Source organism: Stigmatopora nigra, chromosome 14 (genome assembly GCF_051989575.1).
Source record: "Stigmatopora nigra isolate UIUO_SnigA chromosome 14, RoL_Snig_1.1, whole genome shotgun sequence".
NCBI classification, from domain to species: domain Eukaryota; kingdom Metazoa; phylum Chordata; class Actinopteri; order Syngnathiformes; family Syngnathidae; genus Stigmatopora; species Stigmatopora nigra.
Window position 1 is genome coordinate 306,064 of NC_135521.1, and position 121,896 is coordinate 427,959.

Here is a 121,896-nt window from a genome sequence, read left to right on the forward strand (position 1 = left end):
TGGCGCTGTGACAAAATACTCTGCTTGCACAATTGGCTCATTTGTTGACAATAGTATATTTATTTTCCCTTTTCCAACGAAGCACAAGCTAACCAGTGAGACCAACGTTAATACCACATTCAAAGTGAGAAAAACATGAGCGCTAAGACAGCGGCCCATTCTCATGGCGTCATTCTGGAAGGACAAAGATAATTGAGTCCATTTTGGGCCTGGCGCGCCGTGGACGATACAAATAGGATCTCTTTATTTTTGGAAATATTATCACTGGGATTGAGCTTGATGACTCTCCCTTTCTGGAGAAAGGAAGCCCCATGTTGCATGTTCAACGTTCAATTAGTTGTAAGTCTTTTTTTTGTCTTTTAAGGTGACGCCCCCAAAATGCGGCCTTTGGCTTAGCGCCAGAAGCAGTGGGAGACATTCTTGGAAGGATAGAAAGAGCGACACGTACACCCAAACACACTTCTTAGCTTGGGTGGCTAATCTTTTACACATTTTTTTTTGACAACATCACGCGCGTGTCTTGCTTTCTAGGTTAAGCTCCGTCTCACGCGGCGGCGTTGTTTGTTTACCGGCGATTGAGACGGCGGCGTCCCGATAACGCCACTCTAGGCGCCTCTTGACTCACTGGTACATAATCAGCATGAATCACCTCATTTCATTTCATTTCCAACCACCGTGTTTTTTTTCTTCCAAGTCGCACCCGACTGTGAGTCGCGCCAGACAAAAATACGCCATGAAGAGGGAAAAAAAACAAGCTAGAATTGGCATTTCTGGGAGCTGAAATTCAACAGAAAATGAGCAGAAATTGTCCCCAGCTGAAGCGGCAGTGACTTGAAAGTACCCTGAAAAAAAGGTTAAGGCTGCTTGTGGACGTCCTAGCCTCAGTGCCATTGACGGCCAGTCCAGTCCGAGCGGGTGACTGGCAACCTGTTGCTTCCAACGGTGATAACTTTTGAATGGCTTTTATATGGGGATGACTTTATTGACCTACGGTCACCACGTGAGACGGTGGCACAGTGGCCTCTGCGTCCGAGCCGACGGTTGTCCGTCGGGCTTTTGTCCACGTTCCGAGATCGCACTTTGATTAAAGTAAAGACAAAGGTTCCCTGTTTTTCCCACAGTGCCGCAGTGCATCGTGAAATTCCGAGCTGGTGACCCGGGCGCCCCGCCACAATAGGCCCTGTTCTTGAATAATTCTGCTCACTTTCTTTTCCCCACTCACTCTTTGTCTTTTTATGCTTTTATAATGATGATCTACGAGTGTTTTTAATCCAAATATTGACCACCATGATGACATTTGATGCTTGCAAATTGCACACAATAAATGGACGATCATTTTGTCACGCGGCAAGGACATGTCTTTTTCATACAAATATTGATGCCAGTCCCAACATTTTTGGAATTGGGAACGCACCTTGAGATCCGCATTATGTTTGAATTGGAATTTCATGCCCACTGCAGAACCGAAGGCGGTCTGGCGGATGAGCGCATGCAAGCCAAAATAAAAAAGTCAACCGACACACTATTTGGCTACGGCGTCATCTTACTTAAAGTAAGCATATTTGCATTTGAGCGAAAGGGACGCCACGTGCTTTGAATGTTTGCACACATAATAGCGTGCGTACGCGTGGACCGGACTTATCCGGCAGCGTCCGCGTCTCCATTCTGCGCCGCCGCCGCCGCCGCCTGACAATGAAATCTCGGAGAGCGGCAAATTCCGCTTCTCCGGTCGCACACTGGCAAATAAAAAAAAAAGAAGATGGAAGCCCGTGCCAGCCAGCGCTGGATTTGAAAATAAATAATCCTTCATTTTCTGGACCGCCTCTCCTCAAAATGGAGTTGGACGGCAGCCAATTACGGCTGGGCAGCCGGCGGGGGACGTTCCAAATTGCTTGCCAGTCAATCCAGGGGTTGCAATGAGCTTAAAGACAATTTAGAGCGCTACATTACCCCCTGCTATGCATGTTTTTGGGAGATGTGGGAGGAAAGCGGAGGGCCCGGAGAAAAGCCAAGGAGATGGTGCTAACTCCAGATGGGAAGGTCGGAGCCTCGCGGGGATTGAACCCGCCATCTGGGAAAGCAGTAAGCACCCTCCGCGGGGCCGCTTTCAAAACAAACGTGCCTTTTGGAAATTCCCAACTGGGCCGTCTGATAAAAAAAATCAAACATTTATTGTGAGTCAGAACAACGAGTTTACAAAGACCAGGATTCACACACAGGGTTGTTTTGTAACGTGTCAAAGTCAATACGTACACTCATGCCGAGAGAGGCGTGGATGACACACAAGACTCGGACCATGCACATTCCAGATGGCTATTTGCTGTATTTTTCTACTCGCTATGTTCAAAATGGGAGGCAAGTCCACGCTTTGTATAGACAACGTTCTATGTTGGCTTTTGAGTGAAATCACCCTCATCAGCTCCAAAAGTTCACTTCTGTTTATGTGGCCGAGCCCGACCTGACAGCACACTTACGAGCCCGACCTGACAGCACACTTACGACCCCAACCTGACCCTCACCCAGACACCGCATTTACGGGCGCTTGGCGGCGGGCCAAATGATCTTCTTGAAGGCTCTCCTGAAATCCCTGTTGAAAATGGTGTAAATGAGGGGGTTGACGGAGCTGTTGCAGTAGCCGATCCAAAAGAAAAGGTCGAAGAGGGTGCCGGGGATGACGCAGCTCTCCCGGCAGATGGCGTGCAGGCTGTATGTGAAGAAGAAGGGGAACCAGCACAGCACAAACACGCCCATGACCACGGCCAGGACGAAAGTGAAGCGCTTCTCCCGCATCTGGGCCACTTTGGTCTTGTTCAGGGCGGCCCGCCGGCCAACGCCGGGCTCCGAGTAGAGGGCCGAGGCGCGGGACGAGGCCCAAGAAATGGTGGGTTGGCTGGTTGGAGCCCGCTCCGGAGCCCGCTCCGGAGCACGCGCCTTGGCCTTCCCTCGACGGGCGTCGCGCCCGTCGACCCCGGGTGGAGCGCAGCTCTCCTCCAGGTCGATGTCGTCCAGCTCGCCCCGCCCGGGCGGGACGCCACCACCGCCCCCGCCTCCCCCGCCTCCACCGCCGCCCGAACTCTGGCTGCTGGGACTCTCCGTGTCAAAGCGGTCCTCGCGGACGAAGCAGGTCTCGGACTGCGAGGGCTGGCGTTCCAGGCCGTTCTTGGCCACAAAGACGGTGGACGAGCGCTGCTTGGCCACCTTGTAGATCTTGCAGTAGACCAGGATCATGACCAGGCCCGGCGCAAAGAAGGACGCCATGCACGAGGACAGGATGTACCAGGTCTCGTCGTTGATGAGGCACTCGCGCTCGTCGTGCTTGGTCATGAGCAGGGGCGGGAAGGAGACCAGCGCCGACACGGCCCACACCAGCGCGATGGTGGACTTGATGCGCTTGGGCGTCCTCTTCAGGTTGTAGCTCACCGCCTTGGTGACCGACCAGTAGCGGTCCAGCGAGATGGCGCACAGGTGCACGATGGACGAGGTGCAGAAGAGCACGTCCAGGGCCAGGTAGAAGGCGCACCACGTGCTGCCAAAGTACCAATAGCCCATCACCTCGTTGGCCAGCGAGAAGGGGATGACCAGCGTGGCCACCAGGATGTCGGCCGACGCCAGGGACACCAGGAACAGGTTCTGCGGGGCGCGCAGGGCCCGGCTGGTCAGCACGGCCACGATCACCAGCACGTTGCCCACGATGGTGACCGAGATGACGGCGGCCACCGCCGAGACGATCAGCGCCGCCGTCGGCAGGGCGTGGGGCCAAGCCGGCAGGAGGGGGGGCAGCGGAGGGGTGCTCTGCGAGGCTCCCTCCGTGACGTTCACGTCCTGGGAGGAGGTGTTCACCTGGCCCGGATGCATCGCGGCGGCTCCGATCCGGCCATCATGCTGAGACGCGCAGCCCGAGCGTGCGTAAAGCTGGCGAGCCGAACTCGAGCCCCGGCCGCAACCACAACCGCCACCGCAGTGGCAAGCGCAATCGCTCCCGCTCGCTGGCTGCTAAAGTCCCGGCTTCTTCCGGAGGCATCGTCCCCCCTCCACGGATTCCGTGCGTAATAGTGGCTCTTGCGCTCGGGTTCCGAGCGAGCGTCTCCGACTGAGACGCACGCCCGCTTGTGGTTGGACGCTCGTGCGTGAGGGAGAGAGGGAGAGAGGGAGAGAGGGAGAGAAGGAGAGAGTTTGGTGACATCACTCCGAGCACTCCCAGCCCGTTTTCCCCCTCACTTAAAAGGAGGAAAGGGGGAGAGTCAACTCGACACAGAGTTGGCGAGCGGTTGTTTTTAGGGGGCAGTGAGTTTGCTTCTGTACAGCAAGTATTTTCTTACTGGGTGCCCTTGGTCATTCCTTGATATCAACTCCCATCGGACAAACATACCCCCCCCCCCACACACACACACATGGTGGAATTGACACTTTTCTACCGCCAAACCAGGAGGAACTTTGGTAATAAAATCACCTCCAGCAAGATGCAGGAGAACTGCCCCTCAAGAACAGGGCCGGTTTTTGCCATAAGAAATCTGGGCGCTTGCTCAAGGGGCACGCGAGCATCGCCTGCCTTCATCCAAATCTGACCGGTTTTTTTTTTTTGTTTTGTTTTGAAACTAGTTGAAAAGCGAATGATTCTTTAATCAACAACAAGAGGCAGAATTCCACGACTTGGTTCAGACCAAGTAGGTTTTGTGGCCAGAACCCCGTGTGGTTATATAATATTCCAATAATAAATGGCCTTGGGTGCCTGCTGAAGACCTCTTCAGAGGCTGCTTTGTAGAGGTCATCCTTTCTTCTGGGATTCTCGCTTGCAAACATCTTTTGATACCTCCAATCTTGGAGAGCCGCCCTTGTTTACGTGCCAGTCTCCGAGTCTGTGATACATGTTTGTAGGAGACAGCGTGGGAGAAGGTTCAGAGGGCGACTGTGTCGGCTGGCCACTCATTCCACGGAGAAACAACAAATGGAATACCTACACACACACACAAAAATATATAAATATATATATATCTGTATGTGTATATATATATATTTTTCGCTCCAGACATGTTGCCACATCTTGTCAGCTTTTCATATTGGGGATAAATACATGACTGGTGACCTTTTGCGATCCAAACAAACAAGATTTCTCCCCTGCATTTTCCCACAGTTTAGGGCAAAAGCCCAGTGGAAATTCAGCAAATGAATAAAGACTTGAAGGTCACCCTTGTCAGCTGTTTAAAAAACTAGTTGCTTTCCTAGATTATAATTGCTTTGTATACATATGGCTCGTGCATTTCTCTATTGAATGTATTTATTGTTACATGTTATGGATTTTAGTTTCCCTCTTCTGTCATGAAAGACAACCAATGATTTAGCTATGTGCAAAGCTTGGGCGCATTGGGACACAAACATGCATTCCTTGCCACTCCAAAGTCATTTGGAAGGAAAATAAACAGGCTTTGGTGGAGAAATGTCGCAATGCAGACTTCATCAACTGAGCCTAAACGGACAATGTTCATTTTCACTTGAGCTTCAATGCATTCCTGCCTCTGTTGAGCAGGTGCACATTAGTATATTCCAATATTTGACTTATATACCATAAAAAATGGAGTGAGTTAAAAAGAAAAAAAGGGGCTAAAATGGCTAGCATCACCTGAGAGATGTGGAATTCCGTTTTTCCCCCTCTGAACACAGAAATGGGCACTTTAAGAGGAAAATAGTGTGCCTTCACAAAACAGCTGTTGACATTGAGAAATCATTTTGAAAGAGCTTCTGATAAAACATTCATGATAAGTATTTCGATGTAGATTTCACAGTTAACCCCAGTACACACATTTTTTTGTTTGTTTGTCTTGGCAGAGAAGCTGTAGGGAAAGGAAGTTTATTTTTAAGCTATCCATCTGTTTCCTGTTTATTGGAAACTTGTATGTATATATATATATATATATATATATATATATATATATATATATATATATATATATATATATATATATATATATATATATATATATATATATATATATATATATATATATATATATATATATATATATATATATATATATATATATATATATATATATATATATATATATATATATATATATATATATATATATATATATATATATATATATATATATATATATATATATATATATATATATGTTTATATATATTTATTTATTTATATGACTGGTAAGTTGATGTCTTGTGATCACTTTTTAAGGTTTATGGGATACTATTTGCTTATGCCACATCAGATATGTTTGCAAAGCATAAGCGCTCTCTGGTGGTGATGATGAAACTGACCATGAGCGAAATTTTGTATGGAATATTGAATGCAATATAGCAAGCTTTTAGTTAGTGGTATGAATAAAGTGAAAGTTTTTAGAATGAAACATGTATATCTGCGACTGCCACTTACGTCCAATCTACGTTGCTTGGGAGCTTTTGGCAGGGGAAAAACAAAACGGATTGGTAACCAAACAGTTCAACGCCTGACCTCAACGGGGTCAAGAGTGTTTACTTATCATTAACCAGACACTTTGGGATTCCAAGTCCGAACCTCTGACTGTCAAAATCCACGAGTTTGGTCATCTCGCGAGCGTGTGTGTGTCTTTGCCTGTCAGAAAGCGAACAGGCACCCGAAGAGGTAAGAGGGAAAGGTTTCGAGGTATTTTAATAAGTATAATTATTATGAGGATTTTTTTCTGAGTTCACCGGTTTTATTTTGATTCAACAGCTGTTCGAGCCCCGCTAGCCGCGGACCAATAGGAGCGCTCGCCGTTATCAGCCGAAAGGAAAAAATCCCCACGGTCGCCATAATACAGCAGCAGCGGAAACGGCTGAGAAGTGGCTAGAAAACAAAAGAGAGCACGCAGTCGTCCTCGCCATTTGGTATGCTCTTGCAGGTACAAACGCCACTCTTGACATCCATCCGACCCGCTTACACTTATTTTAAACCGAGTCGGACATCGAAAACACGTCGCACATTTTTTTCCGCTCTCCGATGCGAGACTTGGGAGAATAGCAAGTCGCTCAGCTCCGAATAATTGGATCTGTTAGCTCGTAGCTAGATAGCTAGCTTGCTTGCTTGCTCGCTCGTTCGCTCGCAGGCGCTAAAGCTAACATAGCTGGAAATGATTTGTACGTTCGGTAATGGTTGTCTCTTATAATCCGGTGGGTCGGAATCAAAGAGACGTGGTCGTGGTGGCTTCCGTGATATTTGCTAGTCGCTAATAGCTAGCTGCTGCGATGATTCTTGGCCTAGTGTTATTCACTAGGCAGTGCAAGGCTGTTATGTAAACAATTGTGCTGTATCTTTTCCGAAATTACACTGCGCGTGTTTGATGAAGCCAGCGGGGCCAGGCTTACATTATATGGGCCCATTTTTTTTATAACCCACTTAGTGACTCTATTTCTTAGTCGATCTGCGAGGAAATGTGTCCGTGTTAACGCTAGCAGTGTGGCGTGTGTGTTATGTATAGTTTGGTGGCCAACAAGCCTATTTAGGTTAAGCTTGGCTAATCAGCTATCGTCAATGAGGAAGAGGAAGAAAAAAAAAAGATCAACTCATCACTAGCCTGTTTCTGTCACTGTTGCCAATATTTACAACTTGTCGTTGGGACTTGCTGTCATCTTCCTTTATTGTAATATAGTTTGTCAGCTGACATGGGACATTTTCATTACTCTATTTAATAAAGGCACACATCGTCAAATACCTAAAAATGCAAAATCTTTCTGTGGGCTTTTAGGTTGTACTGCTTACCACTCACTCGGGTTTATGTATAATTATGTTGGAATTAGTATTTAGTATGATAAAGGAGCTATCTCTGCATGTCATTTTAGTATCGGTATCTTGAAGGCTGTACTTGTTGAGAGTACTGTATACAGTTTGATAAAAGCTAAACAATTCCCCAAATAAGTGACAAAACATGATTGCTTTGTCTCTGTTCAGTGAAAACAAAACCAACCATCTTTATGCACTCTTTTGTGTATTAAACAAGGATAGTTATCACAGCAGCTGCAACATTTTATTTTGTTAAATAGTTGAACTGCTTTGTCAATCTTTTTCCAAAGGCAACTTATAGGCCAGAAACCTAGATATTAATGAACCGTGATCCATTCTAATAACACTAGTAGGAACTCTGGTCAAAATAGAAAAAAAAAGTATTCTTCTCTTGAAAACTTGCAAAAACTACAGATACATGTCCCACCTTTCATCTTAAAAGAAAAGGTTTTGTGTCCGTTCTTTCTTCAGTTATGAGCCGTTGAACATCATAAACAACATTCTTGATACATAACACGAGTGTTCCAAGAAGAAAAAACAACATGGGGGGGGAATCATTAGTTTGGTGGTCAATGAGTTAAAATTCTTAGAGGCTCTTCCAATAAATAGACTGGAGGGCTTTACGAAATGGCAACAAAAGAACCTTTTTTTTTTAAGATTATCCTCATGAAAATCACTAAATTTTGTGTGAATAACTCGACACTATACCATAACATTTAGCATCTGTGGAAAACTGACGTATTGCATTTAGCATCTGATAATGATTAAACCCAGTGATTCAAAATTGGCAACATACAATTCTAGATCTTCTCTTTATGCTTACGATGGGTCAAAAGAACATTCAGAAAGTTTTAAGAAGCCAAACACCAAGGGAAAGTTTCCCAGGTGAGGGTTTATTCACAAATAAAAAAATCTTAAGAAGCCTGCTAGTATTGAAGAGGGATAGATAAATCATTCACAAGATTCAACTTTGCTAGTGCAATGAGTTCTTTCAAATTATTTATAAAAGTGTCAATAGACTAAACACAAGAACTAGCTTGGCTTATTTTGGATTGGAAAAAGTCTCTGGGTCAATGAGTTTCTCAATCACCAGGCGCGCGCACAGCTATTTCTTTTTTATGATGGAGTTTTCCGCTCAATGACAGAATTTGCCGACTCTTTCCAGCCGCCCCCAACACCATTGATCTGTCTCTAGTGTTACAGGAATGCCCAAGGAAAAATATGACCCGCCAGATCCCCGGCGGATGTACACAATAATGTCCAGCGAGGAGGCAGCCAATGGGAAGAAGTCGTACTGGGCTGAGCTGGAAATTAGTGGTACGTATAATTTCAGCTCTCTTGGATGCAATTTATATTTCTATATATATTTTCTTTTCTAACGTCAAGGCCCTCTTGATTTTCAGGTCGGGTACGGAGTCTGAGCACGGCCCTCTGGTCACTCACCCACCTCACTGCCCTGCACCTCAGCGACAATTCGTTGTCTCGCATCCCGCCGGACATTGCCAAACTTCATAATTTGGTCTACCTGGATCTCTCGTCCAACAAGATCAGGAGCCTGCCGGCAGAGCTCGGCAACATGGTGTCTCTCAGGTGGGCCGGCGCCGATCATTTGGGCTCTTCCACATTCACTGACTGTATTTTCAGGACTATAAGTCGCACCCCTTTTCAGAGTTTGGCTGGACCTGCAACTAATACTCGTGTAGCTCATGTTTCATTTTCTCTCAGAGCTTGTCATGTTGTTTCTTAGGCTGTATTTCTTCTGAAAAAGGGTAATGTGAACCGATGCCTATTGACCCCCCCTGTAGTCCATTTTACTATTGTTGGGTTTGTTTTCAAAAATGGCCCTCCCTGTAATGTCACATTCTACTTTCCGTTACGTATTTCTTTGGCCGGTGCGACTTGTAGTCCGAAAACCTTTTTTTGCAGGCCACCTAAATGTACTTGCAGTTAAGTAGCTTTTTATCTGAACAGTCTTTTTTTTTTTTTAATTCCCCCCATGTTGAATAATACATGCAATACTTGAAAGCGAATATTCCTCCATGTTGATGAAATCTCCCTTTTTTTCTTCACAGGGAACTGCTTTTAAATAACAACCAGTTGCGGGTTCTGCCCTTTGAATTGGGAAAACTGTTTCAGTTACAAACACTGGGGTTAAAAGGTGAGTCCTCACTCATAAATCATTCACTTTCATTTAAATTTCATTGTAGTACTTGTCAATCAAGGCACTCCATTGAATTGAATTGTTTAACCGTCTTCAGGAAACCCACTTGCACAAGAGATCATGAGCCTCTACCAGGAACCCGATGGTACACGAAGACTGCTCAACTACTTGTTAGACAATCTGGCGGGGGCCATCAAGCGCTGTGAGTGGCCTCGGCGCGTGCAAACTGCAATCGTGACAAAGGAATTGCACCCAAATCCCAAAGCTAATAGCATTTTGCTCTGCCCTCCGAGCAGTACCAGCAGAGCAGCCCCCAGCCCGCTCGTGGATCTCCCTCCAAGAACCGGACCGAGCCCGGCCATCAGGTATTTCCACTGTAGTCATACAGCATATACGGCCTGTCAATCTGCTCCCTCTTTATAGTTGATTGCAATTCCCCTTATGATGCCATAATAAACCTTACAGATGCATGTATTTACTCACACGGTCTTAAATGTCTAGGAAATTTCCCCATAAGGGGGGACGGGGTGCCCAATCAGTAAAAAAAAAAAAAAACGATTCTAAACCAGAAATAAATTCCCGTCCAAAAGTTGTACACAATTTGAAATCATCAAAAACGTATCAAATATGGGGAAAAGTTGACAGGTATGCAGTAGGTTAAGTCCCAATTGAGCATTGGTTTTAACCAAAGTAATCTGAGTGTAACTAAGCTGTTTTGTGTGTTTCCCCCTCACGCAGCACTCTTCTCTGTCATGTGCTACAACGTGTTGTGCGATAAGTACGCCACGAGGCAGCTCTATGGCTACTGCCCGTCTTGGGCGCTGAACTGGGAGTACAGGAAGAAGTCCATCATGCAAGAGATTATGGGTTGCAACGCCGACATCATCAGTTTGCAGGTGAGACTCGTTGCCGTCACCTTTTTGCCTTTTGTTGTTAAAAGCGTCTGGCAACGTACCCGCGCTCAACTTTGCTTCGCGGCAAAACAGGAAGTGGAGACGGAGCAGTACTACAATTTTTTCCTGCCCGAGCTGAAAGAGCAAGGCTACGACGGCTTCTTCAGTCCAAAGTCGCGAGCCAGGACCATGTCGGAGTCGGACCGTAAACACGTGGATGGATGTGCCATTTTCTACAAGACGGAAAAGTATGTTTTCGAAACGCCACCGTGATTGGAAGGAGGCCAGCTAGCCTAGTTAGCCTAGTTAGAAATGTCCAATATCAGTATGTCTGAATGGGTGGGTTTCTAAAAGTTTTCACCTTCATTGGTTGTTTACTACTTAACTTGTAACTCGAGGGACGAGCGTGGCGCACATTTTGATTTCTCCTGGCCCCTTTCCTCAGGTTCAGTGCTGTGCAGAAGCACACCGTGGAGTTCAACCAACTGGCAATGGCTAACTCGGAGGGTTCGGAGGCCATGTTGAATCGCGTCATGACCAAGGACAACATCGGCGTGGCCGTACTGCTGGAAGTCCGCAAAGAGATGATGGAGGTCTCCTGTGAGTCGTCTTGGCCTGGACCGTCTTCCTTTAGCCGCTCTGCCACCGTCTGACTTTGTGCTGGCTAACCTTTCAGCCGGGAAGTCGCTGCACGGCATGGAGAAGCAGCTGCTGCTGGTGGCCAACGCCCACATGCACTGGGACCCGGAGTATTCCGACGTGAAGCTGGTCCAGACCATGATGTTCCTGTCGGAAGTCAAGAGCATCGTGGACAAGGCCACGCGCAGCCTCAAGTTGTCCTCTGTCTCCGGTGAAACCAACGGCATTCCGCTGGTGCTCTGCGCTGACCTCAACTCCTTGCCCGATTCCGGTAGGTCAGGTGGACGGTGCTCACGTCCGCTCGCTACGTCAATTCAATCCGGAATCCCTACAAAAAAAAACTGTTTTTTAATTTTTTTTTTTAAAATTTTTTTTTATTGTCCTATTGTCAATTCAGGCGTGGTAGAGTACCTCAGTACAGGCGGCGTGGACTGCACCCACAAGGACTTCAAGGAGCTTCGCTACAGCGACAGCCTAACCAAATTCAACTGCAACGGCAAGAGCAGCACGTCCAACGGCAGGATCACCCACGGCTTCAAACTGAAGAGTGCTTACGAGAACGGCCTGATGCCTTACACCAACTACACGTTTGACTTCAAGGTAAGCGCATTGGCTGGATGGAGACTCGAGCGTTGATCGATTTCCCGTCAAAGTCGCACCGGGAACCAATTCAAATGACTCGCTCATTTTGGAGTGGCAAAATGGGTCCTGATTTCTGACGCTCTTTTGTTTTTTTTTCCCCCCAGGGAGTGATCGACTACATTTTCTACTCCAAGCCTCACCTGAACGTCCTGGGCATCCTGGGCCCCCTGGACTCTCATTGGCTGGTCGAGAACAATGTCAGCGGTTGCCCGCACCCTCACATCCCCTCTGACCACTTCAGTCTCTTCTCCCAGTTGGAGCTGCTCCTGCCCAATGCGCCCCCCCAGGTCAACGGTCTCCATCTGCCCGCACGCAGGTAGTGAGTCCTTGCCACTCCGCCGGGGGGGGAGGTTTGAGGTGGGGGCGGGGCCCGTGCTTTTCCTCCCTCTCGACCGAGCGTCGCCCCCCGGAGGAGGAAGGCAACAAAAAAAAAAAACCCGAAAAGGAGAAAAATAAGAAACACAACCTGTAAAATATTCGTACAGTGAGATCTGGCCAACAGGGATTTCGTATGATGTTATAGATATTCTATATATATTTTTTCCTTCCTTCTTTTCTCTTTAGTTTTTTTAACTGCTCAATTCAGTCCAATTTTCGTATCACCTTCTGTCTTTGGGTTCCTCTTTGATATATTCGCATCTGCCACACGGGGCACTAGTTGATCCCCGCGTTTTTCGACGCGGGGGGGGGGGGGGGGTGGGGTCGTTTGGCTCGCCGGCGGCTGGCGCGTGTCGCGGGCCTGCCCGTCTGTCCTGTATAAATCTGAAAAACCAGCAAAGACGACGGACACGTCACTCGAAACGCTGCCGCCACGGTGGGGTGGGGTGGGGTGGGGGTGGCTTGCGAGGCTCGCGAGGCTCGGGGTCGACAAGTAAGCGTTTTCCAGCGGTCACTTTTGGCCACCTCCTGTGGTGCTACGCCTATGACCAGGGGCCAAAATCCCGACTGTTTTGGGGGTTCAGTCGATGCCGTCTCTCTCTCGCTCGCGCCACATGCCGCTCTCACCCAGCATTGGGTTTTGGGGAAGGGACTCCATTAGCTTTTAGTGGTGGTGGCGATGGTGTTGCTAGCATTCCTCTCACTGTCCAACTCTACACACACAAACACACCCTTTGGATCCGTAGCACCGTCTCCATGGCCAGTAGTGATGTCCCCATGTCCGTCGGTCCGACACCCCCGTGCAAAAATGGTCTTTTCATATTTTCTTTCCTCTTTCCCCCCCTCCTCCGCCAGTGTTTGTACAGAATCCAAAAAAATGTAGTCATTCTTGACATGATTGTATATGAACCACAGAAGACTCTGGCATTTTTTTTGTACCGAGCGTAAATTCTGATCCCATTTGAGACGATTGTATGTCAACTTTAGGCAAAATTTTAATCCCGTCGGCGTCGCCAGGAAATTGACGAGCAGCTGGTACAAACGACGCGAGGAGAACAATCTTGTTTGCGGTGTTTTTGTCCCCACTCGTCCATCGGAAAGCCCCCCCGTCGTTTTTGTCATCCGCGCCGACTCCCCGTTTTGTCCGTCGACGGCACGTAGGGCGCAGGCGGTCAGAAACGACCATAGCCCCAAACCGGCGGCCCCCCCCCCCCCCCACGCACCGGAGCAAACATCGTGCCTCATCGTAGCAGTCGTTGTCTTTGCACTAAACATTTCGACCGACGCCTGAACAACCTTTTCTGCTTTTATTTTTAAGTACACCTTTTGTGAAGATTTTATGTCCTTTTTTGTTAACATTCTGGATCCCCAAACTTTTTTTTTATACAATCTGTGTCAATGATCTTGTGTATACTGGTTTTCTTTGAGCCCCTTTAGTAATCAGGTGTGTGTGATGCAGCCCTGCTCACTTGTCTTTTATGCAGTCATTCTTGTACATAAGCACAGTTCCGCTATTCTGCTTTCACAACCAGATCATCTCAGCGTTTTTAGTCCCAGCGCCCCATCCCACCCCAGCATGCTAGAACCCCCCCCCCCCCAGCTTTAACTTGATTTTGTCGAGCTGTGTCTTTTTAAACGCCCTTTTGAGCATCCACCACTTTGTATTATCATGGTTTGAGCGGCACGGCGGCAGCTAGCGTGCCATCCGTGGACCCCCAAATGGCCATTTGCCCCGGTATCCCCACCCACCCAGAAAGGTTCGATGAGCACTTAGCGCCCGCCCGACCGCCCGCCCACATGCGTCACAGCCGCCGTCGTTTTTAATCCGGGCAGGGGCGTAATGAAACGGGAAGGATCAACGCCCGGGTCGTCCCGGCCGGCCGGGCCTTTGTTTTTAACTTCAAAATGAACAGTGTCCACTCCCCCCCCCCGCCCCAATGGCATTAGTATTGCAGTAGATTCCAAGTCTAGCTTTTTTTGTAAAGTGTGAATAAAAGATGTATCTCATGGTTCCTTTCTAAAACGATGTTGAATAGTGTTGGTGTATAAAAAAAACAAACGACTTGTACGATGGTATCCTTTGCTACTTTTTCATACTTTGCCATCGACGCACGCGCTTTCCAAATGAAATCCTTGTGGGGGAGTCCAAGGTTGTTTGTTTGGATAGGTGGCGTCTGTTGCTGTTTAGAGGAAAATCTGCCCCGCACCCGCCGTCTTTTTTGGTTTTTGTTTAAATTTGTGCTTTTGTTACCTTTTTTGAGCTTTATTGAAGAACTATTTTGTTTTTGCCTGGCACTAGCTGGACAGTTCTAGTGCCTGAAGGGGAGGGAGGGAGGGATTGGAGGTAGGGCAGCAGAGTTGACCTCGTGGCTGCCAACGGTGGCCCGAGTGCTCCCGCCATCGTATTTGTTGCTTTTATTTTTGATATGCGACGCGCTCGCCCACCGAAGGTAGACCGTCACCTTGCGGGGCCAAACCGCTGCGATCATGTTGTGCTTTGTGCTTCTGTGTGTTGTGTGCTCCTTTTTTAGAAGTTGTCGGCTTTTTTTTTTCTTCCTCTTCTTTTGTTGTTACCGTGCACCAAAGCTGCTTGTAGTTGCCTATTAATAATGGACACCCCCCTCTCTCTCGGCACCCCCTTCCCAAAAGCTCGAAAGTCGGGTTGACATCATCAAACTTTGGCATTAGCGATTGCATCCCTTTTTGGCAAAAATGGCAATAATAATCTTAACGTTCACTGTTTTTTTTTTTTTTTTTTTTTAGGCATTTTACGTGTACACTAATGTAGCTTGTTTTGATTAACGGCGCACTGGCTACTTTTTTTTTGTTGAGTTTTTTTTAAAGCTTCCTTCCTTCCTTGCTATCACCTGTATATTTGCCCATTTTCTTGCCTCGCTGACCTCGTGCTAGTTGTTCAATGATCAGGATTGTCTATCTGTAGTCAGCCGAGTACATTTTATTGATCTGTCACTGTGTTTATGCACTGGACCAACTATTGTTTACCATTCATAAATACCAGCAACAAAAAAAAGAAGAAAGAATAAATTAATAACTGATGACAAAATACTTGCACAATGTTATAGAATGTTCATTAACCAAGACTAGAAATCAAGGCAGCTCTTTTCAAATCAACACTTATTGTTTGAAAACTGAACTGAATGGTAAACAATGTTTTCTGTTGTACACTTAGCCGTCCTCTCAATTCTCTTTGGACTAGTTTTGTACCTTTTTTGTTGTTGTTTTTGTTTGTTTGTTTTGTTTCATTGACTACAGGTTCTGCTTGTTTCCTTTTCACCTACCTATGTATTTTCCTACTTGTTCAGAATAAATTCTATATTATCTGTTTGAACACGCGTGTATGTTCCTTTTAATGAGGAGGCTGCCATTGGCACAAATTGGAAATGATTAGCAGAACATCAGGTAGATAGTCTCTGTCATTTTTGGTTATATTTTGGTGCCCAAAACTTACAAAAATACAAGTACAGCATAAAATATTGTTATATTATGATTGGAATTTTCCAGAACACTTTGCATGTGCATAAAACAACATTTAGCTTGAAGAATTTAACAAGAATCAAAATAATGAACCCTGTTGTGAGTAATTGAAGTTTACGTATCGGTCTGTCTGTCTCCCTGTCCCATTTGACATATGATCACGTCAAGTGGGATTCTTTTTAACCACTAGATAGCAGTATAGATTCGCATGTTTGTGTGAGAATAAACTGGAGTAAAACATCAGTGGTTGCAAAAGCAGTGAATTCAATTCCATTCCAAAGTACTCCATTAACTGCTTGACATCAGGAAAAAAAATGAACGGTCAATAATTTATCTTGCTATGAAATGGGTTTTTAACGAAAAGTGAATTAACACTGATACATCTTTCAGAGACAAAGAAGCAACCAATCCAAATGACTGGGATTAAAGGTTTGAGCTGCCCTGGTATTTGCCTGTTGAGTCCACCTGTCGTCCTGCTCCTCCTGTGTCGGCCAATCAAGTCACCCCACCTGTCCTCTTCCTCATTGCGTCGTGAGCAGACAAAGCCTCCATTTTTGTTTGGTTTCCTGTCCCATCGCCCATCATCTGGATGCGTCACCTTTCCCCACCTGAGTGAGTTTCTTTGGATTTTTCTAACTTTGTCGTTTTTGTGAGATGAATGCTTTGTGCCTTTTTTAAATGTTCAGCTGATTCTGCTTGGTCAAACTGGCTGGCTGAGCTGCTGTTTTTCATGTGTGATTTGTGTGATCATGTCCCCGTTTGCGAGTAAGTACGTAGTGAGTGACCCCGAGAGAGACCCACGCATTCTTGCCGAGACTATTCCTCAACGTGTCTGTTGTGTAGACGTGGCAGCATCTTTGGAAAAAGCCTGCCAAATCTTCTCTTCCAATTTTGCCTCTCTTGTTTTCACCCAAATTGAACTAAAATATGGACGTGTTGGTCGTTTGGAGGTAAGTAACGTGGGCTGCACTCTAATTCAAGTGGGGCGCATGCGGGGGGATCGTGTTGAAGGCGATGATCGATGGAGCCAGTCCAAAATAGAGATTGACTCTAGTGGGAGCTACGTTTCTCTCTGGTGGCCGGTAAAATACTCTCCAAATGTGACTTGCCCCCTATTTGGCCTTTGTATTCTTGTTCCTACTCTAGTATAAACTTTTCATTTCCTGCCGCCTTGTGGTCACTCCGCCACGGTCGCTTGTCATAGCTATATTTGGAGAGTCTTGCTGATGATGGTGGAGATAAAAGGCAGGGAGCAAAAACAAACGGCCCAAAATGACAGGTTGGTCAAAGCGGCAGGAACATTGCAGGTGCAAAATCTCTGGGTGGAGGCGTGGATGGCCACGGGGCGCCGTAGGGTCACCACATGTCACGCCGTAGGGTCACCACATGTCACGCCGTAGGGTCAGCAGATGTCACGGGCTACCGCGAGCGCCCGTCCCCGCCGGCTTCCTCGCTCTAATTGTTCTGGGAGCAGAAAAGCCTTTGGCCCTTTGTATCGGGCGTGTCTTCAAACGGCGCCACCTGCAGCCCAGCGCATTTTCCGCTCATCATTAGATTTGCTTTTTGTATTTCCAAAAATGGCCTGTAAATGGACCAAAGTAGACTATATTTGGTCAACGTCTCCCATGGGACCTTGCAGTTGTGTGTGTGTGTGTGTGTGTGTGTGTGTTTGCAAAGAGGAAAGTGAAATGATGACAAAAGAAGGGAAGAGCAGCATTTCTAGCAAGCCTTTTTACTGGACTGTAGTCCCTAGCAGCATTGCATTTATTTTCCATTCTTGCCCAAAAAAAGCCGCCACTTTTCTGATTTGACGGAGACGGTAAGCGCCGCCGCCAAAAGCCCTTGGGTGGGTGCTTTTGAGGACAAGGCGCGCCAGTCTGAGATGGACTTTCCCAAACTGGGGAAAGCTTCTGAAAGCTCCTTCCATGTCCACAATGAGGCTTTGGCTTGTTTGAAAAGGCTTTTGTGCTGGAGCCAATGCCAATACGCTACTGCTGATTGCCATCTTCATCACACCCCTGGAGGGAAATAGCATTTTTGCGAGCGTGCTTGTCAATAGTCACGCGTGGACACGTCTGCTTTTATGGCTTCGGCACGTCATTTCATAAATCCGTCTCGGCACGGGATAACATAGTTTAGCGTAGCAGTGAGCTGAGCTACCGTGACTTTGTTACCGACTGTGGGCTCAGTTCGCACCCATTTTTTTATTTTTAACCCGCTAGCAATATAGCAGCGTTGCGAGTATTAAGTGCAGTGAGCGATTGCAGTTAGCGGGCTGGCAAACCAATGAGTTTGACTTTGATTTATTGGAGTCATCCAAAGCGTGATGGCAGACTTGTCACACTTTTACTGGGTGTCTGTGGTCTGCTCTTGACCAGCCAATAGTTTCCGCTTGGCGACAGACAGCCAGCCGGCTGACTAAACGACTAACACGCCGGCCGACTGACTGCGGTTTGCTTCTTTTCAAGTCCCGTCTAGAGCGTGGTGTTCCGAGTGCCGCCCGGCCCAGTTGGGCGGCCACGACGGATGCAATCCGTGGTCGCTGTTCCAAACAACTTTGTTTTGTCTCCTCCCCCGGGCCGTCGCACTGACACGGGCGCTCCATGGCATCCCCAGCCATCCCATGGGCCGCATTTAAAAAAAAAAAAAAATCCTTTTCATTCCCCGGCGTCGGAGAGACCTGGGCCCAGGTCTCCTATTTAACATGCGGAGACGGAGCCCGGGAATGTTCTTTCATCAAACTTAATTATACGCACGTCGTTTCCCCGACTGGGCCCCTCGCAGGTCCTTGTTAATCCCGGCTTTCGGTTCAAAAGTTCACCGAGGTTTGTTGGGCCGGCGAGGAGGAGGAGGAAGAGGAGGCGTCTTTGTGTGTGTGTGTGTGTGTGTGTGTGTGTGTAAGGGCGGAGGTGGGGGGTTTGCTGGACGCTGCTCCCTTGACGTGGAGCTTCGCGTCAAAATAATGACACGAAAATAGCAACCCCACATTTGGCTACATTCTAAACCTTGCGTGGCGCGGCTAATGAGTGCTTAGTGCGGCGGCCCCATAGTTCCCGGGTCTTGGGTTCGATCCCAGGTTGATCCTTTTAGTCATTGGCTAGGGTGTCTCCTACCCGGTGGCCAAACTCGGGTAGGTAGGGCTCCAGTCACCCTTGTGAGGATAAGTGGTTCAGAAAATGAATGAATGTATCAAAGTTTCAGAGATGCTTGTATTGATTTTTTGGGTATCTTGAAACAAAGGTTTTCTCACGCTAGCGTTTTGTAAGTGGATTCTCTGGTAATTGGAGGTGGTGCCGTATCGGAAGTGCGAAAGTAGTAATGGTGTGGAAAAAATGAGGCCAATGAGTGTGCAAGACTGTCCCGCGCCGTTACGAGCGTCTATTTTGTTTGTTTGCATAGAGCGCCAGCTAATGAGGGCCCATCGGCGGTCGGAGGGCGCGCACGTCCCTTCATTCTCATTCCAGGTGCGGAGCCCCCGTCGCTCCGTCCGAATGCGTGCCCTCGGAACGCCCGGGAAGAATTTTAATCCGGGGTCCGAAAAGGCCCGCCGAGACGGAGGGATTCTTTCTGAATATGGATGGGCGTGGAGCGCGGCCGTCTCGGGGCGCGCTAATGATAGCCGCTGCTTCTGGCCGGCTTGCATTTCATTATGCGCTCTGCACTGGCGCTTTCTTTCCACCCCACATGGCCGACTCACCTTTGCGCCCTAGACTTTGCCATCGGGGAACAGCCCGATCCGGCAGATGGCGCTCTCGGGTGAATCTATGATCGTTTTTGGGGGGGGAGCGATAAATACGGCGTCAGTACGCTACATGGCCTCTCCTCCTTCGAATTTTCCAAGATGAGCCATTGAACTGAACTTGCCGTTGCAGAGCTTTAAAAAAGAATCTAAACGAAATGACATTATTTTTCAGTTTTGCTTCCCATTTGTAACATCTGCTCATCTTGCAACCATGACTCATTTCCTCCATCAGCCTCATTCTTAAAACAAGCTGAAAAGGAGGAATGTGATATGGTTGTGGTTGTTTGAAGTTAGCTTAGGCAATTTGCACCATTTTTACCACAAAAGGATGACGTGGCAAGCCAGCGCGCGTCCTGGACAATCAAACCAAATCAAGCCGAATTCAGGAAATCTGGAAGCGTCAGCTTGGACCATTAAAAAAAAAAGTCTTAAATGGATTCGGGCCACCGCTTGGAATTTTTCAACAGAGATTCCATGAAACATTGACAGTAAGCCCACTTCTGTCGCATGTAAATGCGTCATTAGGATGGCAGAAGCCAATGAAGGCTACTTATGCGTTGGATCTTTGACATTGCCCTTAAATACTTGCTAAAGTTCTCCTCCGAGAAGCTGACCACCGAGTACCGTTAACCATGTTTGCCTTTTTCTAAACCAGGGCAGGAAAAAAAAAAAGAAAAGTCTATTAGGGAGAAGCACCCTTTTTAAACGAATGTAACACATGGTGCAGGCAAACACTTGCTAAACCACCCTGGTTTCCATGGATACCGGCGCCGAAGTAACAGATCTCAAGGACAGGTATGTTTGCAAAAGGAAAATCTTTACCCAACGTTAGGATGAGTCGTGTCATCTGATTGGAAATATTTCAAGATGTCCCCCCCAAAAATACGCTGCAAGAATTGGAGTGCAATGGTCACAATGAGGCCAATCAGTGCTCGAATCAAGCGCATTTTGCAGCACTACAAGTCTTCCCTTCAGGGAAAAACTCCTGGAAATTCTAATCTCGCCTCAAGTGCTATTCTTGTGGCTGTCAAAGTGATGAGAAAAAAAAAGAAAAAAGAAAAACAAGTGGCAGACCAAGCCCACATATGAAAAAAAATGGTGATTCAAAAGGTGGAAACGTGATTGAATTGTGCTACTCAGACCAAATCTTTCTTTATGTTCCTGTTGTATTTGAGATGGCCCTTTCTTTGGTTATGTTCCTGTTGTATTTAAGATGGCCCTTTCTTTGGTTTGCAATGGTAAAGTTGAAAGTTGAAGGAACGTCCTGGAACAGACGCCACTTTGCTTGGCTTCCAAGAATTGACGCTGGAATATTTTCCACTTTCCTGGAAGACGCCGCTCTGGCTTGCACTGAAGGAAAGAATGCAAAACAAAAGAAAACCTTCGACTTGCTGCAACAATATTCGATCCGAGCAAATCTTTGCTAAATCTCCTCCGCGGAGCCTCCCCGACTGGACATTTGGCCCACGTTTCTGCTCGACGGTAATCCCTCGGTTATGGCGCTCCATCTGTTCCCGGACCCGGCGCGGTAGTTGTATGTCGGAACATTGTTTTGATGCTGTGTATATCCTATTTGGACCCTCTCTCTACCGTTATTGGACTCCCCAAGTTAGACACGCCCCTTAGTGGCCAGTGAAGTACTCCACTAGTACGTTCACGCTTGTATCATTGTTCCTACACTCTAAACGAGCGCGGGGGGAGACGGAGACACGCTTGAACTGTGTGTGCACGTCGTCACTTGGTCCTGACTTTCTTGCTTCTGTCCGCCCCATTCAACCGTCAGAAAGGAAAAACAAGTGCCGCTACGTCTTCTCTTTTCCAACGTAAATCACATGTTGTTTTTCTTCCGGCTCTTTTCGTCCTTTTACCGCGGTGGCCGCTCTGCGCCGCTCTGCGCCGCTCTGCGCCGAGACACGTGTCGGGTCTTGGCAGAGTGGCGCGCATCCATATGGAAGCGTTGGGGAGATGATATGGAACATATGTGACCCCAGCGCACGCGCTGTCATTAGTGGTGGCGGCGGCGATAGCGGCTCTAAGGAGAAAGAAGAAAAGGGATAGAATTATGCTGGCTTCCCTACGTAAGAGGCGGCGTGGACTAAAGATGGCGGCGGTGTGGAGATTGGGGGTGTCTTTTGTGGCCCGGAAACTCTCAATGACTGTGCAATTTGGATTGGAAGGAGGCCAATGAACGTCCTCTGTGTCAAAATGCAAGTCAAAAAAAGTCAAAGTGTCATGATATATGGCCATTTGGATTTATGCAATGTCAGGCAATCTGCCTTTGAATTGTTTGTGCGGAAACACGGACAACCGCCCCGCCCCTGGCCAAATGCTAGCGGGGAAGCCACTTGTCAAAAATGACTGGTTTGTGTGACCAAGCGTAGAGAGAGAGAGAGGGAGGGGGGGGGGGGAGGGAGGGGGGGGGGGGGGGAGAGAGAGAGGGAGGGAGACGCCCGTCCACAATGCCATCTGAGCCGCAGACACGGCTTGTTTTGTGGACCATCGATGGAGGGGCCCTCCCTGGAGGCCGTGGCTACCGTTGACCAATTTATGTCTTTCCCTCTCTCGTCCTCACCTCCGCCCATCTTCCACTTCCATCCTTCCGTCCGTCTCCGGCAGATCATTCGTCGGGAACAAATAGTGCCGCTCTGGAACATCGGACCTTGGGTTGCCCGGCAACCGCGCAGCCACTCCACATAGGCGAGGCAACTTCTCAGGCCCACCACATCCCACTTGTTATTCCACCAAAGTCCCCATAATGCCAATGGTTGGTGTTATTAGTATTTTTTCAGACTAAAATAAGGGGGGTGGGGGGGGGGGTCTGAAAAGAATTGCCATAAGGTTCGAATGGAGAGAAAAAACTAGCCAAAAGTCTGCTTCCAAATGATTGAATTGTTTGACAAAATGTAGCGGCTGACTTGCTATTATTGAATCTCCGTCCCTACGTCCCTACGTCCCTCCGTCCCTACGTCCCTCCGTCTGTCCATCTGTCTGTCCTGTATTTTTCTCAACCTTATTAAAGACGAGCAAGTGACGTGTTTTGAGCGCCCTCCGTTATTTTCTTTTATGAGGCGCTTAGTGTAGTATTTGCTCACTCCTCCCTCCTCAAGTGTGGCTTTGATAATAACAGAGACTATTAATTAAATGGGTGGTGCTGGGGGGGGGGGATGAGGGAGGGGATTCAACCCACCGTGGCACTCTTTAATTCAGCACTACACTCACTAGATGGACGGCAATTGATGTGTGTAGTATGCACTGATTTAAGCTTGACTTTACGTTCGATTCTGTTTAAAATAAGATTGAAAATACAGCGTGTAAAATCCAAATGATGACTTGTGTTTTTTACAACCCAAGCGCACCCCCACATTTTGCTCTCTATTTAGCATGGTCATCAAGTAACACTCTAAAAGCACCTTTTCTTCGAGCCCTCTTAATACCATCATTTTCTCTATCTACATCCAAAGGAAAAAAATCACGAAAAGGAATGATTAGCCAAAACAGAATAAAGTTGGAAAGCATGCAAGTTAAATAGAAAAGAACAAGACGACGCTTTGATTGTATTTTGTAGCAGAGGAGGGAGGCGCTCTTTCTTCATTGGCATCTTAATGAATTGCATTTTGATTGCCAGCCCAGCGGAATGTGTGGCGCCGCCTGTAAAAGCGATGACGCGTGAGCCCTACACCACCGTGCAAATGTTAAGCAACGGCCCCGGCACTCATTTGGCTGGCTAACGCCACGGATTTACGGTAACGAGTGCCGGGTTTAACGAGCCGACTCGCGCTGTTTTGGCCCCGGGGCTGGCGACAGAAAGACAATTAAAAGCACTTTCAAGCCGCCGCCACTGCCACCGCCGCCACTGCCACCGCCGCCACTGCCACCGCCGCCACCGCCAACTCCTTGCCAGGAGAGCGATGGGCGCCATTTGCCTCCACCGACAGCAACGGCCGTGGCTGACCCTCAAAGCAACGCTAACTAACTGACGAATAGTCGCTTGTAATGAAATGAGAAGAGAAAATGTTGAGGAAAAAAAACAAAGCGAGGGTTTTGTATATTCTACATACATATATAATATTTCCCAAGTGTTCCATTCAAAGACTTTCCCAGACAAGGCACTTTGCTATTTTCCCTGACTGATGACCTAAGTAGGAATCACGCTGACATATTTGTAACAAGACGTAAGAAGAATTTTTTTTTTCCCCTTGGACACGGTCAGCTTTTTCTGGTGGTCACTTTCCCTTTGGCCCCGCCTTCCTTTTCCGAGCCCGGCGGCCCATCAAGCGACGTTTGGCCCAAAATGACTTCCTGGGATGGAAGAATACTTGACTGACAGCTCAGTGTTTGGGAGTCCTGAAAATAAGCCAACGCTAATATTTCTTTTTCCACTCTCCCTCCGAATTTTCTCGCTTTTAACCATCAACTGTCTGCTTTGAACGGGGCCTATTAGCCCACTTTTACAAAGAGAAAAGGCGTCGGACGGGGGTCGATACGGCAACTCCCGTTTTTACTCCCATATTACGGGCGTATTTGTCGCTCCAAAACGTGATGACTGAATCCGTGGTCGTAAGGCTTAAATTGGACTTGACGTGACAAAGACGTACACAATACACAGTCCTATATTTCAAAATAGAGAAAAGATAAACAGATAAAAGGCTCACAGGCCAGAAAAGACGCTCTATCTACGATAGGGGGCGCGGCGTAAGCCCGAATGCGCTCGATTGGCCATCCGCCGTTTGCTCTCCGAATGGTGGAAGCCGCCTGGGGAAGAGGAAAAGGTTTCCCGTGCGGGGGCGGCAAAGCCACAGAAGGCAAACTTCAGGGGCAGGCCAAGTAAGTGGCTTCTGTTGTAGATTTGCAATCGATGGCGCTTGCATAACTCCAGGTCGGACACTTATCTAACCGTCTTTTCCTTTTTTTTCTGTTTTTTTTTTTTATACCCCTCTTTGGAGGTACTGACTGTTCTTTACTGGTTGATGTCCGCCAACCAATCAGACGGCAAGGCCGACTCCAAGCGCGCTCATTCACGCATGAGCTGTCTCCTGATTGGCAACCGGAACGACGGGCGCTTCACTCTGCCATCTAATTAACAGATGCAATTGAATAATTGAAAGGATACAGGACGAAGGGAGTGAGGGAGGGAGTGTTTCAGGGCCTGGCCGTTGCCGTGGGTTAGGATGATAAAAAGAAAAAACACAAAAATATTGACTTTTTTTTTTTTTTGCTTTTCGGGTGAAAAGGCAATTTTCTCTCGAATCCCAAGAGACAAAACGACCAGTCGCTCGTAGCCAAGGACCATTCCGAGTGCTTTATCAGCCTAGCTAACCACTTACACACCGTGCCGTTGTAGTTCATAGAGATTAAGATCATCATTTCAGAGATCCTTTACAAGACTCAAAGGCTTTTTTTTTTGTGATGAAAATGTGATTGAACTTTTCCCAGCACTATCTGTCTTTAATAACGGGCACATTTTGTTTGGAGATCCAGACACACATGTGATGATCAGCTCCAATCTTTATTGGCCGCTGGCCCCGAAACATTCCCCTCTTCTACAGAGTTGACATTTGCTATCCATGTGTTATGTTTCGGCCAGACAAATTCAGCAATAACTTGTTTACTTCTACATTCTTAACATATTTTCAAAAGGAAGAATTCTACTTTGGAGCCGACCCCTCCAGAAAAACGTTTGTTTTTCTTGAAATGTTTTCTTCCAAGTGTTGCCATCTTTTTTTTCTTTTCTTTTTGTATTTTCCAACTGACAATAGCATGTTATTATAGGAAGATGATGGGTGGGAATTGGGATGGAGTGGACTTTTTGTACAGCTGGATTCTGTTGCATCTTGGAATAAAAAACATCCCGGCCCTGCGATATAAATAGATGGCACGGGGCAGGGCAAGTTGTATTGGACGCTGGCTAGCACGCACTGTGTACAAAAAGGGACCATCACGGGCAACTAAAGCCTATCAAATGGACCTTAGATTGTCACAATGCACGGACGGGCCTACCTATTTCCTTTGGGTTCCACGGATACACTTGAATGTGCTATTCCGGATGATTTGTAAAGTGTGGCCTCCCTCCTCAGTTGTTGAAACAAAAACAAAAAGCTAAGGGCGTGGTACCATGCGTACGGGCCGGGAACCTTTTTTTTGAGCCATAAACTATTCATATTTTCAAAAGGAATTCCTGGAGAGCCATAACCAGAATTTAAAAAGTAAAAATACATGTGTGCATTTTTTTGGATTGTGAACCAATATACTGCGAAATAGTATAATGTTCAGACCCCAAATTTAAGACGACGGCCACTTTGTCAATGCAAAAAAAAAAAAAAAAAAAAAAAACCCACGGTCAATACGAAAGAAAAGCAAAGCAAAAGCAAACATTGCTTCCAAAGGTGTGCACATTCGGTGTGGAAAAACCCAGAAAGCCTAACAACGAGCCTCGTTTGGTGTAAACAATGATGAGGGAAGACAACGCGAATACAAGTACAGCAGAAAATCACCTGAGTTGGCGCCTTGGCAACTGTTTTCTTCTTTTTAATTAGAGCAAAAGATCACAGAAATACCAAGTGTCAATACCACAGAGGAAGACAATATGGCAACGGCGACCTTTGAGAGCTCCTTGATCTTTTAGAATGTCAGCCGTGCGCCATTGCCACGGTTGCCGTCGCGCTTTGCTTCCGCACGCGCCCTCGTATGGAAAAGGGGAGAATTGCAAAATCTCACCCATCAATACCTATCCATGTGAGCAGCACAATGGCTGCTGGATGGATGGATGGATGGATGGATGGATGGATGGTGAGCAGCACAATGGCTGCCGGATGGATGTTTAGCACCACTGCCTCTTGGTTTGGGTTGCCGTGCAAACCACTTATCCACCGCTATTTAAAAATAATCAAAAATTCCCCGCCCTACAAAATGTGCGATCTTCCCAATTTGGTCCCTGTGCTAAAAATCCCCAAAAGAGGAGTGGGGAAGAATATCGGAAGGCCATTTTCACCGGATTGGCATTTGTGGGACCTCCCTTCCGCCCGCTTGGAATCTTTCATCACAATTCAACCCTCACCTCTCTACGCCGTTGGCTGTCGTGTTACCCTTCGGGCCACGCCGAGGCTTTTTTTATGCGCCGGCCGTGCTAATCCGTCTTTATAAATGGTTGGCGTTTATGTTGTCGGCGGAGCGCAAAACAAAGGCCGGAGTCGGCCGCCGTAAAACGGCGCCCATGATGAATGTCCTCTCCGCCGTGGCCGACTCCGGCGGGGAAAGGGCTCCAAATGAAAGTGGCTCAACTCTGCCACCCTCATCAATTGTGCTCGTAGCGTGCTCGTAGCCCCCCCGGTGTAGCCCGGGGGCTTGTTCTGCCGCCGGGGAACTTTGGACCTCATTCGTACTCGCATCCAAGGCTTCTTTTATATATATTTTTTGACACAAAAGCTCCATTTTGTGAGCGCTAATTGCACCTATTGCACGACGGGTCATTTTGTGGCTCGTTGTCCTAACTCCTCAGACTTGCATCTCGACCAAGCGGCGCTTAACGCTCGCCGGCGTGGAACAAAACGGCGCGTCGGGTGGAATGGCTCCGCCGGCAATTTTCCGCCATCGCAGGTATTAGTGCGAGCTCATCAGTAACCCGCGCGCGGCAGAAAATCCAATGAAGGAAATCCACCCACTCCCGCGTAATAGAAAAGTCGTATTAACGTTAACGCGGTTATCGGCGGCGCCGCCGCCGCCACCGCCGTTGTTTCAATTATGCAATGGCGTGTTCTACGATTCATCCATATTTATTTTTAAGTGATGAATTTCAAATGGGGATTCTATTATGCCTCCACGCCAATTATTTGGCGTGCTCGGCTGTCGCGAGGCGGGCGTGTCAGACGCTCTCCTTCCACCGGCAGGAAGTTGCACAAAGTTTCATTATATGTGCCGTTTGGTGTGGGAGGGCTGAGATGAATCCAAATGAAATTGTGGCGCCGGCCGCATAGCAACAGGCGTACGCTGACGTGTGCGCCGCCAGGGCAGACCGGCCGGGTGAGCGCTTGGACGTTGTTGCGTGAGGCCAATGTGTTTGTTTTTGTTCAAAAAAAGGAAAAATGATGAGAAACGATGGGTGGTGCCGACTAGGATGACCTCACTGGCTCACTCAGGCGAAGGCCATATGCGGAAGTGATGGCCTTAGAAGGCCTCTTCCATTTTTGGTCACTTGCCTTCGTTGACATATTTTGTCCATTTGAGTCTTGGCTTTGATGTATTGTAAGCATCAAAGTGTGTTTGTGCGTGTGCGATTGATTGCTGCTATTTTGATGTGCCTACAAACCATGTGATGCTTTTAATTAGGATTACAAGTGATTATGTCTTAACATTAGAGCAGTGACGCGCTTTTACGTTTAGCCAAATTAATCCCGTTCTAAGTCATTGAGACAAATATAAAATATTGAATTGGCATCTTCATTTTGCTTTGTGTGTGTGCGTGTGTTTTTAATTTGTTGCAGTCTTTTTTTTTTTCTTCTCCCATTGAATTTTTCATCACGTGGTGTGGCCTCCATGCCTGGCCAAATATGTTTTCATTGTTTTTGCCACATTCTGCTCATAAGCCCGTTGCCATTTATTTCCAGCCGCTCATGGTGAATTTAATCAAACGGGTGACAAATGAAACCCGGAGAAGATGTTACCTTCAATCTGAGCACATTTTCAATGCGCTCTTATTGAGTTTTAGCGGCTTTCTGGCCAAGCCTGGCCCGCTCTTCAAAGAGAGGCCTCCATTTTGTTGGACTGTCCAAACATTTGAGCAAAATTGACGTGTCGTTTGCTTGTTAAATAGAAGCTGCCCCCGCTCGGGGCGACAACACCAGGTCATCTGAGTAAACATTTGGGTGGACAATTTTAAAAGCCACTGTCGTCATCCACTTGCTTGGAAAATAATGGGAAATATTGTAAAACGTCGCCGGTGGCGAGATGATGCCGCTTCATTGGTAGGAGAGCCAAGAAATGATCTTTGAAGAGCGATAGATTTGCAGTGGTTGTCTGGCCAGAGACATCTTGGCACACGCCTGCTCCACGCCGCTTTTTGTGGTGCCCGCTCTGACCCCAGAACAAGTCGATCTTTACTCTTCAATCTTCCCTTTTGCTTCCTTCCTTCCTTCCTTCCTTCCACTGGCCTCAAAACACATTCTCTACCGCAAGTAAAATGATAGATCTACAGAACGGCTCTATCTTCCCAGTTCAATTGGGCGGCCATCCCGCCCGTCCCCGAATGTCTCCTTCCCTGGTAAACGGCTGGAAATCCTCCTCTCGGTTGCCAGGTTAAAGATGGACATTGGAAAAAAAAAACGATGAACAGTGAGCATACCAATTTGAAATGATGAAAAAAAACAAGAACAGAAAAACGTAGAAGTTGCCAGGTATGAGTGAGACACACGGATGATGGGCAAGCTAGCATTTCATACAAAAAGCAATGTTGAGGTTGGGTTGGTGGAACAAAATACTAAGCAAGAGCCACTTTTTTTGCACCTCTAAAATGAGATGGCAGAAGTAGCTTCCACCGCCGCCACCTTACATGCTTGAAGAAGCCAGCCGTCAAGGGAAAATGGGCCACAGGCCCCCACGGAGCTCTTAGATAACCCACACACACACACACACACACACACACACACACACACACACGCACACACACACATGTGCATGAGCAGTCAATACGAGGGCGGACGGAGAGCGGCGGCGGCCGGCTTCCTCCACGGCTCAGTCAAAAGCCCAGGGTGGTCCCGTCCCGCCCGCCGCGCCTGGCGCCGTATATGGCCGCGGCCGGCTAAGAAGTAAAGGTACTATTGAAGCGCGGGTCAAACGCCACGGGATTTCATAGTTCCTCACTCGATAAAAAGTATCGAGCAAAGCGCGCGGCAAGTCTTACTGTGAAGCTACAATAGCGGCCAGAAAAATAATGACTTACTACCTGGAAATATTTGGGAGGGCCGTATCTTTGAAAAGGGCTAAATGCCAGCGTACATTTAACTTGGGACTTTTTATACCATCAAATAAATACCACCTTCACAATTTCTCCATCTGACTGTGGAAACTGCACAGGTCAATATTTGGCCAGGTTGAAGATCGGCCGTAGTTTTTTTATTTTTGCTCTTGTGTAATGTGATGACCCTTCTTTGAGGCGGGGTCTTTTTCAATAAGATTTATAAGCTGGTTCTGCTCTCTTTGGTCCATTAGAATTTTTCCCAAGCGACGGGCCGTGGATGAATTTTGACTGGTTGGCATCGACGGGTCGGCCCCCGGGTTCACGGGCTGTGCCGTCATCGGGTTTCGACGGCGGCTGGCGTCAGTCACCCCGGCAAGACGGCGCCAACACCTGTCCCGGCCCGCCTCGGGAATGCTAATGAGAACGCGAGGTGGCCCGCCGCCTAACCTTGCGGGGACGGCAGGAGTCGCCGGAGACGGGCCAGCGCCACTCGGCGGGACGCCACACGGGCATATGCTCGCCGGCTCACGGCTCCCACGGCCGGTGAAACCGAGAAAAGCGCAAAAAACAAATGCCACCCGATCCATTTCCATTGGTATGAAATCTTAATACAATAGACATTCCCTATATTAAGGCTTGTTTTTTTTCTAATGGAAATGCACCTCCCGAAGCCGCGGCCTATTCTGACCCAATGGCATTTAAACGTAGCGCATTTTCCGGACTATAAGTCACACTCTTTTTTAGCTGAAGTCTATATCGGCCATTGGTGGGCAGCGGGCCTAAATGGATTGCCAGCCAACTCTTGCTATGTTACATTATTTTTGTTGTTGTTGTTGTTCCCCGCCGTTCTTTTCCGCCCATCCAGCTCGTTTCCGTCACACTCTGTTTGCACACGCACTGAGGGTGGATGCGGGAACGGGCCCCTCCCAGAACAATACACAACTCCGCCCGCCGCCTCCGCCACCGCCACCGCCACACAGACATCCTCCTCGCCACACGCGGCTATAATAACCTCGGCAAATACACAAGCCATGTGTTTGTCTGGGGGAAAGGGGATATTATTGTCTCTCTCTCTCTCTCACTCTCTCTCTCTCTCTCTTGCTCTCTCTCGCTAGCTCTTTCAAAGTGCACTTTTCAAGGTGCGGGGCTTGGTATCGCCATGGCAACAGCTTAGCGACCAGGATCAGTAGGTGGGCGACGGGGAAAGAAGGATGGAGGGAAGGAGGGAGGCAGGGAAGGAGAGGAGAGGCGAGGCGAGGCGACGGGGCGGCTGTGGGTGGAGGAGGGCTACGAAGGCATGGCGGGCGGCTTCGCCCACTCGGAGAACATTGTGATATTTCTCGGAGTGTCCACGGCGGCCACAAAGCGGGCGGGCGGGCGGGCGGGCGGGTCATTGGTCCGAAGGTGTACGTTTGTATGGCGCTCTCTGCGGGGGCGTGTTCCCAAATAGCCGTGTGGTGACCTCCGCTGGGAGAGAGCCCAGGTGCCATCTCCTGGCTGGCTGAAATATGATCCGTCTATGAATAACGGCGTACACACGCTGTCGGCTTTTTTATAGCGAGCCGTCTCCCCTTCCAACAATGTTTACGTTTACGGCCCAGAGGCGGCGCATCCCTTTCACAACTCGTTCCGAGATTTTGTATTTCTTTTCATAGCCACGTTTCGATGGGAGCTGAAATGCGGCGATAATATAGCGTTAAGTATACGTAATGCGCCGTGTCAATTTTTGAATCAAGTACTTTTCAATCCGCCAAATAGCCGGCCGCCCCATCCCATCCCGTTGGTGTTTAGAAGAGCAAATATTTTGGCTGAACTGGAAATAGCGGCAGTGGGCAGCAGTTTTCCAAATTTCCCTGACCTCATGTTTGAACAAAAGGCAAATGGGCGAGAAACGTTTGGTAGGATTTTTCTTTGGTCTTTTCACTCTGTTTTATCCCATTGGCAACTACTATGGGCTGTGTGTGTCACCTGTTAGGATTTGGATTGGCCTGGAACTTGTAAAGCGCCTTGGGCCTTCTTTCCTGGAGGCAAAACTCTGTGAGACCTTCTGTAAGCCTCCCAGGTTTGGGCAGTGGTTTGATTCCCAACTGTCCACTTCTCTCCTCCACATTGACTTCAAGCTGGTGAATTTTTGTTTACCGTGCCGCTATCTCCGGTGGTCCAGAGCGCTCCGTGGAAACGTGAGGCGTGTCATTACATTCAATTAGCCACTTCCTCACTTCTGCTGGCCAGAAGTCAGACTGGTCTTCCGGGGAAAATAACTGTAAAACACCTTTGGAATAGGATGGGCAAATCTTCATATCAGGGGAGAAAAAAGAGGGATAAAATCCTAGAGCAGGCAGAGCAGGCAGAGCAGAGAGATGTATGCAGGAAGCAAAAATGACTTGACTGAAACCTTGGAGAGTCATCCAAACATCAGGGAAAATACACACATTGGAATAGAGTGAGGCTGACCTTCCGGATATCCCATAGCGCTCTTTCCGAGGTGTGTTTTGGTAGGATGAGAGCTCTCTCTTGCACTTCTTCAACCAATTGCTCAATTAGAAAAAACATTCAATGTGAGCCTTGAACATGTACTTGTAAACGGACAAACCCTCAGTGGTGTTTGGCTGCTAATTTACATTGTCATGTTTTTTCCTCTGAGTTCCTATTTTCAAATGTAATTCCTTGACAGACTCACAATTTGCAGGTGAAAATACATGAAAATGTCTGCAATTTCTGCTTTTAAAGTACAAAAAGACTGGGCTCGGTGACCAGCCGTTTCCAAATTTTCGTTCACGGGTTAGCGCGGAGCCGCGTGCGTGGTCAAAAGAGCCACACGTGGCTCCCGAGCCATAGCTTCCACACCCCTGCCATATATAGTACACAGATTTAGGCTGGACGGGCTGTCCGGTGGAAGAGTGGTTAAGGCGTCCGGCTCAGAGTTGTGAAAATCGAGCGTTCCATCCCTGGTGGCTTCCGACCTTCCTGTGTGGAGAGAGGAAGCAGTTGATCGTGTGAAAAGAGGAGGAGAGTTGTGGGAAAGAGAGAGAGAGAGAGAGAAAGAGAGAGAGAAAGAGGGAGGGAGGGAGGGAGGGAGAAAGGGAGGGAGGCACGGGATGAGAGAGAGTGAGAGAGAGACGGGAGGAGAGCTTCGTCTCTCCCGGTGCACTTGGCAGTCTTGTTGCGGGCTGCTGTTGCTGTCGTGGCGTGGCGTGCGTGGCGTGCGTGGCGTGCGTGGCGTGTGTGGCGTGCGTGGCTCGGTGGCGCCAGGCGGGGGGGAACTTCAAGCACACTGGAGCCCGGAGTGCCACTCTCGAACCTGCGCAGTTCGGAGCTGCCATGGCTCTCGCGCCTGGATTGACCGTCCTCACCATTCTTTCGGCCTTTCTGCTGCACACCAGCGGCCTTTACATCGCCAGTAGCGTCGGTACGTACTACCACGCGTCCACACCTCTTCTTTAAAAAAAAATAAAAATCCAGATTTATGCCAGGCCAGCGACAACTTGAGCTACTTTTGTGTGTGTGTGTGTGTGTGTGTCGAGCATCGGGACGCTGATTTTTTTTTTCTTTATTGCCGGGAGGAGGAAAGAAAAGACAAGTCTTCAAGCGGTGCGCATCTCATCTATCGATCTGTCACCGGACGCTCACCGTCGGGTGTCGGGTGTCGGCCGATCCGTCCCGGTTTTTGCACGTGTCTCCGAGGCGTCCCGGCAAACTTTTCCAGATGATTGACAGTTAAAGCAAAAGGGCACCTGCGGATCACTTCCGACGATGCCGCCAAATGCGTGCGCTTAGCGTGCGCTTAGCGTGCGGTGTGCGCGTTTGCCTCGTGTGTGTGTGTGTGCAAGGGAGTTGGTGTGTGCGGGGCGTCCCCCCAACTCGCGTGCTTCTACCGCGGTCACGTGGAGAACTAAAGTGTTGGTTTGTGGAAAAATATGTGCCTTATCGCCTTTGCTCCGCCATGCTTGACAGGCAGAAATGATAATATATCTAGTGTTTTTTTTTTTTTTGAGGGTGTACTTCACTCTTTTAAGGGAACTATTTTTGATATAGCTTCCCGGTCGCCAGTCTTGCAGCGCCATTGACGGACCCGGACGTCCAATCCGTTTTTGACCGGGAGGAGCATTTGATCAGTCAATGAACTTTTTGGGCCAAAAATAAGGGAGGCTGGAGGCTTAAGCAATACGCCTTGGATTTGACAGATGGATTTGGCTGCGTTTCAGTTGGCAGCCAGCGATTATTTTTAACAAAGATATTTTGCGCGCACTAAAGAGAGCGCGGCAATTAGCACCTTGATCTCTCACTGACATCCCTGTTCCTGCTGGAAGGGCGCAGAAGGTGTCGGGACGCTCTGCTGAGGCTGCCATTTGCAAACACGCCTCGCCTGGGTTGACGGAGGGAGGGGTGGGGGGGGGGCGTGGTGTGTCGACAGATGGAGCACCTTTTGTTTATGGCCGTCTCGGGCGGTGTCAGGCATTGGAGGCTTCTTCAATTATGCAAGCCTTTTGGACATTAAATGTTTCCCGCGCATGACCGTCTTTGCCTCTCGTCCTCTCCTCAGATTCCCTGCGGCACGTCCTGGGGGAGTATGGACTGGCGAGGCCGATAAGTGTGGACGCGGAGGGCCGGTTCCTGTCGCACGCCATCTCGGCAGGAGGCGCGGCAGACGGGCGGCCCCGTAGGCGCCAGAAGAGAGAAGTGGGCGGCGGCGGCGACGACCACGACAACGACGGCGGCAATGGCCACGGCCAACGGGAAGGAGACGAGGGACGGCGAGAAGACACGGCGGCCCGCCGGGAAAGACTCTATTACAACGTCACCGTCTTCGGCCGGGAGTTCCACCTCCGCCTGCGCCACAACGGCAGGCTGGTGGCCCCCGGAGCCAAGATGGAATGGCGCGACGACCACGACGCCACGCGCCACGTGGACACGCTGCAAGACGACTGCCTTTACGTCGGGGACGTGGCCGACGCGCCCGGAGCCACCGTGGCCATCAGCAACTGCGACGGCTTGGTGAGTGAATGAGTGAGTGAGTGAGTGAATGCGCCTTCTCTCAGAAAACCTTCTCTTCGTGCTCCATGAGGATCAGAATAACAGAATGGGACGGAATGGTCCAAGGTACGAATTTCCCCCCACTGTATGCATACATACGTATATACATTGGAGGGAATTTCATACATGGAGCATTGTGTCCCATTGTGTTCCTCTGATCCTTCTGAACACAAAACACTCCAAAGCAGCGGTAGACAATTAAGCTTCCTTCATAATATTTACAAGTCAGTCAAACAGGCGCGTTTTGTGACGGCCTCCTAGCAGGCTTCTGGAGCTTTGCCAGAGAGATTCAAGTTGGAGAAGGGAGGGCCAAACCTTTGCCTTTAGTCATTCCTTGCTAGACAACTACTGTATTTTATCGGCTGCACTTTTTGTCTCTTGTTTTGGCCCGAATCATACTCTAGTAGGGGGGGATGCCCAAACTTGATTTGCTCAAAGATCTACTTTTCAAATGATTGGCAAAATGTTGATGCTAATATCAGTTTTGGGCTTCACCAATGACTCGACACACTCTTTTCCAGTGAAAAATGTTGCTGGCAAATTGTTGCCCCCTATTTGGGAAACAAATATCGTCTCACCCCAAGTAGGGGCACTTGCTCCGAATATTATCAATGCCGAGCAATGTGTAAATAGGAGATGGCCGAGGAGAGGAGTTGCCCTCAGCGGGAGACGGCTCATTAGTCAGCCAGACTAGCCCACCACTAGAAGCCAGCAAAGGCAACTGGATCCGTTTAGGACTGAGGGCGCTTGGGGATGGAAGGTGGGAGGGGAAAGCGGGAGGGAGCCGGGGAGGGAGGGAGGGAGGGAGGGAGGCAAGGAGTTGATTTGGGAATTCAAGCGAAGGAGCATCTGAGGGAGCAGGCAGGGAGCCAGGCCAAGGTGCAGCCGACATGCCCATTCAGCAACACAGCAGCCGGCGGCAACCGGTTGCCGCCGCCGCCGCCGCTCGCTCCGGCCTGCCGCCCCGTCGGCTATTTGGACCCAACGCTACTGTCAAAGTGCCGCGGGATGAGGAGGAGCTCGTCAAAACGCTGACTTTAGTGGAAGTTGTTGTCCATTGTTCATCCAGCGATTGGCACGCATCTCCGTGGCTTTGAAAGCAACGGATTGGAAAAACACAAACATCGGCCAGTGGCGATACGTGCACATTTGTGAGTGAGTGTCGTGGCTAAAGTTGTTCCTTCCTGAGAAAGAATCAGCCAGTCCTCCCGACTAATGTTAGGTTAGCCAGGGAAGCGTGGGAAAGGGGCCGGCCGGGCCAGCAAATGAGGTAGCGCCGGGTGGGAAGATTCACTTCCCAGGTGGTGCGCACTGTTTGTGGTTTCCCAGCTCCGGACCCGACCGGCGAGGCCAAGCACACCTGCAAGACAAAGGCCTTTTTACGTCCATGGCCAAAAAGTTGACGTCCAATTCCCCCCCGTCAATGGCACTAGAAGATGAGCAGGAGTTTGTCTGGCTGGTTTGTTGGCCAGTAACTGCACTCTGCTAATGATGCTATAAAAAGAGAAAATGACAGTAGAGGGAAAAGAATGCAGCAGACAGATATTTTTTCTCTCCTTTTTTTTTTCGTGGACCTGCACCCACGGTTTCCGTTGAACAGACAGACACTGCAAGAGATACTGTTTTTTTTGTATTTTTTTTTGTTTTGATTTTTTTTGTTTTGATTTTTTTTTCTCGGAGCAGCGCTCGTCTGTTTTTAGCTACAACATTCCTACCAATGCAAATCAGATAAATGACAGAGGTTTGAAGTTAGCTCTTTCTCTAAGTGGATTGAACAGATAAGTGCTGCTAGACAAGCTCCTCTCTTATAAATACAGCATGATTGACATGTACCGTAGCCTGGAATATGCACACAATTGTATTTTCTGCCATTAGTGGTAGGCAAAAGGAAAGAATGAACGGCCGAAGCAGAGTTGCCAGCATTAGACGTCAATTGACAACTTCTAACCCGTAGCTGAGGCCACTGGAGCCGGGGTCACGTGATGAGCAGCTCCCAATTGTAATTGAAAGCACAACGTCAATTAGAGCGCGGCGACCCGAGACCTCCCGGTCGGCCACCCGCGCCGAGCCCGTCTCCGGTCCCGGGAGGATCCGTCGGAGCGACGGTCGGCTCTGTGGGGCCGGCCGGGAACGACGGCGAGAGAACCATTAGTGTTGTCGGGATTTGATTGCAGGTTCCACCCTGCGCTGCGGCTGCCTCAAACACGCAATTATTCAATCGAGAGCTATTATCAGATGGCCGGAAACACGGCAAGAGTAAGAGAGAGAGAGAGATGACAGAGAGAGAGTAAGAGAGAGAGAGAGAGAGAGAGAGAGAGAGAGAGCATTCCGGGGATCGCTGAATTGAGCCGACGAGTGCTTTTACCAGGGCTGTGATTACCGGCGCTCAGTCGGCGCACTTAACCAGCCCTCCTCGCCTCTCTTTCCTCTGCCGCTCTGTCATTGAAAGAGAGACGAGGGAAAAAAAAGAAAAAAAAAAAGAGAAAGAAACGCCTCAGATTGTTTGAGTGGCGAAAATAACAGGTTTCGCTTGAGCAAATCAAGCGGCGGAATCCCAATGATTACAGGGGAATTGCCGTCATTTTAGACTGATAGTAGCAGAATTGACCTCATTTTTGAAACAAGTGTAGAAAATGGCAATTGTCGCAGGAGTCACTCAGTCCATCGTGGCTGGCTATTGGCTGGCTAGAAAATGGCAATTGTCGCAGGAGTCACTCAGTCCATCGTGGCTGGCTATTGGCTGGCTATTGGCTGGCTATTGGCTGGCTATTGGCTGGCTATTGGCTGGCTATTGGCTGGCTATTGGCTGGCTATTGGCTGGCTATTGGCTGGCTCCCTCGGGCGGCCAGGCGGGCCCGGGCCGTGATCGATGCTAGCCAACGTCAGCATTTTTCTCACTAATAGGGCCCCGAGCTGCGGGATACACCAAGCCTTCTCCCAGCCATGCCATTCTGGGCCACTGACGTCCAAATCCCCGCTGACGCTATTATGTCTGCCGGCGGCCCTTGCCTGTATATGTATGTTTACTCAGCTGCCACTCGCAATTCCACACTATTGCGAAATGCATTATTCATTGACTATTCAGTCATTTTGTTTTGAAGGCATTTGTGCCACATATATTTCATTCAAAATGGTAGACTATAATGGCATAGTATTAAAGTTGTAACCTAACCTAGAGACGGTGGAATGAATGATGCTAATTGAATGTAAAATATGTGTGTAATTCCAAAAGCCCTTCTGGAAGGAGTTCATTTATTGCGTGGAGGTAGGCGTGTATTTCATCCTTTCACTCTGTAAAGCTCGGGCACTTGTCGGGCGGATCATGGATATTTCATGTCAACCATTTGCCTTTTACGACATAAGTGCACGCTTCAAGCCAAAGTGCACGCTTCAAGCCACGGCGCTTAAAAGAGGAATGCCACGGTCGGGAATGAGATTGGCCCCAAATTGGCGGCACGTCGCACCTCGCCTCTCCTCACAGTAGAAGCTGGAAACTGGCAGTTGGCAGCTTTCCTTCTGCTATGATTGCTTTTGTTTGGTTTCCTGTAATAGAAACACAATCAAATTTTCTCTTCAGCTCAAAGCTCCAATGTTTTTTTATGGCAGCACGCACGGAAGCGGAATATGTAATATATTATATAATGTGGGGGTTGGAGCGCGACGCGCTAGAAACCAAGAAACGCATCTCTTGTGCTTTGATGAGGCTGACTGATCGTCTGCCAGGATAATAGACCAGCAACTTTTCAGTCTTGTACACGCTGTTTTAAGGATGATGGTGGATATTGTCAACCATTTCATTTCAACAAATGGGAATGGTGCTGTCAATCAATGGCAATGTCATTGACTATTTGGCTTCCCCAGTTTCAGACAATTTCTGCACTGCATGTGTGCTTATCGGGTCTGTCTCACAGTTCTCAGGTCCAGGGCTCAATCCCCGGCGGATTCTCAGCTTTCTCGGCGTAGTGTTTGCATGTTGCCCCGTCTTCACCAGACATGACTTTATTGTCCTGGTCTCACTGGGTGGGTGTGATGCCAGCTGACAGGAACCCCCATGCTCCATAACAACCCCCCCCTCTTTATTTTTCTGCTACATGACAGCGTGAGGCCAACCAACATCCTCCTCTTCCTCCTCCTCCTCCTTTTCAAAAAAATGTCTCCTCTTTGCTTAAGTTAACAAAAGGAAGGTTTCTTTCTTACACTATTTTTTATTTTTGCATGATTTAAATGAGGCAAAAATAACATGCTTTTTCTCTTAAGTTTATCATCATTTGGGGGGTGTTGTGCCTTCTCCCGCAGGCCACAAACATGAAAGCTTTCTCCCCAGCCTTTGAATGGCAAACTCTAGTCCTTTGGTAACCCGACGAAGGCCCCGCCCCGTCCCGCCCCGTATTAGACCACGTGCGGGAGAACATTTGCCCCAAATCCCTCCTGGCCAAGAACTGGAGTCATTTGGTATCTGTGGCCGTGGCCGGTTCGCCGGCTCGACGGCGCGGCGCTGAAAACAAGGGCGAAGAGGCTCTGATTTCCTTTGAGATGATGTGATTGGATTAAGCCGTGGCCATTGACTTTGCTTCTTAGCTCCAGTAATTGGTGGCAATGGAGGAGCCTGGTGTTCCCCCATTAGATGAAATCTGGGATTTCAGTCTCCTCGGGTGCTGATTCGTGCTTGTGTTTGTGTGCGTAGACGAGCAGACGGAACATGTGGGCGCACTCGCCCGTATTTATTTCTTACAAAGTGTAGGGATTCCCGAGAGATTGTCAGTTTGATAGCTCCTCTTTTCTTTTTCTCCTGCCGAGTTTCCTCAAAGGAGGCGCAATAAAAATGTAATTCTTCTGGATGTGTAGGCCAGCCAGTGGCTTTGGACATTCTTCCCCATCTGTGCTCTCTTTCAACAACAGCAACAACTCATGGCGCGCTGAAGGCAGCGTGTCCGTCTCATTTAAGTGGCGCCTTCAATCACTGCATTTTCTGGACTATAAGTCATGCATCTTTTATACAGGGCTACCTGGGCATACCAGCACATCGAGATACCAGGGACATTTCCAGCAAATAATCATCTGGAGATATAGATAGATGTGATTAGTGGGGGGTAAACTCATATTTTCGTGACACCCCAAGAAATGGACCGGAACGTAACGTTCTTCCACATTTTCCCGTTTTTAGCTTGTTTTTTTTCTAACACGAGTGGATGTCAGACTACCTTGAATTGAATGACCTTATTGTCATGATACAAGTATAATGAGATTTAAAGCTTGTCGAATTGCCGGCTGTCAATGGCGGGATGCGCACTAAGTGTTTTTCCAGCATTTTCTAGACGGATACGGGTTGTAGTAATCCCCTTTCCAGATTGGGAGCGCTGGGAGTCTTGGAAAATATACAAACAGCTTTTATCATGACAAATGCGGCATTCAAGAGAAGCTGAAAAGTAGGGCTGCTAGGATCGCTGGCCTTGGGGTACGTCGTCACCACGCCATTTCATTTGCCACGGTCACCTGAACGATTGACCCGACAATTGGCAACTGAAACCCGATTCCAAAACAGTGTAAAATGTACTACGTATACACGACATGCAGCTGTTCTACACACAGCCGTCACCTCGGCCCACATAATGAAAGCAATTTGAAAAATCAACATTGTAAATTCAGTGCTCAGACAAGAGAGTTAGCTAAAGTTAGGAAAAACAGACACTTCTTTCTAAATACCACACACAACATGACTAATGGTTTACAGAGGGGGGAAATATTCCTCCCTTATACATCTTATGTTTGTTTTTTCTTCCATTACTCAGCTGGATGAATCCAAATATTCCAAATGTTTTTGAAAGCCAAAAAGGGAAGCAATCTGTCCTCCGTGGAAGCGCATGCACACACACACACACACACACACACACACACACACGCACACACACACACACACACACACACACACACACACACATGGAAACACAGCACTCCAGGCCCAGAGATGGCGGAGCGTGCTCGCAAATGTTTTTTCTCAATTTGTAGGTAAAGAGGGCCAAAGCGCCCAGGCTCTGCTCTGTCATAGGAACGGGCATCTTTTCTAATTGGGACTTCTTTCAATGGGCTGGTAGCAGCTGGCCCCTTCCCAGACTATCTATCCCATAAACACAGCCAGCCCTTAGATCCCCGCCAGAGGTGAACTAAGGAGAGCCAGCACCTTTTTCTAGTTGATAGGCAGTCAACACATTCACATTAAGTCAGCCATCATCCCCCCCCCAAAAGATAGTATTTTGTATGTTTTTCCAAATGAATGTGCAGAGTCAGTTGCACGAAGGCAGCCGTGCCACACCCTTTGTTGTCAAATTTCACAGGCGGCTCCGGTGGTTTCCCTGGCTGCCGCTGGTAACCTTGGTGATGCTGGCGGAGATACGCTGCAGTCAGTGGGCGTCGCCAGGGCGTGATATGAAAGCTTATTGCGTGTGCTTGTCTGAGATCCTGATGCAGCGACTCCCCCCCCCGCCCGAGCGAGCCTTGATTTTGACGTGTCCTTTGACGACGGCATCGCTCTTCCGACGCACGGGTGTCTATCTGCGGGCTCGGAGAAAACGCAGAGTCATGCGAAAACCTGTGCGTTGATAGGTGCTGCTTCTGGTGGGGCTGCTGGTACTTGTGTGCTTGAGCTATTGACGAATTAAGGGTAAGCAAGCAGCCTCCTTGGAGGGAAGCTGGCCTCTAACGCTGGCACGGGGCCCCGTGAGGCCACACCCGCCGCACGTGTCCACTGTGAGATTTATGGGCGAATAATTGCGCTTGATCAACAGCAATTGCATCGGGGGATGGGATCGATACGCCGCAACGTGGGCCGTGCCCCGTACGCCGCTACACAATATACAAAGGGGGCCGCCAGAATAAGGATTATTGGACGTGAATTCTCGTTATCTTTTCCCCGAGCTGCCAATCTTCGGTCGCAGGGGGTGCTGGAGCTGGCGGGCTGTAGGCTGGCTACACTCGTAACCAACAAGCATACTTTGGGATGCTTTTACTTATTCAGCCAGGATACTTTTTTTTCTTCTTTTTTTTCCCCCCAACGACCTTGACTTCTCATTTTGCCTTAACACTCCTTCCCTTCCCTTCGCTTTGCTCCCCTTCCCTTGCTTTCTCTTCCTCCGAATCTTTGAATTTCAGCAAAGGGAGGTGATAACTGGAGTTCCCCTCAGGTTCCTTTTTAATCAAATATTTGACCTAATGAAGGCACTTAATTACTGGTTGCCAAACGCTGGAGGTGTCGGACTACTTTTATCCTCCTTTTCAGATTTCTTTCTATTTATTATTATCCTGACAAATGGAGTGTGCGTGTGTGTGCGTGTGTGTGTGTGAGGAATGGTGTTCTTTGAAGCTGCCTGTCCACGTGGAGCTGCATTGGCCACTTGGGAGCGTGGTGGCGGAATGGCATGTAAACTATGCTAATCCCAGCCGCTGTTGTGAGCAAGGACGGCCAAACTTTGCATTCTTTCAGCGACATGCCCCCAAATGCGACAAATCATGACCGGCTTTGCTGGTCAGCAGAGAGCAGAAAAATATGTTATCATGTTTGAAATAGCTCTTTAGCAGTTGAATAAGTCACATTTAGATTTAGGAGAGAATGGCACAGTTGGGAAGAGGAACCGCACCCATATTTTGGCCCACCATTGAACGTAAACCAAGCCAGATTTTTATGATTTTTGAGAGTGATGGGTGTGTGCGTGTGTGTGTTTTGTGCAAACAAGTTTGGATCAGCTGTTTGATATGCTCTGTGCATGGCTCAATAAACTGGCACAGCTGGTAAGAGCACATTACTCAGGCTTTGATGCTAACCTCGCTCAACAAAATGACCATCAAAATGTCCTCGTGGGCAAGAAAGATGGCGCAAAAGCACGAGTTATGAACAGAATGGCCAGCCGACACCAAAGCATATTTCACACACATCTCCATCCCTTTCTTTTCTTTTTATGGTCCGGACGAGCGTTGTTTCTTTTTGATGGTCGAAGCTTGCCTGCCGACGACGCCTTCTTTGTACTTCACATTGTTAGGCATTTAAAAAATAAATAAAAAATCTGAACAATGTTTAATATGGTCGGTACGAGTCTGGTTTTTAATATGCCGTTTAAACCATTCAGAAAGGGGGAATAAAAAAAGCTTTATCTAGCAAATCAGTTGCATTTGACAAGACGTTTTACAACAAGAGTTGCAGATGAAAAGTGCACGGCGCTTGCTTCATCTTGTATTTTCCCACTGAAAGAAAGAGAGCTGTCAATTTGTGCCAAACACGCACGCACGTACGCACGCACGCACACGTTCCGTCGGCCTTCGCCGGCTCGCCGTTGTTGTGACAAACACGTCGGAGGCTTTTCGCTTGTATTTCAAGTAGAACGAGGCATCTCCGTCCTCAAACGAGTCCCAGATGGGAAACCCGAATTTGGCGTGCACGCCAGCGCCAGCGACAGCGAGCGGGAGCGAAAGAAAACAAGAGGATATAAAAACACGCATGATAAACAGAGCAAACGTAGACCAGAGGGTGTTGTTGTGGTCTGATAAATAGCAACAAGGATAGGATTTGGCTCCAAACTGAGTCAGCATTTTCATCCCTTTTACTGAGGTCAAGACATGAATGCCCCCCCCCCCCCAAAAAAAGTGTCTTGACGCTCCCCCCCACTGTGTTGGAGGGGAAAAAAAGCCAAACGGCAAAGTTTTTAACCTTGCCGCTTTGTGAAGGAGGAGGCAACTTGTAAAGGCCAACCTTGGCCAAGGTTTGCGCGTCAATATCCATTTGGATTTCTGTCAAAACCTTTTCCCTCAGTCAAAGCCAATTCATTAAGAACAATGACATAAAGGCGCTTTACTAAATCTCAAGGGAGTTTGCCAGTAAAAAAGGCAGTATTATTCACGATAGAAATTCCAGTCCTAAAACATTTTTCTTCCTCCAATGAAAAAAAAAGTGTCAGATGCCATTAGCTTTTGTCCTATTATTAACACACGTGGAACAATTCTTCTTTTCTTTTTGGATTGTGGGACGGGAAGCTTTTCTGTCCTATTTTGTGCAAAACAGTGACATGCGCACCTTCTATCAAAAAAGTCCGGGGACGTTTTTTTTTGCCCTGGGCAATTCTTATCCCCCCCCCCCCCCCCCCCAGCATTATTAAGTGTCACCGCATCCACTCTAAAAGGCATTGGAAAAAAATATTCCAGTTAAACAAATGATGTCGTTGATGATTTTGCATGGGAGAAAGCCAGGAAAACCAACTTTCAGCTTCAATCTAATCTTCCAGAACACAATTTAAATGTAAAAAAAAAATGGCAAAATACATCTAAAACATCTGCTCCCGTCTGAGGCGCGATTCTGGGGATGAATTATTCAAAATAGTTTTTATTTAAACTTCCATTGTTTTTTTAGGGTTGATGTTTTGTGCCATTGTAGGTCGGCATCTTAGTGTTTGGCAAAAATGGAAGCCCTACATTTGTATTGGATGAACATAAATCATCTCAAATATATTCTCAGATGTGTGTGGCGGCAAATGAGCCCAGAGCGCCTGGCTTCTTCCACTCACTCCATCGTGGAGCGTCGACATGCCAGCCTAAGTGTGGGCTATGTCCATTGGTTAAATATTAAGTGGGAAGTGTCAGACTGGCTCGGGAGGAACTTGGCTGGTAGGCACGTCCACCTCCGGGTGAAAAAGCTTGCGATGTGATGGGGGGGAAAATACAGAAAATGGCTCCTTCTCCACATGCAGCAGCCAATGGCTCCTTCTTCACAGATGCCGACAACGGCAACATTTTGCGGGGAGGGGAGAAAAGACGTGAAATAGTCTTCTTCTTCTTCTTCTTCCTCCCACTTCTTTTCACCCGACTCGTCTGTCCAAGTGTGCCAGAGAAGTGTTGAGCTGCCATTATGAAAAATCCAGCATGTTTTCATTTTCTCTTCCTTTTGGGTTGCCATGGCGGCGGGACGTCCACTTGGCCTTCCCGGAGTCACCCTAGGTTTTTTTTTCTTCCCCCCCACTCCAGGGTTGGCGCGTCTACCTACGTTGGAAGGCGCGGGAAGGTTAAAAAGCCCATCTTGGACGGCGTGGGTGGGCATAAGATCATTTCAAGTTGTTTGCTTGTGTGTTTACGTGCATATGTATGTCTTTGCATTTGTTATTCATTTGAATGGCTTCATAACTAATGTTATCCCTTTTTTCTTCTGTTTTGCCCCCCGTCCGTCCGTCCGTCACGGGTTGAATGCCCGATTGAAAATTGGCTCATCCCTTATGTGAAGGTATTCATAACAATATAAAAGCTCCTGTGATGTCATCATCAGGAATTGTTCCAAGTTTACTATTCTATAAACAAATTGTTTTTCAGAAATGGCTTGGTTAAAATGGTTCAACTGGTGGGCAACACAACCGTTAAGACAGATTTAGGAGCGAGAATGTAAATATATCGCTGGTTGTTTTTTTTTTCCTCACATTCTCCCAGTGTATTGTTTCACGTGTTAAGTGCACATAATTTTCGTGGGAGACGGGATACACATTCATTCCACTGATAGTTTTGTTACAAAGCGTGAATATTTCTTCTCAGCTCGTAAGCACGGCTAGCCAACCACACTCTACTTGACCTCCGTTCCCGAGAACGGCCATCCACCCGTGATAGGTCAAAATAGGCAAGAGAGACCAGCCATTTGAGAAACAACAAGTCGGAAGAATTCATTAAAACAAAGACCAATTAGCCGAGCCATAAAGACTCTCCTCCTTTCAAGTGATGATACAGTAGCATTGAATTAATAACCCCCCAAAAAGATAAAAATACAAATAGGTAGGCTGACCGAAACCAGAAATGTTTTCGTCCTGTCTGATGCATCCATTATTCCGACTTGAAACATCATGCGTAAAAAGATACAAGGAAATCCCCACCTCTCAAAAGCATCTGTCACTTTGATCAAAACCTTGCACTCTTTCGTTACGCACGCATCTACGCAAGTCTTGTTTAAGCAATCCAAATATGATATATTAGACGGTTAGCATTTTGGAAGGCCTTCTTCTCATTTGACTTTCTTTGTGCTATACGCCATAGCACAACTTCCACATATAGCTGTACCCCTTTATCGATTGTATAGATACTAGATGACTCTGAATGTTTCAAAAAGCCAAATGAGCACTGACAAAAGCAAGAAAAAGTTTCTCCCTGCACTTTCTCCCTTCCAAGAGACAAAGAGAAGCCAAAGTCCAACATGTTGGGACAAAAATGAATAAGTAAAATCCCAAAGTCACACGTGCACATAATTCATGCGGCGCTGTCCACTTGAATTGTATGCGCAGCACCTCAGTGTCGGAAAGTGGAACAGCGCTCTCTCTTTCTCTCTCTCTCTCTCTCTCACTTTCCCTCTCTCCCTCTTTTGCATTCTCTTTCTCTGAAAATGAATGACTCTCTCATTGGGAGTGGCGTAAATATTTCAACAGTTTAGGCACCTGTGCTAAGCCTCGCCACGGCGCCAACATGTTGTTGACCTTTAATGCTAACCGACCTCCTCCTCTTCTCTGTTCTCTCCTAATCTTTGGCATAGACGGGCCCCAGCAACCCTGACACCCTTTACTAATAAATACATGAAAGGCATCTTGTATTTTCAGGCCATTTTTGAGTGAATTGAAAATACACTGTACTCAAGACCCACAAAAGTCATCAATTGTATAATCCATCCGCATTTTGGTTCTCGGCATTGCGGGCAGAAACGGTATCCATCATAAAAAGCACAAAATATAGCAGGGTGCCCAACTCTGTTTGGTTGGCACGCCAACGAGAGCTCATCATTATTTTTGGCCCCCGAGTGAAGATTGAGCGAAGCGCAGTTGGGAAGCCGGCCAATCTGGCAACCCTGACCGCCATGTTTCTTGGTGGATTCCATGCGTTGCAGCGCAGCAGCGCAGCCACTGGACTTTTCTTCCCTTGTTGCTATGACATTAGCTAGCTGTAGCCATCTCCAGCTCGTCTTGAGGGATGAGACTAAAGAGCTAAGACTTGCTATTTTCATTGAATTCCTCCATCTCCCCTTTGGCTCCATCCCCCCAGCCTGGGTCTGCCTGTAGTATAAACTTTTTTTGGAGGGGGAATGGAGAGCAACTCTAGTACGACAAGGAGACAAAGGACAACCAATCACTGGCAACTGGGGGCCATTTAGCGTACAATGAGCAGCTTGGCATGCATGTTTTTGGAATGTGGGAGGAGTACCCGGAGAGAAGCCACAACAGCCCAGGGGAGAACATGAAAACTGCCCACAGTGAGGAGCAACCTTGGATCGTACCCTCGGCCCCAGAAGTGTGAGCCCGAAGCGCCGAGCGCTCGACCACTGTAGAGAATATAAATGTTCCAGATGGAAATGGCGGTTTTGTTTTGGTGTAAGGGCACGCTTCTTTAAACGTGGGTCTAGGCTCGACCTTGATTTCCACGTTGACGGTCAGGCGCCTCATTAGTGCGAATCGAGAGGAAAGCGTTGAGTAAGAGGGGATGTGCTGCTGCCGCTGCTGTCCCATGGCACAAAACACACACACACACACACACAATGCACCACTCTGTCTTTGTGGTTTCACGCACCTGCTGACACCTGCACTTGTGCGAGAAGCTACACACACAAACACACGAATTTCTACATGTGAGCACGCCTCAGTCTGGCGGAGCCCCAGTCACTTGTCTCGCTGGCCTCACCTTCTGTTTGCGTGTTTTTCCTCTCCCACACACAGTCTGCCTCTCTCCCTCTCCGTCCATGCGTCCGTCCATCCGTCCGTCTCCGGTTTTCCTCTTTCTCGTATTCCCTAGCAGGCAGACGTGGCCGTCCACTGGAATTCCTTCCTTGGCCTCACTGTTTCCCTCCAGTGGCATCGTGAGAAAAAGCGCCCGGGCACACGACGACGGGTGACGGGGATTTTGCTCGAAATGCAAATGTCAAATCCAGAACAGATCTACGAGAAGCAGTAGTCAAATAGTTTGCACCTGAAGGTTGAAATCTGAGTTACACTTTGATCCGTGCTTTGGCCCCCGTTTTTTCGGACATGGGTCGCTGGCCACGGCGTAAAATGAGCTATGAAAGTGAACGGCCATTACAAAGACAAAGTGCTTCCATATTAGGAATATATTTTTTCAGCAAGTGAATCCAAATATATCGCTGTTGGCCAAACAAATATTTTGTGTGTTATTGTGGCAAAGCAATTGGAAGGTCTTGGCCTTGTTATGTGGACTCTCCAAAAGGTTTGACCTGCTCCTGGGATCCGACTTTTCTGACTGCTCCAGCAATTTGCTTGTCCCCAACTTTAACAGTGTGACAATAAGGGTTGGCGCTTGGTAAAACAACAGATACCTTCCAATCTCGTGTTGCTCATCTCACATGACCTACCAAAATCGGATACCTTGAAAGCAAAGACTGGACAAGATCAGTGTGGGGTGCTTGCTTTTCTTATTCTTTTTTCCCTGTGTGTGTGTGCGCGTGTGTGTGTTTGCCTTTCCTCTGGTACCCAGCTGTGCTAATTTAGTGATTATGCCCTCCCTCCCTTTTCTGCCCATTTGAAAGCACACAATTGTTAGAGATGGTCGGATGGCCTGCTTTGTTGACTTGACTGCATGCGTGCATGTTACCACCACACCGTGTTTCTTACATCAGGTTTGATGTTGTTATTTCATTCAAAGTGGATGTTATTTTTCTTGTGAAAAGCCCTCTTGCCTTAAGAATGATAGTTTAGTTAAAGCACTGGGCTTTTCTACTTTTTGTTTTCAACTCTTTCTCTCTGGCTTCAACATCAAGTTGCAACATTTTTTTTCAATGTTTATTTCCAGCTGGATCTCCATGTTGGATTCATTCATATTTTTTTTATTATTCGGGGAAGAAAAATGTCTCATAGAATGGCTGGCTTTTTTTACCCCCTTCTCTAGTCTCTTCCCTATTTATTTGCTAAAGTGGTCTGCAGACATGTGAGCCTAGTTTTGGCCCAAAGGGCGAGGAAACTCCCACTTGCTTCTTCTTGCGGCCCAGAGACAAAGCCATTAGCACTCTTGCCCGGCAATCGAGAGAGAGAGAGATAGAGAAAGAGAGAGAGACAGAGAGAGAGAGAGAGAGAGAGAGAGAGAGAGAGACAGAGAGACAGAGAGAGAGAGAGAGAGAGACAGAGAGAGAGAGAGAGAGAGAGACAGAGAGAGAGAGAGAGAGAGACAGACAGACAGAGAGAGCGAGCAGGTGTGTGTGTGTGTGTGGGGGGGGGGGGGGGGTGATTCTTCTCTTCGTGCAGTTGCTAGGTTACAGGTATGATAGATGTGGAGATATTGAGAGACACTGGAGATGGAGATGAGGTTGGGTGTGGATCTGGGAACTTGCTAGGAGGAGGAGGAGGAGGTGGTGGTGGGGGTGGGGGCTGGGGTCACGTCAATGGCTGACAGTATCAAGGAGGTTAGATTGAAGTATAGAGCTTACAGGGCTTTCCTTTGTCTTCTGTTGACTATTTTGTTGTTGTTATTTGTGCACTTTGTGGTGATACTTGTCTAATGACAATAACAGCATTTATTTCAGTTTTGTTTATTGGGATGTTGACATTTGCTCATTTCATGAGGGATTTTCTACTCTGGTGTGTGAATGACTTTTTTTTGGGGGGGGGGGGGGGGGTATTATCTTGTGGGTGTGTTCATCTTGGGCATGCAGGTTGACTTTTGTTATGTTGCTGTGTCTCAGGCTGTGATTGCTTTAGCTGGCTTTTGTATTCATCAACGAACGCTCCTGGTCATTGTTGATTTTGAAAGGCACATTTGACAGCCCCGTGGTGGGAAACCGGCCTCCCGTCCGTCATGGACGTGGTTCTGACCACGCTTCAAGTTTTCTGATAGTTTGTGGAAGGGGATTCAGGAGCCCCATGTGCAAACCTTTTGCTCCCGGTCCGTCCGGCCCGCTTTGGTGCAAACTGTGATGGAAAATTTAGGTCATTTAACTAACAATTTGCAAATGAGCTGGAGAAAGCCATGACGCTGTGGTGGCTGCCAGTGGCTTGCATGTGCTTTTCCAACGTGTCTGTGTCTCTGTGTGTGTGCACGAGTGTGTGTGATTTGAGTGTTTGTGGGCGGCAGCCAGATGCCAGTACGATTTAAGCCATAGAGGACTCAGTGACCCAAGCCCGTCTTCTTGCCCCACTCATTACATAGAGTGGTCTCTAAAATGTTTACAAAAACACACACACACACACACACGACACGTCATCTTACATTGTCAGTATGTTTAAGTACAGGATATAGTACTACACACTTGAGCGTGATGAAAAAGACTCACATTTTGGCCGTTGAAAGCTTTATTTATTGGATTGTGTCAGATATGGACTTTGTCCATTTTCAATGAGTTTGAACAATTTGCAATTTGCCATTCTACAAGAATGCCATGGGCAAAATATCCAAGTACAATAAATGAACTGAGGAATAGAGTACAATTTGGAATTTACAACCAGTTGGACTGGCTAGTTGAATAAAGAGATATGGGAAAAAACTCCTACATTAAACATCATGGGGATTTTGGAAAATGATTTGTGTCCATTCAAACCGGCCTTTGTGGGCAACAAAAGAAAGATGGATGAATGTATGCCAGGTGGCACAGCTAGAATGTTAGCTTCACAAGATGTTTTTTTTTTTCTTTTTCAACAATGACCAATATTTCCAGTGACGTCTGTCCTTAATCTGCCTCTTGAAAATGCCTGTGATTGTTCACAGCAGCCTTTCTTGTGGCAGGGATTGATTGTCCCGTGGTTCAAAGGGTCAATGAAATGGAGGATTACTTAGTGCATGTGCCACAAAGACACGCAAAGCAAATTTCAGAATATCCCAGCAAGCAAATTGCAATTGACCTCATCCGATTGGCCGTCGGGGAACTTCTAATCACTTTCTCCCTTTTGTGTTTTTCTTTGATTGCCAGCCAATGTGAGCATGCACTGACACCTTATTTAGATTTGTGTACACTTTTCCACTTTTCTATTCTTTCTTCTCAATAGATAGTAAAGATGTGACCAGCACCCCCGTCCCGCGTCTCATCCTTTTTTTTCTTCCTGATCGTACTGCTTGGTATTCCGGAGCGGCGCCACACGCGCCACGGCAGATCCATCAGCTCCCATCGTCATGCCGCACCACGGCTTGGGGAAGGGAGGGGTCGGGACAAATGGCGTACGGGTCAACGGCGAGTTGACGGGGTTTGGCGAGCAAAAGCCTGGGGCTTTAAAAAACCAAAAAAGAAAAGGAAGAAGAGCTCCAGATAAATGTGGGCCCTCCCCCCACCCCCAGATTGGTTTCACACTGAGAGTGACGCCTTGTAAATGATGTCCGTTTTGATTCCCCGTTGCTTTCACCCGTTGTCGTCTGGCCTCACGGCCAATCGGCAAAAGTCTATCAAAATATGGATGAGGAGTCTTTTTGTCCTTGGGTCAACCACACAGCAGAGAAAAAAGCCTTTTGAGAGCGTGACTCCATAAAATGCCACTGTTTCCACCTCTTATTTTGGTCACCTGAGTGAACATATTGCCAAAGCAAAGAAGTCATGGCGAGACATTTAAATTTCATTCACGTGTCAAAGTCAAATATCCCGATAATGTTCTGAGGTATAAAAAAAAAGAGCCCTGCTTCCCCCTTTCTTCAAAATTGAAATGGAATGTAGCAAAAGTGATGGGCGTTGCAACAGGCTGTGGTGTTTTCTTGCTGCGGTCGCGCTGACACGGAAAGAAAGCAGCTGCCTAACGACACCACAGACGCGGCGGCCAAGGCACACGCCCGCACGCCCGCACGCCCGCCCGCCCCCTTTCCCTGGTGTGATGATGGCACACGGGAGGGGAACGTGCGCCCCTCTTGTTGTTGTTGTTGTCTTAGATTTGCCAACTAGTTGCTCAATTTGGCCAGACAAACCATGTTGATGCGCTCTGCTCTGCGGGATGTGCTTTAAAACTGGCCAACTCCTACTTTTTGTTTGCTTAACATCTGACGTTTCTGTGATTTTAGGCTGGCATGATCAGGACCGAGCAAGACGAGTACTTTATCGAGCCGGTGGATAGAGGCCATGGCGTGATGGAGGAGGAGGCCAAAGGAGGGAGGACGCACGTGGTCTATCGCTCCTCGGCCGTAAAGAAGGCGCCCGTCCACGAGCCGCCGGGAGACTCCCGGCCCAGAGGTCAGTTTGACGTTGACGTTCTACGTGGAATGGCCGCCTGTACGCCACATTCCCCTCACTTTCACCATGTCTTGGTTTGTCACCAGAGACTTTGCTGTGGTGTTGATATTTTAAGAAGTCATGCTTGCTCATCCATGGATTTGGAAATGTACGCTTTCTGGAAGGAAAGATTTGCAAAAATCACTTGATTGCCATGGACTGTATTCTATTTCCTTTAAATTGTGTTTAAAGTTTTGGCTATCCAATCACTATTCCAGGGGGAAAAAAAGATGTGTTACACGCCCTTATTCTCAAGCCATTTATAGCACGTCCTCTTAGCTGGTGGCTGTCCATTTTTTTTTTGTTTTACACGACGTCTTCCTTCCCCCTTCCAAGCAATGGGAGGCATTAGCAAATGAATTAATAAGCCATCGGTCATTTCTGGAGCTGGACAGCAAAGTCATGTCATTCGCAGCCAATTATTGACCGCTAGACTCATTTCCTGGCTAAAGATGAAAGGACGGGGGGGTGGATGGGTTATATTTAGCTGGGCGTGATGAACGGGCAAATGGGATTGATCGCTTCCTCCTCCCGCCGCCGCCGCCGCCAACTTGGGAGTCGTCAATCGATGTCGGAGGAAGAGGAGAGGGTGGCTCTTGTAGTAGCTCTGTCTTCTTTGGTGGGTGGGTGGGCTGCTTCGGCCTTTTTCTTCCACTCTCCCGTTTGATTGGGCTCAGAAAAGGTGCATTTTTGGATGGGGCGCCTCGCCTGACTTTTGCCTTTTCCTTCTGTGCCGTTTGAAGAGATCCTTTCAGACGCCACCCTCATCTCCTCAGTGGGAGCCCAATGTGTCCGCCCGGACGCGCCGCCCAGGGCGAGTTAGGATGGCGTTGGCGTTGGCGGGGTCAAAAGGAGGTCGGCGCTTTTCTTCACGCCCATTTGACTTGCACACGGCTGTCCCCCCCACCCCCGTGAGCGGCAGACTTTTATTCCTATGGCCATTTCCCGTGTGGTCTTTTGGCTCGAGTCGGAGACACGGCACACGACATGGCACTTAGTGTGGACGCGTAGGTGGTGTATTCGTAGAACACCCTCCACAACTCGAAAACCAAGCACTAACCGACACACACACACACAGGAATAATGCCCGAATTGAGAAGATTCCCACTTTTCTGATCTTCCCGTTTGCCTAAAAGTCACTTGGCTATTGAAGATTTGCCATTAAATCCAGGAGCTTTCTATCCTGTCCAAGGTCAGGTGGATCTTTTTAACTGTTGTTTTGTAGCAGAATTTTCCACAACGCTACAAAGAATTTTGCACGTACTTGCGCCATCCTGCACTTTTTTTGAGAGGCAGACAGAAAAGTTTACAGGCCGAAGCCATGGTGAATCAATAACAGCTTCAGATCTTTCCACAAAAGCGCTTGAAATCCTTGCAAATATTTAAACATTGCCCCATAAGTGAGAAAAGCACATCCAATCAAATCAATCCCCGGACGGAGCTGGTTAGGCGCTTTTATGGACTCCTCCGCTAGGCACAAATCGTCCCAAAGGAGCTTTCTTTTTAAGTTGTTTTATTTATTTTTTGCTGATGTTTGGAGAACGTCCAGGTGTAGTCAAACCACTACTAATAATAGAGACAGATGATCCCGTTGAGGCATTTGGATCAAATGGAGAAGAGTGTATTCTCCGATTCAACTGCAGCAAACTCCCATGTGGCACATTAAAATGGACCTTTCTCTGAGCTGTCAAAGCAGCTGAATAAGAATCGATTCAAATTTTTGCCGCTTTGTCATGAATATGCAGGCTGAATAAGTGGACATTTTCTTGTTATTCTAGCAAAAATTGAAAATACTGACGGCATTTTGTTTACGCGGCTTTAGCGGGCGCGCCCGGCCGGGCGCGTCCACGCTTACGCGCCGCACACCTGACCGTGGGTGGTCGGCGTCCCGCGGTAGCCGCCGTTACGTAAGGGGGACGGAATGATGGGATGGTTTGTGATTTCCTTCCTCCCACCGCTGTCACTCACGCAGATGCAGACGCGGTTTAATGTGTCCCTCCTCCGAGAAGTGTGGGAGTCCACCGGGAGGATGCCACGGTGGCTTCAAAGACATTTTGAACGTCTCAATAGATTCTCGCGGCTTTTCCCCCCGCCATCCATTTAGCCATTGCGGGTACAACTCTCCAAGCGGGAACGCTATCGGCCCGTGTGGACGACGGGCAACGCGTCGCTAGCCTACGATATTTCTGTGCTTGTGTGTGAAGGCGGCGGATTTAGGCTTTAATCTGACGTGAATGACATTTTGATTGCTTTACGGTGGGGATGTTCAATATTTCAATGCAGTAATATTAGTGGATGGCCAATGCTTTCCTTGGTCTGGTTTCCACTTGTATTCATAATAAAGAATGATGATAGCAATCACTGCTTTGCATTCTGATGGCTTTCCATCCATTCCATGGTGTTCACAAATCAATGGATTCCTTGTTTTAGGCCTCCAAAGGGGAAGGCGCCATTCATTTAAAGTTGCAACTTTTGCAATTGAACTACCAGTGTTCCTCAGAGACTGAACAAGTGGATGATAGAAATGTGGCGTGGCAGCCCTTGTTACCTAACCTACGTATTTTAAGACGGGAGAAATGGCAAGCTAGGCTTTTCTCTAAGTCAGCTAATATTGAATATTATGATATAATGTTGAATCCAGCAATGTTTTAGCACACATTGTTTCAGCCCTGATAAAACAAATTTCAGATCAGATCAGATTTAGTGTGACATTTGCAGTCTTGCCAGCTCTCTCCTTTTATTATATCCTATTGTGGCACGACAATTAGAGTGGTTGGCTGTATGTCTCAACATGCCCCGTCTGTGATGGGCTGGCGAAAAATTCAAGGTGTCCCCTAGCCCGACGGCGCAAAAGTTGGCGGGGATAGGCTGCGGCACCCCCGCGATGGAACGCGCGGACACGCACCTCGGTAAGCGGCGGCCTACTCGGCACGAAAACAAGAGAGATAAGAAAGATACGGTTTGCCGCAATACAATTTGGCTGTCGATAGTATGTGGTTGCGTTGAGCTGTGGTTAAAAAAGAGGAGAAGAACGACGACAGAAAGTGGGGGACGGAGGCGGATACGACGTGGCCGTCTCTCCGTGGCAGGCGTGTTGCTCTCCCCGTCTGGGTAGTTAGCGCAGAGATTGCCAATAAATAGTGGCCGCTGGCCTTCGGCGTCACCAGCAGAGAGAGATTTGTGTCCTGGCGCCTGATTGGCCCACGCCTGGGGACAAACCATCCTGTTAATCAGGAAACACCGTGAGGACACATGGGCCGCGCGCTGAAAACGCTCTCCTTGAGTGAGAGACGGACAGACGCTCAACCATATTCTTCATTAGGATTTCATGGCCAAATTGCCACCATTACCATTTCAATTCAAAGCATGTGAACCCGACTACATTTCGAGCCGTCCTCTCCTCTTGTGAAAGCTGAAAGGCCCGTGAAAGGACAGTGCCGCAAAATCGGCGTTTGGTGTCCACACAAAACCATTCCACTGAAACAAGGTTGTTTGCGTCAGACAATGAAGCTAGTACAAAGATTATTGTGGAATGAAAATGTTTGTGAAACCAAATCCTTGGGCCAGGAGTTGCGTGAAAAGCATAAACACAAGAAATCATTTGGTCAATAACGCACTGGCCTCTCTCCTGATGGCAATATGAAAGAGCTTTACGGTGGAAGGCCCCAAGTCAAATGATTTTCATTTAAAAAAAATGTATTTTTTTTATTTGAGACTTCAAAGAGAATTGGGCTTTTTAGATATACATCAAAAGTCCGACAAAATACTCCTCCAGCAAATAGGAATCCCTTGATGCTTAGGATCAGCAAGCATAAATAGAATGGACAGCACAAGATTGCTTTACATCTTCAATCTCCAAAGTCTGATTGATTAGTAGTTCTGTGAAATGATGATGAGGTAAATGTATCGAGCAAAGTTATCTTCTTAAGGGCTGTCCCTTTCAAAAGACTCACCTCAAATGGGCAGTACAAAACAAAAACAAGAGAATAATTCACATAGCTCTGAATGTATTGCTCCTATTATTTTCCTATATAATCTGCAGTTATGGTAGAGCAGAATATAAAATCAACTGATTCAGATGGAGAAATAACCTGTCAATGGACTTAATGACCTACACATTTAAAAGTCAAGCGATGTATCGTACCCATAACTTGACTTTAAAAAAATAAAAATGATTCATGATGAAAGTTACTTTTCCAATCTGGCAACTGGAATTGGGTAGACAGATCACAACTCCGAGCTTGTCACTTTTCCAGCAATCTTCACGAGTGACAATAGCAAGGTTAGGTGGTAGGAGAGTTGCTTTGGATGTGAGAGGAGAAGCCTTTTCTCTCTCCATCTCTCGTTTCCATTGTGGCCATCACGCGGTGTGACACTGCGGTACGTACGAGCTGGCTGACTTAATGAGCTCTTCTTATTGGAAGTAAGTGGGCATAAGATCCTCCCACTTCTTCCTTGGGTGCCGTGGCCTGTTTTGTCCCGGGGCTGGCCTCGGGGCCTGACAGCTGTGCGTCTGCGTCAAAGCCTTCCGTGTCACTCTTGTGTGTGTGTGTGTGTGGCGTCTTCCGCATCCTACCTTCCTTTCATATTGACTTGTTTACGCTTTCTCCGCCTTGACTTTTGACGCTAGCTTTTTCTGTCCGCCAACTTGAAAACTTTGGACTTGACATCTAAATTGTCTCCAGTCTTGTGATAGAACTCTGTCTCAACTTATTGGAGTGGAGACAAAATGTCCAAGTCTTACTGTCTGTCTGTCTGTCTGTCTGTTTTTTTGCACCATGATGATGGATGACAAAAAAAAAACTGATCAGGTGCTCAGAGGATTTTGTTTAAAGCAAAAAAAGAGACAATGAAAAGTTGAAGGCAGGGGTGGCGAACACCAAGCTTTCAAGCCGCACGCGGCTCCCGGCCAAAATGAATGTGGCTCTTTGCTCGGACTTTTTGCCGCTTCTGACGTAACATTATTATTATTATTCATTTGTATTTTAAATATCCATGACAATCATTCACTGGTTTGGGTCTGTCCATCCACATTCCCACGCCAATATGATATGATATGATACGAGGCCACCCAGAAGGGCCGCATCGCAATCTGGTGCAGAAAAGGGGATGAGCCGTACTTGAAAAATGAAATATTAATAGTCCGAGCCAATTAAAAGCTCGGCAGTCGGAGTGTCCTATGCGTACGAGGCAGACATTAATGGTGTGCTAATAAGGTGATTTCCATCACCTGTAGTCAGGCCAAGAGTCACCATGGCGACCGCGACTAGCAATGGGGAGGCCAAGCGGTGGCCTTGGAGATCAGGAAATTACTACTTTGCCCTTCTTTGTCTATCCATTTCTTTGCATCAAGTGGTGGAAAATAAATTCAACTCATTTCCAATTGTAATGACAGATTGTTGTTGTTTTTGATCATGTAAAACCACCCTGCTTGTGATTGGGAACGATGATAGCCATGCCACTTATCCGCTCTATTTACTTTGACCATCCTGTCTTGTGTTCCCGTTGGTTGGGCGGGCAGGCGGGCGTCCGGGTTTCGGTCTAATCTAGCCACATTAGCATTTGGGAATTTCTTTCCTCTGCTATCGCCCGCTGGTGCAAATTGCTGACTGGTCTTTTGGATAGGACACTCAGCAAATCACTTCCTCCTCTTCTCTCCTCTTTCCTGTTTCCTGGCCCGCTGTTTCTATTCTCAGCAAGGGATGTCACGTTCTCCGTGACAACCAAGCCACCAAACAGTCGGTGCTGTATATATACACATACACGCACACATACATATATGTATATGTATATGTATATATATATATATATATATATATATATATATATATATATATATATATATATATATATATATATATATATATATATATATATATATATATATATATATATATATATATATATATATATATATATATTTCAGCAACACTTATTTCTTTATATATTTATTCATGTATTTATTTTATTTATTAACTTACTTATGACCTGTCTATTTATGTCTAAAATGCCTTTCCTACGTCTGCATTCTCACCCTCTTGCTACTGTGACAACAAAATTTCCCAAATACAGGATGAATACAGTTATCCAATCCAAACATAGGTGACCAAGTTGAATGGACGGGGGTTGGGCCGCTTTGGGTGAGGAGGGGGGAGCTTTTTGGGGGAGCTTTTTGCTCAAGCATTGACCGACTGAGCTGACTGACAAACTTGAAGCAACGGGGGTTGGGCTCAAATGAGAAGCAGCTGACGCCAATCCACTGATTGCACTGGCAGGACACTTAGTATTGTGGAAAGCTTGCACTTCATGAAAAGCTACATTTTGTGTGCAACAGTTTGAAATGAAAGTCAATTCTTTCGGGAACATGTGAAATGGAGTTGACGTTAATGAGGCCCGTGAACCAACCTGAGTTTGACACCCTTGGGCTAGAGGAACTGATATTCTAGTATGACTTTTTCTTTGTAGTTGTTGCACATTCTTTGGCTAGCGCGTCACATAGTGGGGAAAAATGCAGCAGCATTTCACACATGCACACAAAGTGGCATTCACCCAGTCATGGCTGCTGCAGCTATTATTAATGAGGGGGAATCAGATCATCCATATTTAACTGGTGTCACTGAGGCCAGCGACTTGCGCGCATACTGAAAAGGGGTGTCGGTCGGTCGGGAGGGTGGAGGGACACCCAGGCGCAATTTCATCTGACAATATTGTCATCACCCCATCCATTAAAATAGTTGACTTGAAGACAAATTGACACGCAGGACTCTCCTCTCCAAAGAAATCTTCTTCATTTGCCATTCTTGCTCATTTGGTAGGGATTTGGGCCCCAATGGATATGGCAAGAAAAATCAAAGAGCAAATCATTAGTATTATTAGGAATAGTAGTAGCACGTCGTTACTCTCTCACTGGGTTCCTCACGTGCATTTCAAGATGATAAGGGCATTGACCGTTTCTATTCCCCAAGGCTTACACCAAATAATAATTGCTCATTGCCAGTCTATTGTTTCCTAGGCCGAGAAACACCCAATTAGTGGCCACAATATCCTAAACAAACAAGGTGCCAATTGTTCTTTTGACCAAAACGGGGGTTTTGAAAGTGTAGCGGTGAGTTTTTACACGGGCCCCGACCAGCTCCTTCCTAAAGGTCATTATGGTGTAAAAGCTACCCGCTGCGGCTTTAGCCAATCACACAAATGTCAAAAGTAATACGCCTGTTCCCATGTTACATTTGACTTTTGAGGTTAAACGCGCCTTTTAGTTGCAATTTTAATATTGGACAAGCGCTATTCACGTCCCCCGGCCAAACGAGGCAGTCCCTAGGTGGGGGAGGCTACCCTACCCTACCCTATCCCTACCCCATCCTTGGGGTGAACGTGACCCCGGGCAGAGAGCACGAGGAGTTCACCGGCGTGTGGCCCGCCCGGCGCCAGAGACGAAACAAAGGTTCCGTCGTGATGTTTTCATCACGGGAGCTCTTTGTAGAGACCTTTTCCCCCCAGGATTGGAGGATGACAAGTCTCCCGTAGATGCCCACTTGGCCACATTTATCAAATGGGAATAAACGCTGACGCTGGTGGCGCTTCCAGGGGTTTGGTCCTAGAACCGCTCCCTCCCCCCCACCTCCTCCTTCTGCCGCCATTGGGAGGAATATACTAGATCCAAGTGGACTCTATTGAATTGTCTTTGCCCATCCGGCACTGGGATTAGGGGGTATTATTGCCCTGCCAAGCGAGGAAAATGAGACAGGCCAGAGCCTTGATTTGGAGAGGATGGGAAATATTCTTTTCTAATAACCTGCCTTTATTAAATCTCCCTAAAGGACACCGCGCGGCCCGTTTGGCCCCGCCGATGCGCTCATCTGTAAAGCTGCCAACCGTCCGTATTGGTTACTTAATGGTGAATGCAATTTGGGGATTATTGCTTCTTGCCACTGGGAATTGCCTGTGTCCATTCTCAACAGGAATTCCCTTTTACTTCCTTGGAAAATAGAGCAGGAAAGAAAGGAAAATGCTTTTCGATAGAAGCTTCGTCACGAGCCTGAAATAACAAGCCGGACGTTAAAGATGCTCTGCTTTTGACTTTGTGGCCTGCAAACCTAAACATTGTCCAAAGCGCATCATGTGACTTGATAGCGCTTGAGAAAATGTTGAGCGAGTGGATGCAGAAAAGAAGGAACTATCCGCCATAGATAGAACCCCCCCCCCCCCCCCCCCCTCCCCAGTGTCCTTTGCCATCTGTCTGTGCGGACTGTCATTTGATTAGCTCGGAGCGTTATGAGGAAACGGAACCGGAGCTCCGAGCCACGTTGATATCCCAAGTTTCCAGCCCGCGCCAGCCCGCGCCAGCCCGCGCCAGCCCTCTCGGGTTGCGCTGGCGTTTGCGTGGAAGAAGCGCCATGGGTTGATGTGCGTGGGAGGTTAGGCACTGAACAAAAGGCCCCGTGGCTTTGTCATGACCTCAAAAATCTCTTTTAGTTTTGAAAAAAAGGGCCCATTGCTTTCTCATGAACTCCAAAGAAAGGAAGATTCTTTTTTTTGTGTTGGTGAAATGTTCATTTAAAAAGCGCAAGATTCAGATGGATTCAATGTTCTTTTGCCAGATGATGAAGAATGCTCTAGTCGTTTTCCGAGAAGCGGCGGCCACGTATCCCTCTATTATGATGCCGTCGGACATTTCTACGCACAGCCGTCCGTCTGGCTGGCCCCGAGGACTCGTTGCTACCGAATGACCACCAAGGACGCCTCATTGGTGGAATAAATGCGTATGGATAAATTCAACGTCCCGATAGAGTAGCGCATGGCTTCTTCCTGGAACAGATGCGTGCCGCCCGCACCGGCCAAGTTTTACCCAGAGATTCTCCCTCACCTGTTTCTTGCATGCTGCTAGACGTTCCTGACATTTTGTAAAGGTCGAAAAGACAAAAAACCTTTGTGTGCTAATAAGGCTGCACTCTGTATTCTACTTGAATTAGAATATTCAGAGAGATTGGGTGTGTTTGTATGGAGGGGGGGGGCTTTGTTTTGTATGCGTTATCGGAATATTTCAATTGCAATTGGTTGGAGTTCGAGTCCGAGTGCTCCCCTCCACTCGTCCCAGAAAGAAGAGAGGCACAGAACGGAGGGCCGGCCGGGTATGGTTGATGACGGGCCCGGCCTTGCGCACGCCAACGCTCTTTAACCTTGGACCGTCCCTCGGGCACCGTCACTAAAGCATACAGCTATAATCATGTCTTATTGCCTCATATATGGCGATAGCATTCATGTCATGTCATCGGCTTGCAAGACACGGTGGCTATGTGCTGCTGACTAGTGGACGGGAGTAGAAGCTTTTCAGACTAGAGATAGTTTTAGTATCAGAGCGAGTGGATATTGCAGAATGTATTTTTTGGAAAGGCCCGAGTTACGCAATGGACCTGGTTGTTTGACTTTTGAAGGTGATGTCGTTTTGCAAAGGCACACCAATGCCAGCCTCAGCGCCCCCTCCCTCCCTCCCTCCCTCCCCCACTCTCGTCTCGATGTTACATAAGTCAAAGGTAAAAATATCCCAATTTGCCTTTTAAAAGTCGTCGGCGCGGCTGTGACAGAGCTCGTTAAAGACAGCTTCAGCGCGTAATTGTCTCTTTTTGTCCTTCTCCCGCCGCGTTTCCCGCTTTCTGCCTTTATTCCTTTCTTTTTCTTTTTTTTTTCTTTGCCGTGCCTGGATCCGGGATCCTATTCCCACTTCCAAATTCAATCTCCCGACGACTCGGGAGCCAATATTAGCCAGCCACCCGGCCGTTGTTTTGCCGGCGAGCCCCGTTGCCTTGGATACATTGCGTAAGAGGGAGACGGGAAAGTGCCGTCCGTGCCCCTTGCCGATTGGGGGATAGGATAGCAGCTCTGTTTTTTTTTTTTTTTTTTCTCCAACGCTATTAACTGCGCGTGTCAAAACACTTGCCTTCATGTCTCATCTCTGTCATAATCAACTCCAAAATTCCAGAATAAACACCATTCTACAAGTGGGAGCATTCAAGACGAATTAGAAAAAAAACGTGTTGTCCTTGGCCGCGGTTCAAGGTTATTTTAAAAAAAAAGAGAGAGAGAGAGAGAGAGACGTCATTTTTAAGAGCACGGGGATCGTCCTTCCGAGGCCGGCTGTTGAGGGAGAGTGAAAGCAGGCCTTGCTTTAAGAGACAGCGCCATTTATCTGCTTTCCCTTTATCACACAATTCCGTGACACTTCAAATGCTCCAGTTAGCCAAAACTTGGCATGAAGGGTTAGGGTTGGGTGTCAACCGGGTTTACTCTGTTTTCTGGCACATGCGGCGTATTTGTGGCTCCGAAGAAATGATGTCCGCCTTACATGCGCCCAAATTCGTGACGAAGGGCCACGACGATGCAAGGCAACGGGGCCCATACCATTACGCTTCATCAAATTTCAAATGCGCTCGTGTGATTTCCCAAATGTGGCCGTGGTTTTTGTAAGCATGGCTTTTGCGTGTGCATGCAGGTGGCGATGTGGGCGCGCTGCTGGACCTGGAGTCCCTGTATCGAGGCGTCCAACAGAGCATCAACAGCACCCGAGCGCGGCGCGCTCGCCGGCAGAGCGCCGAGCGGGCCTACAACATTGAAGTTCTGCTGGGCGTGGATGACTCGGTGGTCCAGTTTCACGGCAAGGAACACGTCCAAAAGTATCTGCTGACGCTCATGAACATAGTAAGTGCTTCTCAAGAATCATTGTGCAACTCCCTCAAATTTGAAAAGCTAGGTTTGCCAGCACAAATTCCCACTCTTCGTATGGCTAACTTGCTCCAAAGTTCTGCTTTTTGCTTTCTTTGGGGACGTCTCCCACGTAGTGAGCTGGGAAAGACTCCGGCACCCTTGTTGTTGAAAATGACTGAAGGACCAATAATGGTCTGACAATGTGGATTGCAAACGTTTGAGGCATTTCCAGTTTTGTTTTCCCTCTGTTCACCTGTAACCAATGAAAGTGCCTTAAATGTCAGGTGGAAGAAAGGAAGGAAGGAAGGGAGGAAGGGAGGAAGGGAGGAAGGGAGGAAGGGAGGAAGGGAGGAAGGGAGGAAGGGAGGAAGGGAGGAAGGGAGGAAGGGAGGAAGGGAGGAAGGAAGGAAGGAAGGAAGGAAAGAAGGGAGGGAGGAAGGGAGGAAGGAAGGGAGGAAGGAAGGAAGGAAGGAAGGAAGGAAGGAAGGAAGGTAGGAAGGGAGGAAGGAAGGGAGGAAGGCACTCACTGCATGTTGATGAACATTAAGGTGAGGAATTGAATAGCCGTCGGTGATCCATCTGTCTCGCCCGTTAAGCGAGACCTTTCGTGAGGCGCCACGACGTGTTAATCCCACCTTCCTCATACACACACACACAGAAACACGCCACTTGCTACACGCAAGTGTGCTGTGCCAAGTTAGTGGCGTCCATTGCTGCTGTATGTATACTATATAGGTGACGTTGATGCCTGCTTGTCTGTTTAACAAGCCCCAAAAGTAGTGGAGTATCAGAGAGGGGAAGCGCAATGAAAAGCACTGGAGCTATTCATAGAGCGCTCCGTGATATTCGCACAGCGCTGTCACACAAGTCAGTCAGTCAAATTGCAGACATTTGAAGTTCCCCCCAAAAAAACATGTCGCCCTACTGCTGTGCGGAGGAGCCGCTTCCAAATCGGGACCATTTTCATTTGATTTCAAGGCTTTTATTGTCGTTTTGTGTCATTTCATGAGATTGGGTGCACAAACCACAACAAAACGGACCAATAAATAGGGATCAATACATTAGAAATGAATCAATAAGTATTGTGAAGATTCAGTTAGAACACTTTAAAATACAAGAAAATGAATACGCCAGATTGTATCTTACAATGAAAATGTTTTTTTTTTTTTTTAATGACTTTTGAGGGAATATTGGCAGAGTGGTTAGTTAGCACACACGCAAACAAAAGGGCAACAGGTTGTGGAGAGCTGCGGGCGGGACTAAAAAGACAAGCTAGGCCACGTTCTGGAGAAAAAAACCTCAAATCACTCTGCTTTACAACCCTACATTCTTTTCTTTTGCTCCTTGAATTTTTTTGTCTGTGTGTGTCCTATAAAAAGATTGAGTTTCAAAATCCCCACATTGTCTCATAGGCTAATTACAGTCTGCATTTATTCGACTTCTACTTTGGTAAATACACACTTCCAGATGGAAAGTGCTCTTTTCCACCAAAAGCGCCAATGTTATTTTCAAATGTCTGATGCTGATGTGGAATTCTTTTTATAGATCTTGTTTTCCAAAGATGGGGATTTGAAAATCTTTTATCCAGATGTCAACACAATTATATTTGGGGGGAATCTTTTATGACATGCCTCTCAAACCTAAAAGAAGAATGCTATTAAATGAAAAGTATTTTTGTTTGCTAAATGTCAGAGCAGAATGCATTTTGCCATCAAGATGTTTTGAATGGCAATTTGTCTCTTTTAATCAGGAGCCAGCACAAAGCATACTTGGCAAGTTCAGCTGATGATAACTTTTGATGTCCCCTGAAAATAATACCTTTGTTTATTTTTCCTCGCCCTGATTATTGTTCCTCGCGCATGTATATTTCCGCCCGCCCGTGCTCACGTACTGGCACGCACGCACGTGCGCACGCACGCGTTCCACTGGCCAGCCGGCGCGTCCGTCAGCCGTCTCGTTTGGGCTGTCTGTTTTTACATCCCTTTGCCTCATTAGGCGCCGCACGCGGCCATTAAGAGCAGCAGGCCTGGACTTTGGCACCAATTTGCCCCATGCACACACGTGCACGCGCTCTTATGCGCGTGCACGTGTGCTCTCCCACGGGATATTTCAAGTGCTTCCTCATCCATTTCCGATATATCTAAGTGACACGACGAGTGCATGAAAAGTTGAACGTTTTGAAAGCAGGCCGGCACTCCGTCAAAGCATAGCCGCCAAAACAAACGGCGTCGGGGACAAATTCTTCCCGAGAGCACCGCCGGCCGACCTCATTATGTACGTCGGTACTGCGTTATACGTATGTAAATGCCGTAATGCTGCCACATGGAATATTCTCAGACTTTGAATTCAGTCTTGACACAGCAGATTGTTATCTTAATTGAGTGACTTACTCGCCACCGTGGTGAATTAAACAGTAAATGCGTTCTTCCCGTTTGTGTCTCCAGGTGAATGAAATCTACCACGACCAATCTCTGGGAGCAAAAATCAACGTGGTGCTGGTGCGGATCATCACGTTGGGTTACGGAAAGGTAAGATCTGTCATTGTCAAATGCTTCTTTTTTTTTGTTTTTTGGGGGACACCTATCTTTTTCATTGTCACCTTTAAAGCCAGCCCTCGTTATTGTGTTGGAATTTTTGGGCTACAAAATCTTGTAGTGGAATCTGATTGGTTTGGAGCGTGCATGCACTGTCGAGGGGTAATGGCACTTGGAATTAAAAATGGGCCCCCACGGAATGACTGGACGGACCCCAAGAGACGTTGCAAAGCCTGGCGACTTCCGCAGTCAGTTTACTGGAAAGCGGCAGGCCCTTTCGGCTTGCCTATTTCCAAGAAGGAGAGCCGAGCCGGGCTCCGTCGTAGGATATTGCCGCAGTGGCTCTGAATATGGGCAGCAACCCGGTGGTTTGCCGGCGGCCAGGCGCACGCACGCACGCACGCGAGCGACGTTGCCCCGCAGCCCGTTATTCCGGCGGACTGAGCAAAAAGGAGAACTAAAAGCACGGGCCGTCTCGGGGGACTCTTCTCTCTTTTTTTTTTTTCCAAGTGGCACGCCTTCGCAGTTCAACACCAAAGCGCCGGGAAGAAGCGGGCGCTTATGCAAGCGGCCCGCTTCTTCCCGGCGGACCGCCGCGCGGAATCATGGGAAGTCCGGGCCGGGATAAACAATCCGTCGGCGTCCGTCTTCCCTCATTCATAAACAAAGAGGTGGGAGAGAGACCAGAGCCCCCGCTGTCCTTTTCCGTCCTTTTCCTGGACCGGCGTGTGAGAAGAAGGCCTTCAAATGGCGGAACGCGCGCATACGTGCTCTTCTCCGCCGGAGCTGTCCATCTTCCCCGATTACCGTGGCAACCGAGCCGCACCTAGGCAGCCTGCGGATTGGCCGATTGGAGAATCCCGGCCGTGCGTTTTTCTCATGACTCAATGAGCATATTTTCTGGACTAGAAGTGGCACTTTAGGCTTGGCTCCCCGGTATAATACTCTGTCGACTTTGTCCGAGGGTGCATGATTTCCATTTGCGTCCCTCTCTTGCAGTCCACGACTCTCATCGAGCTGGGGAACCCTTCCCAGAGTCTGGAGAACGTGTGTCGTTGGGCCTTTCTGCAGCAAAAGCAAGACACTGGGGACGCCGAGTATCACGACCACGCCATCTTCCTCACCCGGCAGGAATTTGGCCCCACCGGAATGCAGGGTAACGACGGCGAAATCTTCCGGGGCGACCCCACGTCCTCCCGATCGGGCGCTCGTCTTCCTTCCGCCTGGCTTTTTTTTGGCCCTTTGTGCTTTTCTGTGCATCGGAGTGCAAGATAACCGCCTCCTTCGGCCGGGGGGGCCCCAAGGGAGGCGGTGCACCGGCTACACGCCAGCCCTCGGGCTGCCCTTGGGCTGCCCGAGGGCTCGGCCTCCCGCAGCAGCAGAAAATCAATAGACAGAAAGAGTTCCGCAAAGGACACACGGGGAAATGAAAAATGGCGGCTTAGGGCTTGCATGGAAACACACAAATGAGGGAATTTCAAAAGAAAACAAGCACCAAATCTTATCTTGAAGATGGACTCGATGGCATCTTTTGTTTGTTGACCCGTTGTGTACGTACGTAGGTTACGCTCCAGTGACTGGCATGTGCCATCCGGTAAGAAGCTGCACTCTCAACCACGAGGACGGTTTTTCTTCTGCCTTTGTGGTAGCGCACGAGACCGGACACGTGTAAGTGTAACGTTCAAAAGTGCCGTAATCTATCATCCGGAGGCACGACGCCCGCTGGCCCACACTTGACGTTTCCTAACGTTTCTAAACGTCGGTCCGCAGACTAGGCATGGAGCACGACGGTCAGGGAAACCGTTGCGGAGATGAAGTACACATGGGGAGCATCATGGCCCCGCTGGTCCAAGCGGCCTTCCATCGTTTTCAGTGGTCCAGGTGTAGCATGCAAGAGCTAGGACGTTATCTCCAGTGAGCCACACAAACACACACAAAAAAGCTATTTTATATGCTATTTCACCATGATAGACTGCAAAGGAGAAAGGTAAATGTGTTGTTGTTTATTTTTCTTCCAGTTCTTACGACTGTCTCCGCGACGACCCGTTTGACCACAACTGGCCGTCGCTCCCCAAGCTTCCCGGTTTGCATTACTCCATGAATGAACAGTGCCGCTTTGATTTTGGCGTGGGCTACACCATGTGTACTGCGGTAAGGAAGCGCCGCCGTCCTCCCATCGCGTCCGTGCATTTCTCCGGCCGCCCGCCCGCCCGCCCGCCTTTCCTTTTTTCATTTTAGCCCGTCCGTTTGCGATGTTTCTTTTGAGACGGCTGGACGCCTGTGCACCCCCCCCCCCCCCCCCCCTCCGCCATATCGTGGCAATGATTGAGCACAGGTTTATTGCGGGGCTTTTTGCACACACTGCTAGATTACCCTCTTCTTTTTTCAAACTCATTCCCCTCAGCTCCAAAAGGCAGGCCTTTCGGGAACGCAGGTAAGGTAACCCCAATTTGCCAAGGACCTTTGGCCCTTTGTGTATACATTGATTTTTTGTTTTTGTTTTGTTTGTCTTTAAAACTTGGAAATGTTGCTCCCTTGTTTTTGTTTTTTCGATGTTGTTATTGTTGTTGTTTTTTTTGAGCCCATTGTCATTGCGGGGACTTTGGTCTGTAGGATTGGAATACACAGCCGATTTTTCCGGTACTCGCCAAATAATACACGATGAATGGGACAATATTTGCATATCTAAGCATTTAACACTATTCAACCATAACAATCAAAATGGTAATCTTTTAGTAGTCAGAGTGGGGGAAAAAAAAATCTTAGGCCCTGCCAAACTATCGAAAAAGTCTGACTTTTAGTTGGTAAAATACGGTGCTTATAAAAGCCTCAATTCAAATGGTTTGTGGGAATAATAATGAAGTGGGAAAGATCTCTTTCTCTGGGAAGACTCTCTAAACGAGTTGAATGGTTATGGCAGGCAGGGAGGGAGGGAGGGAGGGAGGGAAGAGAAGGAGAAGGGCTTCTTTTCCCCTTTTTTGAGGAGTTGGCAATGGAGAAAAAGGCCCGTCTCGTACATCCTTTGGCTTACCGTATTTTCTCGCATGTACGCCGAATTTGTGGCAAAAAAAAAAAAATAGGAGTCAATCCAAGGTATGCGGTCATTTCTTAAAAAATAGAGAAATCTTACCTAAGGAGGACAAACGAAAGCGCTGCTGCTTGTACTGCTCGCGTGACTTCCTTTTGGAATTTCCTGAAATCCTTTGGATTCGTACAGTATCTCAGAAATAGCAGTGGCAATAGTGGAGGGGAGCGTCCTATTAGCAGAGAAATGGTCCAAATCAACCATTTCCCAGCAATTTCAAGGGCACGGCTTGTACACGCCGGCGGCTAATACGCAAGAAAATACGGTAGTTTGCATGATTGGCTGTGTGTTTTTTCAGTGAGCCGTCATGTGCAGTGTAGTGACAGTGCAGGGCTACTGTGCTTGTGCTGGTGGTGCAGTTGCTGGTTGATTCTTCATGTTTCTCTCTTGGTTTCCCCACGGTGCGCGTTGCCACGGCTAACTTCAATTCCAACGCTCCGTCTGGGCTCAACCAGTCCGGTTTTAAGCGCCTCTCTCTGCGCTCCGCAGTATCGCACCTTCGACCCTTGCAAGCAGCTGTGGTGCAGCCACCCCGAGAACCCCTTTTTCTGCAAGACCAAGAAAGGACCGCCCATCGACGGCACCATGTGCGGCAACGGCAAGGTAATGGGGAGACGCGTTTTCCAGAGGTGGCGTGGCTGCTCGAGTGCTTTGTGCTCTGCGCTGCGTGCAGCATTGCTTTAAAGGTCACTGCATCTGGCTGACACCCGACATCATCAAGCAAGATGGAAACTGGGGCTCGTGGAGTGAATTTGGACAGTGCTCGCGCACCTGCGGCGGCGGCGTTCACTTTCGCACGCGGGACTGTGACAATCCCAGGTACTACATTCTAGAAGGTCGCGTGCATGGGCCTACGCCTACTCGATTGGTTAGCTGTCATTCCTCAATAGTTGCTTCCGATGGAGCCATTGTAACATTTTGGGGGTCACCTGACCCCATTCCGCCAGACCGGCCAACGGGGGGCGCTCCTGCGTGGGTGCCACGTACCAGTTCCAGATGTGCAACAGCGCCCAATGCCAGGATATCTACAGCGACACGCGGGAGGAGCAATGCCACGCTTGGGACCCTCGCTTCGAGCAGCCCAGTAACAAGCACTGGCTGCCCTACGAACACCCAGACGGTAAGGGAACCACCCCGCCAAGATCAAGTCGTTTGTTGTTGTTATTGCATTCTTAAAAATGAAATCCCCCACCCCCCTCCCCCTCCCCGCAAAAAAAAGACGACTTAACACATCATTTTTGAAGGTGGTCGTTAGCCGGTTATATAAATGATATGTTCCAATATGGTCGTCCACATCTGGCCGGGATTGAGTAAAGCTCTGAGCTATGACTCCACCCTCTCGTAAAAACACGACGTGTCTTCGAAAAGCTCTTTTAGTGGAAAGAAGGAAAAAAAAAGTTCTCTCTCTCTCTCTCTCGTCCTCTCTCTCTCTCTCTTTCTCTGGCCACCGCATTCCCTGATGTCATTCGACCTTGCATGACCTCTTCTTCCTGCACCTGTTCCTGTTTGCATACAGCTAGCAACATTTGCAGCAGAAGGCCAAAATGCTTCTCATATGACACACACGCGCACATATCCACACCCAATGTACAAAGACAAGAATATATATCAATATTTTTTCATGTTATACAATAGGATTTACTGTCGCAAAAAAGTCTCCCGCGCTTTTTGTGAGCTCCCTGTTTTTCACCCCCACAGCAAATAAACGCTGCCACCTCCACTGCCAATCCAAGGAGACGCGGGACGTGGTCTACATGCAGCGGATGGTCCAGGACGGCACGCGATGCTCCTACAAAGACCCGCACAGCGTGTGCGTGCGTGGGGAGTGCGAGGTGCGGGCCGTGGCCAGGGGATGGACTCGGCCGGGCCGCCAACCTCAAAACATCTGCCCTGTGTCCTCCTGAGCAGAAAGTGGGCTGTGACGGCGTGGTGGGCTCCTCCAAACAGGATGACAAGTGCGGCGTTTGCGGGGGGGACAGCTCCAGCTGCAAAACCTTCAAGGACACCATCACCCGAACGGTCAAGAAGCAAGGTACACGGGCTCTCCGTGGGTTCCTCTAGATCAGGTTAGGGCTGGCCAACTCCAGTCCCGGAGAGCCCCCTCCCTATCCAGTCTACTTTCCCCATCCCCCTTTTCTAGCACACCTGAATCAAATGATAAAGTCCTCCGCAAGCTGTCCACAAGCTTCATAGCCATCCTGATGATTTGATTCAGGTGTTTTGTTGGAGGGAGAGATGGAAAATAGAATATAGGTTGATGGGGGCCCTCCAGGACCAGTGTTGGCCACCCCTGCTCTGGATGTCATCTTTTTTTTTTAGATAAAGGTTCCCCCCTAGTGGAAATGGAACGAAAGTGAATCCCAGCCTGTCTTTTTCTTTTAGAATAATGAACTGGATTTGGAATGTTTTTTTTAATTGGATTGATGAATCGATTTGGAATTAAATGGATTGGATTTTGAGGAATTTTTGGGGAGAATATATTTTGCAATAAAATAGTACTTTGACAGTAGTATATTGCAGTGAAAGAATTGTCCCTGCTATTAAAAATGATATTATGCCTGAAGGTTTTTTTTTTTCCTTTGAACCCATTTCAGGTTTCCTGAAAGTTCTGGAAATTCCCCGAGGGGCGCGTCACCTGCTGATCCAAGAGCTGAAATCTACCTTGCACACTTTTGGTAACAAAAGTCTACTCCCCCCAACCCAATGTCGCGCCTTTCCATTCTCACCTTCATTTGTTTTGTGTTTCCAGCGGTGAAAAATATGGCTTCAGGACTGTTTTTTATAAATGGCGACAACGAATGCCCAGATTCCAGATCGGTCATCGAAAAGGGAGTGGAGTGGGAATACCAAAACGACAAAAACAAGGAGACCCTTCAGACCACGGGGCCTCTCCGACACGGGATTCTGATCATGGTACGCCGTCGCCGTTGGGCCGAACCAGAGCTCGTGGACTTCGTGGTGGCGAGCGTCCCTTTCTCCCCAGGTCAAATTGCACGGCGACGAGGATGTCCACTTGTCCTATAAGTACATGATGAACATGGACAGCGATCCCGCCATCCAAAGCAACATTCTGGTGGAGGACAGCGCTTACGAGTGGGCGCCCAAGAGATGGTCCTACTGCTCCAAGCCTTGCGGTGGAGGTACAAAGTCCGAATGCTTCGAGGCATATCCAGCTTGACGGTATGTATTGTATTTGTTGATTTTTTTATTTCATGTAGGCAAACAATACTTGCGTTACGGCTGCAGAAGGAAAGTTGACAGCAAGATGGTGCACAAGAGCTTTTGTAACAAATCCAACGTGAAACCCGGAGGAGACGCTCGAGACTGCAACCAGAAGCCCTGCCCTCCACCTGTGTACGTACGCACCATTGAATATTATCACCTGGGCCTCATTTCCCATTCTAGTCCAGAAAATGCAGCAGTTATGTTCTTCTTTTGTGCGCCTGGTGCCGTACTTGAGCCGCTTGAACCGATCTGGACTTTGACGTTGGTGTTTGTCGCCCATAGTTGGGTGACGGGGGAGTGGCAGAACTGCAGCAAAGCTTGCGGGAAAACCGGGATGCAGGTCCGCTCGGTCAGCTGCGTCCAACCGTCAGACGATAACACCACTCGATCCATCCACAACAAATACTGCAACGACCGGCGCCCGGAGACGCGAAGGTCCTGCAACCGGCACGCTTGTCCCACGCAGTGGCGAGTCGGACCCTGGTCCCAGGTACTGGACCTTGTTGGGGGGAATGGACTTGCGTCAAACCATATTTGATGGAGGATTTTTTCCATCCAACTATATTCCTTTTATGGCTATTCCGCGGGAACGCTCAAGTCGTCTTTTTCACCGACCTGGAGCCATTTGAGAACTGCAATGTCATTTAGTCTTGGCGCTGCAAATTTGGATCTTGCACAAAAAATAATACCATTGCTAACCACTTTCCCACCTCATTTCATTTTTATTGTACATCATTTGGACCATTTTTATGCCTACTTAAATGTCATTGTTCCATAGTGACAGTAATTCAAGATGATTGCTTAATGTACAGACTTGGGAGGCGGTGTGGTTAAAGGACAGTTTGCATATTGTCTAATTGTCCCGCGTGTGTGTGTCCAGTGTTCGGTGAGCTGCGGGAACGGAACCCAACAGCGGCAGGCGGTTTGCCACACCCGGGACAACACCATCGGCCTGTGTCTGAACAGTAAACCCGACACCATCCGAATGTGTCGGATGGATCCGTGTCCAAGTGAGTAGCAAGCAAGCCATTGGACCAACAATTATTCTTTTTATTTTGTGCGTGTGTTTTGCACTAAACTGAAGAATTTGTGCTATGGCACCAGAGTATGAGGTGTTTATTTTAATCTCAGTATGGGTCATTTTTGATGGAATAGCCAATGGCAGGCAGTGTTTGTTTTTGTTAGTCCTGAAAATGAGACTTTGGGGTGTGTTTTGCCGTGTGGACCAATATCCATTTTCCCGTGTGTCCCCCTTCCCTTCCCGCAGGGGGCTCGGCGGACCACAACAAGAACGGCAACATCCTGATCCAGTGGCTGTCCCGTCCCAGGCCCAATTACCACAAGAGCTTCTCACGTAAACCCTCCCTCCATAGCTCCCAAGCCGGCCTGGGCGACGGCGCCTGTCTTTTCCGCTGGGCCCTGTCCATCTCTGTCCTCTTATCTCAGCAGGGCCGCCCCGGGCTGGCCCCCTGATACCCTCCACCCCACCCCACCCCAACCCAACCCAACCCAAACACACCTTTCGGCTCCCCTCTCTCTTTGCCCGACCCTTCTACGTCCCGTGCCCGCCTTCGAGAGCGAGCGGCTAAAGCTTTGGCTTGTCTTTTCTGGCGGGGGGGAGGCGCCGCGTCCCTGTCCGGTGTGGGGCGTCCTCTGAGGCGTGCCCCCCCTCCCCCTCTATGCCCCCCACCCCAGGTCAGGTGTCCGGCTCCTGTGTGTGCAAGCTGGTTCTCTCTTGCTCTGTCTCTCTTGCTATCTCTTATCTCCCGCGTGGAGCGTTGTTGTTGTCGTCGCCGCCGCCGCCACCGCCGGCCACTTGAAAACTCAAAAGAAACAACACAAGAAAAAAATAATGATAATAATCAACGCGAGAAGGAGATCCGAGGGTAGGCTTTTTTTCGGGTGGGGTGGGGGGATTTGCCCGGCGAGAGAGAGAGTTAGAAGAATGCGGGTTTTGCGCCGGTTCCGCCCACGGTTGTGCTGCTTTCTTTTTATAGCACACGGTCTAGGTGAGCAAAAAAGATTTTAAGCCAGGAAGAAAAAAGGTATAAATATCTATAGCGGAGGAGAAAAAAAAACAAAATGTTTTTTTTTTTTTTTTTACAAATATATACGAAAGCTTTATTGTGAATGTGATCTTGTCACAATGAGGACATCTTTGCTTAAGTGCTCATCTCACATCCTGGTTCCATTCGGGGAGAAAAATGGCGACTCCTTGGGACGGTCCATTTTGGGACGGGAAGCGGCGTCCACAGCGACTTTTAGAGAAAGGGAACGGCCAGGTGAATGGCCTTAAAGCAAAGGCTAACATCAAAAAAAAAAAAAAAAAAGTCCCAACTCTAAAATAATAATAATAAGTAAAAGAAAGAAAGAAAAACAAACTACAGGGTAGTCTGACCACATGTGGTTGCTTCCCATTTCACCTCTTCATCAGTCATCCTCTCTGACTGTTATACTAAAGTTCAATAAATGCAGCTTATTTGTGCTTGCAGACTTTGAAGAAATACATATATCAATATATTTGTATTCCTATAAATAGATATACCTATAAATCTCAATAATGCGAATAACGTTTTACCATGAATAAGCTGTAGCTTATTTGCCTAAAACCTTTGGACTGCTATCGATCTCTCGGATCCCGACTGTTACGTGTCTTTTGCTTTTATTGGAGTTTTTTATTTATTGATTTATTTATTCATGAATGCAGAAGATTATTTAATAAAGGTCGTGTTAAGGGGGGGTTACGGGGGGTGGAACTACGTATAAGTATTATGCAGGCCTTTGACAGTTTGTTGCCTCGCCATTTCACTCTTGATCAGGAAATTAATTTCACTGCTGCAATCACTTTTCATCATTTGCATACGACTTTCATACGTGTGTGTGTGTGTGTGCGTGTGTGTGTTGTGAGGAAAAGGAAAGTTCTGTGTGTGTGTGTGTGTGTGTGTGTGTGTGTCATGGGGGCTTCTCCACCTTTCAATCTGCTACAGAAATACCTCATAAAGTTTGATTTGACGAGTGTCCGGTGGTATCGCTCTTATGTGATTTTTCTTTTTCTTTTTTTGGACTTTTCGGGGATGAACAGCAACCACGCGAACACTAACTTAACCGCCTTATCTCGGATTGAATGTAACGGCATTTATCTGTGAAAGATGGCTTCTTCACTCATTCAAAGTGTGACTGGGAAGGGAAGGCAGCTTCAAAGCGACTTCAACTCACGCCCGCCAAATCTAGCCAGGAAATGTCGGCCTGTTGACGCGTGCTCCGCTTGGCCCATTTTCTCGCATATAAGCCGGATTTGGACCTCCCAAAAATCAATCCAGGGTATGGCTTATAGGCACACAAATGAAACAGAGAAAAAAAAACGCTAAAATAAATGTATTTTGACGTCTAGCCCCCCAAAAAATGAAGCTTATCTTTTGCATAAAAGGTGAAAAAAGCCACTTCCTCGTGCCTGCCATCGCTCGCTCAGGGCACCGCCATCTTACCTAACGAGACGGCTATCGGCTGTACTGCTCACATGACTTTCTTTTTGAATTTGTCTACGTGCGGGCCACACCCTATCTGAATGTACAATCCAGCAATTAGTTATTATACCAGAGAAATTCAACCGTTTGGAGGCAATTTCAAGGGTATACGGCTTATACGCGAGAAAATACGATAGTTGGGGGAAGAAAAAAAAGAAAAGCAGGAAGAAAAGCAAAGCTTGAGACTTTACACCTCATCGTATCGTGATCACTCACACGCACTATTTCCGTTGTGACTATGTAGCCAGCTATCCAAGGTTTCCTTCTGCTGGAGTTTGGAGCGCAAGCTAGCGAGCCAGATCTAGCAAGGCGGCCGATACTGTATATAACGTTGATGTTGACCGTATTTAATAATGTTCATGACTGTTATCTTCTATAATATTCTATACTATGGGTAACTGTTTCGTGGCTTCACCGGCCCTCGGCGCGTGGCCCGGGGCCGGCCGGCTAAGCTTTGGGGAACCTTTGGGGAACCTTTGGGGAACCTTTGGGGAACCTTTGGGGAACCTTTGGGGAACCTTTGGGGAACCTTTGGGGAACCTTTGGGGAACCTTTGGGGAACCTTTGGGGAACCTTTGGGGAACCTTTGGGGAACCTTTGGGGAACCTTTGGGGAACCTTTGGGGAACCTTTGGGGAACCTTTGGGGAACCTTTGGGGAACCTTTGGGGAACCTTTGGGGAACCTTTGGGGAACCTTTGGCCAAGCTTTGGAGAACCTTTGGCTAACCTTTTGGTGGACGAACCGTTCAGATGGACTCTGTGCACTGCGTCTATATGCACTTTGATTTATCAGGGAAATTGTATTAATGTTTTGTAAATGTTTCATATGACACTTGACGTGCCATTTCCACTTTTTACATCACGGAGGGAATGGCCCCTTTCAGTTGGACGCCAGTCGTCACGGTTTTGCGTCCGTTCCCCCCCGTCCCGTTCCACGGCCGGTTGGCGAGATTTCCGACGTATTCAAGTGTTTTACCAAAGTGACTGTGAACTTGTAACTTTCGATACAGTTGAATTATTTTTCTTATGAAGATGATATACGTACTCTCGATATATTGAGCAGGGGGCGTGCATTTCATCTGTTCAGTTCCTGTCATTCTCAAACGGCAAAGTTGGATCAATAAAAATGTTTGGAAAATTAGCCCTCTTCTGTCATCACGGGTTTCCGTATGTCAAGTTGGGAAGGGCGCCGTGGCTTTTCCAAAGATGGTAACCACGGCAGGATTTTTCTTCTCCTTCTTCGTCCTCTTTATCCCCGAGCGCACTTCTTCTCTTTTTCTCCCCCCGGCCCGCCTTTCCTTTCTCCGCATGCAAAAGCCAGTCTCTCCGCCGCCTCTCCGCCGCCTCTCCGCCGCCTTCCGGCCAGCCTTGGCAGTTTCTTCCCCGCCCAGCTTTTTTCCTTCTGGCTCCACCGTCGGCCACGCGAAAGCACCCATCTTTTGTATTCTTTCGCAGGTCGCCGTTGTCATGGAGACCGCTCCGTCTTCTGTCGCATGGAGGCGTTGGAGCGCTACTGCGCGCTGCCAGACTTTGAACGCCTTTGCTGCCAGACGTGCGCTGGCTCCACCCATTGGGAAAGGAACTCCACCCGGAGTGACGCGGACCCCACCCCTTCGCCCGTCCCGGACCCCGCCCCGTCGTCCGTCCCAGGTCATCCCACCGCTGGCCCGGCTACCTGGTCCACCCCAAGCGCCCATCCGACTGTAGGGACAGTCGGCGAATCCCGGACGGTGACTCGGCCGCCCACGTGGATGGTGACTTCAAGCCTTGGCTCCACCTTTAGCTCAGAAGCGATCAGCGCCTCCGGCCCATCTCCAACGATTCCTTTCTCCCGGTGGGGAGGCACCCGACGGTCGACGACGGGCTTTCCGGAGACCACCGCGGAACCCCCTCCGGAATTAGACATCAAACAAGATTCCCAAGCGCAGAGCACTCCGGATACTCCAGTGGCGACAACGACAACCGACTCACCCGGAAAAGCCACAACGGGTCTTGCGCTCTCCACCAAGCGTACTGAAAAAACGCTTGTAGCCAAGGCGGAAAAGGGCCATTTGCCCAAGAAATTGGGGCCAAAATGGAAGACGACGGGTAAAAAGATGGCTCCGCCAAAGGCCAATCCCAAAACAAAGACACCCAAAAAGAGCACGGCGGCGGGCGATAAAAAAAGAAAAGGCGCCAACGTTTCTCCCAAAAGGACCACCCCTACCAAAAAAGGTGTTGCCGACCAAATTCCCATCCACAAAGCTCCAAAACAGGCTGCCGAAGAAAAGGCAAAAAAGTCTCCGGGAGTCAAAAAGCCTCCCAAGAAGAGCCCCCCAATCAAAAAAACTTCCAAAACAAAAAAGTCCAAGCCCGCTAAGAGCCCACCCCAAAAGATTTTGAAGACGGCCCCCAAAAAATCCAAGCCGGTCCAGACGGTGTCCTCCAAAAGCTCTTCTCATTTGAAAGGCCCAGACAGACAGGACGGAATATTCAATCCCCCCAAAAATGAGGCCAAATCCCCAAGGGTGCAAATGACAACTACTACTGGTCCCATCTCAACGGCCGTCTACGATTCTTCCAATCCTCCTTCCTCCGGCGTCAATTTGGCGGACCGGAGAGCCCACGGCCCGGCCATCCGGCCAACCTCAGAGACGGAAACCGTCTGTCAGACGACGACCCCGACTTACTTTGAAGACGTGGCCACGTCCGGCGCATCGATGGCTGTCGGCATAACGAGCGGCGGCGGGGACGGCCTTCCCGATGGCCAAACGACGGCGCCGGACGAGCGCTCCGCTGCGCCAATGGTCAGCGGCGATGGCGCCAGCCGTCCGACTCCCCGACCCGGGACGGACGTTTGGGCGAGCGAGCCGGCTCCCGGGGCAACGTGGCATCCCGCCATCTCGGCCTCCGGCACCACTCCGCCGCCCCGGCGAGGCCTCAAAGACAACAAGTTCACGGACACCTCGGACATGGTGGCGGAGAATGCGGCGACCGAGGCGGAGGACGAGGTCTCTCGGAACAACGTGATCCCCAAGCGTGGCGTCAACCTGTGGGAAAAGACCAGGAACAAGCGCATTCAGGAGCTCCTGGAAGAGAAGCGAAACGTTCTCCTCCTCCGGAAGAAAAGAGGCCATTTTTAACTTCTCCCATTTTGCCCAAACTCTGGTAGAGACCAGCGCCTGAGACAGACCGAGCTGCACACCGAGCCGGTTGGCCAGCCGGGTCGGAAGCGCACCGACCGTGGCATGGTCTCCAGACTAGTATTGCGAATACTAGACTAAAGGCAATTGTGGAAGCGGCGCAGTGGAAATACGCCTCTAGTTTAACTAGCACTTTATCAAAGCAGACTTATTACTAGTGACGTTCCAATCCCATACGCCCATTTCAGAGTGTGGGATTTGCTGGCGAGATGGGTGGCGCCTTTTCTTTTTCCCATGTTTTGAATCAAAGCGCTTGGCGAGCGTGTCTGCCGCGTGGGGCGCCGCCTCTCTCGAAACCAATAACCCATGGTGTAATATAGTAAACAAAGCATTTCTCCACTTTTAATATACACTCTCGTGTGACTTAGTATCATTTATAGATGACACTTGATATGATGCATTCTTTTTACTGTTGTCAAAATATGGTCATCGGTAAAGCATATTTGCTCAAATCGGATGAAAAGTCCATCATCCCTACTTCTTACTACTTTCCCTTCATCTGGGTTCCCGTGGGCCTTTTCCACATTTGCATGCTTAACTTGAGAAGGCAGGGCAGGCCTGACGGGGACATAATGGCAAGCTGGCACCAATGATAATGTGCTCATAGAAAAGGGGAAGGGAGTGCGGGGGCTGTAACTTGCCCCCACCCTCCCTGGAATTTCCATGCACTTTTGTAACGGCATGGTCGCAAAGCCAATGCCTCAACTTGTTTTGCGTGAGTGACTCAGAAAAAGCAGAGCGCTCTCGCCAAAACAGACTTGCCATTGAAAGATGAAGCGTTGGGCCGCCGGAGACGGCGGGGAGGATGAAAATGGACGCCGTCGCCCTCCCCCGGCGGAGGGAAAGGAGAAGAGAGTGCAACTGGGGAAGAAGGTCACGCTGCTTTCGGGGATTTCGGTCATCGTGGGGACCATTATCGGAGCCGGGATCTTCATTTCTCCCAAAGGGATCCTGAAGAACACGGGCAGCGTGGGAATGTCTCTGGTGGTGTGGATTGCTTGCGGCGTGCTTTCGCTTTTTGGTGAGTTTTTGGCACCGGCGCTCGGACCACGTGACTCCCGGCTTTGAACGGGTGTTCAAGTGGTCAGATGAGCGGCCGAGAGAGGCCTCTTCAAATTTCCATTGACTTTCATTAGGGACAGATATCATGATGCAACCCCTTTCTGTTGTGTAGTCAGCAGCAGATAAACCCATTTTCTGCTCTGGAAATGGTCCCTTTTTTTCATACTTTGGTGGGACCTGTGACTTATGCTCCACTTTTACATTTGTCTTCAGTTTTCAATTTGACTGCCAGTGATGTTTTTTAGGCTATCCTTATCTGAAAAAAGGTGAGTATGTGACATGAACAGGTGCTTTTTTGGACCTTGTTCTTTATTTTTTCTATGACTTTTTAATGGTGACGGATAATTAATAATTGTTAGTTTCTGATCAATTCAACGCCTCCCCCAAAAAATCTCATTTATACTCTCATGCAGCCTATTTTTTTTATTCCTTTTGTATTTTTCCATGATGCAATCTAGAGCCTACGGTAAGTTTTACAAAATGTAGGCACGTCTCTTAAAGGAAATGACAAACAGACAATTTTGAACATTTCTTTTCCGACACCTGTGGCGGTGGTTTATTTTTATAACACAACTTTTACAGATATTTACAATCAGCACTGGGTTTGTTGGTGTACTTGTTGAGTCTTTACTTTAAAGTTCTACTCTGTTATTCATTAAACATGTATCATTAATCATTAAACCTGATAACGACGTAGCATGGAGCTCTATTTATCCATTATTTATCTCATTCATATCATGTGGGTGAATGCATTGTGCAAGGTTTCCTTTTGGCCACAGGAGAGCAGTATAAAGTTAAAAACCAGACTGGAGCCTAAAGCCTAGTTTTAATAGAAAAATCCAATTTGTTCTTTCTTTCCCCAAATGTTCCCTCTTCATTTTTGATTTATGCACAAACGAGCAATCACTAATAGGTGCAATTTAGAGTGAGCCCATAGGCCTACCATAAATGTTTTTGGAATGTGGGAGGGAACCTGGCAGAGTACCTGGAGAAAACTCACCCAGGCCCGGGGGGAACATGCGAGCTCCACAAACGTGCACCGACCTGGATTTGAACCCAGAGCTCTGATATATGTATCCACTTAATGGCAATAAAAAGCTAATATGTACTATATGTGGAGAAAAGTGTTTTTGCTCATCTGAATGCTTTTTTTTTTTCTACCTGTAGGAGCCTTGTCCTATGCTGAACTGGGAACTTGCATCAAGAAGTCCGGTGGACATTACACATACTTACTGGAGGCTTTCGGTCCACATTTGGCTTTTATTAAATTATGGACGGATCTCATCGCTATCAGGTACTAATATTTCTTCATCCAGTTTGCAATTGGCAGAAAGGTCATCATGCCATGTATGTCCTCAAGGGGTTTAAAAAAATATGTCTATTCCTGTAATATTTGTGTACATCTCATCATTTCTAATAATGATAATAATAATGATAATCAGGCTTTGTCATCATTATTGACTGGACAAAAGCCAAATTGTCATCATACTTGGCTGCGTATATGACCAAATTGGTGTTGGTTAACCTTATTTATTCATCCCGTATTCGGGAAATTTCTTTGTTGCAGTAGCAAGAGGGCGAGGATGCAGAAATAGGAAAGGCATTTTACACAAATAGGTAGTTAATTGTAAGTCAATAAATAAATACATGAATAAATATATAAATAAGTAACCCTGTTGCTTCTCCACAAAGTTCGATGCTGTTTTCTAGTCTTGTGTCCTGTTTTCTTTTCTTTTCTTTTTTCCTCCCTACTGTTGCTTTATTGATTTTGATGTCTTTTTAACATCAAGCTGCTCAAGTGAAGTCAAAATGCAAATGAGCCTTTTGCTATGATCTTACATACTATTTAAATGTATCGGTGGGTCCCTTCACGAAATCATTTGCACCTCGACTCCAATCTTATTTAAATGCCAACAGCCGTCCAAATGTTTGTTTCTCCCTCCACCCTGCTCCCTCCCCTCTGGCTTTCTGGAGCAGTGGACCTTGACTGACACGGATTCATCCGTTTTGTAGGCTCCGTGTCGTATGCGTGTCTATGCGTGACCAAGCTGTATAAACACCCTTGTCGGAATCCTCCAGTCAAACGCTTTTTGCTACAATCGGGCTATCGCCGTTCAATAAAAAAGCCAGTATTAGTCGCAGGCTCAGCAAAGTTGGAAAAAACAGCGTATATATAAATATTGTAAAGATGACTGCAGAGATCCTAATTTCAAATAGCAGCTAGTTTAGGGATCCAGCACCCCTCAAATTTGACCATGGATGGTTGTTTTAACATGTCTTCTTTGTCCGTTTGTGTGTGCGAGAGCATTTTTCAAATCAGATGATGTCAGTAACCATCCCATTGCTATGTGTCCGCCGCCCATTTTGCGTCCAAACAGGCCTGCCGGGCTGGCAGTCATCAGTCTGGCTTTCGGACAATATATTCTGGAACCCTTCTTCATGCCCTGCCATGTTTCGCCCGCTGCTGTCAAACTGGTAACAGCCATTGGCCTCAGTATGTATGCTATTCAACATTTTATAATATCAAAATAACTGTCGTATATGTAGTTTTGACGGCAGACAAAGCCAGACCCAAAACACCATGGAGCTCTCGAGCAATCCGCGAGCTATCGGACGTCACTCGACTCTTTTGTCATTTCCGTAGCTTCCGTCATGTTCACCAACAGCATGAGCGTGACGTGGACGGCGCGCATTCAAATCTTCTTCACCGTCTCCAAGCTGGTGGCCATCGCCACCATCATCTTTCCCGGACTCTACCAGTTGTTCAAAGGTAGGCCAAGTTTCGCCAAGTTTTTATTGCAAGACGTCTCGTCTACTTTTGTGTCCTCTAATAGATGATTGGGAATGAACGAGCTTCTTCCAAAAGGTCCAATTGTTGTTTTGATTTTCTTTGAGTTGTGGGGCTTCCATTGTTGCATTGGGTCAGCGTTATTTTTCTTTCGTCTTTGAAATATAGATGGGATTGATTTGTTCCTTTGTGTCTAGGGGAGACGCACAACTTTGAGAATTCCTTTGAGCTCAGCGACGTCAAGGTGTCAACTTTACCTCTGGCCTTGTACTCTGGGATGTACGCCTACGCCGGCTGGTAGGTTCCCAAATGAATCAATTCTTTTCCCCTAAAACGTTGAAGTGCGCATAAGGTGCAGGCTTTCTGTCATACTCTCTTTTTTTTACAAATGGCCTAAAATTCCAATCTGAAAATCCAAACGAAGTTTGGAATGGGTGTCCATTTGAATTGTATGACGTTGAGCAGATGTGCTTCTGGGTTTGAAACTTTCTTTTGCAGGTTCTACCTCAATTTTGTCACAGAAGAAGTGGATCGCTCGGAGAGGTGACTTTAACTCCCACCTTTTTAAACATGCGGCATCATTGTTATTCATTCATCCATCCAGAATTCTTCTAAAGTTTTTAGGACATATCCGTACGTAGAAATGTCAGTCATTTGTGATTTGCATATTTAGCTTCTCTGAGAAGCTATTTTTTCACAAGCTCATTTATAATTTGACATTTTCTTTGTTTTAAAGGCCTACTTTTTTTCTCCCTTCTTCTGAGCAAAAGATCTAGCAAAGAAATGGATGTGTCCAGGTCAAATTGGACGCACGGCTCTTAGAACGTACTCTTTTATTCCAGGACGGTTCCCTTGGCTATCTGCATCTCCATGGCCATCGTTTCCGTCTGCTACGTGCTGATTAACGTCGCCTATCACACCGTCATGTCCGTGGAGGAGATCCTGGCCTCCGAAGCGGTGGCTGTGGTAATAAAACCATCTACCGGACCCGTCCGTACTCGCTCGTAGGTCAGCGGACGTTGGACCACGCCAGGGGCTTTCCGACTTGCCCTCTTTCAATGTGGCGCGCCGGGAAAGGGCTGGCGGAAAGGAGCGGCGACGGAGGATTTTGCCGTTTCAACGTGGTTTCCTTATTCGCAGACGTTTGCAAAGAAGTTGATGGGGAATTTTTCCTTTGCAGTGCCAGTCTTTGTGGCCTTGTCGTGCTACGGCTCCATGAACGGTTGCCTCTTGGTCATTTCCAGGTAGGCTTCCCTTGACTTTTCACCTCTTGCCTTCTTTCTGTCAACTATGCAAGGATGATTGATTGGCGAAAATTAATGTTAGCAACCAATCCTTCTTCTTAATGATCTGATTAGAATGGACTTGCCATTTAGTAGGCCTTGACAAAATATTCCCTGACAAACAATGCCACGCCTCGAAAGGGCTTTGCACCATCATGCCATCGGGCAAGTTTTGGCACTTCTGAATGGAGTATATGAGTGTGTTGCATTCCGCTGGTGCATAAAAGAAAACCAATCCGTCGGATGACTTGCCCATGCGCGTTTTTCTTTGTCCAGAATGTTCTTGGTGGCATCACGTGAAGGACAACTCCCCCAAGTTTACTCCATGATTCACGTCCGCAGAAACACTCCCATTCCTGCCGTCCTCATACTGGTCAGTTCACCCTGCGGGGATTCAAACTTCCATTTCTAGTCTGTGAAGTGGATGTACTAACCCTTCATTTGCACGTTTTTTGTTATGGCTTTATAATGGAAATTATTTACAAGAGGAGCAATTGGCCGAGGGAATGAAAATGGGAAGTAAAATGAGCCTCCAAATCAAAGAAAGCGGATCAAATCCCAGGTTGCCCTAAAATGTTTTTCCAAAATGTGCGTGCAGTACCCCATGACCATGCTCCAGCTGTTTCTGGGGGACATCTACGGCCTGCTCAACTTTATGAGCTTTCTACGTTGGCTATCTATCGGCATCGTGGTACTTGGTCTGATCTATCTTCGATACACCCAACCCGACCTCCCGCGTCCCTTCAAGGTTAGTATTTGACTCTTGATTTATTGAATAAGTGACACTATATATTCATCAACATATACATGTAAATATGTAAGAGTGTAGCTGGGGCTACATTTTCCTTTGTAGTCTCTACCACTTTTGAAATTATTGATTGGTTTTATCCACATGGTTATCAGAGGGTAAAAATAAGCTCCAAATAACTGGTGAGACTTTTTGGAAGTTTTGCTTTTGACACTTTTGGCAGCCCTTGAGGACAATAAATATCTTCTACTTTTCCCTTTTGAATACATATGGTATAGTATGGGTAGGGCTTGTGTTAGGGTCCCCAACGAAGAGAAATACCAAATTGTCAACAGGAGCTGGTCGTTGACGTGAGCCTTGTCGTTCCCCGGTCCAGGTGCCCGTCGTCATCCCGCTGGTGTTCAGCCTGACCTGCTTCTTCATGGTCTTCTTCTCGCTGTACTCCGACCCGGTCAACACGGGCATCGGATTTGCCATTTCCCTGACGGGCATCCCGGCCTACTACGTCTTTGTGCACGACAATTGGAGGCCCAAGTGGCTACAAAATGCTTTAGGTACCTTCTGCAACACACCTAAACCAAATGATCAACTCATCAGCAAACCGCCCAGGAGCTTGATAACATTTGATGCATGTGTGTTGGCGGGGGGAGGCACGGAAAACATATTGGATAGGATCCATCTAGAGTCTAGCACCCCTGTTCACAACACAGGTTCAAGCAATTTTTCCTTTCTCTCTATTGTAGATTCTCTGAACAGAAGCTTGCAGATTCTTCTGGAAGTGGTTCCTGTTGAACAATAGGTCTACCGGCATCCCATCATTTTGTTTAGTCTAGTCTGCTGTCTCTGTCATATAGTTGTACTTTTCGTCCACAACAATATCATTTTTTTAAAAACACATCTGCAATGGTCGGATGGAAATAAGGTATTGAATTTTGTCGCGTGTTTTTGTTCTTCCTACATGAATTAACTCAACCTAATTTCTCTGCGCTGAGTTTAAATAGATGAAGCACTCTCTGTGAACAATTAGTAAATGCACCGTATTTATATTAGTCATCCTTTTTTCATCGGTTGACTGAGCATACCATTTATAATTACTTATTGTCGCCTTGACTACAAATGTCAAAAAACCTATAAGCATCTTCTGTTAACATTTAGCCTGTTTTTAAAAAAACAAACACATTAGTCACAGTGGAATATAAGTCACATTTTTGGGAGACCCACAACAGACATTCATAATAGTAACATCACCACTTTTCAGATAAAAGTCGCTCTCTCTCTTTGTGAAGAATGCGCAAACAATAGACAGAAGATCATTATTAATGTGTCAAAGTGAGCGGTTGCTAAAATAAGGCCAAACTCCAGCGAGCGCCAAGAATGTCCTCATTAAGAAAAGAAGGCTCCGATCCGCCGCCGAACAACACGGCGGGCTAGACTTTGCTGGTAATCTGCCGTCCCCTTGGCAACCCAGGCACTATCTTTATTCCACGACGACGACAAATTGGAAAAAGACGTGGCGGAGCGACGAGGGAGAAAGTGGATCTCTTCTCAAGCTGACAAAGAAGCGGCGAAGAAGACCACCATTGAAAAAGTCTCCCTTGAAGACCATCAGAGTAGCTTGAGTGAAAAAGTCTCCCTGCTTTCCTTCCTTCCTTCGTTCCAGTGGCGCGATAATCAAAGAGCAAGTGAAAGTCAGATGTGGAGCAGATGCGGCTGACGACGATGCCGCTGCCGCCACCGTCGCCACGCAAGACGTCTCTTCAAATGGCGCGTGACACAATCGGGTCTTTGAAGACGTGGCTGACCCCAAACTTTGGATTCCCGTTCCCATTCCTTGCCGTTGAGGGATGACAAAAAAGCGACAGAGAAGATGAAAAGGGAATCAATCTATTGTCAGGAGGACAATTTCAACTGCATGTTTGGAATGCCTCCAATTTGATACCTTATCGCTCCAAAAAAGGAATCTGATTTGGTTTAAAATGGAAAACAACTTGCGTAGCCGTAGCCAATACACAGCTTGACAATCAAAGTATGTGGCCATTACTGGCCTGTTTTATTTATCTATTTAATAATTGAGGGGTGGAATTGTAATATATTGCTGTGGCCTAATGAGGAGTCCATTATTTTGTTGTTGTGACAAAACCAATTGGAGCCAGAAAAATCCAACTAAGCCATGTTTGTTTTCTAAATGCAAATGGCAGCGTCCTTTTCAAGCCATTAAGCAACCATTGCACAGATGTGTTGGCTCCCCATAGAAAAGACTTTGAATGCACTCTTGTGAATAACAAACCATTTTCAAAATGGCAAAAAAAGGGCTCCAAATGGCCATTGGCCGGATTTTCCCAATTCTGAGCTCACATTTATATTTAGCCAATGGAAAATATTGGAAGGGCTCGGCTTACATTTTTAACAGAGAAGCCCCTATTTGACAACAGGGTTTCCGATCATACATCCTTTCAAGTAGTTGCTAGTAAAAGACAGGCGAGATTGTGGGAGAGACAAAACCCCTCCAAAAATGGCGATACATGAAATAAAAGTGAGTTGGGCGTTTGAAGAGCAAGCTGGCGGAGAGACCGTTCCATTCCATTCACTGAGCAATTGGCAGACAAAAGGAAAGAGTTGGCAGCCAACCACATAAGCGACAAGTCCACCCAATCATGGGCCCTGACGAGAAAGGAGTATTACGGGAAAAAAAAAAGGGGGGGTCTGACTGCGTGGCTTGAAATCCATCGCGGCCATCACGTGGCGCCTCCCTCCGCGTTTTGACTGTCAGCGTTACACGGGCCATTTCCATATCATTGGGAGAGACAAGAAGCACCCGGAGCTGACACACTCCATCGCTTTGAATAGCTCTCTTCACTTTGCCTTCCTTGGCCTCCCCCTCCTCTTCCACCTCCTCTTCTTCTTCCTCCTCCTCCTCCTCCTCCTCCTCCTCCTCCTCCCCATTTTTGTCCTCATTTGGCGTTTGCAGCCCAGAAGCTTCTCTCATTGTGGCTCTTTTATCTCCAAAAGCATTTCTCCAATGACAACTCTGCCATCTTCCCCCCAGTTTAGCAGCTAAAAATAAATGGAGTCATGTGAGCCCCCTTGCCAAAAAAAGCTCCATATTGCTTATCTTTCTTTCCAGTGTAAATGGGCAGATTGACCAAGGCAAATCCCGCCCATTGATTCCTTCCTGGCATCTTTAGCAAAGTTAAAAAGAACTCCCTTAGTTCTCCTATCTCAGGGACTTTTCACTCCTCAAGGGATTGTTTCTTGTGGGATTGTTTTTTTTTTTGTTGATGTATGTGACCCACCTGTGCGTGTCCGCCATGTTTTCTAGTAAAAGTCACTCATGGTCGGATGGTCCAGGCATCTGCTCCAAGGCACGAATTGCATTGAAAGGGACCTTTGACCTCCCCAATTGGCGTCGAAACCTCGGCGGGCCGCTTGCGAAAAGAGGCATCTGCCGCCTTTTTCTTTTGCTCCCCCAGCCGCCGTCTGCCACTTTCGCCGGAGCCCACGCGCCGGCAAAACGGGCCCCTCCCCCTCGGCAGCCACGCGCGCCGTCCGTCCCGGGGAGGTCGGAGCCGTGGCAAAGTGGCCGCGGCGAGTGGAGCCGAGGTGACATCAAATGATGCCAAAAAATAATCATCATCTTTAGGTGAACGTAGCGGGTGCCGACAGAGGCGTACCGTGGGAAGGCTGCCAGGGGTCATTGCCCTTCAAGTGCTTCGAAAACAGAAAACTTCAACTTAGGCATTTATAATTGTTGGCATTTTGGACATATTTGTCAAGACTGCCATGGGGGAAAACTATAGAGCTAAGGATGAAAAAGTGCGACTTGTATGTATTGAGACATTTATATGACTGTCAATTCTATTGTTGTTGAAGAGCCTAGGAGAGAGAGGGAAGAAAATGGTGGGCAACTAACTGACAAAAACACACAACTTCCCAACGTTCCAAATGAAAACTAAAGAAAGAGGTCAGTCGTGGAAAATCTGGGATTTTGAAAGTAGGCTCCTTTATTTGAAGTGGAAAAAAAAAGAACCCAAGTGCAAATCATGTATCTCTATCCTTTCAAGTGAACCACTCCGTCAGTTGATTAAAAAAATTGTAGCATATGGGTTGATGTTTGCAATGGTGGAGTGTTTGCCAGATTTAAGAGTTGACTTTGAAAGTATCTTTTCAGCTGGAAGTCTTTTCCTTTGGTTGGGATGAAAGAAGGAAACCCCGCGCACTGAAAAAACAAGCCCCCCTATTTTCTATTTTCAGCATCTGGCCAACATCTTTCTTTCTTTCTTTCTCTCTTTCCAAGTGTCTGGAAGCCATTAAGAAGCAAATCAACCCCCTGCGGTGGTGGTGTCAACTTTAAATACGACGTCCCCACTTTTTAAATAGCATATTTCCCCCTGCAGTCGCAGACAAAGAGTAAAATGAGCCCGTCTTAAGGGCTCCCCAGTCTAGGCCTTTGCAGGATTTTCTCCCTCTCTCCGCTTTCTTTATCGACAAATGCCAGAGGGAGACCCTGGCACTGGCACTGGCACTGGCACTGGCACTGGCATTGGCTTTGGCACCGTTCTCGGCCTAAAAATATCAAGCTAAATCCTCGCTTGTACTGTCCAGATTGTTGTTTGGGTCATTCCAAAATAGATGTTCAAGTCCTTAGTGTCCCGCAACCATACCGACATACAAAATGTTCAGGTTCTGAAATTCAAGTCACCAAAAGTAAAGAGACTCTTCCTGTATCGTATTTTGAAATTGGCCTGATGGAGTGGCCTCCTATTGGCGAGGAGAGTCTCTGCCATGTTTTTGGGGCCATAAATTGACATGCATCCATTTATTTGGAGTGTGTTTACGTGTATTTTTGTCAGCTGCCAACCGTTTACTTCAACAGTAGACCGTGCTTGATAGTCTTTTGAAGGGCTTAATACATTGTTTTATTTCCTTTTTTCTCAGTTTTCATGCAAAATCCATTTTAAGGGTGGGCTGGAACGGTTTAAGGTTCTTTACGTGTAAAATGTGTCTCTATTTACGAACCGAGTTCTTGAAGCAATTCATTTGGTACAGAGTGCTAGGCTGTCTAGTTGGAAAAAATATTGCAGTTGGAGAGTTGAATAGCAGAGGCAGACATTCCCATTTGTATTTGATATTTTTGCACTCCGACTCTGAAGCCAGGGTGTGAGTTTTTGCCGCACGTCTTTCCCTTTTCTCTGTGTCTAATTTGCGGTCTGGAGCCGTTAACGTCGTGTCACGACGCCAACGGAAGTAGCGACGCTGGATGTGGGGATTGAGATGGATCGTGCAAAATGAAGGGATTGAAGAGGGAGACAAAAATTGGGGGCCGACGCAACAGCAAAATCCGGGACTAATCAAAACCTGGACGCTTTTCAAGAACCATTGGGAGCTGGCGGGTGCCCTCCCTCCTCATTTTAGTCATCCTTCTGTGCCATGTGTGTGGTATGTCCATGTGTGTGGCGCTAAAATCAGTGTATGATTGGTTTTATTTTGGTCAATATATGGCTTGTTCGTGTGTGTGTATTGAAATCTAAATATTCAGAGTAAGAAGCCGTCTGGTGCCTGAACACACACACACACACACACACACACACACATTGACACACATTGACACACACACGGGGCATATAAAGATCCCTTTGTTTTGTCGGAAAATGGGAGCTATTAGATGGAGCGGATATTATATTTCAAGCCGTTGGGAGGGCTTTTGGGACAGCAGAAAGGTGGAGAGAATGAATTTGCCAAAATAAATAGCCTTCTTTCTGCTGCTCACCTCAAACATGTGATGGTCAAAAAAAAAGAAAAACTTTGTACATACACAATAAAGCGTGATTAGAGACACATGTGGTGATGAAGTACACTTCAGCTATCAAAATAGCATCAAGACTAATGTGTTATTTTCATTTTGTGGAGAAGAGAAAAGAACTTGGGAGAAGGTACATTCCCCTAAAAAGAAAAATGCATATTTTGCAGTCAACACGTTTTGAATGACTAACATCAGTTTATGCAATGTTTTTTGCAATAACTTGACTTGATATCACCAAAAAGACACTAAAATGAAAGTGGAAAATACAGAACCAGTTGACAAATATGCTTTTTTGACTGGTCTTTGTTTATATTGTACATGTTGAAAAGTCCGAATTTTACTTTAAGCCGTTTTTCACGTTGGGTGCGGCGTAATAATTAGAAAGAACTAGAAATCTTTCCTATAATGTTAGTAATGATTGCTTCAACTTTTCGAAATGTCTGAAAAAAAAAACCTAGAGAAAACACTCCTGAGACATATTTTCACTGCTCCCCCCTCAAATGTCAGTCCTGAAAAGAAAAACATTGAGACTTACGTTAGAGACTCATAAATAAGACGAGAAATGTAAACAACGCGGCAGCAGCAAAAAACCTGGCCGTGCTTTTTCCACCACTCAAGATCTTTATTTGTCATAAATAATAAGTGCATAGCAAGGGGCCTCATGTTGTGCAAAGCGGACCGGATTTATCAATCGTGCGAGAATGGGGTCAAAATGATGCCAGACGCTTTGTGCTTACAAAAATTAATTGTTGGATTTGGCCCTCTGGCTTTCAAATGTAGCCTCTTTGTGTCCATCTTGTTGTCCAGCCCTGATCTAGAGCCAGGAGAGAGTGACGGTAAAAGGACAATTTCCAGTGAATGTGGACGTACGGGTGTCAAAATGTGTGTTCTCATGACCTGTGAACATTTGTGACTGTGGCTGCAGCTTTTTGTCTTCCCCACAGAGGAAACAAAAAGATGAGGTTAGGGGTCATTTTGCCTTTAAAAGGGACACCACGCCCTAAAAAGAAAGAAAAATGGCCGTGCATTGGGGGATGCCAAGAAGGAGGTTAATTAACGCAGGCCCGCCTGCCTGCCTGCCTGCCTGCCGGGCTGCCGTCCTGCCGTCCTGCCCTCCTCCCAACAATGATAGGAGAGCATCTGTACATCCCGACGTAGTGACACTTATCCCACAGTGGGCGGGGAGCCCTGATGGCAAGGTGGGGGTGCCGGACATCTGTAGCTGGCCAAGAGCAGTCCATCTTGTTAACCTTTGGCAAATTTGCTTGCTAACGCTATTTTCCATCTGAGTCGACCTCAATCCATTTATTCTGGGAGGACCTTGTCTAGTCTCTAATACCTACTGTGGAACCATGACACAAAACTATTCTAATTAAAACGTATCTTGGTTACTAATCGAATAAATATGAATTTTGTATACTAGACAATAGCCTAGAAGAACAACTTAACAGGCTGCCGGCGGTTAGAAAAACACTTGAGTATTATTTGCAGGCCCAACCAAGCTCTGAATAAATTGCATTTTATAGTCCGGAAAATATGGTAATACGTATATATGGCCATGAGTGGAGATAGAAACTAGATGGCAAAAGTGCCAAAGCTTTTAACGAGTTCCTTCCCGTCAACAAATGATTGAAATCCATGGCACGTACTCTGGTCCACGTTTGAGATTTTTCAAGCAAAATGTGAAGAGTGATTTGAGCAGGCAGCTTTTGGGACACCTCATTTCTGCCGTCCTTTTTTTTCCCTTTTCAATTCCGTTCTTGGACTCAATGTTTTGGCCTGGATGTCTGCTGATCACCAGCTCGTAAATGTCTGCTTTTTGAGCTGCCTTTAAAAAAAAGGCATTATTTTTTCTTCACTTTTACACCACTGTGACCTTTATTTATCGCTGCCACATGTCTTCCGAAATTCTTCCTTGCTTTTTCCCAAACGTGAATGTTGAAGAGACGACACTGATTCAATGGACGGTTAAACTAACACGTGTTTTGATCAAATGCTTGACCCGGGCGCCGTTATTACACGGAAAATATTTCAAATACTTTACTGTGTTGTTGCAGAGTGTGCTGGAGCCAATCCCAGCCAACTACGTGCACGCTCTGAATGGCCAGCCAATCGCAGGCAGTTATTGGCTTCTTCATGGTTAGGCAAACCCCATGGTTGTGGGTGGAAACCGGAGTACCCGGAGAAAATCCACGCACTTCCAGGCAGAACACGCAAAGTTCACAAAGGAAGACCGACCTGGGATTGAACCCAAGACCCGAGAAGGGTGAGCTGACACGCCAACCACTCGTCGGCCCGTTATTTGCTTATCAAATGCAAAATTGTCTCGGTGTCGGGCGGGATTTTTTTGTTTATCCTGGACCCGAAAGTGGCCTACATTAGACCCCTGTAAAAAGTTGCAGCCTCCCCGTGGGCCTCAAAAGTCAAGAGTTGTGTAAACAAGAATCTTGGATTCCTGCGCTGGTATTTATTTGCGCTGAAAGATCCGCGTGGCACATGTGTCGTGGTTTTTTTGAAGGCAGACCACAAACTATTGAAGTGCATCATGCACATGTTTTAGGTGACTTTTTTTTTCTTCTAATGTGGGACCGAAAAGGAAATAGCGCTGGGGATAAAAATAAAGGAGCCCACGGAAAGCATACCTGTCAACTGGTACGTTCTCGCCGTAATTGGTACAACTGAAAGCCCATTTTTATATTGGTACGCTGTACACATGAAAATGGTACGCTAAACGGTGATTTTGAGAAAAAAAAATAAATTAAGGCACTTTCTAGCCATTTTTCACCATCCGCCATTGTTTCTTCCCGGAAACGCATGTCTGCCAAGTGATATATGTACCGGCGCCTCTGATTGGCTAAAAAAAAAAGATCATGATAAACATTTCGTTTTGTAACACTTTCACCATGTGATTTCCGTTTCCTGTTCCCTTGTTTATGTTTACTTTCATTTGATCAGCTGTTTCTGGTCTGGTAAAGTAAAGTGGTAAGATTTTCCATGTATTTATACATATATGTAAGGGCGAAAACAAAATTTGGTAAGATCACAAATGGTTCGAGGTTGACAGGTATGGGAAAGGGGCTCCAAAAGTGGAGCCAGGGAGATTAGCGGCGTTCCCACACCGATGGCAGCAAAATGCAAAACACGTGGCGCTGCGTCCTCGTCTCCAGCAAAAGCAAAAAGAAAAAAGAAAAAGGCTCCACTACCCCCACGCTCAAAAGGAAAATAAAAAGAAAGAAAGGCCAGCCAGCCAGCGCCTGTCTCACATCTGCCAAGGAAAACAGAAAGAAAGGAAAGGAGTGGGGGATGGCGGGATGGCGGGCTAGCGGGTGGGTGGAGCAATAGCGCAGTGGCGCAGTGGCTCGGTGGCTCAGTGGCTCAGGAGGGGATGAAATCCGTCTAATGATGGTGCGCTGCCCAAAAATATGTCAGCGTACCGGCCTGCTGTTTGTCTGTGCTTTGTTTTCCGCCTGGCTAAGTCAGCTGATACAAACTTCTTGGCTCGCTCTCTTGTTTACGACCTCACATTCGGACTTTTAATGGAAAGCAGTTCTAGTTCTGCTTCTGCTTTGCACACCCCCAACGCGGATTTTTCACTGACGGTTATATTGACAACATTTTGCGGCAGCCACATTGGAAGCGAGCACATGTTTCTTTTTTATGGAAAAGCACCAAATCTGGCAAAAGTTAGAGAATCGCCCCTTCTGGAGGACATTGATTTAAATGTGCCATTTTGGAAGAAATGGAGATAGTTTAAAGTTCAAATTGCAGTGATCCCCCACTTTCGAAAAGAATCGCTTCCAGAAGTGCTCCCAGCTTTTTGCCTTTAAGAAATCAGACAAAAAGCAAGCCAAACATTTGGTCAAGCCAAACCACTTCCACTTCTCGTCACCTCAAAACCGACGGTTGGCGGTGGCTGCCTTCTTTTGTCTTTCTGGCGTTATGACCAGATCGCGGCAGCTAGGACGCTCGATTGTGCGGCCCGAAAAACAGTCAGGATACGCTATTGTGTGGCCCAGATAACAAGCGGTATCAGGTATCCGCGTGGCAGATGCCTCACGTGTGTCCGTTGAAGAGGAGGGCGTCGCCGCGGCTTATTTAGGAGAGAGAGAAGTTTTTTTTTGGAGCATGGGTGTCAAAGCAATTCCAGCAAAAGGGGCAAAACCGTCCCGATTTTGTCCCCGAGCGGATGATTGAAGTCGTGAATAAGCAGCACCTGAGCCATTTCTCACATTGGATAGCTTGGATAGCTTGAAAAAGTGCCGTCTTTGGGACAAAAATGGAACAAAAGTGGGCCCACGGTGGAATTGCTTTGACACCTGGCTTTTATGCAACGCGCGGTGGGCGACACACACACACACACACACACACACACACACACACACACACACATGTAAAAATACACATTCCAAAGAGCGTAGCGAGTATTTTGAACATTTTCCAAAAAGGCCAAAGTGGAGATTTTTTTCCGTTGGTATCTTTCTCGGCTTTGAATTGTGCTGTCAACATTTGGGGATTGACCCGCTCGTGCCGTTTTCTTTTGGCCAAGAAAAATGCTCCTTTGGACTTTGAAAATGGCTTTTCTCCACTGTGGAAAATGGACAAAAGCAGTCACATGAGTTCAGGCAACAACAAAAAAGGAGAAGAAAAGAACAGCTTTCCCTCATTACAGCATTAGCCAAAAAAGAAGTCTTTGCAGTTCTTATTCAGTCTAAGGGCTTAACAAATGCTCCTTCTGTTTTTCTTTTTAGCATATGTCTGTATTTAATATAACATGGCTATACTTTGACCAGGATTTAAGCACAAGTACTAAGAGTGCTGGAACAAATGAAGCTCATTCGATCTCCAACATGCTCCTACTTTTGACAAATTCAACTTATGAAACCTGTTCATTTGGTAAGTGGAGGGGCTACGATGCAGGGCATTTCTCCTTGATTGTTTTCCACTTTTTGCCGCTTGACTTTGAGCCCGAAGGAAGCATTTTTCCAAAGACTTTGCACGCTCCAATGCGAGTTGGGCTGGCATTTTGTATTTGCCCGAGTGAGCACGCTCCATTAAAGCCCCCCGCTCCCAGAAGCCAATGGCAATTTGAGGGTGACGGAGGCTCACGTGCCTTTACATTCTCCACGGGCCCCTGCCTCCTAAAGCAATAAACAGAAAATGGATATGCAGTAGGCTACGACCGCACCAATGAGTCGGTCACACGAACGTAGCCCCGATTTCTCTCTTTTTTTTCTTCTTCCCCCGAACGAAGCGTGCTGCACGGTTCTCAAATTCCGACATGACTCCTCCATTGGCGTCGGCCTAGTCTGCACAGATTCTCTTAGGGCTGAGTGGGGGGTTGTGGGTTAGGGGCTCCCCTTTGCCGCCTCTCCACCTGCTAGGCTTCCTTTGTCATCAGATCTCCTGCCTCATTTCAATGACAAAGTTTGTGAGGCCTTCATGCGACACCCCCCACTCCCTGGAGCTCTTCTTTGTAATTTGGTGCTCCCCCCGGGGCAGCTTCACTTCCCCGCCACCCTCTTTGTCGTCTCTGCACTTTGTGATATTATTAACGCGGAAACAAATGTACTCCATCAGACTATACTCTCTATTTAGAATATTTTTCATGGCGCGGGTTTGAAAAGAAAAACAAAGTGTGGCTTCAAACTCTTGTTTGAGATAAAAACATGACTTTTTTTTTTTTAAAACATATTTTGTGAAGCATCCCAGGGGGATTTTTCCTCAGATTCTTCCATAAAGCATGGGTAGAAATTCTAAAAATACAATAAAAGCTTCTTACCCCAAAAATCCATCAGAGTAAAGACGGGTTAAGAGATGAAGACCCCCAATTATTGACCTAGCGGAGAACAGGTGTTCACAGATGGGACTCGCACCCCTCCCAATAGAAACAGACTGGCTGGAATTAAATGGCAGCTTTCCAAAATGAATCTGAGAATGTAATTAATAATTGGATTTTAATTAGCGATGACTACATAAAGACAGCCCAAAATATCTCTATTAGAGATAGAGACCTCAATGTCATGTGGTGACATTTTACTTTAAAACACAACTTCTACCCCATTCCAATTATACACATTTTCCTTCTTCATTTGGCATTCTTTGGCTAGTGCGGCTTATACTCGGGTGCGACCTATATGGGGAAATGTGTAAGCTATCATTTTGTTTACCCTCTTGGTGTCAACACTTCTCTCCAGTGTTCTGAAATATGGAATGCACATTCCAAATATTTTGTACAACGATGTAACGTGGAATGTCTGCAAAGCTGCTAAATCTGAAAATAGATTTGCGGCTTGCCCAAATAGTTGCGTTTCTATTGGTCCCATTCAAAAGAGATCCTGCGATCGTGGTGGTACTTTGTGGCCTTGTTCCACAAAGACTGAGTGACACCCAACAAAGTTATTTGGAGGGCACACGCATGCATTGAGAAGCAAAGCACCCCCGGTTGTTGTGGTGGCACACGTCGCCAATAAGGGTTTGTCTGAGACGTGTCTGAGCCCCCGGAACCCTTCTTTTTCTCCCCCATTGTTGTGGCACACTTTTAATGCTCCCTATTTTGGGAGGAGGGGGCGGCCTCGCACACTTGCAGTAGTATATAGTACGCCATTTCGTGGAGCAGGGGGGAGGATGTTGGGGGGGCTGACGCTTGGGTGGCTGACTGGCTGGAAGGAAGGAGCGCACGCGCTCCCGGACATGCGCGCTCGCTTTCACTGCGCTCCTCTTTTTTTTTTTTTTTGGTAAGCCCTCCCTCCCTCCCATTCACTCCCACTCAGCCACCGGCGAGGAGCGCACGGTGCGAAAGGACGCTCGCCTTTCTCGCCTTTTGGAAACATTTCCCCTTTTCCTCAACGCGTCCGACTTTTTGAGGACAGTGCGAGGATTATCCAAGATGTTACTGGCTTAATGAAGGAGGATTTCTTTCTTTTTTTTCTTTCTTTCTTCTTCTCCCCCTCTTGCCCCTCCACCCCCAGAAAGGCAAATATGCTGCTGCTGGCGCAAGTCTTTCTTCTCCTGTGGGTCTTCCAGAGCCTCCACGGAAATACCCTCAAGTACCAAGTGTACGAAGAAGAGCCAACGGGCACGGTGATCGCACGCTTACGGGACGACGCGGCTGAAGTTTTATCCCGAGTCCCGAGCTCGGTTCCCCTGCGCTTCCGAGCGATGCAACGGGGGAGCGCCCCCTTCCTGTCCGTCCGTGAGGAGGACGGCGAGATCGGCATCTCCTCCAAGATCGACCGCGAGGCGCTCTGCCAGCAGAACGTCAACTGCTCCATCGAGTTCGACGTGGTGACGCTGCCCACCGAGCACCTGCGACTCTTCCACGTGGCCGTGGAGGTGCTGGACATCAACGACCATTCGCCCCGCTTCTCGCGGGCCATCGTGCCCGTGGAGATCTCCGAGAGCGCCGCCGTGGGCACGCGGATCCCGCTGGACGGCGCGACCGACGCCGACGTGGGCGACAACTCGCTGCACGCCTACGCCCTCAGCCCCAACGACTTCTTCGAGATCGGCGTCCGGACCCGGACCGACGGGGCCAAGTACGCCGAGCTGGTGGTGACGCGGGAATTGGACCGGGAGGTCCGGCCCGGCTACCAGCTGCAGCTGACCGCCTCGGACAACGGCTCCCCGCCCAGGTCCGGCTCCACCCTGCTGAAAATCAGCGTCGGCGACTCCAACGACAACAGCCCGGCGTTCGGGGAGCAGGCGTACGTGATCGACCTGCCGGAGAACGCGCCCCCGGGCACCCTCCTGGTGGACCTGAACGCCACCGACCCGGACGAGGGCCCCAACGGGAGGGTGGTGTACTCTTTCAGCAGTCACATCCCGGCCAAGGTCTCGGACGCCTTCCGGATCGACCCGGACGACGGCCGGGTCACGCTGATCAAGAGGGTGGACTACGAATCGGCCTCGTCCTACGAGCTGGACGTTCAGGCGACGGACCTGGGGCCCAATTCCATCCCGGGTCTGTGCAAAATCGTGGTCCGGGTGGTGGACGTCAACGACAACAAGCCGGAGATCAACGTGGACCTGATGACCCCCGGCAAGGAGGAGGTGGCCTACGTCTCGGAGGAGGTGGCCTACGTCTCGGAGGGCGCGGCCGCCGACACCTTCGTGGCGCTGGTGCGGGTGGACGACGGCGACACGGGCCTCAACGGCGAAGTGGCGTGCCGACTGCACGGCCACGGTCACTTCCGACTGCAGAGGACCTACGAGAACAACTACGCCATCCTGACCAACGCTTCGCTGGACCGCGAGAAGCGGTCCGAGTACAGCCTGACGGTCATCGCCGAGGACCGCGGCTCGCCCAGCCTCTCCACCATCAAACACTTTGCCGTGCAGGTGCTGGACGAAAACGACAACCCCCCGCGTTTCCAGAAGGAGCGCTACGAGGTCTTCAAGTCGGAGAACAACTCCCCGGGCGCCTACCTGATGACGGCGGCGGCGTCCGATCCCGACCTGGGCGCCAACGGCCGGCTGACGTACGCCCTGATAGAGGCTCCGGTCAACGGGAGCCCCGTCTCCACCTACGTGACGGTGGACCCGTCCAACGGGGCCATCTACGCTTTGAAGAGCCTGGACCACGAAGACGTCGCCCGCATCGCCTTCACCGTGCGGGCCTCGGACGGCGGGACTCCTCCCCTGTCGGCCAACACCAGCGTCCTGCTCACGGTCCTGGACGAGAACGACAACCCGCCCGTCATCCGCTCCCCGGCCCTCCGGAACCGCTCGGCCGAAATCCCCGTGTGGAGGTACGCGCCCCCCGGCCGGCCGGTGGTCACGCTCGGGGTCACCGACCGCGACGCCGGCGCCAACGGCGAAGTGGTCTGCTCCATCGCCAGCGGGAACGAAGAGGGCCTGTTCGCCCTGGACGCCCGGCGCTGCGAGCTGAGGACCAACGGCAGCTTGGAAGGAGTCGCGGGGGAGGCGATAGAGATCGGCCTGGAGGTCCGCGACCGGGGCGGCCCTCCGCTGAGCGCCTGGGCCTTCCTCAAGCTGACTCTGCGGGAGACGGCGGACATTGTGCCGCCCCCGCCTCCCACGGGCGGCGGCCCCACCTCTGCCGATGTCTCCCTCATCATCATCATCTCCCTGGGGGCGGTTTGCGCCCTGCTGCTGATGGTGATGGTGGCGTTCGCCGTGGCGCGGTGCGGCCAGGAAAGGAAAGACCCCAAGCGGAACTACAATTGCCGAGTGGCCGAAACGAGCTACGAGAAACACCCCAAGATGCCCGCGCGGCACATTCACAAGGCGGACATCAGCCTGGTTCCCACCGTCAACGGGATTCTGGCGGCGCAGCCTCACCCGCGCTCCCCGCCGGCCTCCCCCGCCCTGGGGAGCGCGCCCAGCCACCACAGCCGCCAGTCGCTGAACAGCCTGGTCACCATTTCCTCCAATCACGCGGCGGAGAGTTTCGCCCTGGAGTTGGCCCACGCCACGCCTCCGGTAGAGGTAGGGAATGCTGCTACTTTTTCACATCCATTTTGACCTCACTCTTTTAATAACGCGAGCAAGTGGTTAGCGCGCCTGCCTTACTTTTCTGAGATCGAGGGTTCGAATCCCGGTGGGTTTTCTCCGGGCACGGTGCTTTCCGCTCACATCCCAAACCAATCCGATTCAGGGTGTCCCCCGCCTGTGGCCCGGAGACAGCTGGAATATGCTCCAGCACCCCCACTAGCCCAATGAGGATAAAGCGTATTTGAGAATGAGATATAATCAGTGGCATATATTTGAGTTGAGTTAAAGTTGAAAGCGTGCTATCGCTCCAGCCATTTTCCACGCGGACCGACTCAAACGTAGCCATTGTGTTTGTTCATCCAGTCACGAGCCTTCCCCCTTTTTGTCCCGCACCTTCATGTAACATTGTCATGTGGCCTTGCTTGTGTGACTCCTCCATTCATTTGTCCCTCTTCATTTTTTTTCCTTTCTTTTTTGTTCTGTTTTGTTTGTCCTTGTTTGTTGTCGGGGGATTGTAGCAAGTTTCACAGCTTCTGTCCATGCTCCATCAGGGCCAGTACCAGCCACGGCCAAGCTTCAGAGGCAACAAATACACAAGGAGCTACAGGTAATACATCAACGTTTAACCTACCCTATTTTGCTCACTTTAAGTGGCACTTTTTTCAGGCCTGTGACTCAAGTTGGACTAATATACGTTTTTTTAGGGCCAAAAGTCGCCAAATGTGAATATTTAGTATTTATTTTGTTTTGCTCAGATACGCCCTGAACGAGATGGATAAATTTAGTCTGAAAGACAGCGGTCGCGGCGACAGCGACGCCGGTGACAGCGACTACGAGGCTGGCAGAGACTCGCCTCTGGATCGACTCCTCGGCGAGGGATTGGCCGAGCTTTATCACCCCGACGTCCATCACAGAGTACATGCAGGTACACTCCTTCACCCCAGCTCACCGTGCAATTTTATTCTCTCTTGTCAAGTTTCCTACTTTTATCATTTATTTACCAATGACCGCAATATAGATACATTAAATGATACTCATTATTCATGGGCATTTTTCCAGCTTTTAGACGGCACTTTGATGAAGAGGAAATGTTGTGACTGGGATAGTCACCATGCGTTCCAAAACAAAAAACATTCATTTTGAATATTTCAGATGGGCACAGTGAGACTTGCCTTGCACTTTTCCGCCCTAAGATGTATAATAAATGTGTATTTCATGTTAATAAGGGATTAATGAAAGGCTCCGAGGCAGAAGTGAGAAGAGCACACGCTTTAATGAGGGCTTTCACTTGGCATATTTGATTTGTCTAATGTATTCTTCTGATATTTTCCGTTCGATGTATTATTTAAAAGGCTGACATAAAAGCGCCACGCTTTTAACTTTGAATGGCTAATGAGCGTTGAACAAGCATGTTAAGCGGCTCTAAACAGGGCTCGCTATTAGTCTAATGAGATAAGATTTCGACAAAATACCTGACAAGAGCAAAGTATTGAGTCACATTATGTTTATTAACATAGCCCACAATCAGCCGAAAGAATGCTTCGATGAACGCGAACCCGGCCCAGACTTTGGGGGTTTTTGCTCCCAAAATATTTGAATAGTACTCCATTTTAATGGCCATGGATCTGTGTCAGTCATCACAATGACTTTTTAATACCTCTTCAAAAGTTTCATCATTTAATAAATGACAAGAGTGGAACACTATAGTCCCGAACTACTCTACTCTACTGTATATTTAGGCTACCTTATTTTCCCAATTAAAAGTTTTTCATAGTTTGGCTGGGCCAGAGAGTAGTCAAGTGTAACTTAAGTATTTTTTTTAAAGACTTAACTGTTATATATTGTGGAGTTAGCCCCTTGTTGTCCATTTTCCTATTGGTAGTTGCACGCACATTTGTTCTTGCTTTCTATTCCAATGGCAATCCCATTTTGTGCATTCTTGGACCGGCGTAATGACAACTTGTAATATCGGCCCCATTTCCGGATTTTATTCCAAATCTTTGCCACTGTATTTCCAGGAATGAGACTTTGCACGGAGGAGTGTCGCGTGCTGGGCCACTCGGACAAATGCTGGATGCCGCCCGGCGCTCGCCCGGCGTCGTCGCCCTCTTCCTCCTCCTCTTCCTCCGACTATCGAAGCAATCTGTACATCCCGGAGGAGCGCCACGCCGAGGAGCCCCCCGAGCCGGCTCCCCGGCCGTGCGCCCCAAACGTCCGCGGCCGCAACCGGAGCTTTTCCACCTTCGGAAAAGACGCCGGCGCCGGCGGAGAGGGGGACGCCCGGGACGACGGGGGTCGCCGCCGGGCCGGAGACGACGAAGACGACGACGACCTGTGCGGAACCACCTCGTTGCTCTCGGAGATGAGCGGAGTCTTTCAGCGTCTCCTGCCCCGGACTTTGGAATCGTACGTCCAAGTGGAGGACGAGCGCAAGGGGGCTTCCTCGGGTGCCGTGGGCGTGCCCATGAGCGGATCTCTAGACCGAAGGAGGGCTCATCTCCCGGGCAAGGCCAACCTGTCGGCCCACCAGCAAGGCGTGGCGGCCTGGGCCGCCAACACCCACTTCCAGAACCCGGGTCAGCACCCGGGCTACCACACGCTGAAGCCCGGCACCAAGCTGGGCTGTCACAATAACGCGCAGGCCGCGAAAGCCGGGGCGCAGCCGAACGACAACCACAAGGCCAAATCTCACGGCGGTGGCCCAGTGGGCGCGGGGCCCGCCGCCACGCAGCCTTCCCAGGGTCCCGTGCCAATCCCGGCCTGCAAGTGGCTCCCCGCCATGGAGGAAATCCCGGAAAACCACGAAGAGGATGATTTTGAGTGTGCGCTGAGCCATCTTCAGGGAAAACCCAACGAGCCGGTGGACGCCAGCGAGCTGGTGGCCGAGATCAATAAACTTCTCCAGGAGGTTCGGCAGAGCTAGACTCCCTCCCGAAACCTGCTGGCCACCCGTGGCTATCTTTAATCCTGGGTCGCCCCAGGGTCCTTGGGCCTGACCAGAACCTTGTCGCTCCTTCATACTGTACATACATTTCTTGGACACGGGTGCCGATAAAAACTGAATTTTGTGAGTTGTGTGATCGAGGGTGGGCACCCATTTCCTATCCGCAGTCCTATTTGTTGCCCCCCCCCCCAAACAAATTGGCAAGAAATGATCTGTAAGTATCCTAAAATGACCAGGACAGAGTGAAAATTGCCTGCCATCCACAAAGATAGATGTCTAAGTTACTTAAACTGGCCGTGCATGGTTTTGACGACAAGTGCCGTCAATGGAATGGCCACAAAGTGAACTTTTCGGGCTCCAAATCAAGTAATGCGACCCAACTGAGTTTGACAGCCCTGCCTTTGACGAAAGAGTGTTTTATTTGAGATCGAATAAGGAAAAGAGAAAAAGAATTGTTGTTCAAGTTGAATTTCCATTGTTTGAATGCTAAAGATCCCAAAAATGTTTGTAATTATTGGATGGTACACAATGTACATCATTCCACCGTATTTACCTTTGTATTTTAAAAATACATTTGTAACTTATTTATACGAAACATGTAAATACATTTAATCAAATCTATTTTTATATATGGACTGCATGTTCGGCCAATAGCATCGAATCAAGATTGACCTGTGATGGACATTCTGCTTATTTAAACTGTTTTTGTACTGCCATTTATTTTCCTTCTTAATATATTGTGATATTATCTATATGAGAATGTATTGCTTTTGTGTTATTGTGCAGCCTGTGGGAAAAAAAGGAGATGTGCAAATAAAATGCCCCAAATTAATGCCTTTTCTGCCGAGTCATCATTGTTTGACTTGTTTGCCATTGGATAGCACCTTCACCAATGAGACGTCGCCGTGGTCATCACGTGACCTCGGTGGTCTGCCCTCAGCCAATCCCTGCCTCTGGCGTCGCTTACCTGTTCCTTATTTAAACCCCAACACCTGGCTAGCATTCTTTGTTGTTAACTTTGCACTCTTGCGATTTGGGATTGTCGACTTCAAGGCTTTTGTTTGGAAATGAATTTGACATCGTACTCAATGCTTCCCTTCCTTAACAAAAACGGATGGGCTTTTGTGCAAAAGTAAGTTCTCACTGAGGGAAAAGATACACCATTGTTTTTTCAAAAGAAATCCCAAATTAAAGGCAGCTGCTCATGACTTGATCATCCTTCTCTCATTTTGTTTTGTTTTTCAGTTGAAAATGAAATGTGGTGACCAGAGAAGAGAGCATGCAACACGACCCCACTCACTACAAGTTGAGGACAAATGAATTCGCATCACGTGAGTCAAGCTTTTTTGCCGCATACACACGTGTTTCGAATGAAAACCAACATTTATTTGCACCATGTCTGGATGCAATATCCTGACAAATTGCATCCAAATTTTTCCCCACAAGACTTGTGCATTGTGAAGCTGTACTGTCATCTAGTGGCGTTTCAAATTCAACGGACTTCAATGAAAGGAATAAAACTATTGCTGCATAGTTAATAAAATGCAACCACATTCCTTAGAAAAATAAGATTGGTGATAGTAGTACTTTTTAGGCATGTCCTAATTCATTTGTTAATTTAATATTGTCATTGGCATACTTCCCTAACTACTGTCTGACCTCATCTTGATAATAAACGGCCAAAATATGTATGACTTTTACCATTTTCCGGATTGTGCGCTCCAAAATAGTATATTTTCCCTTTGCACGGTCTCCATTTGGCCAGTGTGTGGCAGTAGCAGACCAGAAACAGTCGTGGTATTGTCACAAAATCAACCTCGGTTGTTGTATGACTCTTCTAACTTTTCTAATGCCCACGACGTTCTTCAATTCCTTCAGATTGATTTTTTCCTCTGTGCAAATTCAAAAGTTAGTTGGGGAAAATTAACCAAAGTCTCAAAATTACAGCCTAGGATTTACCACTCCATCCCATTTTGATTTCAAGAAATTAAGAAAATGAAAGCAGTCTGCAAGGTCAGGGGTGCATAACCCCTTGCTCCTTTTTTTGGTAATCCCCTCTCTTCTCCCTTAAACAACAACTGAATCAAATCATCAGGACAGTAATCAAGATTCCGGATAGCTTGCTGATGAGCTGATTATTTAATTTGGGTCTGTTCCAGGAGGGAGATATGAAAAAAAGACCAACTTCAGTTCCATCCTGCGCTTGGGTTTTCCATCCGGTCTTGAGGTGGTTCTGCCCGACAGCCACGTTGTTGCTCATTCTTACTGTAGGTGCACATTCTAATACTTTTATTTGCACAGAATCCAAGAACAAGCCTAGGGTTAAAGTCACCATAGTACAATGGAGAACAACAGGCTAAATAGGCATCTGTTAACATAACCCTTTTCAGATCATAAAATTCAAGACAAATAAATAGTATTTATTGCTTATTAGTATTTACTGCTTTGAAAAGACTGTCACAGCTCGCTCGGTATACAATTAAAAGTGTCTGACTTCAAAATGTTAATCTCTATATTTAGAGTCAAAGGAAAATGGGTTTATTTTTACTGCAAATGTTTATCAAGGGCTTTTGATGTGGCGCACGGCAAGAACAACATGTCATTTATTTCCGGGGCTCATCTTATGGCATTTTGCTACTTAAGCAAAGCTCAGACGAGATGCGAGAAACGGCAGCCACCGGGAAAAAAAGAAGGGCTATTATAGATGGCAGGAGACTTTGGGCCCGGTGTCTTTTCAATCGCAAACGTTGTTCCCTCAGGTCCTCTTGAGAGCGTCTTTAGAAGAATACAAATCACTTCAATTATTTAAACCACAGCCAAACCACAAAGGAATAAAAGCTAATATGGCAGGCTGTTTAACAGATAAATAAAGCTGAGCATCAACAAACTGCGCGCACTTTTATTCTACATTTTAAAAGAGAAGGAGGTGAATGATTCTGGCTGAGAATAAAGCGCCACTTCACTTTTATGTGGCAGATTTTTCTACACATGCTTATCTGCCAGCGAGTAATGAGCCCACACAGGTAAACAAAGCAACTCCCTGGATAGGTTGAAGAGAAAAAGTTTCCCTTTTTTTTTGCGCCCACTTTCTTTCGTCAGCCGTCGTTGGATCAAAGCGGGCCCCTTAATAGGGGCGTGGGCGGCTTCCGTGGCTCGCCGGCGGTGCCGCTTCCGCCGTGGAGAACATGTGATGGCACAAAAAAACCAAAGTGATACAATATTTGGGGAAAAAATGGATTTCATTCATGCAATACGGTGGTCTACCTCTACTTAAGAAATGTTCACAATGCCATCATTCTCATTTTGTTCCAAGATATGAAAGAAAGTCAAGGTACCTGAACGTATGCCCCGCCAAAAAATCAAACATCTCCCCAAAACCTGAATGTACTTCATGCATTTTATTTTGAATTTGCTCTAATTCATTTCACTATTAGACGTACAATTAAAGGTTAAAGTAACAATAGTAAAATGGTCATCTGTTAACATCACCCTTTTCCAGATAACTTTAGCCTAAAAGTATAACATAGCTTGCAGAGAGAGAAGAAAAAAAACCCATAAAAATGGCACTTGGGTATCAGTCGCCGGCCCACCGAACTCTGATAAAAAGTGTGATTTATAGTCCAGAAAAGATGCTAGTCATAAAAAAAAAGCTTCACGCAGGTAGAACGCTATGGAGCGAGCGAGAGAGGCTTAAAATGATATTGAGGCCAAATCCAAGATTTACACAAATAAGGGATTGACACCCCTGTGGCGCTGCAAAGCCCGTCTACTGTGGTGTTGTCATACTTATGGCAACGCCGCGCCGCCGTCTTCAAACACATTACATGACGTTTTCTGTCTGCATCGCAAGCTTTTGGAGGTTGAGACGGGTTAGGCAAATCTGATTGTTTCTTTAAAGATAAGCCCCAAAATATGAGCTGTTAACCAGCGCCCACGGATTTCTGCCGTAAGCCTCTTAGGGCGCAAAAAGACACACCTGGGATGGCTGCTCTCTTGGAACTTAATCTCATGCCATAATATCATCTCGCCACGAATGATCAAACAGACCCCGGTAGAGCCCGTGAAAAAAAAAACAAGTAGATGAGTCGCACGCTTTTGCTACATTTCTTCGGAGAGATGCCGTCGTTTTTTGGGACTAGCCAAAACAATGTGCAATGAAAGTGGCGGAATAGATGCAAATCTAAACTTGCATTCTTGTATTTTCATTGATCAAAAAACAAGAGCGACATTAAAGTAATGGTAAAACAAAACAATGTTGCATATCATAACTATAGAATCAAAAAAACACAAACTGTCGGTGGCCAGAGAGAGGAAAAAAAAAACACAAGTCGCACTTGACGATCATTGTATTACATCAAATACATATCGGACACTGACTAAATTGCTGTTTGCATTTTTAAACATGTTAAAACTCTTTTATCCTCCAGCTGGTATGAAAATGCATTATAAAAAAAACTTCTTTTATTCCCCCATGTTCCTATTTGATTTGATTCTCTTTCATTTGATATCCCTTGTGAGGAAAAGCGGTCCAGAAAATCAATGATGAAAAGTATTCTGAAGTAAAAGTGAAAATACTCTGCGTGGCTTACTCGCGGCAGAGTGAAGTTTATAAGATGATCATATTTTAACACTCTCGGCGTCTTCTTCTTTGGCCTGTTCTACATCAAAAGTCGGACGGCACGCGGCGGGGTGTTTGCCGCTGCGGATTTAAAGCGTATAGCGTATTTCCAGTGGAGCCCCGTGGAAATCCCTGTGGGACACACATCGCTTACTTACTTACTTCATTCACTAAAGCCCAATCAATTGATATCGGAGCTCAAATCCTCTTAGGCCGCTTGACTGGACTAAACTTGTAGAAAAACGGATCTTTTTAACTCATGACTCCAGGGAGGGCCGGCAGGAGGGAAACGGCTTGTTTTGATTTCATCATAAACGGCCCCGCTTACCGTATTTTCTCGCATATAAGCCGTACCCCTAAAATTGCCTGACAATGGTTGAATTTGACATCTCGTATAAGATGCCCTCCATATTCATAGTTTCAGAGAAACATATTTGCTATCGAGTTCCATATATATCAGGCTTTGGCTCATTGCACTTTTTTTTTTTTTTTTTAAGGGAACCACAGTCACCTCTAGAGCCACCTTCTTGATGTGTTGGAATATTCTGGTACAAAATCTGGCAGTGAAGGAGGAGCTATGTGACGGAAGATTTTGTAAACTAAGGTAATGTCGTCCCAGGTCAGATGTTTGTGTTTTTTTTTTCTTTTTTAATATCTAACATGAGATGGAATTGGCATGAACGCTGAAAAGTGAGTTTGCCTCCCCTGCTTTGCGGCTTCTCGCCGTTGATTGGCAAAATGAGGTTAGCACAAACCTGAAAGGAAAAGGCTATCAGCAAGGATTAGTGTCAGTCAGCGGCGGGCGCTAACGATCAATTACGACGTCAGTCGGATTGGAAGGCTGACAGCGACTAGAAAGCACGTGCTGTCTGTCATGTTTCTCCGTGTCTCCTACGCCGTCAGTCCGTCCTTCCGTCCGTCCCCGTCCTATCTTCCATGAATGATTATCCGCTTTTTAAGTGGTAGCCAAGTGTATGATGGACTCTGGGTAGAAAAGAGCTGGAAGAGACAGATGGGAGGTGACAAGATTCACACAAAAGCCTGTCAGAACACTGAAAAAGGATGATGAAAGCCTGTCAACATTTAGGCAAGACAACCATTTTTTTTCCCAGGCACTTTTAAAAGAGCTCGTCATTAAAAAAATGTAAATGACCAATTACTTTAGACCATGTCGTCTTGTCTAGGAAACATTTATTGGAATGGAAGATTGTAGTACATATATTTAAGATTAATCTAGTTTCTTGCTTTTCTCCATCTGTTTTGGCAGTACAAACACATTATATACTATTTTTATTAAAACAACGAGGCAGGACTAAGTACTATATTTTATTTTTTTTGGCCTGCTGATTGTTTTATTATTACCATCTCTAAATAGGAATGTGCGTATGTGAGCCGACCCTCCTAGTTCCTTTCATTTGGTGACAACGAGACATTTAACAGAAATGACTACATGATCTATATTTATATACACTTTGTATGCATCATGTAGGCATGGCATGAATGAATTAACTTTATACGTGTATTCTTCTGTTTGCAGTGAATTCATTCCGAAAACCAAGCGAATATGGAGACAGTGTTTATTTAAAGCTAAATGTGAATGGTATGTTTGTATGGCCTTTGAATGTACAATAGCGCCGGCATGCAAACTCGCTTTGTAGCGGTGAGGCATTTGCATTTTTGTTTCTCTTAAGTGCGATAGGGAAGGTATTTGCCGAGCGCTGATTTATCCGGACAGCTTATCCCCTCCTGTATGTCTAATTCATTGCCCTCATTCTGTCTCCTCTTGAAATGGACATTTCTTCCATGCTTTCTTGTTCCCAGTTAGTGTTCATCACATTCAATTAGTCAAGTCCTTGTTCATTGGGCCCACCCCGGAGTCTCCACGGGCCCCCGCGGGCCCCCACGGGCCCCCGTGCTTGCTCGCTTGCGCTGTGACAGAACGTAAATGCAAACAAAGTCGCGTTTGTTTTCGGGCCAGACCCCAAGCGCTCGCCAACGGGAGAGCGTCGTTACCGCACACGAGAAGCGGGAAAAAAACATGACAACTTTTGGTGGAGCCAATTTCTAAAGCGCCTGCCTTCATCAAAGGCGTGGTAGCTACAAGGGACTTCACTTATCAACTTCTATCTATTCGGAAAGACGGCAGCTATATTCAACTCAATTGAATGCTTTATTGTCATTGTACATGCATACACTTACAATACATCCTAGGTACAGCGTAGCCGGATAGCTATGACTTATGTGGATTAATTTACAATACAGCCACGCCTCTTGCCAATTCAAGAGCCTTACTATAATATGTCGTTTTTTTTTTTAAAAAGCCTGACTATACTAAAGTGAAATATTGGGTTGGGAAGTGTGGACTTTTACTCCCCTTGGAAGGAAGAAGTATGGCAAAGGACAACATTAAAATGAGTGACAGGCCCTGTGGGGAAAAGTTTTTTGCAAGCACCCTCAAGTATCCCGCCGCTTGCCACATGTCGCCGCAAGTCCCGGCTCCACTGGCGTGTCCGAGCCAATAACGACACCATTCCGATTTAGCAGGTTTTATATGGCCACGGTGCCATTGGCGGTTTGATCAGAGGTGGGCGGGCGGGCGTGCGGGTTCATGGTTTTTCTTGGCCCACAGCAGGTCGACGGACGGCTCGCTGTCGTCCCCGATCAAAAGCCATTTCATTCCATTTATGATGATAGGCCAAATACATATGTAGAGACCCTGGGGATCCATTATCCCGATTCTTTAGTTGCGCCGCCTTTGAACCCGGGCCCCCGGATGCAGCGGGTGGCGGCGACCGCGGTGACAAAATGCGTCTGTCTCCTCACCTTTGCCCTCACTTCTGTCTTATCCTGCCATCAAGCGTGTGTGCCTTAAAAGCCGGGGTGGCCAATCTACGGCCGGCGGGCGGGCGAGCGATGGCTCGCTAGGTCATTGTCGCTTATACACGTGAAACCGGAGTCGTGCTCTACCGCACTTATCTCAATTTTTTCTTTTTATCCATTGCAGTCAACACAGCACGTCCGCAGAAGCCAGCGAGTGAAGGGAGAACCTGAAAATGGCTCAAAACGATCAGCAAGTCACCTGAAAATGCTGCAAAATCAACAAAAAGCGACCCATAAACAGGAATCAGCCCGGAAATGTCCCAAAACCAATAGGTAAGAATCTAAAATTTACCACAATTGACCGGTAAATACCCTAAAATGACAAGAAAGTCACTCTTTGCCTTTCATTGACAGAGATGGATGTCCAATTCAATAAGACAGGCTGTGGATGCTCATGGATGTTGAGTGCCATTGACGCTGCTGGATTTCAACGGGAAGGTAAGTTCACTTTTTGACATTCAATGGCTACTTATTGTTGGATTTTGCAGTCGCAAAGATGGGCGAATATAGCATGACAAGGAATATGTAGCTTGACACAATATTTTTTTCCAATGTGAAAGAAAAGCTAATTTGCGATATCAGGCGAGTGACAGCGTATCAAAAAGGCAAGTTTAAAGTGGAGAAAAAAAAAATCTTTTTTTTTCTGTTTTGTGGCCAACCAAAGAAGAAAACTTTGATTTCCAACTGAACCAAGAGACACGTCTATATTTATGGTAAATCAGAAACAAGATGTACAAAGAAGGAAAAATCAAAGCGCTTTTAAGTTGAGGTTGAATAAGAATCAAAGTTGGAGATCTGCCTGTCTTATTTTCAATACTATATACTTCTCCGATATTCAGATACAACTACTAAAAAAAAAATCATGCACGCCCAATTGCACAAGAAAATGTCTTGCAGCCATATCCAAAAACTCACCACGAAGTTATCCATTTTGGATAAAAATAGGAAAAAAATGAGCCATTTGGATTGGATTTGATGGATCCTAGTTTCTACTGTAGTTTGCCACATTCCAAAAAGGCCCTTTTAAGAATGTTGTCTTGTTAGTGTGCAAAACCAACAAAAGGAAGCAAAAATAACAACTTCCTTCCCCTCATCATGGTTAACAGAGTAAATTCTAATTGCTGTATATTCACGAAACCCAGACACAATATCTTCCTTTTTTACGCTCCCCAAAGACAAATTACAATAAAAAATCTGATAGCGCAGCCAGCGTATTTCCCATTAAACCAGATTTGCAAGCGATAACACCGTTGTGGCACTGTAAACAAAGTGCCGTATAGTATTTTAATCATGTGATACGTGATCTACTTTATGGTACATGGGAGCCTCGTGTGCACGCCTTTGCTTGATGAGCTTTTCTTTAATTTAGGCTGTAAAGGGAATGGGTGAGCATGAGCATCTTTCTTTGTGTGGTTGAATAGGAATAAATCCACGGATGGAGATGCGCTTCCTTCCGAAATATCATTTGAACAACAAGGTTGCCTTCCGGACTGAGCGGGCTGTAATTGGCAAGCTCCCCTCTTTTCTGCTCTGCTAAACTTGATAGCCTTTTTGCTCCTGACCTTGCCTTTTGTTGTTTGCCCAGACCGTAGCTCATTTTGCCGCAGCGCCGCACCGCACTCGACCCCGCGGACGCCCGGGGCCCCCGCGGCCATGGAGTCGATGCTCCGTTAAAGGACGGCCCGTAACGTTCACTGGTATGTTTACTCTTTCAAAGCAGCAATTATTGGGAGGAACAGATTTGTCAAGGTCACCCAAATCTGGCTTTGGGGGGAAATTGAGAAAGAACGTGCATTATGGTTAATTTGGTCTATATTTGCTTGATGAATGTTGAAATCGACATAACAAAACCGACCGAATGCTTTGTCCAGCATTGTTTTCATAATGCGTCTTCTAATTTAGCAGCATTTTTTTTAATCTCATTTAATATTATTTATTCTCTGAGCCGCTTAGCCTGAGGTGGGGGTGCTGGAGCCTACCCGAGGTGAATGTTCCATTTCAGCGATTGTTCCATATAAGCCTTTGTTCTACTTTGTTTGAATTCAGTGATTGACTACTCCCTATTTGTATCCACGTGCATAACAAAGGCACTGTGTTCATGGGATTATTTGAATCCATCATCTGATCAAAACCAAATGCCATTTGAGAGAATTTACCTGCAATCCTCAATTTGGATTCCGAGGGCAATTGCTCCAAAGTATTATCTGATTTTATGACTCAATTCTATTCATTGATTAAAAGCAAGAAAATGTTGACTGGCTGCTATGGAACAAGAGTTTGAATTTTACGGCAGTCCTAATTCCATTGCATCCTTTTTATGATATACTGTACGCTCTAACAAAGAGAATCTTTTTTGCTCCAATTTAGGCAAACGTGTGGTTTTCTCATCACCAATATGAACAGAATCTGGTCCAACCCCCAAGAATTTGTGCTATTTTGCATTTGCGAGCTTGAAAGTAGAACATCCAAATCCATGTTTAGCAGCAAAATAGATCCCCTCTGATAAGTCCAAGTACTTTGTTCTTGATCCACCATTACTGTAATGAAAGCTCATCTAATCAAATCAAAGGATCCAGCGCGATGACGGCCATTTATAATGAAATCGCTGGCCGCAAGAATAATGAGAGGGGGAATGCCAAAATAATAGAAATGCTTGCGTGCGCCGAGGCTGCGAGGAAATTCTGTCAAAGTAAAAAATGGGCTCATCCAAAGGTCCCGCACGTTCCAATAGGACTTGCTTTTTTAAAATGATTATTACTACGTCTAGGAAGGAGGGAGATAGATAAAAATGTAGGTTAGGTTAAACAACTATCCACACAATCTTGCTTCTAAACGGACGTTAATTTGCGTCATTTCCAGAGGATCCACGCAAGATTTAAAAGGCCTCAAAAGTTTCAGTATCCAGGTGACAAAAGGCCACTATTTCAACGACGAATGGCACTTATATAACGTCCTCAAAATGAACTACAGGGGAAAGGGGGGTCAAAGAAGATTCCTTCTTGTTTGATGTACTTGATCCAAAGCTTTCTTTTGTAGTGCGCTGCACTCAATCTGCATCAAACGTTCCCCAAGCCGCAGTGGCATCCTCTCCAAACACTTCAATTGAAGTCAATGGGAGCCTCTCCTCAAAGGCGCGCTCTTTTCCTGAGACACTCAAGCTTTTTAGCGTTTGTTTATTTTAAAATTTCACGAGCAGCGCCTCATTTAACGGCGATCGGACCCCGCACAAGCGGTTTAATGTGCGGCGGGGCAGGGCTTTCGTTAAAATGCAGCGTGTTTTGGGAAAGAATCTCAAACCGTGGCCATGCAGTAAACATGAAACCGTGATTTGCCCCGACAAAAGCAGCTCCGCGGCCCCCACGCTCTGCTCGGCTCTACCGAAGATGCGTTGATGGCGGGTGACGCGCTAAGTGTCTTTAAAACCACGGTGAAGTCGAGTGGAAGACGACACGCAACAGGACGGCCTCTGAATTATGCAAGCGGGAAACAGAGAGACATTGTTTGGGTTTTAGCCACGCATGGTCTGGTCTCGCCGGCACCCCGTGCCGGCGGACACGTCGACACGTAAACGGACTTTGTTTGTCATTTATTCACGAAGGCCAAACTGCGTTAAGTTCCCCCCGCTATTTAAAAATGCAGGAGGACGTCGTGTCCAATGCATTTGTCCTCAAAGTGCACCTTAAATACGACGCTAACGGAAAGAGAACGGGACGTTTAGTCAACGCCACCAGTTATTTATTCAAGTCCGGGCGTCACCTGATGCCATTGAGTCGGAGACAGACGCTCGGCGAGCATCCGTCTTGGGCCTTCTCTCTTGAGGCCTGTTCACGGCGGGGGAAATCCCATACTTCCAATTCTTCTTCTTCTTCTATTTAAGTTCTTTTGTATCTTGCAACATCATTTCCCCCATGAAGCTTTTACTCACTTGAACCTATGTAGAGATATCCATAAGTAAAGGTACCACTGCATGATGTTGTATTTACAAGTAGAGAAAGTACTTTAAAATCCAAAGTATATTACATATGTTTTAACTGGTTTAAGCAGCAACAGTAAATAACGTGTTCAAAATAATATCTCCCAGAAATAATTGACAGACAGAACGCAAGAAAAATGCAATTGGATGCTGATTCTAAAATGTTAAAAAAATGTCAAATTCAGTGCATCCAAAACAACAATTTCCCCATTTTAGATGCAGAAAGGAATTAAAAGTTAACGACAAGTTCTCGCTGAAACTGGAACTTGAAAGCATGGCATGCGGCGCGTTCCATTCTGTAAATGTCAGATGACTCTTTGAAATATTTGCCATTTGTTTGTAAACTTGGTACTCCAAGCGACGCGAGGAATGCTGCGACTTGCCACAAAGCCCTCTTTGGCACGCAGGTATTCCTGCTCATTTGTCTCCCCAGCCTTTCTCGCCGTGTACTCGCGCGTTGATCTCCCCTTAATCCGAGGAGACAAAAGACGAAGCTTTTCACGCGACAAGCAATTAATTAGACGTTTGTGCCGCCTTGCAGAGCTCAGCCGGGCCTACGCCGAAAGAAATGCGGAGTGCACATTTGTCCTGGAGAAATCATTGTTTTCTTTTTTGTCCCCCCCCCCCAACATTGTTTGAATACCTTTACATTGTGGCGCTTTCTGTTGATTTGGCTATTATTAGCTTTGGATGGAGATGAACACAAATGTATCTATCTTCTCGCTGCTTGTTATTTCTGCCATGAGGGGAGAACTTTGTCAAAATTTGCATTTATACATGATCGTTTTTTAAAGAAAAAAAGCCTTACTAAAATTGAAAAAAATGACATGGTATAGTAAAGCTTTTTTTCAACCAAAAAAAATGACATAGTGTAGTATGGCTTCAAAAAAATGACATAGTATAGAAAGGCTTTTCTTTTTACGGACACTGGCGTAGAGGTTAACTCATCTGTCTCCCGTGTGGGCGGTCTAGGTTCGAATCCCGGTCACAAAACATTTTCCCTTAGTTGTTTCTGTGTACTTGTAGTCAAGACACTCAAATGAAGACAAAGGAAAGTGTGGTCACTTGGTGGCGTAGTGGTTAACTCACTTGTCTCCCGTCTGGGAGACCTGGGTTCGAATCCTGGTTCTGACACTTTTTCACTTAGTTGTATCTGTGGACTTTTTGTCAAGACACTCAAATGACAATAAAGAAAAGTGTAGCCGCTTGGTGGCGCAGAGGTTTGTTCACTGGACTCTCGTCGGGTAGACCTCGGTTCAAATCCCGGTTGGGACACATCATTTTCCCTTAATTGTTTCTGTGGACTTGTACTCAAGAAACTCAAATGATGACAGAGGAAAGTGTAGCCACTTGGTTGGCGCAGAGGTTAGTGCACCGGACTCCGGTCGGGGAGACCTGGGTTCGCTTCCCGCTGTCGCCATTTGGCTGATCACCATAACACCATGTAGGTGAGTAAATGGAAGAAGAAGAAAAAAAAAGAAAAACTTTTTAATTTTGATGAAACACTTAGTCATACTTTTCAGCAAAAGGTTATATTCCGAACTGCCTTCGGCAGTTCGGAAGACACTTGATGGACCTGTATGTGCGAAAGGCGTTCTCGGGTCGGCCTTCGGCCGACCCTCGACCGCTTGCTTGGTCAGTGAACCGCCGACACCGGGAAGCGAACTCACGTTCTCTCAGTGCAAAGGCGAGTGTGCAACCCACTACACCAACTCGTGCCCCACTTATACATAGGTGTTGAAAGGTTTTATCCAAGGAAATGGGGTGAAACACTTAGTCTTTTTTTGGACAAAATGCTTCATCCACCACTGAATACTTATTCAGTTAAACACTTAGGCAATTGTACTTGTTCTTTTACCTCAACAATTGTGGGAAAATCTTTGCAGGCACGGGGATTCGAACCCTCGACCCCAGAAATGGGAGGCTGATGACTTAACCATTGGGCCACTACCCTGTGAGACACAGTGGTTGTACTTATACTTTTATCTCATTCATTTACCTGAATAATATTTGGAAAATCATTGCAGGCACGGGGATTTGAACCCAGGTCCACAGAGGTGGCAGACTGAAGACTTAACCACTGGGCCACCACACCATGAGAGTAAGCAATAGTACTTATACTTTTGCCTCTTTCATTTACCTGAATAATATTGGGAAAATTTTTGCAGGCACTGGGATTTGAAACAAGGACCGCAGAGGTGGCAGACTGATGACTTAACCACTGGGCCACCACCTTATGAGAGAAGGTAGTAATACTTATATTTTTATCTTATTCCTTTACCTGAATAATATTTGGAAAATCTTTGCGGGCTCTGGGATTTGAACCAAAGACCACAGTGGTGAAAGGCTGATGACTTAACCACTGGGCCACTACCCTGTGAGAGAAGGTAGTAATACTTATATTTTTATCTTATTCCTTTACCTGAATAATATTTGGAAAATCTTTGCAGGCACTGGGATTTTAACCCAGAAACACAGAAGTGGCAGACTGATGACTTAACCACTGGGCCACCACCTTGTGAGAGAAGGTAGTAATACTTATATTTTTATCTTATTCCTTTACCTGAATAATATTTTGAAAATCTCTGCAGGCACTGGGATTTGAACCCAGATCCACAGAGGTGGCAGACTGATGACTGAACCACTGGGCCACCACCCTGTGAAAGAAGGCAGTAATACTTATATTTTTATCTTATTCCTTTACCTGAATAATATTTGGAAAATCTTTGCAGGCACTGGTATTTGAACCCAGAACCACAGAGGTGAAAGGCATGATGACTTAACCACTGGGCCACTACCCTGTGAAAGAAGTTGGTAAAACTTATACTTTTATCTCATTCACTTACCTGAATAATATTTTGAAAATCTTTGCAGGCACTGGGATTTGAACCCAGAACCACAGAGGTGAAAGGCTGATGACTTAACCACTGGGCCACTACCCTGTGAGGGAAAGTAATAGTACTTGTAGATTTGTCTCTTTCATTTAACTGAATAATATTGGGAAAATCTTTGCATGCACTAGGAATTGAACCCAGGACCACAGAGGTGGAAGACTGATGACTTATCCACTGGGCCACCACGCTGTGACTGTAGGCAATAGTACTTATACTTTTGTCTCTTTCATTTACCTGAATAATATTGGGAAAATCTTTGCATGTTCTAGGATTCGAACTAATGACCACAGATGTGGAGGACTGAAGACTTATCCACTGAGCCACCACACCATGAGAGTGGGCAATAGTACTTATACTTTTGTCTCTTTCATTTACCCTCAATAATATTGGGAAAATCTTTGCAAGCACTTGGATTTGAACCCAAGACTAAAGAAGTGGGAATCTGATGACTTATCCACTGGGCCACCACTCCACAGAATGAGATAGTAGTATTTGTTGTTTTGCCTCTTTTCACTCCCAGATCACACTTTTGTACTTTATGGTACCTTTCAGTGGGAAAAGTTAGGTAAGCAGAGCAAACCAGGATTTGAACTCAGGTCCACAGAGGTGGGAGGCCAATGACTTATTCACTGAACCACAGGCTCCCAAAAGAGAGCAGTTGTATTTACTGTTTTGTTTGTGTGAAGTTGCTTAAAACAGGAGTCTTAATATAATGTGCATTTCTAAAGAACATCCTGTCTATAATCTCTGTCTTAATCTTATGCTCTTCCATGATGTCTATAAAATCTTCTCAACTCACCTCAGTGTTCAACTGTTGTATTATTCCATGATGCCTATAATCTCAACTTCTGTACTTTTCCATGACATCATGCTGAAATTTAATAAAGGCATCCTTCACCTTGAAAAGAGAAGGGAGTACGACCGAGACACGCGAGTTACCACCTCGCGCCTCGACCTCTCTTCCTTAAAATATAACAGTCTCTGCCTCGTTTTTCCTTTGTGCACGGTTGGTAATTACCTTTGAAAAAACGACATAGTATAGTAAGGCTTTTTTATGCGAAAAAACGACATAGTATAGTAAGGCCTTTTTCTTCAAAAAACGACATAGTATAGTAAGGCTTTTTTATGCGAAAAAATGACATAGTATAGTAAGCCTTTTTTCTTCAAAAAAAAACGACATAGTGTAGTAAGGCCTTTTTCTTCAAAAAACGACATAGTATAGTAAGGCTTTTTTATGCGAAAAAACGACATAGTATAGTAAGCCTTTTTATCGCAAAAAAACGACATAGTATAGTAAGGCTTTTTAATGCGAAAAAACGACATAGTATAGTAAGACTTTTTTATGCGAAAAAACGACATAGTATAGGAAGGCTTTTTTTACGCGAAAAAACAACATAGTATAGTAAGGCTTTTTATCGCAGAAAACGACATAGTATAGTAAGGCTTTTTTATGCGAAAAAACGACATAGTATAGTAGGGCTTTTTTATGCGAAAAAACAACATAGTATAGTAAGGCTTTTTATCGCAAAAAACAACATAGTATAGTAAGGCTTTTTTATGCGAAAAAAAGACATAGTATAGTAAGGCTTTTTTATCCGAAAGAACGACGTAGTATAGTAAGGCTTTTTTCTTCAAAAAAACGACATAGTATAGTAAGGCTTTTTTCTTAGAAAAAACGACATAGTATAGTAAGGCTTTTTTCTTCGAAAAAAACGACATAGTATAGTAAGGCTTTTTTATGCAAAAAAACGACATAGTATAGTAAGGCTTTTTATCGCAAAAAAAACGACATAGTATAGTAAGGCTTTTTTTATGCGAAAAAACGGCATAGTATAGTAAGGCTGTTTTATGCGAAAAAACTACATAGTATAGTAAGGCTTTTTTATGCGAAAAAAACGACATAGTATAGTAAGGATTTTTTATGCGAAAAAACGACATAGTATAGTAAGGCTTTTTTAGGCGAAAAAACGACATAGTATAGTAAGGCTTTTAATCCCAGAAAACGACATAGTATAGTAAGGCTTTTTTATGCGAAGAAACGACATAGTATAGTAAGGCTTTTTTATGCGAAAAAACGACATAGTATAGTAAGGCTTTTTTTATGCGAAAAAACAACATTGTATAGTAAGGCTTTTTTATGCGAAAAAACGACATAATATAGTAAGGCTTTTTATCGCAAAAAAACAACATAGTATATAGTAAGGCTTTTTATCGCAAAAAAACAACATAGTATAGTAAGGCTTTATATCACAAAAAAACAACATAGTATAGTAAGGCTTTTTTATGCGAAAAAACTACATAGTATAGTAAGGCTTTTTTTATGCGAAAAAACGACATAGTATAGTAAGGCTTTTTATCGCAAAAAAATGACATAGTATAGTAAGCCTTTTTTTATGCGAAAAAACGACATAGTATAGTAAGGCTTTTTTATGCGAAAAAACGACATAGTATAGTAAGGCTTTTTTACGCGAAAAAAAGACATAGTATAGTAAGGCTTTTTATCGCAAAAAAACGACATAGTATAGTAAGGCTTTTTTATGCGAAAAAACGACATAGTATAGTAAGGCTTTTTATCGCAAAAAAACGACATAGTATAGTAAGGTTTTTTATGCGAAAAACGACATAGTATAGTAAGGCTTTTTTATGCGAAAAAACGACATAGTATAGTAAGGCTTTTTATCGCAAAAAAACGACATAGTATAGTAAGGCTTTTTTATGCGAAAAAACGACATAGTATAGTAAGGGTTTTTTATGCGAAAAAACGACATAGTATAGTAAGGCTTTTTTATGCGAAAAAACGACATAGTATAGTAAGGCTTTTTTATGCGAAAAAACGACATAGTATAGTAAGGCTTTTTATCCCAGAAAACGACATAGTATAGTAAGGCTTTTTTATGCGAAAAACGACATAGTATAGTAAGGCTTTTTTATGCGAAAAAACGACATAGTATAGTAAAGCTTTTTTATGCGAAAAAACGACATATTATAGTAAGGCTTTTTATCGCAAAAAAACGACATAGTATAGTAAGGCTTTTTTATGCGAAAAAACGACATAGTATAGTAAGGCTTTTTTATGCGAAAAAACGACATAGTATAGTAAGGCTTTTTATCGCAAAAAAACGACATAGTATAGTAAGGCTTTTTATCGCAAAAAAACGACATAGTATAGTAAGGCTTTTTTATGCGAAAAAACGACATAGTATAGTAAGGCTTTTTTATGCGAAAAAACGACATAGTATAATGAGGCTTTTTATCGCAGAGAACGACATAGTATAGTAAGGCTTTTTTATCCGAAAGAACGACGTAGTATAGTAAGGCTTTTTTCTTCAAAAAAACGACATAGTATAGTAAGGCTTTTTTCTTAGAAAAAACGACATAGTATAGTAAGGCTTTTTTCTTAGAAAAAACGACATAGTATAGTAAGGCTTTTTTTCTTCGAAAAAAACGACATAGTATAGTAAGGCTTTTTTATGCGAAAAAACGACATAGTATAGTAAGGCTTTTTATCGCAAAAAAACGACATAGTATAGTAAGGCTTTTTTATGCGAAAAAACGACGTAGTATAGTAAGGCTTTTTATCACAAAAAAACAACATAGTATAGTAAGGCTTTTTTTCGTAAAAAAATGACATAATATAGTAAGGCTTTTGGAAAGGTAGTAATACTACTGATGACTTTACCACTGGGCCACCACCCTGTGAGAGAAGGTAGTAATACTAAAAACGACATAGTATAGTATAGCCTTTTTTTTACTTAAAATTGACATAGTATAGTAAGGCTTTTTTTTCTTAAACAACGACATAGTATAGTAAGGCTTAAGACCATTAGACTTGAGGCTCTGTGATCCCCGTTGCTGTGTTTCCTAGTATTTTCTTGACGCGTATTTGCGCGTGGCGGCACGTCAAGCTCTGGGCGCTTTTTCTGTAACGTTGGCAAACCAGCTCTTGGGTTGGCCCTTAAAGCTCCACTTTAATCTTTTGCCTCCAGAGAGATGACAACATTTTATAAGTAGACAGAGCAAGACTGTTGGGGTGGGGGGAAGAAAAAAACCCTCCCAAACTCATCTTATTAACATTGTTAAGTAGCATGGAGGCCCCGCAGACGGAGTATGAAACTACAACCCGTGAAGATAGGAGGTAGATGATATGGGATCCTGACCACATAGCTCCAGTAGCCATGAAGTACATTTCCCGCTACAGTGGCTCCCTCGAAGACCCCCTCAGTTTCTCTATTCATCTTTTGGACCGGGGCTATTTCATTTCCTGTTGGCTGTCTTTCATAAAACATGAAGGATTTTTCTTTACCCCCACAGTGTTACTACGACGATGGGGAGAAGGGCTGCGTGCGTGTCTAAGTCTACCTTAGCCTTATAAGAAATAGCCTTACTATACGTGGACATTTTTCAAATATTTTTTGAAAATCCTTACTGTACACAAAAAAACGAAAGCCTTACTATTTATGGTGTGTTTTCTCAATGAAAATGGGTGAGGAAAAACCCTAAAATGGTTGTTTTATGATCAGTGATTATAAAGATATACATTTGGACCAAAATAAATCTTTATCTTCTCCCATCAACTGTCAACATGGCACACAAATCAACTGTCAAAAATATATCAACCCACTTGATTGATTTTTTTATAACCATGCTATTATTAGATACATAAGTAGCACATTCTATTCTGAGTGGACAGTCACCATGAAAAAAAAACATAAAAATCCCACCAACTCTATCCACAAAGTACAATTTCTTCTAAAAAATGGAAGACGCCGAGCATTTTGGTGGGACGATCCCGCTGAATCGGTCTACAAATACCTCCCACGGCCGCATGCATGCTTGTCAATCCCATCTTGCCAGTTTGCAGATGAGTTTGTAATACGGCGAATGCCACCGGAGCCATCAGACATGTCGGCGGCCCCCGTTCAATTAAAAAGCCTCCAACGGTAATCGGGGTCTGGTGTCACAACAACGTGCATCTTAAAGCCCTCACGACTCACGGGCGTACTTTCCAAAACATCATTAACATGAAATTTATTGCACGTATATTGCAGGCAACCTCGGAGCAGGCGGCCAACGCTGTCACGTTGCGTTTCCTGGCGTGTCATTTACACCACAGCTTCATATCCAGAGGGGAAAAAATGGAAAGTCTCCTCCGAGAGGAAAACATCCTGCGAGGTGTGAATGTCACCAGCGTCTCCTTCTGCCATGCGCCAGAAGGGGAAATGAAAGAAGAAAAAAAGAAAAAAGAAAAATGAAAAAAAAAAACCAACCTTCTGACTGTCCTTCATTTCATCTCTGTTCTTTTCAGGGAAGAATCTCATCTATTTCCAA

General features: G+C 46.8%; 5 protein-coding genes and 2 long non-coding RNA genes across 11 annotated transcripts; 6 read left to right on the plus strand and 1 right to left on the minus strand.

Annotated features, from left to right (window-relative positions):
* Positions 1–2,478: 2,478 nt before the first annotated feature.
* On the minus strand, positions 2,479–4,075 carry adra2db (adrenergic, alpha-2D-, receptor b). The gene has a single exon (XM_077732851.1). The coding sequence runs from the start codon at positions 3,853–3,855 to the stop codon at positions 2,533–2,535; it is 1,323 nt and encodes a 440-aa protein (XP_077588977.1). The 5' UTR covers positions 3,856–4,075; the 3' UTR covers positions 2,479–2,532.
* A 2,429-nt stretch (positions 4,076–6,504) lies between these two features.
* cnot6a (CCR4-NOT transcription complex, subunit 6a) lies at positions 6,505–15,821 on the plus strand. Of its 2 annotated transcripts, none has more exons than XM_077732823.1 (13): positions 6,505–6,622; positions 6,713–6,867; positions 8,955–9,076; positions 9,163–9,349; positions 9,832–9,917; positions 10,018–10,122; positions 10,217–10,285; positions 10,659–10,816; positions 10,907–11,061; positions 11,259–11,413; positions 11,490–11,723; positions 11,850–12,052; positions 12,199–15,821. In XM_077732823.1, the coding sequence occupies exons 3-13, from the start codon at positions 8,965–8,967 to the stop codon at positions 12,412–12,414; spliced, it is 1,680 nt and encodes a 559-aa protein (XP_077588949.1). In that variant the 5' UTR covers positions 6,505–6,622; positions 6,713–6,867; positions 8,955–8,964; the 3' UTR covers positions 12,415–15,821. The 2 variants fall into 2 exon arrangements, with proteins under 2 accessions (XP_077588949.1, XP_077588948.1); XM_077732822.1 differs by having other exon boundaries at positions 6,506–6,622; positions 6,713–6,881.
* Positions 15,822–32,823: 17,002 nt separating this feature from the next.
* On the plus strand, positions 32,824–78,065 carry LOC144207193 (A disintegrin and metalloproteinase with thrombospondin motifs 2-like). 2 transcript variants are annotated; one of them, XM_077732508.1, is made up of 23 exons: positions 32,836–33,067; positions 34,202–34,653; positions 51,667–51,835; positions 62,364–62,569; positions 65,020–65,103; positions 66,109–66,265; positions 66,672–66,777; positions 66,880–67,023; positions 67,128–67,260; positions 67,514–67,543; positions 68,684–68,797; positions 68,868–69,013; positions 69,142–69,314; positions 69,893–70,026; positions 70,103–70,226; positions 70,789–70,869; positions 70,944–71,107; positions 71,178–71,334; positions 71,413–71,548; positions 71,702–71,909; positions 72,300–72,429; positions 72,687–72,773; positions 76,399–78,065. In XM_077732508.1, exons 1-23 carry the CDS (start codon positions 32,980–32,982, stop codon positions 78,063–78,065), a joined length of 4,890 nt encoding a protein of 1,629 aa, XP_077588634.1. In that variant the 5' UTR covers positions 32,836–32,979. The 2 variants fall into 2 exon arrangements, with proteins under 2 accessions (XP_077588635.1, XP_077588634.1); XM_077732509.1 differs by lacking the exon at positions 67,514–67,543 and having other exon boundaries at positions 32,824–33,067.
* An 817-nt stretch (positions 78,066–78,882) lies between these two features.
* Positions 78,883–85,244, plus strand: slc7a11 (solute carrier family 7 member 11). 2 transcript variants are annotated; one of them, XM_077732510.1, is made up of 12 exons: positions 78,883–79,146; positions 80,355–80,481; positions 81,566–81,681; positions 81,832–81,957; positions 82,173–82,272; positions 82,474–82,518; positions 82,818–82,941; positions 83,116–83,219; positions 83,535–83,631; positions 83,857–84,006; positions 84,383–84,560; positions 84,750–85,244. In XM_077732510.1, exons 1-12 carry the CDS (start codon positions 78,897–78,899, stop codon positions 84,803–84,805), a joined length of 1,473 nt encoding a protein of 490 aa, XP_077588636.1. In that variant the 5' UTR covers positions 78,883–78,896; the 3' UTR covers positions 84,806–85,244. The 2 variants fall into 2 exon arrangements, with proteins under 2 accessions (XP_077588636.1, XP_077588637.1); XM_077732511.1 differs by lacking the exon at positions 78,883–79,146 and adding an exon at positions 79,460–79,653.
* An 11,337-nt stretch (positions 85,245–96,581) lies between these two features.
* Positions 96,582–102,390, plus strand: LOC144207896 (protocadherin-18-like). 2 transcript variants are annotated; one of them, XM_077733564.1, is made up of 4 exons: positions 96,582–99,253; positions 99,778–99,866; positions 100,015–100,184; positions 101,278–102,390. In XM_077733564.1, exons 1-4 carry the CDS (start codon positions 96,707–96,709, stop codon positions 102,180–102,182), a joined length of 3,711 nt encoding a protein of 1,236 aa, XP_077589690.1. In that variant the 5' UTR covers positions 96,582–96,706; the 3' UTR covers positions 102,183–102,390. The 2 variants fall into 2 exon arrangements, with proteins under 2 accessions (XP_077589690.1, XP_077589691.1); XM_077733565.1 differs by having other exon boundaries at positions 99,811–99,866.
* An 805-nt stretch (positions 102,391–103,195) lies between these two features.
* On the plus strand, positions 103,196–110,140 carry LOC144207779 (uncharacterized). Its single transcript, XR_013328785.1, has 6 exons — positions 103,196–103,335; positions 103,449–103,534; positions 104,363–104,470; positions 107,319–107,425; positions 109,826–109,974; positions 110,056–110,140. It is a non-coding gene; the product is annotated as an uncharacterized LOC144207779 (long non-coding RNA).
* A 980-nt stretch (positions 110,141–111,120) lies between these two features.
* Positions 111,121–116,044, plus strand: LOC144207589 (uncharacterized). The gene is made up of 4 exons (XR_013328719.1): positions 111,121–111,209; positions 111,287–111,398; positions 115,702–115,775; positions 115,843–116,044. It is a non-coding gene; the product is annotated as an uncharacterized LOC144207589 (long non-coding RNA).
* The last annotated feature ends 5,852 nt before the right edge of the window (positions 116,045–121,896 follow it).

Coding starts and splice junctions, on each gene's coding strand:
- cnot6a (XM_077732823.1), top strand. CDS start 8,965: ATGCCCAAGGAAAAATATGACCCGCCAGATCCCCGGCGGATGTACACA. Junction 10,123..10,216: donor GGCGGGGGCCATCAAGCGCT/GTGAGTGGCCTC, acceptor CCCTCCGAGCAG/TACCAGCAGAGCAGCCCCCA. Junction 11,062..11,258: donor ATTTTCTACAAGACGGAAAA/GTATGTTTTCGA, acceptor CCCTTTCCTCAG/GTTCAGTGCTGTGCAGAAGC.
- adra2db (XM_077732851.1), bottom strand. CDS start 3,855: ATGCATCCGGGCCAGGTGAACACCTCCTCCCAGGACGTGAACGTCACG.
- LOC144207896 (XM_077733564.1), top strand. CDS start 96,707: ATGAAGGAGGATTTCTTTCTTTTTTTTCTTTCTTTCTTCTTCTCCCCC. Junction 99,254..99,777: donor ACGCCACGCCTCCGGTAGAG/GTAGGGAATGCT, acceptor GGGGGATTGTAG/CAAGTTTCACAGCTTCTGTC. Junction 100,185..101,277: donor CCATCACAGAGTACATGCAG/GTACACTCCTTC, acceptor CTGTATTTCCAG/GAATGAGACTTTGCACGGAG.
- slc7a11 (XM_077732510.1), top strand. CDS start 78,897: ATGAAGCGTTGGGCCGCCGGAGACGGCGGGGAGGATGAAAATGGACGC. Junction 82,519..82,817: donor GAAGTGGATCGCTCGGAGAG/GTGACTTTAACT, acceptor CTTTTATTCCAG/GACGGTTCCCTTGGCTATCT. Junction 83,220..83,534: donor TGCCTCTTGGTCATTTCCAG/GTAGGCTTCCCT, acceptor TTCTTTGTCCAG/AATGTTCTTGGTGGCATCAC.
- LOC144207193 (XM_077732508.1), top strand. CDS start 32,980: ATGGCTCTCGCGCCTGGATTGACCGTCCTCACCATTCTTTCGGCCTTT. Junction 70,027..70,102: donor GCGTGCGTGGGGAGTGCGAG/GTGCGGGCCGTG, acceptor CCTCCTGAGCAG/AAAGTGGGCTGTGACGGCGT. Junction 72,774..76,398: donor TTACCACAAGAGCTTCTCAC/GTAAACCCTCCC, acceptor ATTCTTTCGCAG/GTCGCCGTTGTCATGGAGAC.